This window comes from Trachinotus anak, unplaced genomic scaffold (assembly GCF_046630095.1).
Source record: "Trachinotus anak isolate AG129_WGS33_773 ecotype Australia unplaced genomic scaffold, CSIRO_AGI_Tana_v1 ptg000005l, whole genome shotgun sequence".
In the NCBI taxonomy this organism is placed as follows: Eukaryota; Metazoa; Chordata; class Actinopteri; order Carangiformes; family Carangidae; genus Trachinotus; species Trachinotus anak.
Window position 1 is genome coordinate 25,000,995 of NW_027273856.1, and position 144,179 is coordinate 25,145,173.

Genomic DNA, 144,179 nt, shown 5'->3' on the forward strand with positions numbered 1-144,179 from the left:
TGCCCCTCTGGAGCACCTTTTCTGTGTCCTGGTTCAAAGCTCCATGTTTCTTTCTTAAAGCCCTTCTTGAACAACCCTGTTCTAAACGTATAGAAGTCGCCCTCTCTGGAGAACAAGGAGTACAAGGTCCATCGCTAAAAAAATGAACCAAAGTTACTGATGGATAATGAGTTTTCACATTATCTAGCACAGGGGATAGGTGTGTCCATATAGCAAATGGACTTTTCTCATTTAATGCTGAGATGGTTGTGAAGCACAAATATTTGTTTATATAAACAAAATTGTTCCAAAAAAAGTTGCACAGTACTCTTTTAATTAAAATGTGTAAACAAACCATTAATTATGTAGTGTAGTTATGAGATATATCACCTTGGAATCAGTCTATCTATTACTTTGTAATTACTCTCTATAGAATAATTATAGACTCTTGGACCAATGCAATCATATAACCATGCACCTGGATATGTGTGGGTCAGGGTCTGGTTCAGGACTTTGTGGTAATGTTGTCTCTACAAGTTGCTGCCTTCTTGTTCTGCACCTTCACTGTGCTTCCCTTAAATACCACTCCAATATGCTTATACCTTTGCTCCCTTTCATCCAGATTTACCACTCTGTTTGTCTGCCCTGCATGTTTCCTTTTGTGTCACCTATTTCTGTCTTTTTGCAAATTTTCTGTGCTCTGTACAGGGTCAGCTTCTTGCTGTACCCTGTATTGCTGTTGCCTTTCTGCTGCTGACAGCTTTATCTACATAGAATAGAAATGATTCAAATTCCTTAACCTTTACATTAACTGACCCAGAATCTACAATAAATGTAGAAAAATGCAAAATGCTTAAATATAATTGGGAACATTTGATTCTGCTACTCATTGTCAACTCTGACAGTGATAGAGTTGACATTTTCCACCACCTTGTTCCTCAATATGCTAACCTCAAACTAGCTACCACGTGGCATGGATAAAACCAGAATTTTATGGATTTTAACCATATTTAAATTTTTTTTAATTGACGAGGAATTCACTGCAATATCACAATAACAGATTTGGCAAATAATTAATCTACTGTTGGTGTATCCCAAATATTTTGACAACCATGACATACCTCTTGCCTATCTTAGGTTTCTCACCAGAGGAAGTGACATTACTGGGTACAGGTCACATGCTTATTATCAAAACTCTTTGCAAACTTTTATGGAGTTACGGACAGACAGATGTACAAACAACCAGAAAAAAATATGCCTCTGGCATAAAAAGGCAGAATCATGTCAATCAATCAACATGGAGCTAGAAACGCAAAGAGAAGGCAATACAAGCGCAGCTGCACAGATGAAAATAGCGACAAGATGGAAGACGGTTGCTTGCCCACTATACTGAGCTCCCTCTGAAAAGTGGTACTTGAGGTGGTAGCTGAGGGCATGCAGGACCTAAAATCAGAAATGAAGAAACAATTGTTGCAGATCCAACTCAGTTTTAAAGAAGACATGAAAGTGTGGCTGGACAATTTAACAAACCTAAATCAATCAGCCACCTGCCAGATACAGGTTGCCAAATATCTGGGAGAGGTGGAGAGAAACATGGTGGGGAAGGAGCAGCGAAACATTGGAGTCAAAGACACTCATCAAGCTGAAGGATGTTCCCCACACAATAACATATGGGTTTATGCACCCCAGGAAACATAGAGGATTCGAGGAAAACATGACACAATCAGAACTGGAGGACATTATAGACCTGGGTCAGGAGAAGGTCTCAGGAAATTTAAGAATAGACAGACCACTGGCCCCACTGCCACCTGCTGGCGCTTCACCCGGCTCACCGGTGGTTAGGTTCTTATAATTCACTGTTAAGGAGAAAATCCTTCATGCTACTTGGAAGAATAGGCAATTCATCCAAGTACATAGAGCAGCACTTGGAAAAGGAAGCTAACATTGTATTACCAGAAGAATTGTGGCTTCAAGTATGGGAAACCCAGTGTATTTCCTCTAACTCTTTGTTTTGGATTTTTGCTGGAAAGAATTTGATCTGTTGCTTTATTACCATCAGTCACAAATCCAAATTAAGTGGGTTCCACCATTCTCTCTGAAATGAGTGTGGATTGGTTTCAGCAGAACATGCACATATTTTATGGTTTTGTCCATATGTTGAGCCTTTTTGGAAAGGAGTGGGGCATTTAGTCTCAGACATCAAGACATTCTGGACTTGAATTCTGTTTTCCCTTTCACCTTTCGAATTTTCACCTTGGAAATATTCCAAAAGGTCTCAGTAAACGGGACACATGCCTTTTTAAGATTTTTAAAAACAAATTACAAAGTGCTGGCTACATAGAAACCCTCCTACCATTGCCCTCTTTATCAATATAATCATAATCTATTCAGTGGAGCATTTAACATGGTTAAAAAAATATGGAAAACAGGGGCTGGAAGCACATCTACACTTACTTCCTCATTGAGAAATTCTGAAGGCCTTGACCCACCACTGGAGTGCTTGTTTGACAGGTAAAAGAGTAGAGCAAATCAAGATGGTTAGTGAAGGAAACTCAACCAAGAGTTTGAGCCTCAGTCAGACCCAGACTCAGGAGTTTGTAGAGGAGTGAGGAGTTTGTTGTGAAAACCGAAGAATAGAAAACATATCAGAATGGTAAGCGCAGTAATTGGTTTATGTTGTTTGTTAGCTTGTAACTGGCAGTGGCTGACACAGTGTTAGTGGCTGTGGTAATCCAAACTCTCACTCTCTGTACTGACAAGGTTTTGGTGACCAGTGAAACAGCAGTGTCTCTCAAGCTGGTTAGCATAAGAGGAAACATTGGAGAGATTCAGTTACATGTTTGAGCCTCATACAGACCCAGACTCAGATGAGAAGTCTGTTGTGCAAAATCTACCAGACATATCAGAACAATTAGCACAGTTATCATCTTTTATTTATTTATGTTTTTTGTTAGTTTGCAGCTGGCAGTGGCTGACACAGTGTTAGTGGATATGCTAATGTAAACTCTTGCTCTCTGTACTGACAAGGTTTTGGGGGATTAGTTCCTTAGGTTATATGACATATGAATCCCTGGCTATCTGAATCTGTTTTTAGGTGACTGTCATTGGTTTAGCGCAGCTCCAAGGTGGAAATATGCAGTCATGGCATTGACTGAGGTGAAGACGAAAAGGTCTGTGCCAGTTTAGTCAAAGGTCAGCAAGAACTAGAACAGGTCAGTTGGCACTTCAATATTTTAAGTCCTATACAGACATGAAAAAATATGTGTTCATCTGCCAAGAGATTTAATGTTGTACGGAACAAATGTTTAACAGCCTCGTACTTCCACACAAGTGTTTTCAATTACTGTCTGTGCAGGCATGTACATACTGTGCTTGACTGACAGCTCCCAGAGAGATAGGGTGGACATAGGAGCTTTGGTAAGGGCAAGTGCACCCCCAGGGATTTTTGGCCCCCCAGAGATATCACATCGGGCCCCACCACCACAGGCCTTGGCAACCCTGAAAATATATCACTGTGTAGACATGCATACAATATTCTGCATACAGTGGGATTCATGGTTTCACGCAAGACTGATAAGCTCTATGAGAAACGTGATAATGGCCATCTTTTGCAGTTTGAACGTAATTTTAATAGTAAAATTCTTGAAAGGAAAATTCTTGAAACATTAATGAACAACTTAAAATAAATATAACTATATACAAAATATACATTAACATCTTCCCTCACAATAAAATGTATGTATGCTGTACTGTACTTGACATCACGATATTATCATAGACATCTGGACTGATTTGGATAAGCATCAAGAACTACAATGCAATACATACTGTTGTACTTCTTCACTAACATGTGCATTTGGCATTCCCCGTTTGACTGCAGCATATGTGGTTGATATGTACTTCACATATGTGTTTCCTGATGAAAAAATAGACTACTTTTTTTCCCTCATAAATTTGTGAATTAAATCTCAGAGAGTCTGAATTTTTTGTCTCTGAATATTACCTCCCTGCCCTAGCTCCATACTTTTCATTTTTACCTACAATGGCCCTTATACACCATCACAGTAAATTCAGTCAGTCTCAAAAAAAGAGAAAAGTAATAATCTATGAATGGGCTTAAAAGACAAAAGAAGTTTTTTATCTTCATAATTGTCAGTATTCTTGCTCTGGCAAGCAGGTGACTGAAGACAGAAAAATAACTGTTTTAACAGTGTAATTTGGCACTTTGCTTGATATTCAGTTCAGTGGGTTGTCCTCATTCTGGCTGCTGCTGTAAATGTTTTAGAAATCTCTTCTGCACATCATCCTTATCCACATGTCTTGTTCACTCTGAAAACTTTGACCATAGCAGGAATTATGACACTATGAATAACCTTGTTTAACCCAGTTCCTATCCTCATGCAGTTTTATGACCTTTCTAAACTTTGGCACAGTCACGTGTGAAACTATGTTGTCCACTATATGTAAGTCAATGATTCATGTTCATATGATTTTTGAATAAACCACATGTGGTGAACCACACAGATGCAGTGAGGTGGTCACTGGTTTCAACACACTGATTGTCTCATTCTCCCTTTCCTCCTGAACTCTTAGTGATATTTTTCTTCTGAAAGATATTTTAATTAATTGATTAGAGTAGGATGTGGTTGTCTTCCCATGAACGTGCCTCTTTCTTCCTGAGTTTCTTGTTCATGTTCAAAACTTCACTTCCTTAAGGTGTTACTCAAGGGCAATGTTTCAACTTTGTCAAAGAGTGAACTCTTCCCTGATTTTGGCCACAGCAAAAATAATCCACTTCTTTAATCGAGGATGTTTAAAATTTTTTCATCTGTTAGGGTCAGATAAACTGACACCACTGATGGCTTAAACTGACTGATAAAATCCTGGACTAGAAACAGATTTTGAAATTGTGTGGAACTGGTGTTTCACAAAAACAGAGCAGGATGAACATCTGCAGTGAAAGTCCATCACATAAACTATTCTCTTCCCTTTTCTTCATATAGGCATAAACTGAAGTATCTACTACACTTATGCCGCCCAAATTACTTATCACTGTCCAGCTGCTGGTGTCCAGGCAACACTTTCTCTCCATGTGTTTCTGGTTAAAGAAAATCCTCCTAATAGATAAAATAGATCCTTTTGAATGCTTCAGATTCTTGTTCTCTTCATTTTATCTTTCACAGCCTCCTTATCTCTTTCCCCTCTTAGTCTTTCAGCAGGTGGTTGGCTTTTACTTTGCTCTAAATTAACCCAGGTGAAGACCTTCTGCAGGTCATGTTGTCAGTTTAGCAGTGCACTTCAGTAATATGTTGGACCTATGATCAATGGCTAAAACATGCTATTGGAGAGAGTTTGTAGAGAGTTACATCTTTCATATGAGGGAAGAGAGCTGAGCCCAGACTGATGGAGAACTGATCGTCAAGGGCAGGGGTCGGCAACCTGTGGCTTTGGAGCCGTATGTGGCTCTTCTGCTGTGGCTCCATGTAGCTTTGACAAAAAAAATGACACGGAAATAAATAACTTTATTTATTTATTTATTTTCACAGTGGACAATCATTCAAAGGGAACACCTCTTATTTTGGAGTTCGAGGTAACACTGTGACACTGAAAAAAAAAATGTTATAATATTTCGTCAACTGAAATATGCGTCACATCCTACTACATCTACAGCCCAGTGCCTGTCCCTGCAGGTGGCTAGTCTTGAGTTTCCGGAAAATAGAGTGTTTAATTCTGCGTGGTCAGATTCATTTCCTTTCACTACCAATGATGCTGGCTTGCCTGTATGCTTGATATGTGGCGAGAAATTAGCAAACAACAAAAAATGTAACGTTGAAGGACATTTCCAGATCAAGCACCCAGCATTTGCTGAAAAGTACCTAGCTGGAAATGAGTGAAAAAGAGCAAACTCAACAACTCCTAGTTTTGTGGCAGCTGGGGAGATAGTATGGCATGGAACATACATGTTGTCACAGATGGAAAATACATGAAAGAATCGTTCATTAAAATCTGTTCTTGGATTTCTAAAACGCATGGAAATAAATCATAAATGCAACATAAACTATTGTTTTTTGTATATACAGTTACTATATAGAAAAAAATGGCTCTTTTGATAGTAAAGGTTGCCAACCCCTGATCAAAGGCAATGTAAGATCACTGGACAATAAAATGGACAAGCTATCAGCCCTTGTCACATGATGCCTGGAATCACTTTGCTAATGCTTTAAATAAATATTAAAAGGTTAATTGGGGAATGAGGAACAGATGGGGAGAGACCAGGTAAATGCAGGACTGATGAGAAATGGCGACAGATGTGTGGATGGGCGGGGCAGACAGGTAAATGGAAACCAGGAGAAAATTCTGAGGACACCTGGTGGGTGAATAGAGGAAGGCAGGTCTGGGGTGATGAGGGAGAATCATGGCCTGGAAGTATTGGAAAGAGGTAGGACACATGCGCCAGGGGCAGACCATGACAGGACCGTTTCCAGTGTTAATCCAGCATGTTGTTATGCCTCCAGTTTAGTTGTTAAATAAAATCATAGTCAAAGGTCAGCAAGAGCAATAACAGGTCAGTTGGAACTTTAATATCTCAAGTCCTGTACAGTCATAAAAATGTGTGTTCATCTTCCAATTTGAGAGCGATTTAATATAGTATTGAACAAATTATTAACAGCCTCGTACTTCCACACAAGTGTTTTCAATTACTGTGGCCGATCAGACCCCTCACCATGTCTGTGAAGGCATGTACACACTGAGCTTGACTGACAGCTCCCAGAGAGATAGGAAGGATATAGGAGCTCAGGTAAAGGTCAACTTGTTTGTATTTTGACCATCTGTAAGACTGCACAACAAAGTAGACAACACAGTAAAGCTATTTGCCAAGTCTACATGATCTGAACATATTTCACACACACACACACACACACACACACACTCACACTGAGTGTGTGAGGGAAAGATGTGTACATTACACACACTATAAATCATTTTACTTTGATGTGGAAAGCAGTCAACGGGGATGTGGTGGGCAGACTTTTGGCCAGTATTACTTAAGCACATGTTCTGCATTAAAAACACATCATCAAGACACAGTATGGATTAATTACCAAACTACATCTGCTTGCACTTGATTGTGATTTTACAATTAAAATAAATAATCTTACATATAAATGATTCTGATGCTGCGATGACTGATGATCTTAAGTTTTGAGTGGTAGTTTTTTATTCTCATGACATTGACATGACATTTAAAGTTGTGGTATTCTCATTTGCTCATTTAGCTATGAACTGGTAGTTATAAAATCGTGCAAATACTTATTTGTGAATATTATCCATGGTCTTAGACACATACATTTTTCTGTATAAACATAAATTTTTATGAGAAAAGGATTTGCTATTTTTCATGTGGGACAATAATATAATTAAACCTCAAGTACCAGATTTTTTGGCAGGGAAAACTAGCTGAATGCTATTTTCTAACATGCTAGCAAACATTTTCCTATTTTCACAAGCCGCAACTATACTGTGCCACATGGAAACTTCCTGACCAAATAGTTCCACATATATAAATGCCACTTGTTATTAGGATTTCTGTTTTGACAAAGATTTTGTTATTGATACCATCATAGCTTGCTGTCAATAGAATCATACACAAAACCCTAAATGAACTGGTGGTTTCAGTGTTGCACAACAAAATATTTTGTGGTAAACGGTCATTATCACCACAAATACTGAATACAGGGAATTGGAAGTACACATAAAAATAAGTTAAACACAAATTAACTGGATATGCACATGTCTGCAGTTTCCCTTATTGTTTTTGTTTTTTATACACACTCCTCCTCATGCCCTCCTGATTATTCCATAAATGTAAACATTTTTCTCCATGTAAGATACACGTGTTCTTTAAAGTTCTTTAATATGTCTTTAATAGTTTGTGTCCTTAGAAAAACCCAGCCTGCCTGTTATGTTTCTGTGGTTGAGGGGTGATGGGCTGTGATCATCACCAATGCTGCCATCTCCATCTGGCTGCAAACCTTATACTTCCACCAGAAAAACATATGCTCTGTGCTGTTGGAAGGGCAATTTAGGTCAAGTCCTGCAAACATAACCGTTTTTCATTTTCAGCAGCTCCGTTTGTGACTCTTGCTTGTAGGGGCAGAGACACACAGAAAACACAGAAAATGTGTAACTAGACCATCTTGAGATGGGATCACAACACCTGCAATGCAAGCCAACATGTTGAAGTTCTGGCCCATGAGTATTCAGTAGTTATTACTACATTATTACATGAGTAATCAGTGCTCATGGGTTGGACATATTTGAACTTGGCCTTCATTTTCATCTCAACTACAAACCTGTAAAGTTTTTGACTGTATCTTGCACGGTTGTGACAGTATTGTTGTAACAAAATCTGTCCACACACACACAGGCATACTGTATAAACACCTGCCTAAGTAAGTAAAACTGCTTTTGTGGTAGTTCTCCCTGCAGCGGCTGTCTCCAGGACCACATTTGGCCAGGAAGTGTGGGTGTGTGTGGGTGTGTGTGGGTGTTTGTGTGTGCACCGATCTGAGTCAATTCAGTGGGATTTGGGTACAAATAAATTATTTCACTTAAAATATGGATTTTTATTCATAGTATTAATTTATTTTGCATGAAAAATATGTCTACCCAGCTGGCAGACAAAAAATTGTAACCATTGCAACATTTCAAAAATAACCCAATTCTGTTGGGAAACTGCAGACCTGGCAACCCTGCCACTACAGTAGGTGTCTCCAGGACCGCATTTTGCCATGATGACACAAACACACACAAACTCATAAGATGAAAACAACATGAGCCATGCTGTTGCAGTTGGTAATAATTAAATCCACAAAGTTGAGAGTAACATGGAGTGAGCATGATTAATGAATTTGTAAGTGCATCATGGGAACTATTATTTCCTCTGCATCATAATGGACTAGATTACGGCTCAGGAATGGACAGAGTGAAAGAACCATGGCTGTGTTCGGAACCACCTACTAACGTGCTGCCTACTTCATACTGCCTACTACTCATTGAGTATATACTGTATACTACCCACTAAATTAACACATTTGTATGCCATTACCAAGCTGTGTTCACACTGAAGTATACAGCCAGTATCCCTGAATGCATTTCACACGAACCAGCAGCAACAGCTAGTGACAACTGGCGGGGATTTGAGAGAAGGCTGAAAACTGCTACAATATTTGCTACTAACACTGTTTCGTAGGTCACTTTTAAAAGTTTGAACATTTTTTCAGACGAGAATATAACCGTATAGACTTACATATATATGTATGTATGTATATATATATATATATATATATATATATATATATATATATATGTTTCAACCCCCCTGAACTGTTGTTTTTACCCTTTTTTTGGGGGGGGGGGGGTTCAAGCCTTAATCAAAGGGGTCAGACCCCCCAAATCCCCCCCGTAATTCGAACCCTGTTACATGACTTAAGTAATTTGTCACCCTGTCACAACTGAAGGTAAAAATTTGAATAAATGAATATAGAAACATAACAGATGCAAAAGGGTTAAGAGCCTTTGAAAGTGGGTTTCACAGCAAACATTTTATTCTTCTTCTTGGGTGAGCAAGACAAGCACAGGTGTGATTAATAACATTTATGAAGCTTTCATTCCATTGCAATAGCTCATTTAACCCTGCCAGGAATCCCTGAGACTTATTAAGTTCAATTAATCGCACTTACGATTAATGTTATTAGATACACCTGTCAGCCTTCCTCTTATTACAGGCCTATTATTTGGGCAGAGTTTGTGACTCATCTGGTTAGTGTTCAAAATAATCAATGGGACAGACAAATAGATTTGAAAATTATGGTTGAAAGCAAATATTTGATGATGCTATTTGTGCATTAGTGTAATAAAAAATAAAATAAATAGGAAAAAAAAAAAAACAGACACGCAGCTCTTTCATAGGTTACTGAGAATATCAGTCCAGGATGTGATGTGACTGGGTAAGCAAGAATAATCTGTCACTAGCCACATAATGTGGGTTTACATCCACCTGTTTTATCTGCATTTTCAATCTGTGCATAAATCAACTGCAGTGGAAATGCTGGAAATTCCAAAAAATCTAAAGTTTTTACTCTTGGCTGTGATGGAAAAGTACTGATAAATGGCAATTGCGACAAAGTGTAGTGGAAGCAATAAATGACCATGACTTGTGTATTGTGACTAAAATGTACACTGAAGAGACCAAAAATAGCTGCAGATCAAAGTTACCAGTTACCAAAAAAAACTAAGAATACATTTATCAAAGAACCACTGAAGATAGAATAAATGCCAATTAATAAAACCATTTGGGAATGGAGATGCATTCTAGCCATCTGTCGAAAAAGGTGTAAATGTATCCACCATCCATGTGTTTGTTGTTGTTAGCTAGTTAGCGGAACTGCTATTTTTGTAACTCAGTTGCTTAAGTGCAGAACTTATTCTTCTTCTGGTGTTTTTGGCTGCTACTAAACAGTTTCAGGTGCATTACCGCGACCCTTGGCGCTGGAGTTGGGCTAGCCCTAATATGAAATGATGAAGTGTACATTGGGCCTGAGGGTTCAGGTGTGAAAAAACTGTAATCATTGTTCTAGTGAAATGTGAAACAAAAGTTTAAATTGTCAAATTAATCATCGTTTACTATAATTTCAAAGAGTGGGCAATGCAATGGGGCTCCATCTTCCAAAAAATACAAGAGTTGTATTGTTTTTATACATTAAGAGCATCACTACATTTGATTAATTTGATTTTGAGTTCAGTGTCTCTCACTTTTACTGCCCTAAATGATGTAATTTTACATTTGGTTATGATTTTAGTCATTTGGTGAGTGTAAATCTGAACCCAGATCAATGTCCTATACTGTTTGGCTTGAATTAACTTGAAGCAAGAAACTGACTCCAGCTTCAAAGACTACTGTGGCAATAATATTATTTCAGGGAGTAGCCTTCGACAAGGAACTGTAAAGATGCGATATACAACTAGTTTCCTCAAGTGCTTGCTTTCTCTCTCTCTTTATCTCTTGCTCTCAAATTGAAATTCAAATAAGTATTATTGGCATGAATGTTTAGGTTACATTATTGCGAGAGCTAAATTACATATTACTGAATAATTACATTTTACACAAGAAAACAAATCTCACACTATCTCTCTGTGTCCCAGACACACACACTTTCAGTTACACCACTCTAATAGTATCAATGGATGTTGAGTCATTTGGTTTCAGGCTCGTGTGTTAGCTTAATGACTCATTAGAATTCAAAGCTCTGTCTTCTGCATTAGTTACATGACGGTGATGATTATGCCCTTCCACATAAAAGGATGAAGGAGTTTGTTGGAGATGTCTTCACATCTGGTGCATTAAGTGCAAATGTGTCTAAAGTAAAAATATCTGCCCATTTAAATCTATCTAAATTCAAATTCAAAACAATGGCTTAGAAAATGTGAATGAACCTTGTGTATGCGTAATGTGTCATTAGCCTGTCAGTCCAAGGAAGGGTGACAGAGCACCCACTATGTTACGGTGGACATTTAAACAACATTTACGATTTAAAAAGGAAAAACAAAAACAATGAAAATCTGGAGCAACGAAGCAAAAATTACATGTGTCAGGAGTTCTTCTGTCTGTGGGAAGGTTCCACTTATGTCTTGAGATTATCTTCATAACTGCTGTCAGTCCTGTAGTTGCATCAAGTCTATCAAGTGCAAGAGAGAAGCAAAGGCTGACTGTCCTCTTCTGCTGTTGTACAGCTCACTTGACCCACTTGAACATCCTCCATGCCGTGCAGCCTGTGCAGCATCAGGTCAGGCCACCACACATTCCTGCTGCTGTTCCACTCCAGGCAGCTGAGGCAGTAGGGCCTGAGTCCGCGCCAGCAGCACAGAGCTCTCTGTCTACTTCCTGGCAGTGTCCTGCTGCTGCTGCACCCCCTAGTCCAAATCCATTCTCTCTGTTAGCTTAACATTCCTTCAGGGCTGCTACAACAAGCTAGTTGCATCATTTGAATGAAACTGTTAAAATACCATGGCAGTAATTATTTTAAATTAAAAATTTAGTTTAGTAATGTGATAAAACATCATAATAAAAATAATAATGCACTCTGCGTTGCACAAAGAGTCATTTAAATGTAGGAGTGAATGAGCTCTGTCTGAATGTATATACATATGTTGTACTTTGAACAGAGTAAAATGAAAACATTCTGACACTAGCATGCCTCCGCCACTCAGTCTAGTTTCAGATTACATCCCTGCTTATCCAGAGTCATATAAAATGTGTGAAATGTTGTTATAATTACTGTGTGAAGTCTTGAGTAATGGCAAAAATGTATTTTGTGAGGTCATACTGACCTTTGACCTTTGTCCACCAAAATCTAACCAGTTTCTCCTTGAGTCCAAGTGAATGTTTGTACCAAATTTGAAGAAATTCCCTCAAGGTGTTACTGAGATATAGTGTCCACGAGAATGGGAGGGACGGACATATGTAATGTATACATAAGAACAGATGGATGGACAAACTGAAACAATATGCCTCCAGCTCTAGCTGCCACTGGTGCAGAGGCATGAAAAAATGAATGGATGTTCTACTACATGTTTTAAAATGACAGGAAAATTATTAAATGAATATTCCTGTATGGTGATAATAATAATAATAATAATAATAATAATAATAATGAAATATAGGTGGCAATAATCATGGTCTTAGCAGATTGCGAAAAATCACAAACTATGACATTTTTTGAGCACACCAGATTTAGATGACATATCATTTTGACTCTAGGCCAAGCGGTTTGAGATAAATGTGAAAACGTACAGCATCATCTTGAAGCCAGTAAGTGTCATCATATGTACCAGAGTAGCCGTAGTAGTGGTGAAGTCAGTGAGACTGAACAATGTAATTATCTGTAACACTTATTCTTGACAAAGTATGCCCCCACCCATCAGTACTCAGTAGTTATTATTACATGAGTAACCATCTTTGAACTTGCCTCTTATTTTCATCTCATCCAAACACCTGTAAAGTTTCATGACTGTGTTTGATGCTCTCATGGTTACAAAATCTGTTGACAGACAAACACTACTCTAAATAAAACTGCCTGTGTGGTACACACACACACACACACACACACGCAACGACAACAGGGGACAACAATCGCATCCACATGCTGTACATGCAAACACACATGCAAACACATGCAAACAAGCACAATCAGTGTAGGTCTGTATTGAAGCACTCATTGTTCCTGAAAGTTTAATCTGTGTTTCATCATGTGACCTGATTCTGTGGCTTAAAACTAGTGAAACAATGGAGCTGAAATGCATGATTTGCTCACACAAAGCTTAATGAAGGGATTCCTTACTTTTGGTCAAATAACCTTCTTCCAGTTAAACAAGATCACTGTTTAGTGTCCTATACGGAACATTTAAAAGAACTTTTCATGTTCTGATTGCTTTTTGTATGTTTGTTACTTTTGGCAATAGTGGACAGAAAATTTTAAGCATATTTTTGTGGCAGACTCCAAATCATCAAATCGTGTCTCTCAGTCCAAATGTCATGACTAATTTTTTATCCACTGCCAAAAAATTTGAAGGTTATTATAAAGGCCAAACAGGTCACATGATTTCTTCTGTCCAAACACAGTGTTTGTGATTATTTTTGGTCTCGTTGCCAACATGCACAACACTGCATAGTTGAAGTCCCATCAGCCATCTCGATGAGCATAAAAAACACCACAAAAAATATACACAGTGTATGAGGTTATACCTTGACTCAGATCTGTGTGTGTGTTAAGTTGAGAAACAAGTCTGTATGCACTGACTTTAAAGCATGACTTGCAAGCTTAATTTTGACAAACTCTCTGAACATGTGCAAAACACATTTCTCAAACCATTTTGTGTATCACTGAAATGATTTGTGAATCATTTGTGACCATTTAACTATCCCCCTGCAGAGACAACATGATAATAAAAGAAGACCACACTTATCCCTGTCACCCAAGAGGGTAAAGTATTCATTTTTGGCAGCTGTTGATTAAGCTGTTTTCAAGAGGGCTGGCGGATTTATCCCATCTATTGAAAAGAGTGTAATTGCATTAGATTGTACTTTTTTTTTTTTTAGAGCAGCTGCCTTCAAACATAGGCTGGGAAGCTGGTTATCATAGTGAGGGGGAACATTATAAAGCAGAGAAAAAGAAAAAGAGAACAATACATAAATATACTGACAACAAAAAATAAACATGCCAATTGCTTTATAATCTATGGCAACAACAATTAACGTCTGGTCATACCAGAAACTCATCTCATCTTCATGACATATGTCTCAAGCTCCTCAAAGCTGAACTGGATGTGAAAAATGTGTGCAGTTTTATGCAGCGATTCCACAATAATGAATTTATTTTGCTGCAAGAATTCCCACATGTAAACTGCACACACTATTTTATGGATACAGTACAACCCCTAATTAGCAAAGGAATAATTACACCATTAATATTGTTGTGTTTAAGTTGTACTCCTGTTAAACTGCATTGTGTGTTACAGCCTGGATCTCATGTTCCCTCTGCCAGGTCCAAAACAAAAACATTAGGAGGAAGGAAATAATCTTTCCTGAGCCAGTTCTGTGCTGTTTCTCCACTCTGTTGGCTGCCTTTTCCTTTTGATCATCCAGCAATTTTTTGTGCCTGTCTATGCATAATAATTCCTAATGTGTGTTTGCTATTATCAGATCATTATCCCGTTTAGTGCCTGTGTGCAATGCTTGGGCTGAACATCAGGTACTGGACCTCTCCTCAAGTCCGCAGACATGATTGGGATCCTGTCTTTGGCTAACACTGAGAGAGAGAGAGCATATGTTTGTGGCACGCTATTAATACTGTTGGCTGATTATTTTTACGCACTGTATTCAGCAAACTCTGAAGTGCCTCTCACATCTGTATGAAATGCAAATATTCAAGGCAGTTAGGGAGTGATCAGTGAAAGCTGCAGCGCATAGTTTGTTAGTTTAGAACAAAACAAATGAGACAACACTGTGGAATTTGTTTGTTTAGGCAGGATGCTCCATCGTCTCTCAATTTCCGAGACTGCATATTTACTATGTTTACCTATTTTAAACAGTTCAAAATATTACAAAAATACAAGAAATGATTGCTGAGGTAATACCCAGTACTTTAGAAGTCTCATGTCATTGAGAACATCCTGGCAGTAGCCGCTGGTCTCAGCTCTCTACTTATACACTATCCCTCTCTTCTTTGGTATCCACATGTGATTAGTCATGCCTTATCATCTGATCCAACAACTCCTGGTCAATATAACTAGCTGGCCTGTTCTACTCTGTTGCAGTGTGCCTAAAAGGCTGTATTTCTGTCTGTTGTTCAGGCTCCAGTTGCTGACCTCACACTGTATGTTTAAAGAAGAAGGACCTCTTACCAGATGCTGTTCCCCAAGGGAGCAATTGATACGAACACACTTGTCTTGCAGGGCCAGCCACTCAACATTGCTGACGTGGGATCTAAAAGCTTGAGAGAGAAAGAGACCAAGGGGAGGATAAAGAGAGGGAGAGATGAAATTGCGTCAGCTCAGTAACTTGTAAATGTTTAAGAGAGTGAGAGCTTTGTAAATGGTATTTCCCCTGGGAGAGTAAATGGTATGGTTTTGTATTCAATTATATTGGAAAGTGTGCTTTCTTGTGTCAGCATGTATCCATATGTTGAACATAGATGAATGAAAGTCAAAATGTGAGTGATAGAAAGTACAGGAACAGTGTCTAAATGGAGGAAAAACTGAAATACCCTCTGAGGAATATATCTATTATTAGATTTGGTATTAGAGATAATAATTAATTCCTAGAAGACTGTTGCTTGACAGCAGTGTATTCTCAAGAAAAGGCCTCACCATTGCTGTACGGAAAATGCACTCAGACATGGATCAGTTACTGTAGCTGCAGCCATCGACTAGGAGACAGTTCCTTGGAAGAACTGTAATACTTAAACCATTATCTATGACTGCATGATTCCTAGATGACATTATTTGTACTGTACGTGTACGCTAAGGTTTTATTAAAATCCAATCAAGGAAGCGTATCCTCAACTCTGTGCTCTCGTGATGACAAGCCAATGCTTGTCCTTATCTGAACTATTATCTGAACTCCAGACATTATTTTCCATATAATGGTGATGTAATAATCCTCTGACACTATAGAGTGGGCCTCTGTATGACCCTGATGGAGGGATTACAGAAAGCAGCCAGTTCTTTGTAGCCAGCCACTTCCAGAAAGAGTTTTTGCACAAAAACATGGTCAGCCCATTTGCATTTGACAAATTTATTAACTATTTGTAGACTCTGAATCCTGTGAATCAGTCTTGTATGCATTTAATTAAACATGCAATACAGTTCTTTGTTAGACAAAGTTATGAAAAAGTTGTAGAGATAATTTAGACAGTGGAAGTCTTTCACCTTAAACCTGCCTTAACTGTTTTTTTTCACTTGTTGGCTTCAGAAACAGACTATAAACAAAATACTAACATATTCATTTCAGCCATGTTTCTGGTCATCTGTATACAAGTCATATATTCACTTTTAGCTTTTGTTTTGTTTTGCTTTCATTTCCATCAACTCCTGAGAAACATATGTGGCTAATCAGCTGCTGGAGGCTAACTGTGTCTGTCTGCTGTTTGGTAGTGTACAGTGGCTTTTAGAGCCTTTTCACTGAGAACATCTACCTGAAACAACAAGGTGCACTGCATGTGCCACAACATGAAGGACCAGACAGGTTTGACAGAAGTTTTAAGTAGGTAAAAACAAGACAGGATGCTCCTGAACTGCAAATTAACACATCTTTTATATTGTTGACATATATGTGTAACACCTTAAGTAACTGCAGCAGGTTAAAATTCAACTGGGGTCGTGGTGTGATGCTGCATCTAAGTCATGTCAGTACATGTGCAATGCAAGATATAAAGGAAGAACAAAATGTTAAAAAAAAAACAACTTTTGCTTATTGCAGAAATATTTCTCTTTGCAGGACTGAAGGCTTTGTGTTTCATGCAAGGTTATCTGATGACGTTTATGCATCAGAAATATATTTTCAATTAGAGATTGATCACCCGGCAGACTGTCTGATAGATGCAGTTCACAGGCATGATGTCACATTCATTTTTTAGTCTGTTTGTTGGGAAAAACTGACTTTACAGTAATTCCTGAGAAGTAACTGATCCTTTTCATTTTAAAATTTATTCATAGAGTTGTGTGGTGTACCAGTTACACTGTGAGGACACTAAAAGATGTGCACAATTCTCATCATCCTCTTTTTTCCTGGGTACCATTCTTCTTAGTCACATGGCCAGGGTATGCTGAGTTCCCATTACATCTGCTCGCCCTGATGGCAGAGCAGGAAAACCTGATCTCCCACATGAAACAGGATATCATTCGTGGCATAATGCATACTCACATATATAATATGTGCACACACATACAGAAAGGCACACTCATCACTCTCTCCTCTATAGTAACAGAATCATGCAAACAAGAGTTTGCACATAAATGTAACATCTTCAGGTTTTTCACAGAGATCTCTCTCTTGCTGAGTTGACCAAATCAAACCTAACTTATTTTAATGTTTCCAGAGAAAAAGAAACAGAGAAACGGCCAAGTTAAGTGGATAAAATCTGAAAAGAGACCACATAACAACAACTGGGAGCCAGAAAAATGCTGAGAGAAAAAGCAAAAATAAGGAGCCTTGATAGAAAACAAGATAAGAGGAGAGAGGAATGAGAGCAAATGGTTAAAGGGCATTATTGTGTCCAAATTGTGTGTGATTACAGAAGCCAGAAATTTCTGTCTAGAGACTCATCAGTGAAAAGCACTTGAATGAAAAGACCCTGGCTTAGAAAAAAAGCTGTTTAGAACAAAAAACAGACAAAAATGAATCACTTCAATCAAATATGACATTTCACTTACCAGCACAACTGCTAAATCCACACACCACGGTTACTATTGCTACAGCTGTCAAGTTTTCCATTCTTGCACAGCACATATGGGCTGTGTCTGAAAACATGACATTGTTCACTCCTACTCCCCTATACATTGGACACTCAGTAGTTTCAGCTGTCTCTCACATGGCTCTGGGATCCACAACAATTTAGCCTTTATTTACATGAACTCCAGAATGCGACAAACTAGCATTTGAAGCAGGTTTGTATTAAAGGCAAGTCCTTATTTATAATTCCCTCTGTTTCCTATGTATAATTTGTCATAGTGGTATTTTAGTGTGAAGTTGCTCAGTCGCTCACATTTGCTGTGTTAAAGTTACCGTATTACGTGTTAATACAAACTCACTTTCTCTACTTGTTCCAAATTTAACTCCCTCTAGCATTTCAGTGGACAGAAACACTTTATGATTTAACACAAGGCTTTTATGCTGTGCTGTAGTAAGTGTAATGTCTCATTTCCAGAAGCTGGTGTTTCTGTTGCTTACATGCTAATCAGATCTGGTGGTTTCTTAAGCAATTTCTGAGGGCCTCTCTTGCTTGGTGTATCTTGTGTTTCGTTATTATTTTGCCTTCTTTAGTAATAATGACACATGTCAGCCTAATGAAAATAGTATATTTGCAGTAATGGAGGTGAGGCTCAGTGAAGTGGAAACTCTCCTCTGTTACTAAACTAAACTAGAGCTGCTCGGTAGACCCTGCCCATAAAAAGAAATGTTGCCCTAAGGCCCCAGTCGGCATCCATACACGGTCCAACTACATTCTAGGTTTATACCCAGTCTTGTTTGAAAAAACGTGTCTAAAACTAGCAACATTGAGTTGGCAACACAGCAGTTGGCAAGTTGGCAACACAGCAGGCTGTAAACACCCCCTAATAGAAACTGTTTGTGCCAGAAACTCCAACTAAGTGGTTGGAACCTAACTCAACAGTTGAAAATTCACTCACTCACTCAGTCAGTCAGTCAGTCAGTCAGTCAAGCACATCCCAAATGATAGGGCTGGCACCAGCCAAAAGAGGCCTGGAATCAATCTCCACCACTTTCTTTCAAGGGAATTTGCTTTAAACATGTTTCATTATGGGTTTTATGATCTGTGACCTGTGACACAAGACCAATATGCACCTGTCAACAAGCACAGTTTAACATATGTCACATTACTTTCTTCTTATGTAGGATAAAGCATTTGACATGTTTTTGTATGAGATGGTGCTATACAAGTAAATTTAAATTTGTATTTGAATTTGAAACTGACGTAAAATTATAAAATTTTGGTACTCATCTGCTTAAAGGGGCAGATACATAAATTTCTTTATCACCTTCGTAAACATTGCAAGACACAAAATAATGTATGGATTTTATGTAAAAAATAATAAAGACCCCCTCCAATGAAAGTCGAGTTTTTAATCTTGTTTTTTTTTATATAATAGAAGAAATATCATGAATAAAATAAGCAGTTAATGGGTTTAATATTTCCACCTTGGAACTGCAGTGAACCAGTGAGAGTCTCATAAAAACTGATTCATGTCTGCTAGTCGCCAATTTTGGAGCACAACAGACTTCTCATCTGAGTCTGGATCTGACTGAGACTCAAACATGTAGCTAAGGCTCCCCAGTGTTTCCACTTACACTAACCATCTTGATACAAATACTCCTTCATTGGCCACCAAAACCTTTTCAGCACAGAAAGCATGATTTTATATTCGCACAGTCACTAACACTGTGTCAGCCACTGCCAGTTACAAGCTAACGGATTATATAACTAACATAACCAATTAAATACACTTACTGTTCTGATACGTCTTCTAGTTGCTGATTTCGTGCACTATAAACTCCTCAAAAACTCCTGAGTCTGGGTCTGACTGAGGGTCAAACGTAGCTGAGTCTATCTGATGTTTTTTATTTTTTTTTTATTTCACTTTTTTTTATGGGGAAATCATCTTAAACAAAATATCAATCATAGAGTATTTTTTTACATAGTTTAAAGCATGTCTGGAGAGGAACCTTAACAGTAAGTAGTAGTTTAGCTTGCTGCTTAGCTGTGCATCTACTTCCATAGTAAGAGCAGAAGATGGATACCAGCCTCAATGATTTTTTTTTTTTATCACCTGTGCTTCTAAGAAAAGTTTCTGTGGTTTCAGGTAAAAAAAAGGCTGACGGTTTATCAGGAATTAGAGATATTATCTCCACTGCTGTCTTTAAAGGGAATTTGCTTTAAACATATTATATGGCCTGTTTTATGATCTGTGACACAAGACCAATATGTACTTGTTAACAAATGTAGTTTCACACATGTTACATGTATACTTGCAGTTTTATAGAAGGTGGAAGGCAGAAGCCATAAAGAATCCAGACATCTTGAAACTGACCTGTAATATATAGCTATGTTGGTACAGATAAATCACTTTTAAATACACAAATGATGCAACCACAGGAAACTGACACATTCACATCATTTTCATACTCATCAAACCATTCAGTGACCCCTCATGGCCTATGGATGGGCATTTTTCAGGTTTTTTCCTCCCATTTCTGTGTATTTCACTGCTATGCTGCTGGATTTCTGCGGATGCAAAACTGCAGTCTTCTTCTCTTGTTTTTTGGTCACATTTGTGTGAATACTCTGGACACGAAACTTATTTTCCCACATAACAATGAACTCATATAATAAGTAATAAATGTATAAACAGGGTATGTGCATACGTATGAAAGGGTCTGCAAGGGTATGTAATAAAAAAGTGCCTTAATTTAATAACAAAGTCATATTAGACATACAGTATATTCATATTAGACTTTCAATATTTCTTTCAAATATATAACATTATATCTACATGTTCCACTGTGATGTGACATTAATTTTCAAGTCAAGAGTGAACATGATGAAAAGATGAAATTAGGCAGGGACAGACACAGCCTGTTATCTCACAGAGTGGCATGTAGACGGTGCACAGGGTGTTGAGAGTGGGAGGAAGAAGATTCATAAGATACAGGTCATCTCATAAATTTCCACTCTCTCAAACCTCCCAACCCCTCAATTTCAAAGGACATCACGGTGGAGTTAGTGTTGCACCTTAGACTTGAAAGACTGAGACACACTTAGGGAGCTGACCTAAGACGTGCAGAGACATGTTGGAATTTTGGGGAGTCATAGGAATCTTTGTCTTTATTTACTTTGGTTGCACAGGAAATGAAACGAGTGAAACAAAAGTATGCATCAGATTTTCAAGGGTTTTAATATTTTGCCACAAATTATATGCTCATATGTAACTGTAACTGCTACTATGTTGATTTGAAAAAAATTGGACGAGAGGTTGGTTTTGCCACCAGTGTTTACTCTAACTCAGCTCTACTGAAATTTAACCTGGGAGTAACACTCTTGCTGACATCACATCACTAATACTGTATAGTGACAGGGGCTGATCTACTGGGATGAAAAAAAAGCGAAAACATCCAGTTTTTTAAAAAAGCATTAAAACAGAACTTGGGACTTGGACAATGTAGTGAAAGTTCATTCAAACCTCTGTACCCAAGGGTTTGCATTTTCACCACATTTTCAAACTGAAGCTCAGAGAAACATTTTTGCCAGTTAATCAGCATTACTGAATAACACTGGATATCTTGGAGTGTAAGCAACACAAAAAAAAGCTTAAAGTGACACAATTGGCAAATATAATCAGTGACATGAAGCACAAGTGATGATGTGTTTATTTTATAACATTTGTTTGAAACTACAGTCTTTCTCTATAGCCTTATCCAAAGGCCTTTATGGCCTAAACCTAACCACAAATAGGACTGTTTATGTTCCCTAAAACTGTGGATGGCAAAAAAAAAAAAAAAAAAAAACTTTTATTGATTGATTGTTTTGAGGCATCTTGCCCTCCAGACCTTTTTATTTCACGTCAAATGAAGCTAGCTCTCTTAATGATATGTGACTACGGACAGGGGGAGGATAAAGGGAGTATCATTATCATGTGTCTTGACCTCCTCTGACACTGACCAAACATCATTTCTCTCTGTCAAAGCTAATGGCCTTCCAGCTACACATACATGACCAAACTTCAGCCAAACCAAACACTCAGCAGCAGAAACCTGCATGGCATTGGAAAGAAAGCAACCATGACCTTAAACTGACTCTGTCTTGAAAAATAAAATAAAAATGTTGCATTTTACCCTTTTTAATGCTGATAGATGTCACTTTGATACTGGCCAATGAAAATAACAATAACACTGACACAGACACACACTCTAACTCAAAATATTTCCAGCACTTCTGCCTAAAGGCTTGTCAAATTGTATAAAGCATCATGGACAAATACAGGGACACTAAAGGGTGTGGACACATGGAGATGTAACATTCATACTCTGCCCAGCATTGTCACAAAGCTGGAGCCACCTACAGTACACGAAACAAGCTCTCGGAACAAGTGGGCCTTAACTGTTTACTGGCATGAAAACTATTTGCACTTGACTTTCCATATATATTCCATATGCAGTTTTCCTCACTTTATAGATAAAACTGTGCTCATGCCTTAGACTGACATATGCAGCAAATTGAGTCTGACTGTTTGTTTGTCCATGCACTATAGATCAATGCAATGAAAGTGCTCACGTGCATTAACATCTCCCTTCTCTCAGATTGTGCAGGCCTGAGCTGCATCAGTAAAAATAAGCACTCTTTGTGAGTAAAGCTCCTGCTTTCTTTCATTGTCACTGAACACAACACAACCAAATACACGAACATGCTGTAAATGCTCACAACACAATAAGGTGTTTCCAGGGGAGATAAAGTGATGCACTTGTTGCTCAGTGCTTTTAACTTTAAAAGTCACAAAGCATTACACAAGTGCGTCCCAACCAGTTCATCGCTTTTTAGTCTTAGTATTTACAGCATGTTTGTATTTGGTTGTGTTGTGAATATTTGCACTATATGTGTTGTGAAATTGATGTGTTCTGAATTTGCTTGGGTTTTGTCTATTTGCATGTGTCTCAGGTCCATTTTGCTGGTTGACATCAGAGAAGTTATAAAAAAAAAATACCGTGTGCAATGGAATCCCCACTGGTGCAAGCCCAATGAAATGTCTCATTATTTATTGATGAGCATGTCAAAAAAAAAAAAAAAGACAGAACACAAACATTTCACCTCAGGAAGTCAGGTAAATGTCAACTGTTATGAGTAAATGAATAATGCAATGCAACAAGAAAGGAATAAAAAATGCATTCTTTGGAGCACAACTATATCACTGAATGTTATCTAGCCTATAAAGTTCTCTATTGTGTTCTACATTTATATATTGTATTAGGATACACATGCTGTGAAAAAAAAAGCTTGTAAACCTATGGGTCATACAGTGAGTATATTTGATAAAGCTAAGCAGTTTGCATTGTATTTCAGTGTTTCTAAAGTTATAATGTAATAATTTAACACTGAGGTGCCAGAATAGCTGTTTCCCCCTGTTTTGAGTCTTCATGATAAGCTAAGCTAAACAACTGCAGGCTTCAACCTTATGTTGAATAAACAGACATGAGAATGCTATCAAGCATCTCATCTATATCAAAGGCTAGAAAGTAAACAAGTGTACTTCCTAAATTCCAGTGTATCGTTTTACACCTGTGTGGTAAGAGCCAGTTACTGCAGAAATGCTATGCTAACTTTTGCTGAACAGTGACCTCTGTGACCTCGAGTGACAGTTACCTGTATAAGATAAACATAAATGCTAAAATGTGTGTAACAGTAGCACATTTAGAGAAGAGTCATAAAGTTTGTGAAATGAATTAGTAATTTTATAATATATTGCTAACTTTAGTTAACATTAGCCATGTGTTAGCTGGTCATACCAGAACAAGCAAAATGGTAAACCCATAACTGTGTTGAATTGAGCAAGGGGTGTGTTGTTTCATTGCCTATGAACTGAACTTTTCATATGTAAGAAGAGGAATGTGTTATTTCTTCTAACAAGTGACATAGTGTTGCTTTTAAGATCAGTGACTTGTGATCTAACTCATGATCAGATGCGCTTCTTCTAACAAGTGACGTAGTTTTGCTTTAAAGGTCAATGGCTGGTGATGTAACTCATGATTAGATGCCATTCCGAATAAAGTTTTTAAGATGAAAAACAATGAAATAAATCTCTTTTCTCCTTTCTTTTCATGTCATAACTTTCTTTTATTGTTCCTTAATCATAAATTCTAACTCATCTTCTCATCCTCTCATTCTCATTTTTTCTTTCTTTCTCCCCTACCATTTTTCTTGTCTAACAGGTCCATTATTCAGGTTTGTTTCAACTCCTTCTTCCCTGTAGATAAGCTGAGTCACTTTATGCCCATATATCAAAGGCCCAGGCGAGAGCAGACTACGGGCAGCGAGGACAGAGACAGTGTCCGGTCACAAAGATGAGCTTCTATCTGACAACCTGTTGCCTCCTTTACGAAGGTTTCAGTCTTAACAATAATAATAAACATTTACCTTTCTCTAAAGATGTATGGTCACATTTGTCAGACTGGATGAGATAAAAGGGAAACATATGAAGTGAGAGGAGAGAGAGTAAAGCTGTGGAGAACTGCAGTTCTCCACAGCAACATGATGAATCAAAACCAGAAAAACACTTAAAGCTTCTCATTGATTTACAAGGAAATTAACAACATTTATATCAACAAGTCAGTCAGCTAAATGATCTGACGGACAAGTTAATGAAAAAATGCAGGTCTTTGATATGATTGTTGCTATAACATAACTTATGTAAAGCAATGCAGTTCATGCAAAGTGATCAATCTGTCATCATTATTACGATTCAAATGTGAAGAGAAACAAAATCTCACCACAAGGTTTATGTAGTAGCTGTTCTGTAGCTTTCGGTCATGTCAGTATGAATCCTCTATTTTTTGGGGGGGGTTAGTTGAAAATTAAATGTTTGTAAAACTGACATTTTTGCTGTGTGGTTCAATAACATCATATCAATAACTTCCCTACCTGCCTGTACAAAATACCTGTGTTATACCTATGTTTTTTTTTTCTTACTTTCCTTATATCTGGGCTCTTTTGCTGTGAAATTGAGACGCGTTCACTTCTTCCGAAGTCTGAAGATCCTGCAAATGGAATGATCTAAGAAGGAAAAATCAACTGCATTCATGTTTTGAGCAGATCATGATCTGTGTTGAGAGATTGTGAGTGGACATAGTTTAATCTTAGGGATTCACAGTCACAGAATTAACCAACAGATAAATGTTTTGTTTAATCAGGAGCATTTTATCAAGTTGATTTACGCTTCTTGTTTCAAATCGTGAGAAATCAAACTCCTTTTTTGTCCTAAAATATTATATTTTGTTCAGGTAAATGACGGCAGACTTCATATATCATTCAGTAGAACATGTGCACATGTAGACTATGATCTTACTGTACAGCGCTGAGTCCTGTGTTGCTAGAAACCAGTACAGCACAGAAAGTACTTTTTATCAATACCAATGATTCATACAGGTTAAAGTACAGGTATACAAAATGCACATATACTGCAATGCACACTGTAAAGGCTGTGGTATAGAGAATCATTAAATTAAATTAACTAAACAGCCAGCTCTTAAGCCTGGTTTATTCATCAATAATGCATTACTTATAGAGGACAGAGTGGTAAGAGCCAATGCCAGAATAGCTCATACACAGTTTTACATATGTCATACGGGGGGATAATGTGTGTTTTTGTTGCTGTGTTTCTTTGACCTATGATCATGACCTCTTTTTGTTTTAGCCTGCCATCACTGTCATTAAGAAAACCGCTTTGGCTTATCACATTAGCAATGACGTCATTCCTGCTGCGTTCATTCATTTTAATTTGGAAAGAAAGTTAAGGTCTCCGTTTTCCCACAAATGCTATTATCTTGGAAATTCTATTATACTACCATGGTGGGTAAAGCACACAACTATTATTTTTCTTTGACTCAATGACGAAGAACATCAGGTGCAACTTACCAGACATAGGCAGAGACTTATATGCCATTCATCAGCCTTGCATGTGTTCCGTGTGTGTGGCTGATAAATGGGTAAATATCTTTTGAGGAGGGAGACAGTATCTCATGCTTACTCATCAATGAATATAACAAATATTTCTTTTGAAGCAAAAAGGTTCTGGTGTTTTCTATCTGGCCTTTGAGGTCCCAGCATTCGCCTCTCATCTCTCCTTTCATCTCCGTATCCAGCGGGTGCACACCCTTTGTGCTTTCAGGAGGTGTCGTAGGTTATGGGTGTTTGCAGTAAGTCTTGTAGTGGGAAATTACCCCCGGTGAAAGAAATGTCTTTAGAGGAGATACGTCAGGAAGAGAGTCTTCTCATCCCAGACGGAAACCTCAGCAAACATGGCCGGTGACGCAGGAGGGCGTCAGCAGAGGCAAAGACAGGACTTCATGACTATTTTCAGACCAAAGTTTGTAAGATTCACTTGTCAGAGCCTGTGATGCTTCATCGTTTGGTATCTGAGATTCAAACTGCAGTGGTTGAAACAATTATGAATTCATGACAATTAGGGAAGAGGGATAGAAGGAAACTATGTCCCTGTGTTACTGTCACGTCTCAGAGGCCTGAATCGTATCTCTTAACAGTGGTCCTCTCTGTTCCCAGACATCCCACAGATTTATGTGGGTGTGACTGTCTACATAGGAGGGTCCCGTTTTTTCCCCTCATTGGTGATGGACTGGCAAACTGGCCAAAGTGTAAGCCTAATGCACTTTTGAATATGGACTGGCTCTGACCCTGGTTAACCTGGGAAGGAAAAATAATAAACTGATAGTGGCGGACTGATAGGGAGACATTATAAGATGACATTCAAAGGGAAGCAATCACTTTCTCAGATCCCAAGATTTATTTTGCTGTGTGTTCCTAAGGGTCAGACAGAGATGGGAAATCTAGCTTTTGTTGATTTTTTGTGAATTCAGCTACTTGAAATAGTTTTAAGAAGGAACTTGACATTTTGGGAAATGCCTTCATTTACTTTCTTGCTTGAGTTAGCAAGCAGATGCGTTAGATGAGAAGATCAATACCACTCTCAACAGCATATAACATGTAATTAGTCAGCTTTAAAGGTGAAAGTAGACAGATATTGTTAACATGCTAGCTGTCTACCCCCATTTCCAATCTTTATGCTAAGACAAGATAACCAGATGCTGGCTGTAGCTTTGTATTTATAATGGAGATATAAGAGTTGTATCAATCTTCTCATCTAACTCTACATAAGACAGCAAATTAGTGTATTTCTCAAACTGTCAAACTGTTCCTATGAAACAAATATAAGTTCTATGGTAAATGTGATAATTGCTTCTCTTCTCAGATGATTAGATTTATGTGTATTTTGCATGTTTGGGGTTAGGTCTGTTTTTTTTTCAGTACCTGCTACTAGGGATGTCATGAGAAGCCAAAACATCTTTACCAAGTCAATGCAAAATTCTGAAAATGTGACGGTACTTGTTTTTCTATAGTACCATATATCGTAGGTACAGGAGGTGTGATTCTTTTGGGAATGACACAGATAGTAGGCCTATAATAACCCTTCAAGCGACATCAGATTCAAAGAGAAGACAGGCACATTATGCAATAATAACTACATGTAGCCGTGGCAAGTGTGAGTATAGCAACAGGTCTGCCACAACTTGTAGATTAAAATAAACATCCCAAGATGGGTGTGTGAAAATTGTATTTTATGCTGCTCAACGAAAATCCAGTATACAAACGTTGCCACGGAGCATTTTAAATGCAAGGAGGAAGCACCTGAAACTTATCTAAGCAGCTCAAAGACAAGCATCCAGATCTGAACACAGAATTCAGGGTGAGTGAGTTTCAGTTATTAACTTTATATTAGTAACATGTTGTCAAAATGTTCATGTCCCTGCTGTCCCTGCAGCTAAGCTCTACACACAACGCTCACAAAAGCTAACTTTAGCTTGTTCAGGCTAACATAGCGACAGCTCATAACATCAGCTGGTTACTCACATTTGCAGGCTACCAGCATTACTGTTTAGTCTGTCAATACATAACACTAACTTTTCAAATGAATCAAATAAATATTTTCACAAAATGGGTCTTTCACTGCTGTGTGTTTGCGTGTGTGCGTGCACAGCAGCCTCTGTTGTTTTCTCTTTTTTGCTGTGGTATCACATTTGGTATCGAGAAATGTGGATTTCATTGTTATTGGTACGGCCAACCAAATTCCTGGTATTGCGACATCTGTATTTGTTTGCCTTTATTCATTTTGGTCTATGTAAGATTGCTGTGTTTGGTTTAGTAGCTTATTTCTTTGTCTGTCCACACAACTGACAGATCTTTGACCTCAACATCTCATTGTTTGCGGCAGTTGAGGCAGCATCTCAATTCAGTGATTGTTGTTGCATGGCCATTTATCAAAACTTTTGTGACTAATTTTTTCCACCAGGCTTTAGAGGCAGCCTCACAAGTGTTTTCACTCAGTGGTAAACAGTAGATCAGGAAACAGTGGATTTCCATACATCCATTTAATGTGCTGTTTCTCCCTGCTCTGAGCAGGTCATCCTAATGTGTGTGAAGATCAAACATTGAGACAAGTTCCTGCCGGCGCCCTACTGGTGATCAGTAGGGCGCGTTCAGCTTTAATTCAGCAGATTCAGGGCAACACTGTCAGACGGCCGAATGGAAAGGCCCTGTGCATTACTCTTTTATAGGGAGGAGAAGAGTAGGCATCCAGCAGTCTCTGCCTGTGGTGCGAAGGAGAAGTCATGCCGAGAAAGAGCAGCCTGCCTTGATCATGTTTTCTTAAAACAGCCAATCACAGCGAGAGTACACGATGTAAAATGCGGAAGTAAAATAAAAACATTTGTACTCTACGTGCGTAGAATGAGTGTGTCAAACATTTTCTATTCTCATTACGTGAATATCACAGACAGTATGTAGCATATGATTTATAAGAGCAGGGTCAGTGTGATGACCTTTTTTTTTTTTTTTTTTGTCTGTTTTTAAACCCTTTAATTGTTTGTTTCTTTTGGGGACGTCCTGTCTGCTCCAAAGTGGCCTGATCTGATTGAAAATCCATTTTCATTGCTTATTTTTCCATGTGCACACAGAGACTAATTTAATATGATGCTTATTGGTGTTGCAATTCAAAAAACATAAAGCATATTGTACCATTAACTTTGCTACTGCTTAACAAAATTAAGTGACTGCAGGCACCAGTCTATGGCATGGCTGGATTAACATCAGTCCCTGGAGCAAAAATTTGGTGTTGGGCCCCTGTTGCCTTCAAGTTCCCGTCAAGTGCAGTGCACAGAGATCCTGAAACCATACTGCTACAGTGGAATACTGTCTGTATTATGCGTTTAAGCTGTACTATATTAAGTAAAATGCACCATGCGAGGACAAGATAAACTAAAATTATAAAGGTCACAGGGCAAAGCTGCAAAATTATGTATTAATAATGCAGAAGTAAAAATGAAGTGACAGGTTTATGGAAAAGATAAAAAAGAGAAAGCTGTAAGCAACTGTCAAGGTGTGTAGAATGAGTGTGTCACATTTTCCGCTTTTGCTACATCACGGCACTACAACATATGTAGTATATATTTTATAGAAGAGAAAATCAGTGAGATGATGTTTTTGTTAACTTTTTAAACTCTTTTATTGTTGTGTTGGAAACGTCCTGTCACGGCCTGTTCAGGTCCACTTGCAAAATTGTCACAGGTCCAGGAAGGTTAGATTCAGATTATCTTTTAGTATCTTAAAAACTAACAAGTCCTTGCTGCAGCATGACTGTATTTAAAGGTGACATTTTCTTATATGTTTCATTGATTTCATTAGTTTATCTGCTAGTAGCTGGTAAACTTTTGTGGTTCCTTCCTCTGTGCTCTGAAAATTTAGTGTCATAATGGCATTATAACAGCTTTCACTGTTTCATTGTAAATGATGTAGAATGGTCTTGTGCTTCCCTTGGATAAGAAGAAAGCTTGCTGAATGTGACTACTACAGCAGCTGAAAGATTGCAAATCAGGGGATGTGATAGCAGCGGTGGTCTCGGTCAAGTTGGACCAGAGTCCCACTATTTGTGGTTAATGTTGGCTGTGACCACCCCAAACCCTACATCTGCAACAGCCATACATCTGCTTCACATTCACGAATGGATTTTGCACAATATAAAAGAACAGACATATCTGGTGAAAAAGCACAGTGTTAGATTAACATCTATACTTTAAATGTGATGTTGAAGCAGACAGTTCATCTAGAAATGTGAACATGATGGACTGATTCACGGAGCTGAAGTGATGTGAGAATTTTCTGATAGGATCCTCCTGATGTGACACATGTGGATCCTGAAGATGATGATTCATCTGTCTAGACAGATACATGGGACATTCTCAGCGAGGAAGGAAAAGAACAAAGCCTTGTGATAATTAAATATCTACTTAAAAAAAAAAAAGATAAAAAAAACAAAAACAGACCCATTCAGACCCCCCAGCTTCACCATTACCATCAGGCTCCGACAACCCTCTCTTCCTTCATCTTCCATTTTCCCATTTTCCTCAGCCAGATGTTACTCTTTACAACACAATCATCCACCCAGACTGCTTCTTTTTATCTGTCACAGTTCTCGGTATGTAAGTGAGAGTTGGTGTGTACTTTGGCTCGTGCTTCGGATAATTGTAATTTAATGGAATTTGAACAGCAGAGGAACAATATTCTGAGATCTTTACACAATCATTAACACACACACCAACTAAATCCTCCCTTTGAAACACTGGCTCTTCGTACCCAGGGATCTGAACCTGACCAGAATGTGATTCAACACGTTTAATTTAATGAGTTTAAAAAGCATTTTTAATTTAAAAAGCATTTTTTTAAAATAATTTTGATTACTGCAATATCAATAAAACCTCCCATGCACAGCCTCACAGCCACCATGAAAGTTACTCTGGTCCAACTTGACCGAGACCACCGCTGCTTTCACATCCCCTAACTTGCAGTCTTTCAGCTGCTATAGTAGTCACATTCAGCAAGCTTGCTGCTGGAGGTAGGAGCCAAGGTTGAAAAAGTGAAATGGCATGGAGAAGGAAAGAAAGGTCAATGCACTAAAGGATCGTTGACTGAGAAATATGCTTTCTTCTTATCCAAGAGAAGCAAAAGACCATTTTACATCATTTGCAATGAAACATAAAGTTGTTCCTCTAATCCAGTTCACCTAGATATCCAAGGAATTGGGTGGCCTACTAGAGTGACACCTTATGACCTGAGACAGTGACACTCCAAAAGCATAACAAATCTCAATACTGTCCCAACACTTAATCTTTTTATTTTCTTATACTGATTCATCTTAGCCACACGAGTGGTATCCTCCTCCTGTTGAACAGAATACACAAAGTTCAAATATAGGAACACAACTGAAACTTATTTAACAATGATTTGTGAGCGCAATCTTATTCAGAGTACATGGTGAATTGAATGGAGCCTATTGCGAAACAAAAGATAAACTCTAGGTATGTCCCTCAACAGCCTAGAAGAAAAGCCTTAAAGGAAATGTTCAACATTTTGGATTAAGAGTTCGGTCTAGACCTACTCTATAAGAAAAGTGCTCAGAGATAACTTCAGTTATGATTTGGCGCTATATAGATAAAAATGGAACTGTTTCGACTTGAAGATGAATACCACTTTCACTTCTGTCTGTTAAGTACAGAGCTAGAGCCAGTAGGTCATTTGCTTAGCTTAGCAGGGGAACAGGGGAAACAGCCAGGAAAAAAGCATCTCTTCAGCTCACTAATTTACATGTTACATCTTGTACAAGGAGTCACTGCCTATTGCCCAGAATAGTGACAACAAAACTCCTGGAAGTTCCCTGCGCCTGGCCAAGACATAGTCTAGCACCTAACCCCTGTAAGACCCTTCAATTTTATTGCTTGTGTGAAATGCTGTTTTATGTTAAGATATTTTTATGCTGCGATCTCATATGCTTTGACTAACACAGGCCTTGCCAAGGGAACAGATCGGCATGTACATTATCAGCACTAAAATGGCAGTGAAACCTGACAGTCTGAATGTGACAGCATTGCTTTTTAGATGTATGCACGGAGTGGATGGGGCCACCGTAAGCAGGTCTCTCTGCTGTGAAGCCACACTGTGAAAGTGGACCCTCCCATCAGGCCTCATGGTGACTCTCAGAAACACAAACACAGTGCTGTGTCGCAACACGCTGGAACGACACCACCGACCTCCAACACCACCACCTCTCTGTTCATATGGGCCGATGACTCATAAGCATGAATGGGGAGTGAGATGGTCGTTAAATTAAAAGCAGTATATACAATACAGTCAGATCCAGCATCCAACAGTGGCTCGTCTCATGTCTTTTATAATACATTTAAAAGTTACAGTGGTTGCAAACATGTGTCAACAAGATGTTTTGTAGGAAAGGCGGACTGGGGGGTGGTGGTAGAGAGGTGGGGGGTGTAACGTGATGGATTCAACCTGTCTTCTCTTACTGTCTGACTGGGTCGTCTACAGCCTCACAGTGGAAATGAGGCATCTCACTCTGAGTGAGAAAGTTCTATAATTCATCACAATAATGGGCTATGATTCATGCATTTCAGATAGGAGGACCAAATTGGCATAAGTGACAATGGAGACACTGTCCCTGGAGTGTACACGCTGTCCAGACAGACGGATATGTGTGAGAATGGACATTAATAAGCTTATTTCATTCAGCAGGTCCTCCATCCATGGCTCCATTTTTATGCATTCGGCTATTATTCTCCTACAGAACCAGGCAGGACTGTGTGTAAAGTTGACTGTCTTCAATTTCCCTTTAAAAAGTACTGTACAGTTAATGACCTCAGATATTTTTATGTATTTATGTAAGGGTGTTTGTGTGTGTCCACCCATGGATTTATTACGTTGGGAGTCTAACACACTTGGCAGAATCTCTTTGGAAAGATATTCATCTCAGCAGTAATTTGCCTGTTTGATAAACTGAGAGTAAATGTAGCTCTGTGAACTTAATATCTAAACTCTGACATCTTAAATTCCTCATACTATAAAGCGACCTCCGTTATCAAAAGAGAAATGTTTCGCTTAAGCATTCTCTGAATTGCAACAATTCGCTCGTAAAAAACATCTCCTTTTTTTCACAGGTCTTTCTGTCACTTCATCTCCATCACCTCAGCAACTCTGGTTGTTTTTAGGCATGGTCACATTTTTCTCCCCAGCGCCTCTTCTGTTGTGGCCTGTTTTTTCTTTAGCAGGGGATGGTTAGTGTTTGGAATTTTGGATGCATCCATGGACGTCTTCAAGCCCAACGGAGACAGCTCTGGTTGATGAATTTAGTGTAAGACATGAAAAGAGAAAAAGAGGTTACAACCACAGCAAGACTTGGTGAAGCATTAGAGTCCTTTTTTTTTTTGTTTGTTTTGTTTTTTCAGTTAGTGGTGAAAACTTGAAAATGTCAAAACTGAAGTTGCCAGCTAAGCAGACACTAACACAAAAAAGGCAGTAATGCTTTACTTTATAGCTCCATAACTGCATACAAATCTCCAAATAATTTCCATTTACAGGGGAAATTGAGAATGTGTTGATTTATATGCCTTGAAGTAATTAATTAAAATCAATAGTTACACAGCAGGTCTGCAGACAAGCAAACAATTAAACACATTCAACACATTAAACATATTTTAGCTTTTCTTCCAATGAAGTTCCCAGTTTCCAGTTATTTGCTACCAGATTACCCAGAGAAATAAAATATTAGGCCATGCAGTATACTTTCTTGGGACAGTCAAAAGATTCTGCAGACACAGAATAGCTTCAAAGGCAAAGCCCACGCATCTGTTTGAAACTCTCCACAGTATTTGCAAGCGCTATTGATCTACTATTGGTGTACAATCTCATTGCTAGTGTCTGTATTTACACAGTAGGTCCCTGGATGAAGGAAAGTGTTGCATATGTTGGTCTGGGAATTTTAAGGCCAAAAGGATGACACCTGGCAGCAACTTTTTTTGTCATAGAGTTCATGTTAGGATGTAAAGCTTCCCACAATAACACTGGATATCTGTAACAGAGAGCAACCGCTCACTGCAGGAATGCAAGCATACGCAAAAACAGGGAATGGTGAGTAAGTTAAGGAGGAACCTTGTGTATTATGACGTTGGAAATGATCTCACCTGAAATATAAATGTAATGTCAACCGATAGTTAAGTTTTATTTTTTTAACTTTTCGACATCTGGACTTTTGAAAAGGAGTGAACTGCATCAAATGACCTTGCTTTGAAAAAGTACTCACATCTGTTTTGAGACATATCTTTTGTATAGCTACCACAGCACTTCTTGAAACTAACTGATCGTGCAGCTACTAACAACTTACATTTTAGGTTACACCCTTAGACTGGTCAGTAATTCTTTTACTATATTAACTATACTAAAACCAAGCTTTTTTTAAGTGAGGGTCACTAAGTCAGTATCTTTAGATCTCTTTCTGAAAAACTTTTTAAATGTGCTTCGTCCTACTACTAGCATAGAACTACTGTACTCTCTGTCTTGTTTTTCCTTATCCTTTGTACATTATTAAATTTATTTTGTTTCATTATGTGCTGAAAAGCAGTTTGTAGAAAGGCCCTACATAAATATAGTTATTATTGTAATTTCATGTAATATTATTAAATGAAAATGTTCCTCAAAGTAAAACTGAAACTGCTCATATTGTCATAATATTCAGGTTTTCATCAGACTTCAGTATGTCTGTGTATTATTTTGGTTAATATCAAAAAAATCGTTAAAAGAAAATTTTGTTTTGAGAGGTGAGACAGCTTAAATTGTTAATCCTTTTTGCCATGTTGAAATGATAATGCTTATGACTAATTGTTTCAGTAGCTACTCTTAAGCAAACAATGATGAAAGCTATCATCCTCACTCTGGACTGTGCAGTAACTGATACAAGTTGATCGGTGACTCACTGGATGTGAGACAGAGTGAGTCACGGAGTTCAAGCCCTCTGTGGCTTACAGTCTGTATCCTGGAGACATATTGTATTTGCTAAAACAGAAAATACATTATTAAAAATTACATGAATATAATTTATATTTGATACATGTCATATTCCTTTTATTTATATGATGTCTGTGTCATAAATAAAAGTGCATCCTACTGTAATTCCTGGTGAGTTTATTCCAATCTCTGTCAGTTAGTAGCAGGCTTTATAGCTCACCAGTATGCAGAATGTGTCCAATAAAATAAATCTATATAATCATGTATATCACAGTGACTCATTCGTAAGCACACACTGAGTGAGTCATCTATCACTCTATCAGTTACACCGGTTTCACTCTCTCCCTCTTGTTTCTCCTTATTGCATTACAGAGCATGCCCAGTCATAGTGTGACTCAACCAGCTGAGAGATGGAGCTGCTGCTACAGCACACCACCATCAGACCAAAGTATGCTGCCTTTAATGTCCAAAGCTACCGGGTTGCATGTTATTCCAGCTCCCTCTCCCCAATTTAGCATCAATCAGTTAGTATATAAGCACTTGATAAATGCTTAAAACACACTGTAACACACTGTCTCGTTGCAAACAAGGATTATGACATTCTGGGAGTTTATTAATGTATTTGTCAACAGTGCCTCATATAAAGGATGCATTTATTAATATTTAATGCATGCTTGATAACACAGTATAGCATTGTTGACATCATTTTACATCACTGTATGTAATGATATATGATACGCACGTGAAAAGATCCTTACAGTTACATTAGCTAGTTGCTTGGAGAAGTCTGGGAGAAGAATTGAAGAACTGTGAACAGGCCATTTGGAAATAGCTCTGTAAAGTGCACACAATGGGCCAGATGTTTGGACCAGATGTTTGGCATGACAGACCTAAACTATAAGAATATCAATGGCTGTGCATGAACCAAAGAATCAGACAAACTTAAAATTTGACCTGATGATGGTGCTACTATGGAGGGTCAGGAGATCACACATGTTCTTATATTATCATAACGCTACACTACACTGTGTATCGCAGTGTGTTTCAAATCGTATTATAGTCCATACCAACACATAGTCCACATACAGGTGTTGCCTGATTAGAGTTGTTCTCTGGACTGTGTGGATGTGTACAAACTAGGCTTGATTGACATCTCTCTTATTCTCATATAAATTGTGTTGCACCCATTATGCCAAGACAGTTTACATCTGTTACTATTCCTACTAGTACACAGAGTTTTCCCAGTGTAGCTCAACCTAGCTTTATGTTGACTGGAGGCAATATCATCCACAGTCATTAAATGTGGGTGTTTATATTCTGCTTATAAATCCCAAATAGCGGGTGTACAAAAAACAGCTATATGTAATACAGAGTTGTTTTTTTTTATTATGTGTAAGACTAAAGCTTAACAGCAACTACAACAGGTTTGCCATCACCAATGAGGTCTCATGACGATATTGACCCCATTAAAGCAGAGGAGATGAACTAATCATGTTATATATTAGGTATTTTCACCTCAAGCTTTGTGTAAAAAAAGCTTTTGCTGTATGCTTATCATCATTTGAGCTCTGTTGCTGTTTAGGGATGTACATTCACATTGTATTAAACACAGATGTATTACAGCAGGAGCCAACATAAACTGTATAGAAAGAGTGAGATAGAACTCTGTGACTGAAGGTGAAAACACATATAAACTAGTCTAAAACTAAACTTGCTTTTATTTCTGGAATTTTTTTAATAAGTTTGACATTGAACCTGACAGAGAAACGTCACTCATTGTCTTTCCATTTAGGGATGGATCCAAGCCAGACTTTTGTGAGCTGTTATAACAATTTGTTGAAATGAAAAAATGATTTGTACATACACTGGAGCAGGCCAACAATTCAATAAGATCATTAATCATCAGTAATCATTTCATGACATAATTCTTATATTGGAAGTTCTCTAATTGAGAAAATTAATTAGAGCAAGCGAAACTCTACCAACATCTGTTCGAACATGCGATCTGGGGTGGGATGACCCCTTGACAAGCAGCAGTCTGCTGGTGGGTGGTGACTTGGCCACAAACTCACGCTGTGCAGCCAAACACTGTTCAAACCTCCACATGCCAAAGTTTCCTTAGATACCAAATGTCAGACTACATTTTGGGGAAATGTGAATAAAATGATGCAAACAGCATCAATTTGATGGAATATTGCAAGCATAAAAACATATGGATTCTTGGGCGCATACAGCTTTATATTCACAATACACATGTAACAGTCATAGAGTGGAATCTGTAAAGATACTTAAGGGGAAATAAACCCAGAGAACTGGATGTTAAGAGTTTTGTACCACATTATTGTGCTGATACCAAAACCTACTGATAAATATTATATCATATCATCATTTGAACAGATCAGACACATCTTACATAGAGTATAACTATAATTCTGCATGCCTGAGTCCCCCATCTGTAAAGCCATAACTGCACAAAACCTGTGCGCCTCAGCTTCAGCTCACATGCCATAATACATTGACATGATTCATCTTCATGTCAGTTTCTGGGCAAGTGTTTATACAAGTGTTGTAAAATTCCTCCTGTTATAAAAAATATTGATTTATTTTTCCAGTAACAGCCTACACACTTGATTAAGTTTTGGTGGTGAGACCCCCCTTAAGCGTTCAATTAACTTAAGTTAATTAACCCTCTACAGGTAGGTATGGAAGTGTTTTACAAAGGTCAGGGTTCACTGTTATTAATGAGTGTTGTCTCATTTTTGTCACGTACGCTGTTCCCCACCTTGCAGCTTGAACACTATGGTCATCTTATCAGACGTCTCTCTGACAGGTGGTGTTTCTTTTATCCGGAGTGTTTTTACCCACAGGACTGCAGCTGACTGGGTGTTGTGCAATGTACTGTTCTGCATGACAAACTCAGGGAAAGCAGCCATATGTGAGATTCATGAACTGGTGAATTTGGCTGCAACGTCTACACCAATCAGAGCTGAAGATTTAAACAGAGGATAGTGTCCATTCAAATCTGAGGAAAATGACCCTCTTGAACTTAATCTTTCATTTAGATATGACTCATGTCTAGAGACATTGCGATGTGTGGGTGTGTGGGTGTGTGGGTGGGTGTGTGGGTGGGTGGGTGGGTGGGTGTAACACCTGTTCTTGTTCACTAAAGAGATCAGAGTGCAACCTCTAATGCTTCTAATTCTTATTCCCTTCAGAGGTGATCAGATCCTTATACTGAGCCTTGTCCAATCTACACCCCTGTCCACCCACCCACACACACCCACAGACACTTCACCATCACCACCACTTCCACCAATATAACACAATCATTAATCTTCCTCACCATCTTCTTAAATAACCAATCATGACTGCTATTAAATCACTGACGTTCACACTTAATGGGTCTTGAAAGATAAGTGCAGGCTAAGCATCCCAACACATAACAGATGCATCTGGGAAAACAAGAGTGGTATAAACAAAATAAAAACATTAAGATTGTGGCAACACATCCTGTCAACTAACTACAGAGGAAAAAAAAGTTTAAAAAAAAACAACAAAAACTTGCGTGATATGAAAGTCTTCCAAAGCGCAGATCCTATGGAGAGCAACACCTGTCTCATGTCATTTAGTCCGCACTGCCCTCTAGTGGTACTAACTCTTGTGTAAACCACAGAGAAAAGTCAGTGTTGAATTCGTATTAGGATTGACCTGAGCAGTTTGACTCAGCGTTCACACTTGGAAATGACACTGTTCAGCAGTTTCAGTGTATATTTCCTTAGCGGCTGTTGTGTGTGTTCCTGCCTGTTTTGCATTATAATTTGATCATGCATTTTTGCCTTGTTTGAATGTTTTAAAAAGTTTGCAAAAATAGAATGTTTTCTTATAGAATCACTGTAAACATCCAATTGGTATATTCTAGACTATAGAGCCAAAACATAACAAATTTAATGAACAGGTAATCTGTGCTATGCTAACAGTCATTGCCTGTCCTTTCTTCTGCCTCCTCAGTGATGAGAACTGCTGCGGTGGTGGGGGGGAGACCTCCTCTTTCATTGAAATGTGCTGTTGTGGGTCTGAAGGCATATTGTTGTTCGTAAGACTTATGTTTTTTCTACTATGACAAGTTAAACTGTCTGCTGTGAAAAAGGCCTCCTGGGAGAAGTGAAGGGATCGAACTTGCCTTGCACAAAGAGGTTAGCCCAGTATCATAGCCCAGTCACCCCCACCCCCAACCACATGCCCCTGGTAGCTGTTAGACCAGTTCAGCATATCCTGGCATATGAAGCCAGCTAGTTTTGCTCATGGTGCGGGGTTCAGCCCACAGAAGCCTGTTAAAGTTTGTTGATTCAAATAAATTCAATTTCGCATACAACTGATTTGTGATGGGGCTTGAGCCAAGGAAGAACCCAACAAATTTTGGTCTGAATTTGAATAAAGGGGTGGATCCAGGAATATTTTTTATCACTTTCCTTAATAGTGTGAAATAGGGCATTTTTTTAATATTTTCATCGGGAAATTTGGGTCTTGTTGGTGTGAATGGTGTTGATGTAGTTGCTGCAAGACTCAAGAGAAATCTACCATTTACTGGCCTTTTGCAGTCAAACTCTTAGCTAAAGCGCTTCAACATTCCCAGGCCATTTAAATCAACAGTCGCATAAGAGTCATTCAAAAATGATTTATCTTATTTGTACATTTTAACTCACTTTAAAACATCATTGAATATAAAACAGTAACTGTCCTTTGGTCCTTGTAAATCTCATAGTGTACAGCACATTCAGCAGCACCATCCAACAGCCATCACCAGAAACAGACATCCAGTCCTGACATCCACGAACAATCCTTTTTACAGTCTCAAAAAGGAGTCTGGCTTCCACCGCCAAAATTCAGGATTAACAAAGGAGAAATTTTAAGCTCCTCTTAGTCCGGCCCATTTACAGACTAAAGCAGATAGATCAGTCACTCTTCTCTCTCTTCTCTCTGCGGGCCTTTTGCTTCAGCTGGAGGGTCTTCAGCTCAGTCATAGTGGAAAAAGTCCTGTACACCCACACCATCTGTAATTATTTAACAAACACAAATATACACATGAAAAAATGTTATATCTGGCATGCCTGTGCTTATAATATAATATTTGTTTTTATGTGACATGATGGAAAATTAACAGTAAAATTTACCACAATGATGACTGTATTGAGCAGAAGAGGAATCGAGTAAACCAAAGATATGAACATGCCCTTGGAATCAAAGTACTGGAAATTTGAAAAAGACCTGCAAACAGCAATAAAAGTTGATGAGCATTTGTTGATAACAGTATGTGTAAACAAATATATTGTGTTTGTGAATGATGTTCTTACCTCCAGTTCATAGCTGCCAGCTCATTCAGATATTCAGCACTATACACCATGCCAACTGTGGAGAGAAGCCATGTCAGTCTGGGAACACTGAGAAGTCAGGTCATACACACAACAACACAGTGTGTTAGTGGTCCACTTTGGTCATGTCAGCATCAGGTCTCATTTACCACAGTTTATTAGCTCTTGTGGTGATAAATCCAAACAGGATATACAGGATGCACTGATACAGATTCAGTTAATTGTTGGGTTTTTAGGTTTATCTGTATTATTCATTCAGTCTTTTTATGGTAATTCCCAGACACACATACGCACACACGCGCACGCACACACACGCACACGCACATGCACACACACACACACACACACACACACACTACGATAAGACTTTATTGATTCCCAGGAGGTAAATGTAGCATTACAGCAGTGCATAAAAAGACCAGAGAGATAATTAGGAAGTGGATACAAATATGTAGAGAAATACATAAATAGGCTGTACACATAATAATAGACAGACATATAAGATAAAAAAAAATTACATTCAACTTTTGAATTTCATTTCATTTTTAAATTTGACTTAGATGCTACTTATCAAATTTGGCATATGCTTTGAGAAGGACTTACTAAGAAAACACCTGGATTTAACATTGTATCAGTAAAATATCAGATTAAATTGACTTGACATTCTGTTACCTGGATGACTGAGAATCTTCATAGGCTACATTAATATCCTGATTACTAATGTTTCTCTAAAATCAATATTCATGAAAATATGTGTAATATGTCCGTAGGCATCATAAAACCAAGTACACAAATAACAATTGAGATTACTCAAACACTTATGTACTGGTGATCTATCTAAATGTCATTTTAATCTGGATAAAAGAAATTTGCTCTACTGGCTTTGCACATGCATTTGTTTTATGCACACTAGTCTAGGGTAACCTACTGTATGTAACTTTCTAACTGTGCGCTGTACAGTGTGATTCTAAATCTGTGAATCTTCCCAGCAACATCACACATCACTACATACTGTAAGAAAAGGCAAAAGAAATGAATAACAAAACTGCAAGAAAAATATATGTTGCTGTGTAAACATGAAAACTGCTGTGCAAATGAAGAATTTGTGCTAAGAGTCTGTGCGAATGACATAAACATGAAGCGCCTGCGCAAAGTCTAATGATGTCTAATGACGTGTTTACAGGAGTTTACATTGAGGCTAACACTGAGTGAAGGTGTGTTTTTACTCCACGTACCCATGAGCAGGAAGTGACAGATCTGAGCTCTGTAGAACCTGCAGGTCACCACCGTCAGACACAAGCACACAACATGAAACACCACCAACCCGATGAGCCAAGGCTCCGACCACTGCACCTACAGGAAGTAAACAAACAAACAAACAAAACAAGCTAGAAACAACCCAGTAGCTGAAGCGTTTACTGATGAACTGTTGAATGAAATAAAATGCTACAGGCGTCCACCTCTTCTAAAAAACCAACGGGGGTCGATCTCCTAGCTTAGAGAGCTAACGCTACGCTTCGGGCACATCTTGCCAGTCTTTTAAATCAGGAATTAAAATTTTGACTTACAGACATGAGAAACGTCCATATTGACGTGATTCTTAAATTGCTGAAGCCGTCGATAGGGATGGAGCTGATATTTTCTGCCTTCAGGCCCGTCATCTTCAGAAAACAGTGAACTCCAGGTAAACAAGACTGCGGAAGTCGCTCTTCTGTCGCAGTCGAAATACGTCAGCAAGAAGACGAATCTTTATATTTTTATTTTCGTCAAAAAATTACAATATAACATGAATGTACAGACAAATGTGTCTTAAACTACAATAATACAGAAAATTAAAACGCTTATTTTCCATTCATTAAAAATCATTGGAATTTTTTTTTTAAATTGCTTAGAATTTGTCTATTTTTCTTTAAGAATATGCATTTCTCAACTATAATACACGAATTACATATGATAGTCTTCTATCTACTATGTTGTCTTGGAAATAAAACAACAAATATATTTTTAACAATCCCAGGTGTCTGTCTCTGAATCAGTCAAAACATCCTGGAAATAACATATTTACATTTAAACAGAAAGTCCAGAAAGTATATATGTGTATATGTGTGTGCATATAAAATTAGTTTTGTTGTGTAGCACAATTTACATTATTACCAACATCATGACATACAAAACCTTTACAATTGGACAAGCTCTCAGATGTACAAATACACTCAACTTTAGGACCACACCCTTATTTGTATTATGAACAGAGAACCCTCTTCAACTTGCAGTCCACAGTAATTTATCCACAATCATCATTATCCCGTCCGTAGTAGTCTGTTGTTCATCTCACTGCACTGTTCTGACAATTTGGGAATTGAGAAATACTCTTGAGATGAGATCAGTGGTTCAGTTGCTCTACTTTGAGAGGAGGGGCAGGGGGGTGGCCTGGTTTGTTTCTCATTGTATGTGTCCACATCCTTTCAGCTTTGGTGCTTCAATGACGATCACTTCCCTGTTAAGTCTTTCCTGCCTTACAGGCAGGCCCAGATTCACTTCATCTGCAGCTACAGTCAGTACTCTTACATTGTCATTCTTGTCCAGTTATCCCTCTGCACACATGCTGTTCTTTTCCTACTATGGCAAGTCAAAATGTCTGCTGTCAAAAAGGCCTATTTTTTTTTTTTTTTTTACAGAGAAATACCTTCATAACATATTTGCATACACCAAAATCAACATATAAGTCAAATTTTGATTAAAACTTGTGGAGACATGTAAAAAAAAATGTAATTTCAAATACACAAACATTATAAATATCAAAACACTTTGGCCAGTGTCCTTGTAGACACTGCAGTTTGTAAAGAAACTGGAGGAGATGCATGCAGATCAGCTCAGGTCCTGTTACTGCCAGGGTGAAAGTCAGGGACAAAAGTAGCAGCCACCGTGATTGGAGTAGAGTAGCCGAGGGCAAAATGGTACAGACCAAGCATTATACATTTCCAGGTGGAGCGCAGGGCTTTGCCAACATTCTGAAAGACAAACAAACAGCCTTAGACTAATAATGAATTATGTAGATTTTAACAGTAATTATTACAAATCTGTTCAGTCATTCAGGGGACAAATTAGCATGGATCAAGGCTGAGTCACAAACTGTGTTTTGCACCAAATGTGATTACTTCTTTTGGAAAACTGCCACACAATCATGTCATTATCATTTTTATTAATACAATATCCAGGTGGTACCAGTGGCTTTAACAGAACTAGGTTAGAGAAATATTTTTCATGATTTGCCAGGACATGATTTAGAATCATTTCAAATCAGTTCAAAGTAACCCTGCATATGTGATCATTTTAGAACAATGGCACAGCAGGGGGAGAGGTACAGTCTGTTTTTAACCCTAAAGTGTAAATAAAGGAGTCCCGTGAACACTATTGTCTCCTGTGCTCTCTGAACAGGAAAGGGCCGTCCGGCTGAAGCGGATACAGGAAGTCAGGTGTTTTCGAAAAATAAAGCAGAAACAATCCCACTTCCTCAGTGTGGTATGTAAATATGACTCTGCTGACTACTTGAACAGATTTGTTAAAACTTAACATTGATTATTGAGGCAACTATAAAGTTAATTTGAAACAGGATACAATACATGGGTTAAATAGCATAATAATAGCTTTGAAAAAACTTAGTAAGTGGATGTTGAGTTAAGAATTTTTTGTCAAACTATTCCAAGGTCAAGAAATAACTTTCACAGTCTGCCGCTCTTTTATGTTTGTTTATATGACATTTTCCTCTGTATTTCTCACAGATTAATGTAGGCATTGATTGACTGATGAGAGTCTGGTAATGTTCAGGATAAACACGTGCCACTGTGTCACTGATAAACATACTGTAGTAATGTTGTTTGAGGTCACATTCCATGACCCATTTCCTTATAAGTCTCACGTGAGTATAGGTTATAAAGCACTTTATCCAGTAAACATGTTGTCAAAGGGACCCACCTGCTCATGACAATAATCACCCTATGACTTATTAACTTGCTAGTTTGGTGAGTTATCTTGATGACTTTAGATTAAACTCTTCATCTGAAATAATTCCATTATTTTGAATCAGCAGTTTTGAGAAGATTCCCACTAGCTTTACAGTTTTTCAATAACCAACAGAGCATGCTGTCATTTCAATTAAGCTGATTGAATTATTATATTGAAATATTATTGATTATTTAAAAAAAAAAAAAAGAAAAACAAACAAACAAAAAAACCCAAAACAAAACAACTGTAGTACATATTTCAACTTACCCGCAATGAAACTGCAAGAAAAAACACAAGTTTAATAAATTTTAAGTCAAAAACTTGAAAAAACCCTTCATTAGAGTACCATATGATAACAACTCATGCATTGTATTTGCAAGATTGTATTGACTGAATATTAAACATTTCAAACAAAATAAATTGTTACTTTCTTCAACTTTTGTTTTTTTAAATTACTTCCTACTTCCTTTATCTAGCCAGTAAATATGAGTCACCAGTGGCACTGAATATTATTACTATACACCCATGTGGATATGCATCAGTTTGGCAGGTGAGTCGAATACCAAACTATTATATTATAAAATCATATAAATATAGTTAATAGTTAACAGTAACCCAAAACTCATTTATGATTTGTTTACCTGACATTTTATAGCATGTATTCACAGGAAAACCTGATAAACTGATAAAGATTCTGTTTTTGTTCAGCATAAACACTTGTTATCTAGATCACACAACGGGCCATTTCCTTATCAATCACATGGGTGTATGGGTTATAATGCAAACTGTGCCGTAAACAGACCAATGATGTTCTCAGAGTATTCACCTTATACCCTTTAGGCTGTTTTGTCTTTTGATTTAATCAAGAGAAGAACTGATCGGGTAAAGCTGAATTACAAACGTACACTCAGGTACAGTGTAAAGTGATTGGTGAAGGAAAGAGTAAGGACAGACCAGGAAACTGGACAGCACATTTGAACAGCAACATCCTGACCTCTACACTGTTTGTCATGATTTTCTTCTGTCTCCTCTGCCAAGCACCAGCAGGCAGAGACGTGACACATAAGAATCACCGGGTTTAGTCTGTCTGGGGCAACATGAGCCCAGAAGTTAGGCCAGCAGTCCAAGATGGGGCTGGTTGCCAGAAGAAAGCTGTAATATTTTTGATAATTGGGATGGACTGTGATAAAAGCTGATCATGCATGGGTAATTTTACATTTATAACCGTTAAGTCATCTTTGAAGTCTAAAAGTGTCAACAATTATACTTTTTGACAAGTAATTACCTCAATAATCAGAAACCTAAGCCTGATTTTTATAGGAAAATTGGGATGATTATGCAGTTAGAGCACAGAGCACAATACCAACACTTGTGTGCAAATCACATTTTTCAGGATAATTTATTGCATGAATGCAACAACAGTTTTGCAGTTTCCCCAACAATTAAGAATCTATTACAACAATTTGAGGCAGATCAAAGCCATATCGAAAACAAGAGGGAGTCACATCTTAACTTACCCCTGTTGAAGCTACAAAGAAAAGACAAAAGAGCCGGAGATGATGGATCTTCATAAGGCTACTACCATACCATCAGAATGCACACACAATATTTGAAAGTTCATTTTCATTATTGACATTTTAAGAAAAATGTGAAAAAGGAGCACCAACCTTCTTCACTTTTTTGTATTTTTCTTTCTTCCTTTTTTTCTTCTCTTCCTCTGTCTTGACTTGTGCCTCGTCATCCATCAGTGACTCATACCTCTCTGACAGAAAGGCAAAGTGGATTTCTCTGTGGCACTTCTCATTTAGTGTGCTGTTGTCTGCCACTGGCTGGTTGTCATTGGAGTCAGAGTTCTCCTCACTCTCTGGAGGATCCACGCTGTCCACATGTCGCTGATACTTTGCTGCTCCTATACTGAGAGTCTCACTTGGTGATGCTGCTGAATTTCGGTTAAACAACCTTGATGGAAGAGATTTAGGCTTCATGTTACCTGCTTGTTGCAGTCCTCAGAGATGTAATGAAAAAGTGGCACTTTATTCAGGAGGTTAGGTATGTTGTCAACAGACATTATGTGCATGAGTGGAAGTGCATTCCAGTGGACCGCCTTGTGTGGGAGATTTGGCACAGAGCCCTTAAAGGTGCAAATCCTTCCTCCTCACTAGACTGACCCTAATAGGTCTCAGGATTTCAGGTTGAATGTCTTTACACAGATCTAAATCCAAATGAGTTTTATCCAATTATAAATGGCGGAATCTCTTTGTCTATCTGCATCTATTTTCTTGACCACCGCTCATCTGATCGACCTCAAAATTTGACAATGCATTGCTAAGGGACCCGAGGAAGTGCAGTGTCGACTGTTTTTTCTCCACGAGTGGTTCTCAAGAAAGCTTCAACCATTGCTCTTCTACATGTTCAGTGTCGAGTGTGAAGAACAATGCTCTCAAGAAAGCTGCTGGATTAACATGGGCCAAACAATCAGCCCCTACCAACAGCTAAATTTTGAGTGGGCACTGCACTAGTGTACAGTAAACGCTACACTGTGAAAAGATGTTCACAATTTTTCAGGTCTGTCTTAAAACAATGCTCAGGTGACCATATGAATATTGAAACAAGTTTTGCTAGCTGTAATGATCCTTCCTGTTCATAACAACCATTAAAAGACCCTCTCCTAAAGGTCTTTCACTGTAAAAAATGGGGGACAAAGTCCATACTCCTTTGCATTTCCACAACTGTTTTCCCTGTTAAGCTGTTAAGCTGCAGTGGAAGAATAGTAACAAAAGTAGATTTTTGGTGGACAATAAAAGTTTGAAAGCTAGGGTGGGAGATGGATACTATTTAGAGATATTTTCACTATTGTGAAGTAAATAACCAGATGAGAATGGCTGCTTTTTGCCAGTCCTATGAATTAAACACCTCTTAATCAAGGTAGTCCATTCTTAGGTGATCTTGAAATGCACCCTCTCCCATTTTAGTGTCCTTTATCTTGATCTGTCTGCTACTCAGCTGAGCCTTTCTTGTAAAAAAAAACAAAACAAGCACTGGCATATGCTTGGGTAACTTACAATTAAGAGTCATATTTCCATGGTAACAGTGACCAGTGACATCAAATTACAAAACAAGAAAATGTGACTCATAATTTGTGGTGTTCTAACAATGTTGTGGCACAAGCAGTGAGATGATAAGGAGTTTTTAGAGATGTCAGTAACATACATACATAAATATAAGACAGTGCCAGTTGCTTTCGCGTGCTCAAGGAAACACAGAGCCCGACTGATGAGTTAGCAGAAGCTGTCACACTAAGAGGCCACAGAATCTCAGCTCTGCACCACAAAGAGCTTTTATGCTATGGGAGGTTTTTGGTATGAATTTTCCCAGCAAAATGTCATAGTTACTCTTGAATTCATCCAAAAGACAACCGTTTTATAATGGATTTAATGAACGTGATTCAAAGTGAATCAGTCCTTCTTAAAAGTGAGGGTCTAGATAACCTTGTGCAAGTGATGAATTTAGATGTCTATCTGAAATCTGACAAGTCCAGAGAATAAGTGGAACTGAGCAACATCAAGGATTATGTGTTTACCATGTCATGTCACTTTGTGGTCAAAAAGAAAAATTTAAATTTAATTTTAAAAAAAGAAACGTATAATAGCGAATCTAAATTATGATGAATTTCTTCCTTTAAAAACCCAACCTTACATAATGTTGTATACTACCAACTTTTACTTATACACAATTTATATTAGCTGAAATACAAACTAAGTCAAAAATGGAAAAACTCTCCAATATAATCCAGCCTTTGTCCTGAAATATATTTCCATGCATAAAAAACCCCAGCAACACTGCATGTGTCTGTGAACTTTTCTTTAATGAATAGCATTTAATAAACATAACAATTTTCATCTAAGCCATTTAAATTATTTGACAAAGGATATAAAATGCTTCCCCCCTGTATAAACCCCTCAATGTAATTCAATGACATTGTACAAACCATTTAATATGCTGCCTCTGAAACACAACTTGAACAGTTATTCTTGCTTTTTTACTGGCAGAAGCAAACCTTCTAACCCCGCTATGGCCTGTCCTGGTATGACACTCATGGAGGGTCTTCGCACCTGTTAGTGGTTTCATCACCTCACTTGATATAAAGTGAGCTAGCAATACTACTGGTCCTCGTCTTGACCTCTTTGTGTGTTGTTTTGGCCACGGTCGGGATCTTTCATTCGCAGTATACGGATGATTTTGCTCATGGGAAGATTACTGAGAAAAATAAAAATGGGAGAAAAACAACAAAGATGAATATCTGGCTGTACCCTTGATGTTTGCCAATTAAATATACAGTAACTAAGTCAATAAATCTGTATCTGGGTGGTCAAACTGCTTTAATATAAAAAAATATAAACAAAGCAGTGATTACACACATGGTCTGTGGGGTGAAGAAAATGAATTGTCTGTAGAGTTGACCAGCAGCCACCTTCAGCATCATGTCCATTGAAATCCTCCTGTTAACCATGTCCTAATTGAACAAAACAAAACCCAAAATTTATGTTATGTTTTGATAAGTGAGGCTAAACATGGTGAGACAGTTCTTCAAAAACCTTGGATATAAACATTGTCCCAACTTCCCCTTCCCCTCTAGAGAAGATTTCACTTCACAGTTTAGGTATTTCATATCCAGGAAGACCTAACAATAACAGAAAAAACTCTCTGATTACCATGTAAACATCAAACTCGTCAAGGCAGCGGAAAGGCGCCTCTGTGATGGCCCAAAGTGAGAGCACAAAGCAGACAGTGGAGAAGGAGCGCTCGCCTCCAGATAGAGTGCGCATGTCACTCAAGTGAGCCTTGTTTCCTTGGCCTGGCTGCACCTACACAGCAGTGGATGAGAAATTAATCTTGCACATAGAAAGCTTTGTTATTAGCATTTCACTTAACGAGATCTGACTAAAAGTAGCAGTCATGTCTAATGTTTTCATGAGTGATAACAATGAAACAATTCGGTGGGCTCTAATTTAGACTTTAACATCGCTGCTATATAGTTTAGCCTGTTCTCCAATAGACTAGAATTGCTGCCTCTCACAGTCTAGGTTAGAAGTTGTTCTGAACTGAGCCTGGGAATGTGTATTATGAAAACACAACTCATGTGACCTACAGTTCACTGGCATTACACAATCCACCAAAAACATGATTTCAATTTTAATTTTGAGGGGTAAACAAGGTTTAATGTTTTGTCCAACTGATTAAACAAATGCTCCTCTTACTGTGATGGAGAGGGTTTCATTCTTGTGGTCAAAGGTCATACTTCCAGTGTAGCCTCTCTGGGCCAGCATGCTGTCAAAGTAGTATTTACAGCGGGCTGAGAGGAACCTACGAAAATAAGTAATGCAGAAAAAAAGGGATCAAATGGACGAAGAGGGAACGAAGAAAAATAGTATAAACAAGGGGGGAGACAGGTGATACAGTCAAGAAATTAATTTTTGGATATGACAACTTGCCTCCTGAGCTCAGCGTAAACCTGGAGTCTGTGGTTCATAACACTGTCGAGGCTTTTGATGAAGGTGTTGAGGTTTTTCATTTGCTGTGCAAGGTTCTTGTAGTTCTCCAGAGCCTCATGGTACTGCCTAGATGAGAGAAGAAAGGTAAGAGAGAAAGATTTACATGTTTACATGAATCAACTGAGGTTTGGTGTGGTGGTTTTAGCTGTACTTCAGTTATGACACTAAATGACTATGGTTATTTCACTATGATTTATCACAGTTGTTGTGGTAACATACCTCACAACCTCCTCGCGGTCCCCCTGTTGTTCTTGCTGGGTAGACATCTTAACCTTGAGACGGTTTATCTCGCTATCAAGACTCCTGGCTGTCCGACGCACTTCTAGGCGCTCAGGACTGATCTCTGTGGCCTTTGACACAGATGTCTAAGCCAGAGAGTGAAGCAAACCATCAATTTCTGACGTAAAAGGCAGGTAAAACTAGAAGGTCCACAATCTGCAGCAGTAATAAATTGATGGCTATTAAACTCTCAAAACCAAGGTATAACATACAATAACACTGCTCCAAAGCAGCAACTGCTGTTTGTGTGAAGTGTTAAGCTAAAAGGTGTGTTCTGTGTGTATAATGAAAGTTCACCTCTGATCTTAAATTTTAAATCTGACTCAACTACCCCCTCCTCTTCACTGTTTCCACATGCTTTTGACCTTGCTCTATCTCCGCATCACATACCTGAAGTTCCTTCTCTTTGCTTTCAAGGTTGGCTTCAAGGGTCTGGATGTTGCGAAGATGGGTGCTGCGCTTCTCATCATAGTGTTTCTTATGATGCTTGAACTTCATCACCTCCTGGTCAGCCTTACTAAGCTCCTCCTGTAGCGGGACAAGCAAGCAACAAATAACCACATGTGCTGCACCCATTAATGTAGGATGGTGAGACTGTGCTGAGAATAATCACTAAATGACTGGGACACAGTAACTTTTTGGCGCAATTAATAATTTATACAAGTTGATGAAGTCTGGCCACATGCTGAGACTCAGTTTTGAGCTCTTCTAATCTCTTAGACCTTTATTAAGAAACAGTGTAATGTTACTCTAACGTTAGTGCAAAGTGAGAGGAAGCTTTATGCAGCTTCTTTACAGCAAAAGCCTCAGCAAACTAAAGCCAGCCAGGAATTTAATTTAACTTTATCTAAGGAAACAAAGGAAGTCGGTGCTGATGGAGGGTTTTTACTGTAGAGCTGCTGAAAATGTAGTAAACTTGTGCTTGTGGAAGAACAGTATCAATCAGAATGTGTATCATATTTCAACACATCAAGAATTCAGCCAATCTTTGACCATTAATTACAAATACAGAGGGATCTCACATTCTTATTACCCTATTACCTATACTGAGTATGTACCATTTTACTCATCATGTTGGCTGAAATAAATTGAAGTTTGACATGCTGCGATTTGGAAATTCAACGGTAAGCACAATATGCCAAGGGTGCTAATCTGAATCTGTCTTTACAGACTGGCTCCATTAGGCATTACAGTACCTTGATCGAGTCAGCTTCCTCAGCAATATTGTTGATCTGGTCTTTGTGCTGCTTGTACTCCCGCTCTGCCTTCTCATAGGAGGCCTTGAGGTCAGCCATCTGAACTCGTGCCTCCTCGTACTCAGCTCGCTTGGATGAAATCTTACTAACGATCTCCTGAAGATCCTCATCCTGTGATAGAGTGGTGACAGCAACAAATCACAAATGTTCAATTTTACAACATTTTTTCATTTTTTTAAAATTATTTTTTGGGGCTTTTGTGCCTTTATTATAGAACAGTGGAGACTGACATGAAAGGGGGTAGAGAGAGGGGAATGACATGCAGGAAAGAGTCGGGCCGGTTGGGAGTCGTGACTGCCTTCTAAGAGTGTCTTGTGCTCACGTGGTACGCGTCCCAACCACTCGACTACTGGGCCACCCCAATTTTACAACATTTTAACATATTGCACTGCTCTGATGTGTTTTCTACAAACCAGGGGCTTGAGATCCTCTGACTGAGGCTCCTCCACATTCTGCAGGTCTGTCAGCTCCAGCTCTAGTTTCATGGCCTTATCCTAAATCACAATCACAATTACACAAACTTCATGGGCAAACTCACAGTATCAACATTTCATAATATCCTTGGTTCAGAGAGATGAATACTGATTTATAAGAGGTAAAAAATGTTACTTTGGTAGTCTTCTGCTCTATGAGAGCTCTTCTCAGCAGCCCCTCATTCTGTTTGATGTCTTCATCCAACTTTCTCATCTGTTGCTGAAAGCGGTTTGCCTGACCTTTCTGGTTCTCCATCTCCCTCTGCAAATGCCTGAGACGAAGGAGAGTAACCAAGAGACAAGATAACAGACAGAGTGAAGGAAACAGAGAAGGTAGGGGTAGAAGATAGAAGACAAGAGTTAAGTTTATGCAACCACTCCCTGTTGTGGTACATATTCATTCCTTAATTGTTTTACTGTTCAAAGATTATATTCAGAATTTCTTTTATTAAACTCAACAACACCACAAAGTCAACAGAAGATGCCCCTGGTGACCAGAGGTGTCCAGAGTATTATGACAGTGTGTGTGTGTGTGTGTGTGTGTGTGTGTGTGTGTATATATGTCTCTGTCATATGACAGAGACACACACCTGATCTCCTCCTCAACATCTCCTGTGAGGTAGTTGGCTCTGGTCTGCTCAGCAGTGTAATTACGGTTATTGAAGATCTGGTCTCCCTCCTTAGAGAAGGCTTGGACACAGTTTTGTGGAGGATTTCTGCCCTGCATCACTCTCCGAGCCTCTGTGCGATTCTAAACACATACGCACACAAAAACAAAATCCATGTTAATGCACCACACCTCCAGAACCCTAAAAATAAAAACAGTGGTTACACTTATCTTAAATGAAACCTTTGTTCTCATAAGTGTTAAATATGAGGCTGGGTTTTAATAGATACGATTAAATGGATCACAACAAGCACAAGATCAGATCATGGATGAAATTACAAACCTATAAAAACATATAAACCGCTTCATGATCATATTCAAGCTGCAAGCAGTTCACTTCTGCTTCAAATACCTGGCTATGTAACTTATCATGTGTTACTGGGACTTTTCTTGTCAAGAACTTGCTTGTTACCTTAATGAGAAGAATGCTCTCTATACCCCTTTGATCAATCAGGCAGTTGGCCACAACTGGATCCTCAATCTCTAGAGCTTGAAGCACGGACGGGTATTCCGGGTGATTCACGGCCCTGACACAAAAGACAAAACAGACGAAGATCACTTGTTTTTAACTCTTCTCATATTCTTGCACAATTTAAGTGATACACAAAATGTGTATTTTAAGGATCACATTCCAGGCAATGTACTACTACACTTTAAACAAGCTTTTGATAAATGCCTCCATATAATGTACGTGTCCTCACTTTTTTCTTGTATCATGGATTTTTGGGAGGAATTGGCTGGTAATGATGGTCGGTCTGCGGCCTGCGGGGAACACTTTGGCCATGAGGCCCTGCAGAACCCTCTCATCCTCATGGTTGTCACAGGTGAAGGCCTGCAGCTGGCCTTTAAGACAAACTTCTATAGCCAGGGCCAGCTCTGGGTCCTTCAGGCTAATAAGGTAACCTGCAGAGGGAAAAGTTTTTGCAACTTTCAGAAAGACAAAGTGACCATTTTCTGGGTCTTAAACCTGAGTTTAACAAGGGTCTAACATTGCTCAGCTTCCTACTGAAGGAAGAAAACATCTCCCTCTTTTGTTAATATTGTTATCATTTAATAGCAGGCACTATTGTTGACTGCTGACCCTCACAATGACAGACAGAAAATGACCAACAATGCCTGTTCTGAATCTCTAATCACAATACACTAATGATTACTAAGTTTTATGATGTTTGGTCTCATTTTAAACATATATCCAAATACAAAGACATTGTAGGCAGTGCATATTCTTCCTACTTTTATGATAAAAATGTGCTGCCCCATTTGTCTGGTATTATATTTGTGATTTGAAGGGTTCACAACTGGACACTGAGTCTTACCCAGAGGTCCTCGGGGTTTGTGCCTGAACTGGCCTTTTCTGTGAGCTTCCTGAATGGCATTGAGGAGTGTGGGCATGTGCTCTCCAAAACGCCGCAGCCGATTGGAGCGACTGCTTTCCATAGTCTGCAAGTTCCTTCCGTTGGCTTCAATGGACTTCTGGAGCACTCCCTGCTCTCTCCTGAAGACAGAAAGAGGTGGACATTTTATTATGTTAGAGGATGATTCTCTTCTAATAATTCTACTGCTAAGTGGATTCTTCAACACAAGTCTTCTTTTTAATTGAGTTTATTAAGGTAAGGCAAGGAGTCAATTATTTACAAAGGGCCCTGACTGCCAATTTTAATTTGGACTACTGAGAAGACTTTTGAGGGGATTGTCACCTACCTGGACTATACAACAAGAGAACCTTTCAAATTCTGTTGTATTTACAAATTAACTCACTGGTAGAATTAAGTAGAAGAACTGATACAACAGAAGGACTGAGGGAGGAATTCACATAAAACTGATTTGTGGATAATATTGTTGTGGTAGTTTCTGATGTCAATCTGTTGTGCATGATTAACTTTACTTGAGGCCAAGTTTCTATTTCCTCACCTCATCTTTCCTTGTTCTTCCTTGGCACGGTTGCAGGCATGCTGATACTGGTCAATTTGCTGGCCTAGAGTGGATATCTGGTGCCTCAGGTTCTCCAGCTCGGCCTGGATCTGCTCCTTACGCTCTGTCCTGGCCTGACTCTCCGCACCTGTTGTCTGACTGATGCTAGAGAGATTAAAAAATGTGATGACTAAAATTAAAAGGAGAAGGAAAAGCACAGGGGAGTTAACATAAACTGAAAACATGTTTCAGCTCGCACGCAACACACGAAAAATAGGATGAAATCATACCTCAGCTTGAGATCATTTATCCTTGAGGACAACTGAACCTTGTCCTTTTCCAGGTCTCTCAGGTTAGCTTTGCATCGGTGCACAGTGACCTAGAGAGTGCACATACATGAAGAGCAGAAACACTGGCCATTAGAGAGTTGCATAACAAGTGTCACAGGCCATGCATTAGTATTGATGGATAAAGTTAGAGACAGACAGCTTTTTCTTTTGTAGACTTGGTCACTTAAAAACATGAGGTTAATCTGACTACATTACCAAGATGTGGTTGTTAGGAACTTAAACTACAAATTTGTGGACTTGAAGAAATATTATAAACAAATCTTAGGAACCTGACCTCGCTGGACTTGAGATGAGTATTACGTCTCTGTGCCTCGGCCTTGAGCTCAGCACATTTGGGCTGGAGCTCCTGGACTTGTTGGGTGATCCTCTCCAACTGTTCCTGGATCTGCTTGTACTTCTTCTCAGCCTCCTGCACCTTGTTCTACATGATAACATAAAAACAGATCAGTCAAGTAGGGCGTTAAAGACTATGCATTGACAAGTTTTGGTGTGAGCTATCAACACACAGTAATAGTAGTTCCGTAATTAATAGTAATTATAGGTTATACTAAAAATACACATTTAATAACTTGTTATCTTTAATGTAGAATGAAATACATACTGTTTTAACTCTTGATTTTTTTTATGAATACCACAGAAGTACTATACCTTCCATTCGTCCACCTTCTCATCATATTTCTGAGTGGACTGTCTGTCTGACCGCAGCTTCTCCTTTATTGGCTCCAGCTCCTTCTCCATCTCTGTTACCTATAAAATTTTACACATGCACTCATTGACACTCATAATGTTTAGATTAATCATCTTTTAAATAATAACTGCACTAATCCAGCGTCCCTGGGACATAGAAGAATGGGTTAAGAGGGTTGGAAATTCTAAATTAAGAGAAAAAAGAAAAGAGAAAATTATCTCACCAAAGCCCAAGCCATCTGTTTCTGCAGCTCCTCCAGTTTGGTGTGCATTTCGTCAAGTGATGCCAGGCTCTTGTAACGGTCCTCTTTCTCCTGGTATTTTCGTTTCAAGTCTTTCAAGCACTGTAACAGTCACACAAACATCATATAAAACTAGAACTGCCATGAAGTGCCACGCACAGCCCAAGCCTCCCACGCACATCGTCCACTCGCCTCGCAGGCTCCGACAAAGTCAGGCCCACAGCACGACGTGCAAGAGGCAAGTATCAGGAGGTACGCCAGCGTCAGAGCTGCAGTTGTAACTGGTAAAGGCCAATTTAATTGGATTTGTTGGAATAAGTCCCGCCCACTTTGAACGATTATCAGCAAACTTTATGTCTGCACTCAGGAATCACCCTACATTGTGCCTACCAATTTTTGTACAAGTCCGAGCTACACCACTGAATTAATAACTGCAGGCTCACAAATTCTATCCACAATGAAGCCTAAGCATGTATTACCGGTCTATTATGGTTAAATATAATTACATTATATATAGTTAAAATGAACATGTAAGGCAAACTAATTCTTACTTCACTATGTTGCTCCACTTTATCCTCTGTGACATGCTTGGTGGTTTTGATGTAGACAAAGTCCTCTCTCATCTGCTCCAGTTGTGTGGCTTTCATGAAAAACTGAGAAAAAGATACTTTTTAAAAAATTAATCATAATAATGATGATAATACAAATAATACAAATAATAATAATAATAATAATACAACACAGAAACAACAGATAAAGACTTTCACTTAAAAATTAAGTCATATTTAATTACTTTAGACGAACCTTATACTTGTCCCCTTCACCTTTGGAATGTAGGAAGTATTTGCTCATTTCTTGAGTAAGAACTGACACGGGATTGTTGACCTTTGGATGAAAACAATTTAAAAATGACTACTTCTCACCAACACAGCAACACAGGTTTATCCCGCACAGTTTAATTTTATTTGCTAGAGTTTAAACAGCATTGTACTGTACAAAACTTGTATTTCTCATACCTGAATATTAAAATTATCCAGGATGGACAAGAGCTCTTCCTTTTTGGTTGAGACAAGTTGACCTATGAGAAAAAAACCTCATGAACCCTTAATATATAACAAGAATTAATCAGGGAATAAATGTAAGTGCTACAGTTGCTCAATAATATTGCAAAAGTTTGACTATGTCTTGTCCTTTCATTCCTTTCATATTCTTACTCTTCAGCAGTGTTTTGTAATTGTAAAATTAATAATATAAATGAATAATATTACTGTTGTTTTTAAAAGATGTTCAACCTTAAATTTACTTTGTGGAAATATGACACTGTATGTTGTTGTACCAAGCTGTAGCAGTGGTCTCTCCACCAAATACTGAAAATATTATATTAGTTAGAAAATATTAGTAATGAGATATCCATAAACCTACATGGTCTTTACCTGATTTGCTCCTCAGTTTATAGGTTCTTAACCCCTCACGTGTTATTCTCAGGTCTACAATGATGGCTGGACCATACACCTCAGGTTTGTAAGCATCCCGTCCTTTGTTACGCAGGATTATCGATACATCTGCAGAGCTGAGGAAACAGTGACACACTTCAAATCTATCGAGTGTTATTTCTCACAATGTTGCATTCACGATGGGACATGAGAGTCCCAGTCAGACAAGACACCAATTCTCAAAATTTTAGTGCCTTCTTTTTTTTTTTCTTCTTCTTTCTTTAAGAAAAGTCAGTGGACCACACCAAACACTGCAAACAAGGAACTTGTGGGTTTGTGCCAGAGGACTCACAAGATCATATTCAAATAATTTTTGCCATAATTGACAGGTGCTTCAAGATAACCACAGCTTTTCTCAGATACAGAATGACAAATAATGTCCATTACACAATGTGGTACAAGGTTTACCTTTCACCTTCTTTCACAAAACCCCTGAGGGATGATCCTCTGTTCGTGGCCTGTGCATTCCCACCTAAAGCAACTATGAGAGCAGTCAGGATGGCACTCTTTCCACCTGTCACACAAGCAGTTTGTACAAAGGAAAAAAATGTACCACTGTGAAACATAATATCAATTAATGACTGATATTTACAGAAACACTAGTGAATTGAATGGACACAGAGCTGCACATATTAAACACAACACAATATATTTCACAAGAACCACAAACAAAACCAAAATTTAATTTTTCATTTAGGCTCTCTGTGGAACTTATGAGCCCAAAAATTACACTGTGGATAACGACTAGTTCATTCTATCAGTGCTCATCCCTTATAATCTTGTTAACATGGGCCTGAGATGAGTGTCAAACTACAACTAAATTATTTGTGAGGCAAGATAGTTTCTGCTTACTGATACAAGGTACAAGCACTTTATCAGTTTCATCACTCACTGTTGTAGGTTAAACACAAACTTCCATATGGTAATTGCTGTCAGCTCCTTTAAAATTCTAATCTGAATAAAATGCTTATCTTAATAACCTCTTATATGTTCATTTCACTTGTACAGCATTTGTATTGACAGTTAAAGGTGAGCATGTCATGGCCCTGATCCAAAAAAATGCCTCTTTCCATAAATTTTCAAATCATATAATTTCACTAAAATTGGTATGTGATGGCTAGACATCAATATGGGCCTGACCTTTATCTGCTATATGGCCATAGTATAACAAGATATAGACCTGCCCAGACACATTGTCTAAAAAAATGCTGTGTTTCAGTTAAGTAGTTTAGCCCCTTTGTAGCGAGTTGAGCCTGAACACTGGTCTGGCATAAGGAGCTATGATCATGTTAACCAAGTTTTGGGGCATCAGTTGCCATAGTAACAGACACCTTTTGCCAAATCTTCTGTGAAACAAGGATTTCTCTTATTTTCAGGTCAGAAGATCTAAATTGCTAGTCCTCCTAAATGGAACACCACACTTATAGCAGTTTCACTCACTTCCATTGTTGCCGACGACAAAGTTGACATTGGAACCAAAAGTGAATGGGCCGAGGAGTGAGTGGCACATAAAATTTTTCAACGTGATGCTCTCCACAATCCCTGCATCACCCACCACCTCACCAGCACATTGCACCTAAACACAAAAAATAAGAAAAATGAAAACAATAAGGGGGGGGGGGGGGGGGGGGGGGGGAACAGATACAATTTCTTTGTAGAGATGAAAACTAGATGGCTTGATAACATGACAATGAGTGTACACACCTGTTTCATTAGAGGATCATCCTGGTCATCATCAGCAACATTTTTATCCTCCTCCTCCTCCTCTTGCTGAGGTCTGACCCGTTTGGTGGGGTTTTCATTGGCAGAGCTGCTTTTCCTTTTAGACATCCTAGCCAATCTACTTTCAGGGAGAAAGGAAAGTGAAAGGAAGTTTGCACCAGAGTCACGAGTATAGAGTCTTATTTGTTGTTTGTTGAACTTCAAATAGGGACTCTCGTTCTCCGTTTAAACAACCATTTATTGGCTTTCTTAACCGTTTGTTCGGCAAGTTTTATGATGAAGAATTTCAGAATAGTAGCCGCAGGTATAGTTGAGTTATACGTTGTCTACAACAGTTGGTTAGCAGCGTTACAGAACTAGCTTAGCTGGCTAACTAACGCCACACGCTAAGCAGACAGTTACTATGAAGCAAGACAGCAGCTGAGTATTTTGTGGTTGTTTATGCTTTGTTATAAGAAACTTAGAGGACTGATAAGATAGGTTATGGAGTTGCTGCTTACCTTGTTTGCAGCAGCCACACTCAACACAGCTGACGATGGGAAGGACCAGCGGAAAGCTCGTCGAATTCGCGCTCACTAGTCCCCCGGAAATCTCGCGTGGATAAACGAGATGTGGTGCATTTGTTTATTTATTTAAACTGCGCGTTATGAAAATACTTTTCATATATGTGGTAAACATTAATGAAGATCATCACTGGTGGTTTAATAACAACCAATCGATCCTAGACGTTTCATATGTACTTTTGCCAATAATTGATGTGTTAAGTGAATGCTGGATATCAGGAAAGCCTGACATGTGCAAATAGTGGACACTGAACACTGACTATTGAAAGAGGACAATATCCAGTCCATCATATTGTGCATCAATTCTGCATTCCAACGTCTTAGCATTTAATTTAGAGTTATTTTTATTATATTGACAGATTAAAGCTGAATCATTAGTGTATCTCAATTGCCATTCTCTTAACTGTCATCTGTTTCATTTAATTTGAATAAACTTACCTGCATAATGTATATTTCATTTTCATGTAAAATTCAATGCATGACAAGTAAAGTGCAGTGTTTACAAGAGTATATGACTAAGCTACAAAGAGGAAAGATTCAAGTATCTAACCAGCAAAATAATTTTTCTAGCCCTGATGATTAAGGATGCTTTATTATAGATGGCTCTTAATAAGACAAACTCTTAAAGGAAGTTAATTTCAATATATATTTCAAATTACTTTTTTTGTCACACTGGTCACACCGTACCATATATACAGTGAGTGTCAAAATGGCAAAACCGGCACAGCTACAGCACACAGTTGGCTCTTGATGAGTCTTCCAAGGCCAAAAATCTGTTCAATTTGAACTCAAAGTCAATGGGACATTCACTGGGAGGCCTGTAGTTCCCTCTCATTGTTGAGCTCAGGTAGGGAATAAGTGCACAGTTCTCTTCAAACAAGGCCAGCTTCTTTTTGTACTTCTGACGAGTGTAGTCCGTGCTCTTGTGGTTGAAAGCTGTAAAAATGTGATCTTTTATTTAGTACACAAATAAAAGAAACATTACACGTGGAAAAATACACTATCGCAACTGAAACACCTGGATTTTAAAAGTTACTGAAACAAAGTAAATAATCACTGGCAACGGTAAAATGTTTTTTTTGGTTTTTTTTATTAAAAGCATTAATTTTGAAGAAAGGGCTTGCTCAGAAACTGAGTGAAACAAAACAAAACAAAAACATATATCTAAGAAAAGAGTACCTAACATTCTTAAATTCAGCAGTACACACATTATGTTACATTTTCTTGAAATGTGTTTACCTTTTAGATAGAAGGCCACATAGAGGAGTGATGATCTTTGTATACTGAGGAAAGGATGCTTTGGTTTGAGACACCCAACAGCTGTCATGGCCTTGATGACTGCTACTGCCACACCCTAAAAAATACAGACTTCACTCAAAGCAGAGCAGATATCTCAGAGAAATATTATGAAATCTATGCAGATAGGACTAATGCAGCATTTCTGTAGGTGTGTTTGAATGTGTTACCTGTTCCAGGTAACCCAAAGTTGGAAGGGAGGTGAGGGGCACGGGCTCACAAAGAGGAGGAACTTTACTGGGCAGTCTCTGGTCCCAGTAGGTTTCAGGAGTCCTTGATAAATAATATGTGAACGTGAAGTTTTACCAAATAGACCAAAGTTTAGCAAGGCAAAAATAATGTTACAATGTCTTTATCACTGTAGTGGCAGTAGAGGAAAGACTCATCTCTTATACACAGATTTGTACGAGTGAACATCCTTGTAAGTGGAAAACAAATGCAAAGAGATAGTGCCGAACCTCAAAAACTTGTCCTGTTTCTGCTTTGTCTCAAAAATGTAGATCCGTTCTCTGTATTCCACAGCATATTCCGACTTTCCTCGAACCAGAGCTTCATACCTGAGGGGGCAGTAATAAGAGATCTGACACTACTTAAGTCCCCCTGACATATTTATTTTGTTTGTGTTGGCATGTTGTGTAAATTTCTGTTGGTTGTAGACATTGTTGACCCAACAGTTTTCTTAATGGGTGTTATTAATTATTTCATGTCATTGTTATTAACATTAGCTTACATTATGTGTTTGCAAAATTGACTTTATGTAGAAACTCTTTAACCTCGGACCACAGTAAAATAACTTGTTCATACTGCTAAATAAAAACCTCTATTAAATCATTAATAAATCAAGGTCAATTATATCTAAACACATGCTGGCTGATTTCAGAACAGCAATTATAGGATTTGTTTGAGTTTGAATTCATTCCTATTAACATTTTCAATTTGGAGGACTGGTTTGTTTGGTACATAGTACATATTGTGCCTAAAAAACTTACATGAAACCCATTGCACTGGCTGTATTATTTTGGGTGCTTAACTTGTCCTAGTGAGGGGCTAAGAATCAGTGGCCAATCATCCCTGTTTCACATTTAACTTTTCTGTGGAGCTGGAACTTGAGGAGAACTAATTGGCTGAACAAAATAAAGAATCTAGTGGTTTTCTAGCATTTAGAAATATCTTTTCAAACAACTGAGATATGGTTAGAGTTAGACTTTATAAGGGTGAATACTGTACCTTTGTTTTCCATCCAAGTAAGTGACGGGACAAAAGCCCTTCATCTCAACTTGCTGTGGGAACCTGTTCTTCACCTGAATCTCAGTTAGCTTTCTTGGCAGCAGGTGAGGTTGTGGGAGAGTGTGCGGGCAGCCAGGAGTCACAAATTGATCCGGACTGGAGAGGAACTTCTGTGATTGAGATAGCAATACATTCATTCAAATTCAGTCACAGTTAACATGAATTTTATCCTTTATAAATGTATGATATAGAAATAACAAAATCCCCTGGGTAATGACAGAAATCACACACAGGATTTGAAATATCTCAAAAGCAGAATAACTTTCCCCCTTTTGAACATTTGATATCTGTGAATGGTATAGTGTCCCAAAGCTCCACTATGCTGACCTCTAAATGGTCCTCGCCACACATCTTGTAATATTGTCCTTTGTGCTCAGCTGTATGAGTCAAAACAGCAATTTCTGAGCAGTCCACCAGGTGGTAATGTAGAGCCAGGCAGACAGGGCAGTACTGCCCAAACCCTCCAAGCCGATGGTGTAGCTCCTTGGGTGTGATGCACAGCCTGTTGATGCAGGCCGCTTGACCTGCAAAATTAAAATGCATGTGGAAGATGATCTAATGTTTGTCATATTGAGAGTGACCTAGATTTAAGTTTATTATTTACACACTTTTTTATTTTACTTTCTAAATTAATTTCTCTCTTTTATAGAAACTATTTTTCCTTTTTTGTTTTTGCTTTATTTTGTTATTTAATTGCTGCTGCTGCATTTGTAAGTTTTGTTTTATCGCAAACTGCTATGCTATATATTTAAAGTGTTATTTTAACTAGGTATAAAAAACTTCTAGCTTCTAGTACTTACCGCTGCGTACTCTATCCAGGTAACTGTGGATGTATCTCATGCTGATACTGACTTCCTTTATAATGTTATTCCAGATCCACCATTTGCTCTTTAAGCCATCAAGCAGAATCCAGTTCTGATATTGTTGCTGATAGAGTTTCCTCACCAGCTCCATCTCCTGCTTGTAACAGGAGTTTCGAATATGGAGGATCTCAGAGCTGTCGTGCATTGGGTGAGGCCTATAATGAGAGGACATATTTTATTACATAAAATTTTAAGGCTTGTGAATTTGAGAATACACACAATTTTTGTGTATTTATTATTCCTATTGTTGTGTGTGTTGTGCATCCTCTCACTTGTTGGGCTTCATCTTGTCCTCAAGGCCTCTCTTCAGCACCTCCACTGTGTCCAGCTTCAGCTCAGCTACTATCATGGGGATGATGCTCTGAGAACTCATGAGCTCTGCCTGCTTAAGTGTCATTGGAAAGCCATCCAGCACATACCTGGAATGCCAGATAAGTAAATATTGTCTTCAAAAAACATCCTCAAGTCTATGCAGGTTTCATGATACTCATTAGATGGCACATGGCAGTAAGGTTATTGAGGTGAAAGTGAGGATTTTTTCAGGCCTTGAGTTTTAACAAACGTATAAATGGAACACATGCCTCGCCTTACCCATGAGTGCTGCAGACCGAGCTCATGAGAGCCACCTCCAGACACTGAATTGCCAGTTCATCAGGCACAACAAGGCCCTGGGAGAGGTGCTTTTTCATCTGGACAGCCAGATCACTGTGCTCCTGAGTGTTGAGCACCATACGCATAACACTGCCAATGGACAACCGTGCCAAGCCATGTTTTTGAGCAAACATCTTCGCCACTGGAGAGATGAAAGCAAATGGAATAAAGAGAGAGATAAGCGTATGAGTAAAAAACATTCAGTGGAATATTTTGCAGCTGTATAGAGTCTTACCAGTGGTTTTTCCAGATTTGGGTGGTCCAAGGATGGCCATTTTAACAGGGAGGGATGGGGTGGGCTTGGGCTGCCTAAGGTACTTTAAGGGGTTGAGCATAAATGTGTTGCGGTTCTCCTTAGATGCAAAGAAGTAGATATACTGATGGAAGATCAGAGGATATGTAGTACTGAGAGGCCACTGCAGAGGCTGGATTAAATCTCTCTCTGTGTATTGCTGTAGAGGGGAGGGTGTGTGGATAAACAATATGTTACAATACAGTACACTACGTACAGGGAATTTAAGTTCCACTTCCACTACATCCAAAATCTTTATTCATGACAAAAATCATGGCCTCATCCCACTGTTGATGAGGCCATTGCTGAATTATAAATACCTTGATGGGATCCCAGCAGCCAAAGGCACTGTGTAACTTGTAAGAGGAGAGCAGCAGCTTCTGTGCCAGGCTATATGAGATGGATTGGCCTTTTTGGAAGAGTGACTCCCTGTTAGTCAGCAGAGGCTGTATTTTCTGGAGCAGCTGCTGCCTCACTATTCGGCACTTGCGAGATGCAGTGATTGAGACGTTGGGTATGTTTTGCTCACTCAGCAGTTCCTGATTATAGAAAAGCAGAAAGAACAATATATGAGGCTAAGTAAAGTAGATCAGGTATAAGGGTGTGGCGACCAAATCATTGTTTGGCAGGTTAAGGGCCTTCATGGGTTTGTGTGTGTATGTGTCTTTGTACCGTTACAGTAACAAGGCTTTTTTCATCTGTCACAAAACGCTCTTCTATCTCCGTCTCCAGCCTCTCAGCAGCTGCATCCTCAGTCTCTGTGTTCTCAGTGTCTTCATTATCCTCCTCTGAAGGAAACTCCTCCTCCAGCATGGCCTCAATCTCATCCTCTACGTTGTCTGCAGCTTCTTCCTCCTCATCGTCCTCCTCCTCAGTCTCATGAAACCTAAGCTACTCGGTTAGGTGATAAGACATAGAGGGAACTATTGACGTAATTATTGGCATAGTGGGGCTGACTGTTGTGGTTATGATGAGATGGCTCACCTTTGTTCTGGCTGCTGTAGCGCCTTTCTCTGCCATGAGTTCAGCCCTTCTCTTGACAATGTTCTCCTCCTGTACCAATGAGATCAAAGTAATTGTGTCAGATATTCACATAAGACAGTTCAACTAATGCTTCATCATAAAGTTGGCAGAAAAATTCTATTACCAACTTACCCGGTTTTTCTTGCGCAGATCACGAAGTAGGTTCAACTGTGCTTCACGGTGGTCGCGACGCTCACGCCACTTCTCCAGGTATGTCGGCAACAGACGTTTCTGGATGTCCGTGACATCCACCGACATGATTACCACAATGTCAGGGAAAAGCTGTTGCTGCGATATGTACTGAACCTCGTCAGGATCATGGGGGAAGCCCTCCAAAATAAAACCTGTGGACCTGCAAGACAGAGATAGATGGTTATGGTCTGCAAAATGTTTAAGTTGTCAGGTGCTCACAAAAAAGAAACAAAAAAAAAAACACACTACGTGACAATGTAAAAACACATTGATACACGAAAATACATATATTTAATACAATGTAGGCCAAAAACGTGTAAAATATGTATGGAAGTGTCACACTATTTCTTTTAGGAGGATCAATGGAGGGGCAAGGAGCGTGTTTTGTGTGCGTGTACAGCTACATGTATGGTTCTTGTTTCCAGTACGGTGCAATGACCGTGTCCAGGATCTGTGGAGTCAGAGGATCTCCATCAGATAGGTAGGCTTTGATGGCTATTTCCTCATCAGTCAGTGCCACTTCCTGCTGTAGACACGCAAAAGCAAATACACAATAATTCAAAGTTGGAAGATATCATAATTCCCCAACTATTGGTTCTAATAAGAAACTGATCTGAGGAAACATAATATTGGAAATCTTGCTACAGATAAATTTTATTGAGGCTAACCTCCATGTCATTCATATTGGCAGAGGTATCATCCATCTCCTCCATCTCCTTCATCTCCTCCTCTCCACCTTCCCCCCTGGCTTCCTTTATCAGGGCCTCCAAGTCCTCAGGAGACTCCTCTGAAGACTCTACTTCATCAGCATAAGGCACCCGCTTCTTTGTCTTGGCCATGATGAGCATTTGGAGCTGCTCCCTGAACTGAATATGGAAGAGGCCAAGCTGCTGGGCGAGCCACTCACCATGAAAGGTCTTGCCTGAACCACGGGTGCCAAGCAAAAAGATCCGCAGGGCAGGAGGCTTGGATAGAAGAAGATAAGCAAACATGAGGATTTTTTTTGTTTATTTTACTTTTTTCTTTCTTGTCTCATGTCATCTTGTACCTTGAGAGGCCCAGACTTTGCAACAAACTGGGCAGGGTTTTGAAGGAAGGCTTCTCTTGCTTCTGGGCTGGAGAAGTAGAAGGTCCTCTCGCGGTACTTGGCTGCAATTTCATCCGTACAGGGCCACAGGACATTATGGTTTTTTAAGGCCACAGGGCAGAAATGATGAGTATCACCTAATAATCTCTTGGCTGTGGTGTCCCCCTGGTTTAACTGAGAGGGAGGAGATCTTGTATAAGGTTTGTTTATATTATTAACATTTGTCAACAAAGTCCTGTATCTTCAGTCTCTTCACTTATAAACCTGTAGCTTATAAATTCAGATAAAGTCACTAATTGGGGATTCAAAATAAAAAGACTCTTCAGTTTACTGACTTCATCCTCCTCTTCTGCGTCATTGCCACTGCTGCCTTCCTCAGCTCTCTCCAGCTCTTCTAAGGCCTCCATGTCCTCTGCCTCCTTTTCCAGGTCCAACACTGACAGCTCCCAGGACACATACTTGAAGGGATCTGTAATGGACACAGCAGCACAGTTGGCACATTATGAAAGAGATGATGGTAGGGATCTCTATCACACTAAAACTATCACACAGACATGAAAGAGAGACAAAAGGATCTACAACTCCCAGGTCAAGACCAGCTTTTAGCATGTCAGAGAGATTTATGACAAAGGACAGGTGGGATTAAAAGAACCAAAAAGGACACAAGGAAAATGGTAGGAATAACTAAAATCTCCACAGAATGAAAATAAGTTCACTCTACAACAGTTAAGACCTAATCTCTGCCTGATATTGACTATTTGCTTCCCCAAAGAAAGTAACATAAAAAAAATCTGTAACTTTCACTAAGGCATGAGTTCATCTCTCTCTCTACCTCTGCATTCTTCCCCTCTGTTTTCCCCTCTCAGATAACAGGCCTATCATAAATAATACTGAATACCAACACTTTCTTGGAAACTAGTATTCTTCCCTTTTCAACACATGTCTGAATTAACATGAAACAGCTGTACAGCTATTCAGTAATCCATCTGATATTACATTACTACAGCCCTCAAGCTCATGCATGTAAACCAGAGACTTTTTCTGGTTGAAACCGAAAGACGTGAGGTGCGTGATGTTACAAAAATTCAAGACTATGGTTGAAATTACACTCACTCTCCATCTGAAAGATCATCTTTTGAAGCAAATCCTCAGGGCTTTTGCCATCAATCTCCAGTACTGAGTAGGCAACATTTAGAGCTGATTGCATTTGTTCCCATTCAGACACAAACTGTTGCAGTTGCAGTTTATAGTCATTCATCTCTGGGCCATCTGGATAATCCAACTCCCAATGATCAGGTAGTGTCACAGCTTGGGCAACAGAGGGAGAAAGAATAGAATAGAAGTTTGTAAGTGCTGAGAGTCAGAATTTGTGTTCCCCCCTTATGACAAAGTCAGAGCAATTTCCATTTTTGATCTGAACAACAACAGCATTTAATAAAAATGCTGCACCTTTCTTTTTGATTATGTCAGCAAGTTCAGAGCTGTCAGGTTGCACAGGATTTCCTGCAAAGAAAAAGAATGCAACAAAAACAATGCTGATTTAACTTTACAGGCTCATGGAGGGTAGGGGAATTTAGGCTGCTTCATAGACAGACACTACATACCATCAGTTTCCTCAACTACTGTCTCTAGATTTGAATGCACCTCTGATTCTTGCTCCTTTTGGTTTCTAATAAGAAAAATGAAGCAGATGCAAACAACAGATGCATGAACAATCCTGCTCAGATATAACAAACTGCAAAATGTTGCAGCATTATTTTGTCTGCACTTACAGGACCTGTTTCTCCTTCTCAGACTGTTCGTCCTGCAGCCTCTTCCTTACTGCATTGTCCACGCTCTCCCTGTTCATCTCATACAATCTCTTCAACACTGTTCAACACAAGTGCAGAGATGCTTTAACACAGACACAAGTCTATATATTTAAATAAAACAACAACTTGTTTTTGATGCCTTGTTTCCGGGTCTCCTACCTTCGTTTCCACCACTGTCTTTGAGACAAAAGAGGATGTCTGGAAGGTTTTCACCTCGCTGTAAAGCATCCATTTGGGAGAAGTTCATGGGAAAGTTGTCAAGCACCCAGCCAGTCCTGACCTCTGCACCTGTGTCTGCCTCTTCAATCTGTAACATCATCCTTGTTAGCATCAAATGGTATAATTTATGTTTAATAGTTAATGGTTTCTTACAAATAATTCATTCATTTAATTCACTGGGTATCCTGAATATTATAAATATAGTAATTTGTACACAAACATTTTTAAGGACAAAAAGCTTAAGTAAAAGCAGCTGCCATGTTTTAGATCTTTGACACACCTCTTTTATACGGTTCTCCAGTGCCTCAGCATACAGGCCAAGAGGAGATGTGCTCAGTTTTTTGGCTTCCTCCAGTGCACCAAGCACCATAGCTTTCACCTCTGGATGATCCTCTGTCACTGACAACAACAGAAAACATTAGTACACAAATTCTGACATTAAATACTAAATGCCCACTTTGTTACAGAATCTCTCACACGGAGATTCCATGAGACACAATCTGGTAACATTAGACCACTCTATGATAGTTACAGTATAAGTAAAAGACTGTAAAAGGGATAATTTATCCTTGCCTGGGCTCTGTCTCCCATCCTGGTCCATCTTCATCTTAATTTTCTCTAAAGCGGCCTGTGTAGTCTCCTCTTTGATTTTGTCAAGCCTCTCCTGTTCAACCTTGGCCAGAACTGGCTGCACCAGGTCCTCCATGTCAAGCACCAATGCATTGTAGTGCTGGGCTAGAAGCTTACATAGGGTGCTCTTTCCTGCCTGAGGGGGGCCAATGATGGAAACCCTACAAGGGGCCCTAGGCATTGGAGGAAGTAAGTACCGTCTGGGGTTTGTGACAAACTTCTGGTAGGCCTCCTGAGATGACAGGATGTACAGTTTGTCCTGGAAGCTGTACCGGGGTTGACATGAGAGTTGGCTGACAATTTCACACAGTCTCACTGTAAACGTCTGGATAGATTCTTCACCAGGCCATAGCCTACAAAAAAGCACTCACCCTATAGAGAACTCAGGCTTGCCAGGAATGATCTTGCCCTCCTTAAGAGCGACAGGACAGGTTCGGCCCCAGTGGCTCCTTCTCCACCTAAAGCCAGGGGCCACTGCCCTGGAAGAGGTCATATTTCTCAGCAGGTCCTCCTAGAAAGGAATTGAACTCAGGATTTATTTACTTCTAGTTAAACTAGAATCACATTGTGTTAATTTCTCAAAGTTGTTTGAAATACTGGTGATTTTAAAGCATTCACATAATTGCCTGTGTTTTGATGAAAATAAAAATATGGTCACTAATGTCAGACCGTGTCAACATCCTCTGGCAATTCTTCATCATCAGTCTGGTGGAGAAGGATGGGAATGGAGACACATTTTATTGCCATGGATCCAAGACGGGACAGTACAGCCTACAGAAAAAACAATTAACAAACTGTCAGCCCAGAGAATACATGTACATTTACGCGAACACACATGCTTCACACAGACGTCACTGCTGTCTTACATTTCAGGCAACTTATTAAATCCTTACTATGGTGACAAAATCTGTTCATCATAATATGATTTGCAAAATTTTGTTACTTATTATATAGTTTGTAATACTGTAGCATGTATTTGCTGAAGAAGGTTCATTAATCCTTAGTGTCGTTACCAAGTGTAGTTCTTGAGGTGTGTTGTTTCCATTCAGCTCCAACAGGTACATGGGGTTGTGGTCTGTCATGTAGTCCTGAAAAAAAAAATCAGTTCACTTGCAATTCACTGGCTAAGTAAAAGTTTTAGTGTGAGGTTTTTTTTTTAAACTTTTGTCAGTCGGGCAATTCATTTATACCCTTATCTGATTTTATTTAGAATGGAATGTTACAGTACACTAGGTTTGTGACAATAAACCTTTTGGATTAAGCTGTATTCATCTGTTGCTCCATCTGTGCAGTATTATGGTGGGTGGGGTAAAAGTTTATTGAACTTCTCAATTTAATGTGTGAGCCATTCATAGGTTGTGCAGTCCCAGGTAACTCACCTCCAGTGGTCTGAGCATGGTGTCCTTGTACATGTTGATTCTAATTAAAGCATTTCTGGCCATATTCTCTGGTATCCAAACCATCTGGTCAATAATATCCTTCTGGAGTTCCTCTTCAGCAGCCTACAAGCAAAATAAATCCTATAAGTATGATAGGAAATCATGGCTTGACAGCTTTCTTGTTTAAGGTTTAAAGTTTAGGATTGTGATGAGCTTGATCAGAATGAAAAAAAGGTCTTTTAAAATGTGCAAAGCTTAAATCAAATAATTGAATGTTTCCAAATAATAAAACTGAATGGGACATTGTAGAAAATGATAATATTTAAATATTTATTATTGGAATAGAATCACAACAAAGTGACTCCAACACTAAGGAGAGGAAAGCTTAAACATGGTGGCATGAGGTGTTTTCCCTTGAGCTATACCTTCTCCTCTTCTTCCTCCACTTCCTCATCCTTGTTCTCCTTCTTGTCGACGTACACTTCTTCACGCCTCCACTGGTCCCTGTTGTACAGCTGCCCTGTCTCTGGATACTGTTTCAGACCTGACAGCCTCTGGGCCAGGTCCTTGTCTGCACACTAGTGGAAGATGGGAGTGTTGCGTTCATATTTAAACCAATGAACACTGACACATTTCATGAGAAAAAAAACAGATATTGCTAAATTGAAGAAATTAATCAATGGCTATACTAAGCTATACATATAGCTATGTATAAGATTATATGATGTTAACCTTGATATTAATGATGAAATCAGGTGTTAGCTTGAGGTTTTTGATCAGTTCAATCTGCTCTTGAATCTTCAGACACTCTTCTGACATGAATGGCAGGCAGCTCAGCACATATCCTGTATTACAACACATTGAGTCATCAAATACAAGCAGTGGCAGAGCTCTCATGCTCCTTATTTAAATGATACCTCGCTGTGCTATCATTGGTAGTCAAAGTACACACCCATTCTTTTTAACTTTACCACACTCTACAAACATTTGGAAGGTCAGAGGTTTATTTGCATGCATGATCACTGCACTGGGCCTGATTAAATAAACTCTGAGTACATGATTTACCATAGTGGTCCACATCTGGTGAGTTAAGCCTGGCAAGAATCAGCTGCAGCACCTTGTCCTCTGGTATACTTTTCCCCTCAGATAAGATATTTAAGAGCTAAAATTGTCAGATAAGGCAACTTAGAGACCTTAACGGCTACAAAGAACACATGAAAACATATGAAACACAAAAGGAATGGTTAACTGTTTTTTACCATGATGCAGAATATATCACTCACCTCTATGCCTTCCTTTGTTTTATTTTTTATGTGTGTGTTCAGCAGATCTGTATCTGGAATATAGTTAAAGCTGATGAGAAATATCTGACATGATGTGCATAGACATTGTGTTGGTATAAAGACAAAAAAGTCCTTACCATCAATTAAGATACACTTCCAGGACTCTGCGATTTTTTTGGCCAAGGTGGATTTCCCAACACCCTACCACACAAAATGTCACAAAGTATTAGATTAGATAGTAGAAGATTTGATTAGGTATTAGGAAAAAAAAATGCCAATGTTTAAGTGTGCCCTGGTTCAGTTTTGAGCACCCTCCAGGATGTGGTTTGGGAGTGGAGACCCTCTTACACTGCACCCAGCAATGTTCATATGTTCTTATCGCCAAAACTCAATCTGTTTAACTAAATCTCCAGTATAATTAAAAAAAAAGGGAAATTACCGGTCTTCCAACTATGATGAAGCAGGTGGGTTTGGCAAGAAGACTTTCTCTCTCAGCTTCATCTTCTATTAGGTTGTCCACTAAACAGTCCGTTTGAGATCATTAAATATCAGTACACAGGTAAATTAAAGGTTGAACACAAATCAAACTGTCAGTTGTATCATATCTGAAGACCCAAGTCCGGTCGTTGTTAAATTGCCGATATAAAAATTAGCTACAGGTAGCTACTGCTGTCATATTTCAGTAGAAGTTTATTTACCGTAACTTTGGGGCATTCCGTCATCCATTTTTTTTTTGCCAGTTTTATATATATTTGTATATTTGTTTCGTTTTTTAACAACTACTAAAAACATTAATCGACCTAGCTGAACATAAGCCCTGCGTATCCAAGGTTAACAGTCACCCAATGCGGTTACCATAGCAACTAACAAACTAACAAACTAAAGTGAGGTCGTAGCTATGCTAACTACTTTATGTTCGAGAGTAAGTTTCGTAAAGAGGTATGTGTGCTTTTAGTTGTACGCAGTAATAACCGCGTATAGTTGTCATCTGCGTATGAATAGACAGGGCTTCAAAGACGAGGACCGACTGTCTATTTTCTAATCGCATTTTCAGTCCTTCGCCCTTTTTGGCTCTGCGAGACACTGTAGCAGCTGACATGAGATCACAGAAGTCATTCATGACAGTCACCTGACTAAAACAAATTCATGTCGCCTCCTTCTGAATGATAGCCGACAATACTTACAGTAACTTACGCTTACTTGGCTTACAGGCATATTTCATTTATTTCAAATGTGGTTGTTTTGACACCCAGAGAAGATGCATGCTGGAGACGATTTGTGGCTAACGCAGCTAGCTAACTAAATTATTGGTGAGTAACGTTAGCTAGGAAGTGCTGCGGGCCAAAAGTAAAAAGCACAGTAGCTATAAGTGTCAGTGTTGACTACGGTATGTGTAATAAGTATGTTTTGTGTGGTGTAATGGATTAACGTATCGTGTTTACGTTCACTCTGCAGTTCTTGTGTTGTCTCTGCTGAATTGTGACTGGAGAAGACAGGAATAAAGATGCCTCAGTCAGCAGCTATCATCAGTGGGATCCAGAGGATGGTTCTGTATGAAACCAGAGCTGTACGTTTGACATCATCTTTTTCCTCTTATTATTACTGTCTCATCGTGAGTCCCAAAACGTCCGGTCAGTCTTAGCATCGGTTACACTTTGTAGCGTGCAAGTAGCCAAACAAATAAATGACAGTGCAACTGATTGAACATATTCTGGACTGCATTTTGGTTGTCCTGATGCTCATTAGTAAACATTTGTATATAAAGCAATATACTTGTAACAGCACAGTTATGTTTATTTTTCACACTTCTTTGAGCTAAAGAGAAGATGATTGACAGATACATTCATATTCATACAGTTCCTCATATTTGCACCTTGGAGATGCAAAACTGGGCTGGGAATTACACAGCACAACCACAATCTTTACCAGCTGCAATGGAATGCCTTATTAAGGACACTGTGGCACAACTATTGTTCAGGCCAAATATTTCCAGGCCATTCTGGGTAATCAAACTGGTGGAATTTACAAGTTCTTGTAGGACATTTAAAAGTTAATGTTATGTAAACATGAGAGTGGAAAAGGATGGAGAGCTCCTGTCAGATTGCACATACTTGTCATCGAACACTAGATGGCAACAAAAGAGTGTTTGTGATGACTTGATTTACGTGACCTTCCTAAATTCAGTTATAGGGATTTGCATTACAGTTGTCTAGACAGTCAGACTAATTACATTTTTCACCAAAATTTTTTGTTCATATTATGTTAGGTTGGATTCAGTTTGTACACATTTGGCATCAATATGTGCACTTGAGAGGCAAGTTGCTGTCCATCCCTCTTTCTTACTTTACAAATCATGTGTTGCTTTGTTTTGCCGATGTATTTTAAAAAATGTTTTCAATGACTAAAATTACACCAGTGTTAAAATGAAAGAGGGATTTGTGTCTGTCAACACTAGTCACAAACATTTAGAAAATAAGGCAGGAAAACATTTGTCACAGTTGAGTTATCACAACTTCTTACTGAGCCTCTTTCAGCCCACTTAACTGAACAGTGGCTAAACAGCCTGTCTAACTATTGTGGACAAGTAGAGCTATATAGGATACTGGGAAGTGTGGAACAGGACAAAATGGCTTTAATAGTTGCGGACTGTACTGATACACGGTGTTCCAATTTAACGTTCTTTCGCAGTCTTGCAACCCACTATGAAAGAAATAAGGGCTTGAAAGAAAGACACATACAAGGAAGACACAGATCTTAACAAAGGACATATTAGAATGTATCCTTGTGATCAAATATGTGCCGTGCCCACATGTACTCTGGACTGCAGCTACTCTAATTCCACTTCCATTCAAGGTCATATGGAGTTTATATGATGCATATCTGGCTTGAATTGCTTGTATCATTTTACAGGTTTCTGATACATTCATTTCTACTTGGGAAGCTTATTGTGAAGAGAAAGTGTAGCATATTGTAAGAGGAAGGCCTGAAGAAAGTAAGACTGTAACAATGGGACTACCAAAAAGCTTGTTTGTAATAACAGAGACTGTCCATGTCTATTGGAATTCGAAAATATGTATTCAAAATTGGTTGGTAGTGACTAAGTCTGAACTGAATATCATCCATGAAGAGGTTCTTGTGTTAAAACCCTGTTTGCACAAGATCTTATGCAATAACAATTTTCTTCAATATGAATTTTTTTTTACCAGAAGCAACTATGTAGGATACATTTCAAAAGCACTGGTGATAATCTGCACTAACTGCATTATAGGTAGTTACAGTGGATTCATGATTTAATTTTTCTTTCCAGAGGTATTTTTTGGTGGGGAGCAATCAGGCACAGACCAAACACAGAGTCCTGAAGATTGACCGCACAGAGCCCAAGGACCTGGTCATAATTGATGATAAGGTAAATGCTGAGTTTCCACCGGAGTTGGTACAGTGCAAATGTATACAGTTATGTAATATAGTACAGTACGCCTGGGGGAAATTGTACAATCACTCAGTTTGTCCCGAGTGTATTGTGGACGACAGCTTAGCTGATGAGTGCTGAGAGCGCCTCCTTTTCTTCTCCATTGCTCATTACCAGGATCTATGAGCTGGGAGTTGATTTGTTTGTTCGTGTTACTTGTGATTATGATGATGATGTGTTTGTTATTATGAAGCATCCATGACTAAATATCCATTACCCCACGCTCTCATTCCTGCAGATATTGCGCTGACCCCAGAAAACCGTGTTCATTTGACTGGCATCGTGTAGTATTTTATAAACAGTATGAATGCTTGAGAGTGTGATGAAGAAATGGAGGTGAACAGGTTGAAAGCAGGAAACAGCCTCATCTTTCACTTTCTCTCAATTTATACTATATGTAAAGAAAGCTGACATACACATAATAAAATAAAGGGCTCCATAGAACCTCTTAATATCTTAGAGATGAATAAAGGTTTTACAGTGAGTTGAAGAATGCAAATAATTAGGTAATGAGCAAATTAACAGATAATACACACACAAATACGTTATATAATGCAGAAGAGGTAAAGTCTATTATACAGTAGTGAAAAAAAAGTGGTATTCTGCATTGATTTTTCATCTGATCTTCAGCTAAGTCACAAATGTAGACAAAGACAGCGTCCCTAAACTAATATCATACAATTATAATTTGTGTCTTTATTGAAAACACCCATTAAACATTCACAGTGCTGGGGGGGAAAAGTAAGTGAACCCTTGGATTTAATAACTGGCTAAACCTCCTTTGGCAGCAATAACCTCAAACAGCACCAGTAGCTGCTGATCGTATCCGCACAATGTTCAGGAGGAATTTTTGGCCATTCTTCTGTATAGAACAGCTTCAGGTCAGACATATTATTAGGATGCCTGGTGTGCAGCTCTCTTCAGCCCATTCAACAGCATGGGCACTCAAACAGGTGGATTGCTTTGTTTAAAGTCATTCTGTAGTAGATTTACTTTGTTTTTGGTCATTGTCCTGCTGCATCACCCAGCTTCTACTGAGCTTCAGCAGGTGGACAGCCACCCCGACATCATACTGGGAGATACCTTATAAACTTGGCGATTCATTCGATGTTGTCAAGTTGTCCAGGCCAAGAGGCAGTAAAGCCCCAAATCATGGTGCTCTCTTCACCCTACTTCACCTTTGGGATGATGTTTTCATGGTGCTATGCAGTGGCATTTTTAAGCCATACATAGTGCTACATGTTTTTTACAAACAATTCAACCTTAGTTTCATCAGTCCACAAACATTTTCCCAGTAGTGTGGTGTAGTGTTAATCCACTCTTTAGCAAACTTCAGGTAGTAATGTTTTTTTGGAGAGCAGCAGCTTTCTCTGTGGTGCCTGCCATAGACACCTTGCTCCATGCACCATGATTTCCATATGGTAGACTCATGAGCAGAGATGTTAACCAGCTTCAATGATTCCTATGAGCCTTTAGCTGTTACTCTGAGATTCTTCGTTACCTCACTGACCATTCTGTGTGGGGCCTTTGGAGTCATCTTAGCTGGGTGACAGTTTGTCTAACTGTGGACTGATCAATATCTAAACTCTCTGAGACTTTGTAACCCTTTCACCTTTTCAAAGTAGCTCTAACACACAACTCCAATCTGGTTTCATTGACTGGACTCCAGGTTTGTTAACTCCTGACCCCAATTAGCCAAGTCATTAGCCAAGAGGTTCACATAGTTTTTCCAACCTACACTGTGTATGTTCAGATAATGTTTTTAATATGGACAAAAACAATACAATGATTTGAATGGATTGTGTTTGTTCATAATTGTGACAAGGATAAAGATCTGACAATATTTGAGGAGAAATTAATGCATGAGTATTCCAAAGGATTCACTTACTTTATCTTGCCACTGTATGAATTAAGAAACTTCCTGTGCAGATGACTAGTTTGAAAAGCTGTTGCTCTTCTTGCATTTGTTCTCTAGAAGTAAATAATAAAAAGCCCAGTTACTGTTCAGTCATTACAATATTGCCAAAAGAATCTGGAGAGTGGCTAATCTATTTGTGGCTTAATCACTGAGGATCAGTCTAAACCCATTTGTACAAATTACGGTGCCATTGATTAAACAAGGCCTGTTAGTCATTTGCTTATTCTTACACAGAAAATTATTTAACTGTACAAGTCTCAGTGGCTCTGAAAATGTGTTATTCATAAGCAGCAGCTTTTCTTTTGAGAAAGAAAACATCATACCCTGTGTTCTGATGTTGTTGCCATGTGAAATAAACGATATGGAAACTATGAACATAAATGAAGAAACAGAAACTGCTTAAAGCTGTATGCATATATATATATATATATATATATATATATATATATATATACACACTATATCTGTGTGTATTTGTCTGTAGCATGTGTACAATCAGCAAGAGGTTCGGGAATTGCTGGGCCGCCTGGACCTGGGCAACCGCACCAAAATTGGCCAGAAGGGTTCCTCGGGTCTGTCTAGGGCTGTGTCAGCCTTTGGGATTGTTGGTGAGTATAGTCCCTCTACTCTTGTCCTTGTTGACATAGCAACAACCATTGTGGGGCACAAAACATGTACCTCATCACCCAAGCATTAGTTATACAGCTACAGGTATTGACCTGGTTTTACATATTGAATGCAGGAGATGGAAAAACATAACATAAAAGGAACACCTGACAGTATAATGTAATACACAATAATATAACTGCTACCACCACCACTACTCCTACCTTTCTGATGCTGGTAATATTCAATTTTGACTATCAGTTGTCTATTCAAAGGCAGCAAGAAGCTTTGCACATTCTTATTACTTTCCCTCAACCTCAGGTAAAACAAAACTGTAACAACATTGTTTGGTAGGGCTGCCTGTATTAAACTTCCATTTCCTCCATTAGCCATACCGGTTGAAGCCAATCCCAGCTGACACTGGGTGAGGGCGAGGTAGATCCTGAACAGGTCACCAGACTATCACAGGGCTGACAACCTTTCATGCTCACATTCACACCTGTGGGCAATTTAGAGTCGCAGTTTATCCCAACCTGCTTCGTTGGACTGTGGGAGGAAACTTCTTGTTCTGAGGTGACAGTGTTAGATCTGTTTTCACTTGATCGTTGTCAAAAAGGTAACATTAAATAAACTGTTGTAAAAGAATAAAACTTGTTTTATAAATATATAAATAATAAATAAACTACATCATTTACCTTTATCACTAATCTTGTATAGTAATAATTGTTATTAATATGTAATTAATTTAGTTTCCATGAAATAGCGACTGCTGTATTGCAGTGTAGCGCATCGTTCTTGATTCATTTTGGAGGGAGAAAAGCTCTTCTCTCTCTCTGCTTTGGACGTTGCTCTACAGTCCCAATTACAACTTAGTATTACTACTGGCGGGACATGAATGTCTGCTCCAAATTTCATGACAATCCATTCAGCAGTTGTGCAGATATTTTACTCAACACCGCAAATATCTAGTTCTTGGTGGTGCTCACTAAAGTTTTTAGCATTCATCCTCAAGGGACCATGAAAGTCTGTACAAAATATCACAGCAATCCATCCAATAGTTGTGAAGATATTTTAATCTGAGGTAAGGTGGTGTACTGTCCAACTGTCCAACTGTCCAACTGTCCAACTGTCCAACTGACCAACTGACTAACTGACTGACTGACTGATATTGCCGCCCACTGAGCCACGCTGCTAAAAATATGTCACAGTTGCAACGGTCTTACATTCTACTTTCCAGTTCATCCTGTTCCTCTGTGTGTGTGTATGTGTGTGTGTGTACATGCATATCCATTTCTGGCTGACGAAGATGCCAGCTATTGTTAACTAATATTGTCGGAGCTCTTTCAGGGCATAAGAGTAATACATCAAAGATAAAATTCAGTCTTCCTCCCGTTAAAATAAGTGCTGTAATAGTATACTTTTGAGATTAAATTCAGCATCATCATTGAGGCTGTAGATGGGTTGGTCACACTGACACAGACAGGTTGTGACTCTGGCGTCTGCGTAGATAAATGAGACGCTTTTTTCCACTGTGCCCTAATGCCATATTTGTTCACAAGCTGCCTTTTGTCAAAGTCACTGTGTCATATGGAGTAAAAGAGTGATGCTGCCATGTTGGGTACAGTGTATCCTGAGAGCCCCTTTGCCTGGCACCTTTCTTAATACAGTATGTAATGAATACCATTATTGTAAGTATATTTTTATTCACTTTCATCTGCCAGTTTTGTCAGTCTGACCCATCTCTGGCAAGAAGGAACACAATGAACTGACACAAGAATTGTAAAGCAGCAAAACCACAAGTGTGAGAATAATTAGTGGGCTATGGCAGGACAGTTTGCTTTCATAAATGTCGTAAATGCGCTTAGTTGACTGTCATTACACAGGGATAAAATACCTCATATGTGCAAGTTGGGACAGTCCAACTCATGCTTAATGTAAATCCTTCACATGAATGCACTCTGAATCTCAACTAAAGCCACCTTTAGGCTGATGGAGACTACAAAGGAAGGATCCTGAACACTTTTGTGGATAGACTAATTGTGCAGTTATTTAGCAGAGGTGTCAATGAAGTCAGAGAAGCACATCACAAAATGCTATAATGCAGCATTATGAGTTTTTTCTTTTTTTCCTTGGTGAACGCAGTCACTCTTTGGCAAATGGATAGACTAACAGAAAAAAGGCATGGTTCCTTGCATAATTAAAACCAACAAAAGCAGCTTATAAAATGAATGCATGCAATACTGTATATGCAAGCATGTGCAATATATATTTCAGATCAAAGGTTTTGATACATGGAACAGCATGCAGGTCTTGATACAGATAAACTAAAGGGGAAGCAGATCTGAAAACAAGAGGTTAAAATCAATGCAGCAGAGGCCAAGATATCCTGACTTTGAGTCACAGATGTCTTGCACAAGTCAGTTTGTTGTTTAAGGTAACCCAAATGAATGTAGTGTGGTTTTGACAGTCCACACTTTTTTAACCCCCACTGCCCATTCCACAACCATACAACTGGCTGAGTTGTCTGATAACATGAACGCTGAAAGTGTTGGAATTTGTCCTCTTATGAAGTATGATTAGACCCTCTCTGTCTGGTAAACATCCTTATCTTTAAAAATCCATGAGCCCATTCTATAATGAAGGTTTCTCATAAATATTTGCAGTGACTTGACTTTATTTATTTCCACAGATTTTGGAAAGCTAGATAACGCGTTATACAACTGTTTTCACAGGCTAAGTGCTGCTCCCAGTGACTGAATTCACTTTGACATGTAAAATACAGTCTGTTGGAGGCAAATACACAAATTTTAAAATGGCTTAGACTGAAATATTTATAAAGTGGATTAGTGTTAGAGTGGAATATGTTGTTTAAGGACTCAAAGATTTAAATTGTACTGTATGTGTGTATGCTTTTGCAGCATTACGTATGTATTATTTGTATGTGGAAACACTATATGAACCTCATCATCCTCACTAGTCTTCTTACATCACAGTGGTGCTGGGGCTTCTGTTATTGTAAATAGTATGAATGTACAAGGACTTGTAATTCAGTTGCAGTTTCCACAGATTAGTCTTAGTAGTAATATAATGAAGGAGCATGTCTAGCAGGCACACTTACATAAACCACTAGCCTCGATGAGGCAAATATTACTAATAATATTCAGACTATTAAACAACACACAAACATCATCCACATCCATCTATTATTTATTGAATGTCACAGATGACAAAATAGCTCATCAGAAGCTGAAAGCAAATCATGACTATGTTGCATGATACTTTCTGGGTCAGTTTTTAATTATGTAAGACGAAATAGATTGAGCTTTATAGATAGTATGACACACAAACACTCATGACCCACCTACACAAACAGAGTAGTTTTTGTATTTTGTATTATCAAAACTGCATTTGATTTGCAGGCAACAAAGAGGTTGACCTACATATCAGCTTGCTGACGGTAAGGTGGAGAAAAATATCCTTGAAAGAAAATTTGTTTATTCTGAAAGATTACAGTTTTTTTTTTTTTTTTTTTTTTTTTTTTTGTTTTCCTAACAGGGTTTGTTCGTTTCCTGGAGGGGTACTACATTGTGTTAATCACCAAGCGCAGAAAAATGGCTGACATTGGTGGCCACTCCATCTACAAAATTGAAGACACCAGCATGATCTACATCCCCAATGACTCGGTCAGGGTTACACACCCTGATGAAGCAAGGTACTGTCTGTTTCTCCCCTCTCATGCTTCCTTTTCTAGATTTGTAAGGGCGCTGTTTGTAGGATTGCACATGATCATTGATTCTCAAACACACATGTTTTAGCCTTCGAGAACAAAAACAACAAGGTAAAATGTTTTTAGCAAATGAAGTAGGATTCAACAGGGAAAATACTGTAAAACCCTGCATTTTCCCCAATCCGTGGGCCAAATTTAAAAACTTTTTACCAATATGGTTCAAGGGGAAGAAGAAGTTCACAGAAGATGATGAGGAAAAGGTAGAAACCCAATGGGCGTCTATGCATACTGATGCCTATCTGCATCAGTCTAAATCATGTTTTCTAGCTCATAACTTAGATTTATTTCCTTTTATAGATATGTGCGGATCTTTCAGAACGTGGACCTCTCCAGCAACTTCTACTTCAGGTAAGATAAATTCTTAGGCCAAATTTTCTGTGGGAAAAAAAAAGCTTTTTAGGTTCCAGCATCATATCAATAATGCAGATTAAGTACACTCGGCTCTGAGGGGGCTTTGCACACCTGCCTAGCTTCACAAAGGAAGTCATTTTTTTGACACCATTTGTTTCCAGTGTTAGCAAGTTATCCAAAAAATTGGTAAGCAAATTTCTGGGGAACTTGGTAGAAGGTTAGGAGATGTGCCGGGATTTTCACACAAACTACAATGTTGAATTGAATGAACAAAGTCTAGGGTATGTATGCATGAATGTCTTGTCATGTCTTGTACATGTATGTTCATGTCATGTCTTTAAGGCTAACTGGGATCTAGATGAAAGAAATTGCCAAGATTTTAGATTTTTTGTCATAAACTCAATACAAAGTTGACCATGTATAATGATGCCCAGAGGTTTAGATAAAGCCTTGTAAATCATCTAAAAATGGCTTTAGTTTATTTTACCCTTGTCTTCTACCTTGACAAATGTGCCCTTGGTTGCTGAAAGGAGTTTACAGATAACCTGTAGATTTGATTGAATGTTTTAGATATTTCAGTACAGACAGTTAATGCAAAAGTTGTTATGGCCTCTGTCTGTTTGTTGCAATTTTCATACAGTTTTCAGCCACCAGCTACTTAATCAGTAAAAATGTATGACACAGTGATAACATACCTTTACTGTGAGTCATTTACTCATGTCAGGAAAAACATTAGCATGTGTCACACTGACACACTGCGGTAAAAAAAATATTTATTTCAGTGTTTTGGACAAATCCTAAATTCATTATGGGATTGTACAGGCTGGGCTTGTTTGAAATGACACTGGCGTTATACCCTGCAGCTACAGCTATGACCTGAGCCACTCGCTGCAGTACAACCTGACTTTGCTGCAGAGGCCTTATGAACTGTGGTCATCAGCAGCTTCCGCCACTGAGGAAGAGGTACACACGCAAAGCAAGCAGGACAGCTTTGACATCTTTGAAGATGAGGGTTTGCCTACACAAGGTGAGCACAAGTTGATCAATAGCCCCCATATTCCTTCGTTTAATTCTATTGGCTGGAGAAGACCTTGGCAGATCACTCAGCCGGAGCTGGTGTGTGCTTGTAAGGTGACTAGCAGTGTTATCACTGAAGTTCAATGAACTTCCAAGTGAGCTGAAACTGAGAAAGCAGCAACTGAGTTCTGCTAAGGTAGTTATACTTAGCAGTTTTGTTTTTTTTAAATGGTGAAATTAAGTAACCCCGAATTTCAAGGCCCTCATTAATCAAACTGGGTATCATTATGTAAATTTAGCTTTAGTTTTAGCAAGGTTCGTTATGGCACTAGCTAGCTTTAGCTCAGTATAAGATTAGCTTTCTTGCTGTAGCCAATCGGTTTGTTGTCTTTCAATGGTTTTTAGCTCTGTTTTGCAATCAGTGCAAATCTCAAAAGCTGTTTTGACAGAAATCGTGTATTCTTGTGGCATAATTTATTTATTTTTTTCCTGTTGCCATTAATGCTCATAAAAGTATAAAGTTACTGATATACAGTATGTGCCATAGTCAAAAGCTTGAATTATCTGTTCTACAGCAGGTTTGCCTTAACCTTATTGAAGCCACCAAAGTCCATTGAAAAATAACTTGACTTGCCTTGGCTGATGTGTTCTGTCATTTATGATGCGTGTTGTGATATAGTAATATAAGCTTAATTCCAGTTTCAGCAATTTACTAATGTTTCTAAATATGACCTTGTTCCAAGGCTTATGTCACCTCAGCTAATCTTCTTTTTTTTCTCCTTTTGTTGCTTTCTAACTGATAATTTGGTCTGATCCCAGGTCAGTAAAATAATCCAGAGGTTTTATGTGTTCCCTCTTCTGCCGCAGTTGTTTATGGCATCCAGAACGAGCCGTACTACAAGTACGTCTGGAACGGGAAGCTGCTGGAACGAGTCAAGGACATAGTGCATCATGACTGGCTCATGTATATAATCCATGGCTTTTGTGGCCAGTCCAGTATCCTTTTAGAGCTGTCAAGTCAGTTTCAGTCCTGCATTACAGAATTGTTTGGCTGTTGCTTTTATTGATGTGTCTGTATGTGCTTTTCAAATTGGCACCATTAACTTGTTGCTTTGGGTTTTAAAAGAAACTTTAAAAAAACGTACCCATGAAAAAAAATCTGCCATACAAACTGTATAGTGCTTTTCAATACATTGTAACACTATAGGACAAAGACTGTCAGAATCAATGCTCCTACACTAGTAAAAGACACAACTCTCACAATGTCATCCTTTTTTCAACACTCCCCCTCATCTCTCACCATCACTTTTTGAACTGTGCCTGGCCACCATCAAAGCACGTGGATTACACTGTGAGCGTGAGTGTGTGATTCAGCACAGAACTGCAGAATCAATTTGTGTTTGTTTTTAGGGCTTTAGCAAAACAAGTATGATGGCAATTAAGCAATGATTATCAAGTATGTAAACACTGGCACTTGCATAATCTCTCCATCTGTTATCTACAAGGAGAAAGTAAGATTCTGCATATTTAATCAGATGAGATACATGCTTTTTATTTTGTACATGCATACACAGATATTTATGTTTGTCTAATTTTTTTTTTTTTTGTCTTGCATGTCAGCGCTACAGTTGTTTTTGCTTTAAAGTCTTAACTAGACACAAGCTGTGTACCAGGGATTTGTATTTGGCTCTACATTAATAATTTCCTCTGAATTTTTTTAGAGAAGCTTTTGCAGTATTGATGCATGAGTTACTGCTACAGAGGGGCTTTAGGCTAGACTAGAGCTGAATAAACAGGTTGATTTATTATGGTAAAAGTCTGCCTGAGGTTACCTATGCCAAAGGTTTCAATAATTTTCCATTAAGTCCCCTTTACATAAATCACTCAAAGCAGTGTAAATTTGTCGCATATTTGCATTTCAGTTTGAAAAAAAAGGTTATGAAACTATTTTATATTTAACCAGTGATTATTCTTTAATGAAGTCATTTTTAATGCTATGTTATGTGTTTATGTGCTTGCCTGATACCTGCACATTAAAATGCCGCGGGTATATAAGCTAGGGTGCACTTTATAGTCAGTACTGCCATCTCTTATCAGTCAGCGTTTGTTATTGGGCAGCATGCTGCCTCAGAGACACTGTATGAGTGTTTTGACGTTAGACAGCTCCTGGAAGCTGGCCTTCAGTGCTGTTTTTCTGTGAGTATAAGAGGGCCGATGGGTGCAATAGTGGGAGACACAGTAGATTGGGTTAAATGTAGAAACTTGTCGCTGATGAGGAGACACTGAAGCTGGCACAGAAAATACATTTTTGAAAAGATCCAATGAGACAGTGTGGGTGAAGAAAAAGGAGACATTTGGTGTCATTAACACATTCCTAAGCATATGTGTAGAACTATTGTAAGAGTCATTCTTTTATTATTTGTGATTATTATTATTATTATGTGATTTTTCCTGTTCTGGACACAAACTGTTTTCATGTTTTGTGTTAAATTCCCAGGTCATGACATAGTATATAAAACAGAACTGATGTTGAATTAGATATTAGGCTTTCCTATTGCTAACTCACTTTTCAGCAAAGCGGTGATGCAATTTGACTTGAATGATACTTGTGATATGTGTGGCTAGGGACTACAAAAACAATAAATTTAATACTGTCAATTAGACTATTGTATATATGAGTTCACCAACAGGGGATTGTGTGATGCTTTCAGTGTCATATCATTGTAATTATTATTCCTCCTTTACCCACCAACTACAGAGCTTCTCATCTACGGCCGACCGGTTCACATCACCCTCATTGCTAGGAGATCCAGCAAATTTGCCGGGACCCGCTTCCTCAAAAGAGGAGCCAACTGTGAGGTACAGCGGTTGCCAAGGCAACAGGGAAGAATAGATAGTGGAGGCGGGCTTAGAGCCACCAGGATGATTGAGATGACTCAGGGTGATCACAGGGGGTTAATTCGACCTGCTGCCTCTTCCTTGAGTATGCATGAGTGTCTGTGTGGTTGAGTAGCGGGAGGAGGGAGGAACTTTTGGAACAAACACAGCAGATTTCCTCTTTCTATTTGGACTGTTGCACCGTGATTAGGTTGGACACTATTTTCATAATTTCCTGCTGTTGTGTGCATTGCCATATAAAGTGGAGTTTTTATATAAAACAGTTTTTCATTGTGGCACATAACTTTTTAATGTGTAATAATGGCTACGCTAAGTTAAGCTAATGGTAAGCCATGTCAGAGAGCCAGTATACTGTACATCAGGGTGAAACTAAATGTTCAACCCTTGTTATTAATATTATTAATTACACCTGTGGTTTTCCTGCTGTGTCATGTCAAAATGTCTGCCATGAAGGCCTTGTGGCCTTTGGCTGTGAGGTTTCTTGATGAAACACCTTGTTCATTCTGAGGGTAAAAGTTCACTCTTAAAACAGTGGCTGAAAAAACCACTGTGAAATTCTCGTCCATGTCAATCTTGATCATATTCATCTGTTGATGAAGGTTATGTAATATGATTGAAAGCTTTAGAACAGCAACTAAACACCTGTCTTCATTTCCATTATCCATTTTTTTCTGAGCCGTACAAGTGATTCTCTCCTATGTTGGCATAAATCTAAGGTTCAAAGTTCATTCTCGGACATGGAAATAGCACTTTAGTAGTTGTTCTGGAGCTTTCAATCACATCACATGACCATTATCCACAGAGTGCCATGATTGAGATTCAGATTGCCCACTCAACAGGTGCTCAAAAAATTGAATTTTGAACATCTACAATTCTGTGACAACTGACTAAACTCCATCTGTTGATGAAGTTCATGTGATATGATCAAAAGCTCCAGGCCAGCTACTAATTAGGCCTCACCTTATGGTGAGTTTTTAGCAACTTTACATAAGGTTTCTTTGTACTCTTCTTTTGTTTCTAGGGGGACGTCGCTAATGAGGTGGAGACAGAGCAGATCGTCCATGACGCCTCAGTTATGTCTTTCACGGCGGGAAGCTACTCCTCCTATGTCCAGGTGCGAGGTTCAGTCCCACTCTACTGGTCCCAAGACATTTCCACCATGATGCCAAAACCCCCCATACGACGTAAGACACCTGTTTATACATGATATTTGTCTCACTTTGTGCAGCAGCAGCCTCTTTGTTTTCCAGTATCAGAATATTTGGTACATGTGTTACACTGTGTATTACCGTGGGCTTTTTTTGTATCCACTTTGACTTGGACAAATGATAGATACAGATCTATCTTAAGTATGAATGTATCAGTGGGATAATGCTCACTTTATTTATTTCATTCTAGCAGCTTCCCAGGACCAGATTGAACCTTGCAGGGACAGAAGAAGAATGTAATCAGAAAAAATGCATTAATATAAGACAGTGGCTTTCTACCAGGGTCATTCTTCTCAAACACTGGCACAAAGATAAAAAAATAAAAAATAAATAGGTGAATGCAGGACACCCCCCCCCAATCCACCCCTTGGTATTCATCTCTGTATCCATTCTCCCATCTCATTATGAACTAGATAAATACATAAAACCAGGGCCAGAGGGAGGTGATCAGGTCTCTGAGAATGATGACACTGGAGACTGCTGTGTATGCGTGTTTCTGTGTGTGTGTATAGACTGGAAGACATTGCTGCTTGCATGAATACAATGCCTGTATTAAATCGTAATCTTTTCCCCCGTTTGCCCTTTAATTCATCCTTGGATGACATTTACCTGTATGAGATAGAGACACTCAGCATGTCCCCAAGATCCCTCTGTGTATCAACTTACCTCATCACCCTGGTCCCACTTTGATCTTTAAAGAGTCCTTATTTTACATTTCCCAAATGTTGGCCGGCTCTTGCACCATTATGAGACCATTTAGAGCCACAGGCTTCCAACAGCCCATGGTAGCTTTTCTGTTAACATCATCAACGTCATCATTATCAAACGTACAAACCTGAACACACATCCTTTCCGCACCACAAAAGGAACATCTACCATGAAAAAGTGCACCACTATCAGTTTGCAGGCTTGATAGGTAATTAGCATCTCAGCTGCAGCACATTAAACAGCCTAAAGGAATAATTTGACATCAGGGAAGTACGCTTATTTGCTTTCCTGCTCGGAATTAGTTTGGATGATCTATACCACTCTCATGTCTGTAGCTCAGACATGTAGTCCATGGCCTGGCTAAGTGTTTCCCTTTTTTCCGGTATCGATCTTTTCATCTATTTTCTGCAAGAAAGGGAATAAGCATATTTTCCAAAACCAGCACCATACTGCTAACTAAAAGCTGGCTGCTAGTGGCTTGTGAGCAACAGTTTCCAGTACAAGTTTGCTTATTGTGTCTGTTGTTGCCCCATCAGGGCACCACAGTTAAATACATACAGTGACAAAACCACCCAGATGCTGAGAGAAAAAGATTTCTGATATTTCCCCAAATATCTACCCCTTTCTGTTTAATTATGAAAAAAGGACGCAAAATAACTTTAAAAATCACCTTGACATTATTTCTCAATGCAAAGAGGAATGACTAATTTATTTGATGCAACTCAAATCATTTTGGTTTCAGCGTCGTACATTTTCCACCTGTTTTTGCCGTCTTAATCTACTGCAGCCTTGACGATTTTCAAACTGACATGAAGCCCCAACCATGCAAAAGTAGGTGCAGCTCAAATCAGACTGATTATCAGCCCACGTTCGATACAATCGGAATATTTGATTTGGACGTGGGCTGCATAGAATGACATCAGACGAATCTAGGTCAGAGACGTGGCGTTGAGCTCAGTGTCTATGCATGTTGAGTACATTCATCCATATCCCAGGATACATTGCCCCTTGCCTGTCTTTGTCATGCCAGTCAAGACTAATTGTTACATAAGGATACATAAAATGTCTTTATGACTGGCCTGAAGTGGTCAGATGTCTCGGTTGTGATGGAGATGACCTGAATGGGCGACTCCTCTTCGTCATCGTCATCATCATCAACACTCCCTTCCTAAGGTGCAATAAGAATGTTATGGTGTGCCATCTCTTTATGTTTACCTAAAGCCTCACCCCCCCCCCCTCTGGAGGCCTCAGCAGCAGTAGTGGAGTGAAGTTGAAAACTATGTGTCTGAGCTTTTGTTTGTATATTCAGTTGTGAGAAACCCATAAGAGACTGTGTGGGATAAACTTTGGAACAAGCTGACCTATTTCCTCTAATCTGCCTTCTGGCTGCTTCACTGGTTCAATTTGACAGCGGGCTGCAGGTGTGGTACTGTGCATGAGTGGCAAATGGGGGCATTAAATGTGATTTTCAGATAAAGAATGAATAGAAGAATGAAAATGGAAGTGAACGCATCAAACAGCGGGACAATAAACCAGAACAGAAGCAGAGGGTCAGAGCAGACCCTGGTGTTCAACTTCACAGTCCAGTGTTACAGTTTTCTTGTCCATTTTTATTATCAGACTTGGCCCTATTACCACACATTACCTCATCTCCCTGTATTTTAGTTTTGAGAAGAAGCAGGATTCAGCAAAAAAAAAAAAAAAATTCTGTATAATTCTTGGATTTTGATGAAAACTTAATCTTCAAAGTGACACAACCCAAAGTCCAACATATACTGTATTGGCAATCTCCTGTTATACACACGTTTATCTGCTCTGAACCACCAAGCAAACTGTGTTTCAGAATTTCAGATTTCACTCATAATTTCTTAAACATACTTTGCGACTTTGGGACATCCAGATAAGATATTGTATCAATTTTAGCCACTTAGTAACACGTGATAACATTAATGCTTTAAATATTAATCAACGCATTTGCCCTCTCTTGCAGTGGACCAAGCTGACCCATACGCTCACGTAGCTGCCCTCCATTTTGACCAGATGCTAAAGCGGTTTGGTTCTCCTATTATCATCCTCAACCTGGTCAAGGTAACGCACGTGCACAAACACTTTTTTTAAGTCCCCATTTTGGCTGTGGCAAATGATATATATGACTCCCCTTTTAATTAACAATGAAAAGGGGACAAAATGACATCCCACTTAAAACAAGTAACTGCAAATGTTGAAAAAAGGGTTTACTGGCATTTTTAGAAATATTTTCATACATTCATCAAGAGAATATTTGCATTGCACAGCAAACATCTTTTTTTTTTTTTTTTTCATTCACATGCCGCATCTACACAAACCATCATCATTTTGAATCGTCATACTAATAAAACACTGCTGGATAAAATTACAACGATTATGTTAGTATGCAGTCATAAGAGTGCTTTGAAATTATTTAATTCTTTTACTGTGGCTGTGAAACTGTGAAACATCTGTAGTGCTTTGGGCTTTGCACATTTAAAACGTCTCCCTGGAATAAATTACAGTGATTTAGTAGAGATCATGCAGCATCCTGCTCAAGAACACAAGAATTCATTCAGGGCAGTTTCTGCAACTATGAACATGGAGCCACACCTGACGTTGTCAAACTCAAAGGGTCACTAATAGTATCTACAGGATCATATGTTCGAGGAGACCTAACAGTTATGGAAAGAAGGGGTATACTGAGAAAACAGTATACCAGTGAAAGAAACATTTTATTTGGTATTTGTTTTATGGGAAACTTTATGCTGTATTATGGAAAGCAAGAGCGCTCTGCTGGAAATTGCTAACCAATAGTTACAGTACATTAGCCTAAATGACCTCGATACCATGTCGTAAAATGCTGGTATTTTCTTTTCGTAGACTGGCTTCTCAGTGTGAGGATTACGTAAGATCCTGATGTGGATCTTTGTGAATTGTTGATGTGGATTGTTCAGTTGTCTTTGGATGAAATATGCCAGTGGCTGTGGAATCACTCACCAGGTAGTTATCTATTAAGGACTGTGTAATTGTCCGAGCACTCACTTTAACAGTCACAAGAAATTTTCCTGGTGGCTGGTGATTACTAGCAGTTGACATGCTCCCTTGAATATTGATCTGCCTGTGCATAGCATGGAAAACACACAAACAGACACAGTAATGATGAAAGGCAACACATCATCGCACATAAACAAAGTCCCCACGCCGAATGTCTTCTTCCTTTTTCCTGCTGTGAGACTGATAGACATTTTCCCCTTTGAGCCAGTGCTCTGGAAATAGTTTTGCAATGCCTTTCGCTTACACTCACATGGACACATCTGGGCATGCAGCTATACACTCTGTAGCTTGGGTTGCAAGCTCACGTTGTCACTCACAAGGGGAGCTGGGAGAAAAGGGACCAATCACAGACCTCAGAGGTCCGCACAAGCTGCAGCCATGTGATAGTTGCAGACTGTGGGGAATAAGGGAGGGGACCCCCTGCTTATAGGCTACACCCTCTCTCTTATCCCAGTGAGACAGAAAGAGGGAGGAAATGGCAATTAACCATAAAATCATGACGGCCCATCTCTCAATGGTGGTGACTGGGGTCGGAGTGGCTGTGTCAACTCCGGGATGGGTGCCTGGTTTTGTCATGGGTTAGTGCATGTTCCTCAATGTGCATGTTAAGAGGGAAAGAGTGAGAGTGCACGTGGCCGAGCATGTGAATCGCTTTTCCAACTGGCTTACTTAATTAAGCGTCAATGTGTTCCAACTATGAGAGATAACTTACTCTCCTCACATAGACATTTCAAAAAATATTTCATTTGTAAACTCAAATTTAATCAGGGTGATTTCTAAAGAATATAATTTTATTTTCTGTCCAAAATGGTAGCAACCACCCACCGTCCAACCAACACACAAGGAATAAAATTGAGAAAGCAAGCCAATCAGCACAGAGTTACTGTGTAAAACTGTACTTTAAAATAATTACAGTGATCATTTCCGTCCATTAAAATGTCCATGAACAGCTCCCTCCTGTATATACATGCGCACGTGTGGATTCATTCATGATCTGTCATCTTCATACGCCTATAACCACGATTGTTACTGTGGCATTTGTATGCTGGTTTACACCTGTAAAGAAGAACAGAACATGTGTGCTTTTGTAAGTGTAATGTATTTCTGGTCGTGTGTGTGTGTGTGTGTGTTTGAGCCAGAGGAAATCTATGTAGGAAATGCACTGGTAATTTGACTGGTTGCTGTAATGCTTTGCCACTGCTGGATGTGTGCATGGAGATGTAAGCTGCTAAATGATGCATCCAGGCCAATTATCACCCAGGGTGATCAGTCAGAAAGCCACAGTGAGGGGTGGAGGAGTACATGGAGAAATAACTTAATAGACAGTGTGACTACAGGTCGCAGAAAAAGACCCTGACCATGTGCATTTATTTTCATCAACAAAAAATTCTTGTTTTAATTTTTAATCAAATTTTCCCTCTGTCGTTTAACTAAAAATATCTGGAGCAATAATGCTAATCTACTCAGTTAGTGGATATACTGATGCTCACCATAAATATTTTTCACATTTTTTTTTTTTTTTTTTTTTTTTTTTACATTTTTACCTGAGTTGGATCATAATCATTTTATTAGAAAAGCAACCTCAGGGTTAGGGGTAGGGTGGTTGCTTGCAGTATTCAAGGATATTTTGCCATTGCAGAATACTTGCTTTGAAAAAGTTTGACAGAAATTAGCTATATTACTGTATTTTGGACAAAATAAAGAACAATGGTGACTATAATCATACATCAATACGTGTTCTCAAACTTGCATTCATTTGCAGTTGTTCATTTTCATGTACTATATTTTGTTTTAAACGCACCAGCTATACAAGCCTGTAATCTCTGTCTCTGCAGCATGAGATCCAATTTTTAGAGACATCTCACCCCACTTATTATATATTCCACATATATCTGCAGCATCAGTCCTCAGTACTACATATATCCATCTCTGCCTGTAAATTGCTTCTTGCAGCTCTATTGTTCTCTGAGGTCACTGTGGAGAAGGCCTGAATGGGTCTTGCATCAAAGAGAGAAAACATCTGTCACATGTCTGACTATATCTGTTGGTGTACTCAAGGGAGCTTTAAGCAACTAGAATTCTATTATAGTTACACGTCAACACCTTTAAATAGGATTTTCTTAGCTTTTTGGTAATAGGATAAACGTCATACATGTGATATAGTTCACGTTTCTCTTGTTCTACAGAAACGGGAGAAAAGGAAACATGAGAAGATTCTAAGTGAAGAGCTCTACCCGGCTGTGATCAACCTAAATCAGTTCCTCCCCCCAGACCACTGGATCGATTACATCGCCTGGGACATGGCTCGCTACACCAAGAGGTTGACATAACAAATGTGCCAATGCTTTAAACTTATGTGTGTGATGTAGTATTTTCACAGTCAAACTATCCATCTCACTTATGCTTATTGAAAAAGTCCATTAAATCTATAGGAAATTAGTCTGAATTGGACACAATGCAGCCATTGAAGTACAATAGCCAATAAGATATTTTAGTTGTGTCTATCCAATAAAAGAACATTGACTTATGGGGGTTTCAGATCAAATGCACAACAGCACATAAAGAGCAAAAGCGTGAGCTAGTGTGGAGGTAAGAGGAGCACAAGCACAAAGTGGCTATTTTGCGATTTTCTATTATACTTGAGATTTTTTTGTTCAAACCTTTAGGATTAAAGAGTTGAGTTACATAATTCTTGGGCACAAAATGAACTTTTTTACAATTCTTCTTTAATTCTGCAGTAAAATTGATGTAAAAATGTTGATGCCTCCCATCAATGTCAGAATCCCATTTGGGATCAATTCAGGTTTTTTAAATGAACAATTCTAAAAAAAACCTGGTGAAAAGCTAAGACAGTGTGTGCAGCTGCTTTCTCGCTTTGAAAAATTTGCTTTGCTCTGTAAAAATGATTTACATTTGCTTTTTGTGCAGAAGCCATGTTAGGACAGCTATTCCCAGAATTTGGCCTTGTTTAACTTGTGTTAAAAAAATTAAATAAGCATATTTCAAAAGTCAAAGGTATCATCACAGTAACTCAGCTACAGCTACCAAGGCAAACAAATAGGTTGATTTCTTGGGAAACTACTAATTTCACCTTCCTCTTTGTTGCTTTCTTTCTCAGTAAGTTGTGCAACGTTCTGGACCGTCTGAGTATGATAGCAGAGAATGTGGTCAAGAGAACAGGTTTTTTCATTAATCGATCCAACTTCTACTGTCATACCCTCAGACCGGACGACAGGTGAGCCTTTCCCAATCCTACATGAAACACACACTCTGACCAGATTTATGCAAGAGTATTTTTTTAAATAATAAGAGGTTACACTGGATCAAAATGAAGTAACAGATTATGCATGATTGATGTTTGGAAAACTTTAATAAGAAAAAAAAACCTGTTTTACCAGGACACATGTGCAAGACCACACCACCGTCTTTTTTGCATATCAGACTTGTCCTAGAGCAAGTGTATTATCCATTTTTGTATTCATACCTATCCAGAATCATACATTAATCCACACGGCTTAATTTGGAACCTCTCTGATATGAATTCTTAATGGAAATTATGCCTGATGGCAGTTGTGCCACGGAGAGTTTTATGCTAACGAGTGGAGTAGATTGCCGTCCGTGTTCTTAACGCATGCCTCTTCCATTGTCTGCATGTTTTAATCACTTTCACCCAACATTACCATTCTGTTACATAACCCAACGACTACGCCATGGTCAGTATTTATTACCTATTTCTTTTGCATTACCCAACTGGGTCTCACTTTCTATACACACTCACTTCACACTCATGCACATAGTCCCCTGCTCCCATGTACATACACTCATAAGACAACACTCATAGGCTTTTATAAAGATGCACTAATGATTGTGGCACCTGTGGCTTTGATCACGTGCTTAAGTTAGCTCATGAATAATAAAGAGGATCACAGATAAGTTAACAATGTCTATCTTTATCATACTGTCTTTGTCTGTCCTCTCCACCTCACTACATTTACACTTAAACTTTCTGAGACAGTACATACTTGATGTAATTACAGTTGTCCATTGGTCTCAGTCAGTTCATTGAGTTCATGCCCTGCAGAGAGACACTGCTTTAAAACTCACCCTTCACCAACTATTGAATTTTGTTTTCAGGGCTTCTCCTTTCAGCAGTTTAGAGGCTATTTTTTTCTCACAGGGTGATTCTTCTTTGTCTATTGCTGTTTTTTGTTGAACACTTTAAACAGAAAGTGGTGAATAGTGAGTAGTGTATTAAACTGGGGATAAAAGGACTAATAAACACTGAAAGCACAGAGCGAAAGGTAGACCTTGCTCGCTATCTGACTGACTCAGAGCTTCAAATTCATCCTGCTTTTATTTTAAAGAAATAGTTCCACATTTTATATATATATATATATATATATATATATATATATATATATATATATATATATATATATATATATATATATATATATATATATATATATATATATATATATATAATAAAAAGTATACAAACATATACAAACTGTTGTAATTCCTACACCGTTCATCTGATTTGGATGTAAATACCTTCAAATTAAAGCTGAAACTCTGCAGTTAAAGCACATCTTGTTCGTTTCATTTCAAATCCATTGTGGTGGTGTTTAGAGCCAAAAAGATGAGAATTGTCACAATGTCCCAATATTTATGGACCTGACTGTAGTAGTTTTTTGGACTGTTTCCAGTCTTACGCTAAGTTCTGCAAACTAGCCAGCACCTGTAGCTTTGTATTTACTGTGCAGACATGAGTGTGGTATCTAGTTTCCCATCTAACTCTCAGCGAGAGCACACAGGTACATTGAAATACTGTTTTCTGTTTCAAGTTTTGTATCCTCTCAGCTGAATTAAATGTCATTTTTGCAGGTGGGGAGATGTAGGTGGACACATCACAGCCAGTGGACGAGTGCAGGTATGCCACGTAAAAAAACTGTTTTGGTATAACTTTAGTCTTTAGTCATGAAAAATCAAATTTTCTCCTCTGCCTTAGTGACCCCTTTGCAGTTTTTGCCCATATAAAAAGGTGAAGTAAGCGAGCAGTGTAAACAAATAGTAACTTTCAATTGAGTCATAGAAGGAAATAAACACATTACTGTTTATGACTGGCATAATGAGTGGTTTAATGAGTTTTCATGGAAACCCTGATCACATGTACAGTGATCTCCTTGGAATAATCAAAGCTTGTACCTGTCATTTAGTTGCCACCAGTTACGGAAGGTAAATACATGCAGATAAATTTGCTGTTGATGCTGTGATTCTACAAATGGCCTTTTCATGAAGTTTGTTTCTGACTCTTGAAATACTTTAACATCTTGTAGATCAGTGAAGTGGTGTCCAAAGTTTCATAAGCCTTTGTCATTGTAGACTGGTGTGTTACGGACCAACTGTGTGGACTGTCTGGACCGGACAAATACAGCTCAGTTCATGGTGGGGAAGTGTGCGCTGGCCTGTCAGCTTTATGCACTAGGAATGATCGACAAGCCCAAACTGCAGTTTGATACAGACTGTGTGAGGTAAAGCTGCTTTGTTTATCACATATTTTATATGTGCTTGTGTGTTTTTTTTATATGTCCTTGTGGAATAATTTGTGTTATTAATTACTGAACCAATTGTATATATGCACTTTGAACGAAATGAAAAAATCACCAGAGTCATATATCAATATGAGTCTAAACGCTAATTTTTGTTATCTCATTATAATTTATAAGTATCCCCAAATTAGCAATTAGCAAATAAAAAAGTCACCCCACCCCTTTGTCACACTGTTTCCAGCACAAAATTCAATTTTACATAGTTGCACCACTATATTCCCATGTATTTGCAGAATGTATCTGTGGTTCTATGCCTTCTCCAACTTATGTCAATTTCTGCTTGGACACTGAAATAGCTTTTTGCAGCACTTTTTTTTTTTTTTTTTTTTTTTGAGGTCACTCAGGAGAAGACCTGATCAGACAAGGATCCTTCTGTTGTATCCTGTTGTATCCCGTTGTTGTAACCTTTTAATCAACTGGAATAAGATTATAACTGCACATTAATACATCTAAAGAAGATATATTTTCTCAGCTCTCCAGAAATACAACCAGTCACACATTTGATGCACATCACTCTGTTGTCCTGTATAAGCAGAAAAACTGTACACTGAACACAGACATAACCATATACATATGTACTTGTCCATTGCTTGTGTGTTAATGTTTGTTTTTATGTGTGTGTGTGTGTGTGTGTGTGTGTGTGTACCTGAGGTTGTTTGAGGAGCTGTACGAGGACCATGGAGACACTCTGTCTCTGCAGTATGGTGGCTCCCAGCTGGTTCACAGGGTGAAGACATACCGCAAGATTGCCCCCTGGACTCAGCACTCCAAAGACATCATGCAGACCCTGTCGCGCTACTACAGCAATGCTTTCTCAGGTGTGTGTTTCACACACACGTCAATCTTTTATTTGAATGAGATTTTCTTTTCCCTTGTGCACAAATCATCTTTTTCATCTTTCTCAAGTTACCATGGAAACTTGAACATAGACTTTGCATACACATATACACTATACAAATATGGACATACAGACAAAATATAAAGAAATAAACGCACACAAAAGATATTTACATCAAAAAAGGCATCATAATACAGTCCTAGGTCAAAACTCTTAAACATTTTCTCTGTATTTTGAGTCCTCTGGAATTAAATAATCTTTCACAAAACATTCAGAAAGCTTCCTGAAACTTTTCAAAGTGTAGCCATGCTCTGCAGTTGGCACGTGTTATTTGAGCTGAAGTAACTAATTATTTCAGTTTGATACAATATGTAATGTGATCAAGAAATAGTCTGATATAAAACATAAAAACAGCTCAAATTGCTTCTTGTCTAAAAGACAGTAGTTGTAACGTTGCAAGTGGAAAAAATGACCCAGCATATCACATGAGGGACTTTACACACCCTTAACTCCACATCATAATAAATCATCTTGTTTTACTACAATAAGATCAAGCACAAAGATTTTATATACAGTACATCCAGCTGGTCAGCATTCTGTTTTAAAATGAAAAAATAGAGACATACACAGATCTGGCCTCGCTCCCTGAGTACTAACAATTTTAATGGCAACTGCAATATTCTTATAGAAACTCTTCATTTTATTGTCAGCAGCTATGAAAAGGGATATTTTGCAGACATTTGATTTCTGATATTGTTATCTGGAGAAATCTTTAAATTTCCTGAACTGATGTTTTACATTGTCTTCCAATTAGCAAGCAGGGCCTAATTACTAATCAGTGCTCGACAATGTGGCTTTGCATAGCCTGCTATTCACATTTGTAATTATTTATAATGACACCCTAGCCTGTAGTTAGACAAAAATGTGTCTAAGAAAATGTGCACAGGTGTACGAACATGTTTTCACAACACACGAGTGACATCAAAGGGGGATATTATTGTCCCCAGAAATGAAGAGGAAGCTTGTGCATTGTGTATTAAGACAGGAGTTACAGAGCTGTACTACTTGACCTACTAAGTCGACCTCCTCTCCGTGTCTTTCGAAAAATGGGATCACTGGCTGGTTAAAGAGCAGAGACCGGAAAGTAGCAGGTTGTTTATTCAGACTGAAATGTCAAGAGAGAGAAGCTCATATGAAGCACCACGCACGCACGCACGCACGCGCACACACACACACACACACGCATACTTGTACTTCTATCTTTGTGAGGACACTCATTGACGTAATGCATTCCCTAGCCCCTTACCCTAACCTTAACCATCACAACTGAGTGCCTAAACCTGACCCTGACCCTAACCTTAACCTAAACCTAATTCTAACCATAACTCTAAAACCAAGTCTTAACCCTCAAAATGTGATTTGAAAAGTGTCTCAAAAAGTGAGGACCAGCCAAAATGTCCTCACTTTCCCAAAATGTCCTCACTCTGTTAGTAAAATCCTTTTTTTGGTCCTTACTATGTAGCAAATACAAGTACACACACATACACACACGCACGCACGCACGCACGCACGCAGACTATCACAAGTGCTCGATACTGTATGCGCTCTAATGCCCTGGCCTACAACATATCAGGTCTTATGATTTGAAGTGGCTGACCAAGATCACTGTTGCTATGTTACACGTCTCTACTCCCTCCAAGACACTGTTAAGGACGATGTCAGAGCAAAGAAAAGCAGAAACATGTCATTCAGTAATCTGAGGGCCAACTACTGTCTGCTGTCAACCTGTCCTTGCACCAGGGCACAACCTTTTTCATACATTTACCCATGATAACGTTTTCATGTCCTACAAGAATTGCTAGCTTTTCATACCTCTTCAGTCACTTGCCCTTGGTCACAGTGATGTTACTAAATTGAAATAATCTAAATCTGACCCTGTATTGCTTGTGGAAGGCTGCAATTTCAGAGTAACTACTAAGTTATTCTTTTGATTGTTTAACCATAAAACTGAACTCTAATTTCTCTCAGACCTGCTTTGGAGAATATTATCCCCAAAGTGATTTTTTTTTACTGAGAAACCTTAGTCAGGGATCCCAAAGGAAAAAATTCTTCTCAAATGCACTATGGATAACTGAGTCGGTAAATGTGTTTCTTCTCTGAGGCTAATTTTACCAACAAAAAATAATACTAATGTCCTGACTACTCAGTGTCACAAATGTCACCACTTTCTCCTGAATAAATAGTACACATGAAAACTGTTGACAGTTGGTTCTGTAGATTATTCAGAGTCCTGAGACAGATTGTGGTTTTGTTCGCATTTTTAGCGGCACGGCTCTAGGGATGGCAATGTTGCTGCTTTTGTTGGTTGGTCTTTCCACCACTTTGGTTGCGACAGAAATATCTTAACAATGATCGGATTGGTTGCCATGATATTTTGTACAGACATTCAGTCTGTACAAAATACAGGATTTTTCTCATCAAGTGCCATCTTCGGCACAAAATCTTGGTTTGTCTTATACTTTGTTGTATGACCAAAAAATCTCTTAATTTGTCATTTAAAACTGATTATGTAATTAATCACTTAGTGTGGTAATGAAAATCAATTAAGAAGCCTATTAATGATGCATTAATCCCATAACACATTAAAGTACAGTAGCCATTTTGAATAATAATAATAGTAAATTTTGTATATAAGTGCCTTTCAAGACACCAAAGGACACTTTATAAAGCAAATAAAACAGTCAGAGGCATTAACACGATAAACACAGACAAGATAAAACAATATATGAATGAATGAAAATAAAAATAGACATGTGTATGCACACATGCGCATACACATACATATACATACACATGTACATATATACACGAATATATATATACTTATACACATACACACACACAAACACACATACTCATATACACACATGATAGGATAAAGTAGTAGTAGTTGGGCATCAGAGGAACATAGTGATCTAGAGGGTTTATAGGGTGGTGAAGATTGGATAGCTATGGAGGGGCCAAGCCATGGAGAGATTTATAAACAAGCAGGAGTATTCTAAAACGAACGTGATATTTAACTGGGAGCCACTGTAATTTCTGTTGTATGTACTGTTGTATTATTTGTTTGGACACACAAAAAACGTACAGCACACACTAAGACATGTTTTGCAGCTTCTTGAATTGTAGGAGAAACTTTGAATGACCGTTTTGATGCGACCAATGAAGAGGTAGAAAAAGTGTCCTGAAATTGAACAGACCTGTTGACAGATTTTTACCTTGTGCATTTCATTCATAATACATGTGATGAAACAAGACTTTTTGCCAATGTCTTCTGCTGCACGTCTATATTATGTTCACAGATCATCCATAACTCTTATCTCATGATGTATTGACTGAATCTCAGGCTGAAAATTACCCAGAGAAAAGGCTTGATAGGAGGTTTTAATAAAACCCAATTTAGTTTCTAATTATCTAACATGACTGTTGGAGCAGCATGCACGTGGCTTCACAGCTGGAGGATGGATTAAATGGCACCAAACTGGGCAACATGCAAAACACGTGCCACACGCTGAGCACACAAACACACACAGGGATTATCTCAACACACTCTCATAGACAAACATGATGTCGAGAGTTTTTCGTTTGTACATTTCCTGTTCCATAAAGACAATTCAGCTTTACCTCTATTTGATTAATTGGCCCCTTTGCTGTCCCTTTTCTTAACATTGGTCCACTTACTAGATTTTTCTGGAGCTTTCAGTCACATCTCTTGGTCTACATCAGCAGACCGAGTTGGTCATTGAAATGTTAAGAGGTGGATGTATGATGATAATAGATTAACTGTTTCCAGCGGGACCATCTCCATGACAACTGAGCAAATTATTTTCACCTGTGATGACTGTGAGATGTAGTTGACAGCTCAGTGTTACAATTACTTTGTGGAAGATTAACAGAATATGTCTGTTGTTGTAGTCAGTCAAAGAATGAATTAATTATTTTCATTGCTAATTGATTTTCTGGCTATTTTCTTGCCTAATCAATTAATGATTTGGTCCTTAAAATGTCAGGAAATAATGGGATATGCTAGTTCAATTTTCCTAAAACCCAAGTTGGGGTTTTTCAGATAATTTGTTTTGGCTGATCAATGGTGTGAAACAAAGAAAATTTCATATCAGATCACAACTAAGAAAAAGAGCAAATAATTACAACCTGAGAAGCTGGAGATTTGGAATCTTTAGCGTTTTGATGATAAATCGATTAGCAAAATAGATAGATTACTGAACAGAGTAATCTGTTCTAGAACTTTTCTGCTGATCGACAAATAGATTATTTGACTAATTGTTTTAGCTCTGGATTCTAGTGTATATTTTCTCAGTGTGCAAAAATCACTCAGAAGGACTCCTTTTTAACATCACAAGCGACAAATGATGACACAGGAATCTAGATTTTTTTCTTGCATTTTTATGTGTATTATACCTTTGTGTTTCTTTTTTGTGTCTTTCTTGCTCTGCCAGATGCTGACAGACAGGATGCCATCAACCTGTTTCTCCAAGTCTATCAGCCATCAGAGTCCAAGCCGCACCTGTGGGAGCTGCCCACTGACTTCTACCTCCATCAGAAGAGCACCATGGCCCTCCCCCAAGACAGACGCAGGTAAACACACATACACTTACATATACACAACCACTTACTGTACGAACATGCATAAATCTGAGAACCTACTTACATAAGCATACTTACATCTGAATGTACAAATGCAGTTATACACACACACAAACACTGAGACAAACATGATTGGTCTTTCTGTAGCTGTGAGGACACTTATTGACATAAGGAGCCCCGTACCTTAACATTAACAATCACAAATAAATACCTAACCCTAACCCTAAAGCTGGGTCATAACCCTCAAAAAGCCCTTTGAAGATGTGAGGACCAACCAAATGTCCTCACTTTCTAAGGTGAACAACTCAGACGGGTCCTCGCAAAGATAGAAGTGTCCCCCCCCCTTTTCTGTGTTTCTGTGCTGATTGAATAGCTCAGTGGGAAATTCGCTCACAGAAGATCAGCACCTGCACTAATGTTTCTTAAAAGGCTCTTTTTTTTTAAAAGTCCAGGCTGTATATGTCTGCCACGACTGCTGAAGTTGTTCACATGAGTGTGTGGGTGGATTTTCATATGATTACTTTTGTGATCAGTCCATCTTGCTGTTTTTTTTTTTCCTTTATAATATATATGTTTGTGCTAATTTAAAAGGAGCATCCATGTGTGATGCCAGTGTACAAGATTTTTTTCATATATGTATGTGGGATATACAGAATACACAGCTGTTACAAAGCTGTTTTCTCTTCAAGCTGATGTTTTGTCTGTGATGTGCACATTGTTGTTTTGCCACTTGGTTTTACCCACAGTAACCCTTGTCATTTTCTGCATGTGTGTGGGAGCCTACAAGTATGCATGTTGTTTGCTTTCCCTAGTCTCCATGCTTACATAAAAGTAGACCCAGTTTCTGATACAGGCCACTAGTTTATGCAGACACAATGGGCCTATGTAGCTCAGCCATTATTCCCAGAAATTATCATGGGCGGAACTGAATTCAATTTGGCAGCTACACTGTGGTTTTGCTCTCAAACTTGCCTAAGTAGCACATCACACACTAAATCATAATCAGTGCATTCACTCAAATTGGTCACATTGAATAAAAGGCTGATGTATTCAGGAGTTGTACAGTGGGTGGTCCAGCCAAGTAAATTTTTATATCTAGGTTATGTGAAGTCCCAGGAGAGACGGTGCAGACTACAGAATACATCCCAAAGTTTTCTGGAAGGTTTCAGTACATTTATGTATCTTGTCTGTTTCCAGCTACACACTATGGTGGTCAGAGGGAATCCTGTCCTATCTTCCTGTTCCCTATGATGAAGGTATCTCTTTATTATATAATATCTGTAATAAATGTAAAATTGTAAACATTCATAATTAGGGAAATAAATTAGGGTAATTTAAAGATTTTAACAGTAATACTACTTTTATTAGTACTGCTTTTCGGTCCGGTACTTTAACCATACTCTTATCGGCCCTGTCAGTCTGTATCTCAGTACTTTCTAACTTCCTCAGCCTGTGGCTCTCGGCCCCGAGCCCATTCTTTCCTACTGAAGACATGCTGGCTAGCGGCTCAACAACGTAATATTTTACCCTGTGACACTAGATGAAACATCATAAGAATTCATTCTCAGGGCATCATTAATATGTCTGCCAAATGCCATGGAGATCCATCCAGGAGTTTTGTTTTAGAAATGGTGGACCAACAATTAACAGATATGTCTCCCAGCCACAGTGTGGCTCATTGATGATTGTTTTAAATAGTTTTTTTTACAGCAAAGGAGCTCAGGCACAGAGGAATAAGCTATATCGGGCTTTTGCTACACAGGCTTTTTCATGGGACATGTTGACAAAATATCGCCAGCCTTATATTTTATTTATGTGGATTAATACTCTGTTAAGCCTGTTTTTCCTGTGTGTTCCTGTATGCATGCAGTCCCCTGCGAAAACAACATGAAGAAAGTCAAAGTGAAGAGAGTGAACTGCTTTGATGAGGGTACTGACATCTACACAGAATTCTTCAAACCTTATGAACTAACTTCCTTTGATGACACATTCTGCATCGCCATGACCAACTCTGCAAGGTGAAAACACACATACAAAACCCCTTTAGACAGAAATTCTGGCAATCAAAGATTTTGTTAGGGGACATACAAAAAAAGGTTGGTGGTTGTAATCTACACGCAGAGGCATGTTTTTACAGTTTACTACAGTGAAGTAATTGATTTAACGTTCTGAAATGTTTCTGTCAATGAATAACACCTCACTTAATGGATGTAGCAAACATTCAGCTGTTACTTGATGGTACTTTAGGATGTCCGCTAATCAGTTTCCAAATATTTTGTGTTCGTAAAGGGAATTTATGCCCAAGACAGTAGGGGTGGATCCAAGCCCATTTACAGTTCGCAAGCCGGAGGAAACAGGAAAATCAGTGCTAGCGTGAGTAAATCTAAGCCAATGTCCACATTTGTTATGTTTTACCAGGTGTGTTTTTTTTTGTTTTTTTTTGTTTGTGTTTTGATGTGATAAATCCTATATCACTGTGACCTCATACACACAACTTCATTTGACACAGTGTTCTCAGGTAACCAAAAATAACACTCTGTCCATTTTCCTGTCTTTGTTTTTAACACACGGAGCTGATTTCACCAGCGATCCACTGTGTGTGTGTGTGTGTGTGTGTGTGTGTGTGTGTGTGTGTGTGTGTGTGTGTGTGTGTGTGTGTGTGTGTATATACTGTATGTGTGTGTGTTTGTGCGTGCGCATATGTTTTTTTTAAATAATCCCTCCTGCACACACATACTATTATAAAATGAGTTATTGCAGATTTTCTCCTTGGTTAGAAACCTCATGTGCTGGCAGCTCTTAAATGCACAGCACAGCATGACCACCAGAGCACTACACCTGACTAATGTTCTGTACTGCTTCAATGTTTTTCTTGAATATTTAACTCTTGACTCTAGGGAGTCATCTGCTATTGTAATTTCCTGTTTGCCTGGTACATAGCAGGGACCACTGATTTGACTCACTGGTTCAGAACTTCACCACATCACATGTGCTTACACATACTGTACACATACAGCCATCTTATTCATCCATCTTTGTAGCCACCTATCTTGGTCAGGTCAACATGGTGAGTAGAGAAAACCAAAGGTCTTTTTCCCTTGAACATCTTCAGACTCCTGGAGTATCACCAGATTCTCTCAGGCCCTGTAACTGGTAAATAGTTTGACATTTTTCAGGCAAAAAATGTTACATATTGTCTAGTTTCAGCTTTTATTTTGTGTTTTTATGTGATAGTAAAGCAAAACTACTTTTTAGATGAATCAATAATGGAAATAATTATTAGTTGCAGCCCTACTCTGGACAGTTGCTTACCAACACATGGATGAGATGAAAATACTTTCTGAGACAGAACCATGGCCTCAACCTTTGAGGTGCTAATCTTCATCCTGAAGATGATGATGCCTGCTGAACCTGCAGAAGCAAACACTCTGGAGACTTTGGACTGATTATGGAGATTTTTGAGTGGTCTCTAAGAGATTTTGTTACAGCATTCAGTGAGTCAACCAGGATTTTCTTGGCAGAGGTGGAAAATAATATTATATGTGAGATTATAGTTGCAGAATCAAGGGTGCACTTCAGACACTATCTGTAGACAGATGATAAGATCTAAATGCTCTCTGATTATTGGGTACCAGGAAGTTAGTTTTAGGTATTGGTCTGGTTTATTAAGGGAGGAGCTGTGGACGGACCTGGTGCCATTGCTGCTGTGATGTATTATTTTAAATGATGCATGCTCTCTTTAAAGAGAAATGCAAACATTCTCTAAGTTTGCATATGAATTAAGTAGATGAACTAAATCTATGAGCTAATTGTCTGTGTTTGTGCATATGTTAATCTGTGTGCATGTGTGTGGGCGTTGGCAGGAACAAGAGCAATAAAGAGGAGACGCTGCTCCAGAGGAAGACTGCAGCCAGCGCACCTCCTCCCCCGAGTGAGGAGGCCATCTCCAGCACATCAGAGGACGACTCCGAGGAGGACCGCGATGACGATGGATCCGTGTCCCAGCGCTCCACCCCGATCAAACTGCTAACAGAGTCTGGAGAGAGCACTCGCACACAGGAGGTATGAAAAGACAAAGCATCTAAATAAACAAAGCCTTAAACATTTATAGGAGGAATTAAAAAGACAAGTAAAGCAAAATCAAAATTTGTATCACCTTGGCGTGTTATTATTTAAAGTTGAGAGAAAACAGCAGCTTATCAAGTGAGATCCTCCAATGAGTCAAGGTTATATAACCTCCTCTAAGGACTTTAGGGAAATGTCATCACAGTTTAGGCTGCCACCTGCTTTAATTTTGGGCCTCAAAAGCATTTTTCTTTCCAATTCAAATATGTCACCCTGATTGTATTTTCTTCTCTCCACCTACCCCCTTGAGTCTCCCACAAGAAATTAGTTCTGTGTTTCTGTTTGCGTCAGACACAAGACAACACATGTACTTGATCAGCCTCAGTGACGGGGGTTTCTACACCAGAGGGTCTAAAGGGTGTGGCTTTGTATTAACGCTGGTTCCAGGGTGATTATGCCAATATTCCTCCCCTTTCTCTATTTCCTCTGTTTGTACTTTCATATCATCTCCTCTTCAAATCTTTGTTCAGAATAAGAATCATTGATGCTTACATACTGGCTGATCAGAGTCCATGAATTTGATGCCCCTGTGGATGAAACCTAGACGGCGTCAGTGATCAATAACAAACCTTATTCTGCACACAAAATATACACATACCATTCAGAAAGCATCTTCTTATGTGACATATGTTCACAATCTAGCCTTAGTTACCTTCACTGGTAGATCTGTTCTTGTGTAAAATACTGAAACTAAAATCCACATTCTTTTATAAATTTATAATTTAATCCTTCTGTGTGGTGGCAGTTACTGAGATTTGTGTAGGTTTTGTTCTGTGTTACTGCTTCCTTTTCAAGATACAGTTACTTGCTGCCTAGAGCAAGAGTGGAGGTGATGAACAAATTAAATGAACTTTCTTGTAGTAATTCAGTTTTGATCTCTTTCTCATCTTTCTGTCTTGACTTTTGAATGCCTTATACATTACACCTTGTATCCCGTGTCCTTTTGGTGGGAATTGATTGAAGCATCACTCACTCTGGTTCTTGTTTGCTCTTGTGTTACTTTCATGGGAAATGTAGCAGAAAGGTTCGTTCTTCTATGGCATCATCCTCCAAGGCCCAGGTATCATTAAAGCCTGAATGTAGGACATGTGCAATGGGATTTGTCTGCTTTTAGGACATCAGGGGTTATGTGGTTACCTGCAGTTGTTATGCCTGCCTTGATTTTTTTTTTTTTTTTGATTACTCATTCAATCTCCTCTTTGGGTTTACTGCCAAGGTTGATGTTAAGGTCTAAGTCTGCTTCTACAATGTGAAGACTTTTTTATGGAAAGAGAATCAAGAGATGAGTTGTTTTGCAAATGCTTACTTGTTCCTAAAGTTGCAACCTACGTGATGTTCTTTTGTCAGTAGTCAGTCACTGCAGAGGCAGAAGTGAAAGAGCTGCTTTCTTGGTTTCATCTTTGATTGTGTTACCTTTCGCTGAAAAAGAAAACAGATGTGGGCAAGTACTGTAAATCAGCCAACTGAAGTTGTGGAAGAGACTGTTTCTTCATAAAATGGTAATAGTCTTTCCTTCAGAAGTTCACCGTCCACACTTGCTGTGCTGTGGTAAAAACAGAACGATTTGATCTGTCTGGAGGCCACTGGATCTCAAAAAGGCTATGGTGAACTGAAAACTTACTAACCTGGAACAATCTGTGACAAAGCTTCATGCTGATTGGTCATTGTACCAACCTACAAACTATAGCTGCTACACTGACAATTCACTACCACCCCTTTATTTAGCCCCACCCTTTGAAACAGGTGGGTCTAGCTATTGCGCTGTTGATAATTATTAAAGATGCAAGATATTTTTTTTTCCCTAATACATGATATATATATACATATATATATATATATATATATATATATATATATATATATATAATATATTGAAATCTACTCTAAAGTACTTCATAAATGTGAAATTTAACTATTTGATACATTGGAACAATTTAAAATTTGCATGCAAAAAGGGGGAAATCAAAACCCAGTTAAATTTGACTCTGAAAAACAGAGGTAGAAAAGGTAGGGTTGGGAGATTGGTATATGATCTACTTTTCAGGTGAATTCTACAGATTGCATTAACGGTTAAATAGCCTGATTCTAGGCCTTGTGGCTCTTTTGTTCATTAGTTCATCTGGTTGCCTTTTCGGTATCCATTGAGTGTAATTGTTCTTTTTGTACAGTGTGAGCAGTGGGAGTGAACACAACTGTAAAGTTTCGGGAAAAAAATAAATAAATAAATAATGAGAAGAGGATGCTGAAACACTCCTACGACTATCAGCTTTCACATTACTCAAGGTTAACTGATCTATTGTTAATAACAAAATATATATATCAGTGCAGATTTAAAGTAAACTAGTGCCCTGAGTCTATTTACATATCACAGGATTCTTTTCACTGATCTTAACATTGGAAACGCACAGAACAAAGTAGGAAAAAAAAATAAATATTCAAAGTTCTCCTCTGGAAGGCTTTGTGTCACCAGTTAATGATAAAATATCAGATCTTATTGCTACTTTCTTAACTGACACCTCTCATTTTATAGCTCACCACATGCTGTAAGTTATATATAGAGTACAGTATAGGTATGATGAACTGCCTGAGAACATCATCACTATATCGGTATCTATTTCATGCCCCAGGTGGACTGGCCGCACGTTTGCATCTCCTATTGACCCAGATTCAGTACCACAGCAGGGAGAAGGAGCACATTAATCAGCACGTAGTAGGTCAGTGTGTCAACAGGAGCTATCAAAAGTACTGGGAAATGGCTTCTGACAGTTTATAAGAACCATCTTACATGGTGCCCAAGGAGCCCCCAGTGATGAGTAAACTGGTGGTTGCAACAGTTATGATGTTACTATGGTTACAGGCATAGTTAACAGCCATCATAACAACAGCAGGTGTGAGGTGGCTCTCGCACTTTGCCCTTGTGTCCTAATTTACATCGGCCTCATTGAGAAACGACTCCGAAGATGACTGTGTTTGTGGCCACGGTCCCAAGTGCCTTTTTGGCAGTCATCGTAAAACCAAGCAGATCAGTGAAAGAATTACACACAATCCCAAGAACCCCAGGGGACTGTGGGTAAATCAGTTCTTTGTGCATCAGATGGTGTCAACTCTTAGCTTGCCATCACTTGGAGGCTTGTTCAGCTCCTGCTGTTCAAACACAATCTCCTTCAGCACTTCAGCCTGGATTTCATCTTCTATAATAACAGCAGTGACATTGTTCCACTGTCATTTCTGTGAGGAGGTGAAATTTTAAAGCTGATGGATTTTTTAACCACAGGGATGTTAGGAATGATAACTCTTTCATTATTACACTTAAGCTACAATCTGAAACAACATACTACACATTCCATGCTTGAAAAGGAGCAGGGAGAGGAAAAATCTTATCTCTGCCACTTTCTCAAAACAAGTAGCATAAATGCTCCACATACAGTATGTTCTGCCACTGCTTTTAACAGCCTGTTGTGTATGTATGTGCCCCAACCCACCACCAAGGACAAAAGACTTAACACAAACATTACTCATCTGGCTCATATTTGTCAGTTGTTTCGTCTGAGATACATTCAGATTTACTGCCAGCAAAGTGTCCACACACTGCCTGACAGTTACTGGATTGAATCTCTCTTTGGTTTATGACTCGATACTTGCAACTTATGACAAGACTCTTGCCTTTTTCATGGAATAACACTGTTTTGGTTGTTTTGCTTTGAAGATGATATTTAAAGATCCTGATGTTTTGTGTGAAATTGTTGATAGCAGAGTTGTTGACCAATTCCAGTGTTAGTTCTTCAGAAGCTGCTTGTATTCAGTGTTAACATTAACACTTGAGAATTTAGTATTCTCTTAGCTTAGCATAGGGACTGGAAGCAGGGGGAAACAGCCAGCCTTGCTCTATCCGGAGGTAACTGCCTTCCAGGCCCTTAAAACTCACTAATTAACATGTTATATAAATTATAATATCGACAAAAATACTAATGTGAAAACCACAAGTTGTGATTTTATGGGGTACTTTCATGCTGTAGCCATTTCTTTGTCAAACACAGTGATGACAAGACACCAGGAATTTTCCCCTGCGTCCAGTCTTTATGCTAAGCTAAGCTAATTGTCCACAAAGAGATGAGAGTGGTATCCATCTTCTCATTAACTCTTGGCAAGAAATTCAACTCCCATTTTCGCAAAATGTCAAACTCTTCCTTCCAGTGAATAAAGTGTGTTTTGTAAAAATATAGAAATTTAAAAATAATGATATTTTTTTTGGTAGTGGCTACAAGTCTTGAGTTTGGAATAGAACCATTTCTCATCTCTGTGACCACTACATGTTTTACCAGCCAGAAGTTGGTACATTGCAGCTGGCATTCATCACATAGATGGGGGATGAAGACGCTATTAATTGGCTTTAAAATGTTAGGCAAGACGAAAAATGGTTTAAATTAGCAGAACTGTGTCCACAGTATAATTGTTCAAAAGCTCAATTTGGCTTGATGTAAACTGCGAAGAGAATCTGGACGACAAATTTCAAAAGGACCATTTTTATTCCCTCTTCCCTCTTGCTTCATGCCTCCCCTGTCCCCTCCTGATCCATAGGTTTTCTCTTCTCTGTCTTCTCAGGGCCTTGAGCACTGAGCTGGTCATGAATATTTCGAGCTGGACAGCTAGCTCACGTGTTGGGTGCACACACTCGCTCTCATGCGTCTCGTGTTGCTGCCTCCGAGCCTGCCCCTGAGAATGGATTGCCAGGTTGCCAGCACAACACAAAACTGTTGAAATATTTAAACATCAAATCATTACCACGTTTGCCATGTAATTACACATGCTGATTTCATATTCCTCCTCAATACAGGCATACATGTGCCTGCTTTAACATGGAGAGAATTGTAATGTGTGTGGGTGTATGTACAGTATGTGTTTACACACACATGTCTGTGCTCTAGACACCATATGAATATGTATATGTTGAATGTGTGTGTGTTTGTGTGTGTTCCCATGAAACCTCGGTTTGAACCAAGTGTTTTTTTTTTTGTGTGTGTGTGTGTGTGTGTGTGTGTGTGTGTGTGAGGACCAAAAAAAGTATTTTACTAACAGAGTGAGGACATTTTGGGAAAATGAGGACATTTTGGCCGGTCCTCACTTTTTGAGACACCTTAAAATCACATTTTGAGGGTTAAGACTTGGTTTTAGAGTTATGGTTAGAATTAGGTTTAGGTTAGGGTTAGGGTTAGGCACTCAGTTGTGATGGTTAAGGTTAGGGTAAGGGGCTAGGGAATGCATTATGTCAATGAGTGTCCTCACAAAGATAGAAGTACAAGTTTGTGTGTGTGTGTGTGTGTGTGTGTGTGTGTGTGTGTGTGTTCATAGCGGCTGTTCGTGGACATGGTCCTGGAAACACCCTCATTTGTTCTCCCCGCGCTGCATCTCAGATCAATACGAATTCAGTTAAAATTGAATGCATTATGCTGCTGCACCATCAGAAAACATTCAAAGAGAAGAATGGCACAGCTGACTACTTTACAGCTATTAATTGGCATGCCATTACATAACAAGCTTCTCTCGGTCTTCTCTGGTTTATAGAAAGACATAAAATACATTTTTCAGGTTTCATAAATGTGCCTTTTTAAAAACTTGGATCGTAATAAGTTACTAATAGTTAGACTAGTCAACAACTATGAGCCATTACATGTAGGGCAGGAAAGAATGACAGTATGTACTATGAGACAGAACAGATAATATGCATTCACAGAATCTCTTCTCCACTTCTCCTGCTTTATTCATCAAATATTTTCAGCTGTCTTGCCTTCATCAGGGTGGTGTCACAGGCTGTTTTCAGTTTCCTTACTTCCAGTCCATCCATCAGTTATATGACTGATACATCACCATAGATACCAAATATATAAAAAAAACTCTGTTGTCATTGTTATGAAAATTTACTGGATTGGCCAAAAACATACACATTGCCTTAAAATAGTTTCTCAATTTATTTCCACAAATGTTATTATGTCCACATCAATCTAAAATTGACTATAGTATAGATGGTTTTAATTTTGTTACACTCCAGTATTCAGATCATGCTCCCATGTTTGCCAAGAAAACACTCACAACCACAATATGACACCATCCCCACAATATCACACCAAGAAACCAGGCAAGATGGATTCATGCTGTTTACATGAGATTCATCAGACCAGACAACGTTTACCCACTAATTCAGCTGTCTGGTTTCGTTGAGCACATGTCCACTGTAGCCTCAGTATCTTGTTCATAGCTCACAGAGTGTAATTCACCGTACTCTGCTTCAAGGTTCAACAGGTTGTCTTTTTAGAGCCTTGTGCTCAATAGGAAACAGCCCAACTACAGGATGAAGGGCGAAAAATGTAAAAATGTATTCTCACATGAAGATAACAAACAAACCTGTATTAAAATAAATACTGAAATTATTTTTAAAGATAGGTCTTGTTGCGGCTTAATTACATGTTTTCTAAGAAAATGAAAAACTTAGCATAAATCATAGCATGTCCTGATGAGGAAATAATGCTGTTGCATGGCCTCATGATGAATTATCCTTGATAATCATTTTTATTTTTACTTTGTTTGAGGTGATTAATCATTGTTAAGCCACATTAAGTGGCTTTCTTTTTAGTGTATTTCTTTTTACCAGAGCAGAGCCCTAATGATAGAGTTCCCCTGTTATAATTTCATTTTTGTCTGACTTGATTTAGCCACTAATTATTTTTGACAGATGATTTATTTGTTATTATATTTGCAAACTCACCAACTTTTAATGACTGAAAAGGTCCTGATTACATAATCTTTAACTCTTTCTGCTCCATGAATTAGAGGTGTAGTTTACCATTGATATTTTTTGGTATTAATCCATTATAGGTGTTTATTTTAGTTCAAATTCAATATCTCATTGTGAACTTCATGCCCTTTTCCCCCTGATATTAAGCCTTTTTTAATCTGTCAGCAGAACTGGTCTGACGTTTTTAATCTGATCTCCTGTGTATTATGGTTGTTATATCTCCACTAACACTGGACACTGTGTGCAAAAACCCCAGGAGGGCACTACCCCTGCACATGAAACCACCTCATCAGACACTAACAATCAAATTACACTCAAAGTTGCTTAACTAACATGGCTTTGGCCATCCTAATTAGTGAATTAGTGGTAGAGAAGCAGCTGAACCTGATGACCTGAGTCACAGCTACTTGATTTGCTGGAGCTGGCTGTTAACGAGAAGCCTAACCTTCTAATGTTTGTCACTTTGTGTGATTCTTAACAGGGCTTTTGGATCATAGTTAAACGTCCTTTAAAAACCCTTTTGTGTTTTTCTGTCTTGCTCACATGGACCTGTAGATTCTTACCTTTCCCCTCTTACCTCTTCAGGAGCAGCAGCAGCAGCAGCAGACAGTTAAGGAGCCCTATGGACTCAATCTGGCCAAGCTTCCTGCTGAAAAAGACCTGCTCATTTACGAAAGGTAATATGGCTCACACATGCACACATATATTTTGTCAATAATAGAATTAATGCGCACACTTTAGAATGGTTGAACACAGTGCATTTTATGGTCTTTGAAGTTACTACCATAGATAATGTAGTAGTAATTGACTTTTACTCTAGAGTACAGCTCTAAGGGATGAGAACGTTAATATCTGTAATAACATATTATTTGACATATAATTAGTAGTAAAGACAGAGTACAGCTGAGGGCAATGAGAATTTCTTTTAGTTTTGCAGGTATTTAGTCAAAAACCAAAGTATTGGACAAATTTAAATTTCGTGTTGATGATTGTACTATATGAAAATTTAAGGAGTCACCACAGTTATTACAAGTCAGGCTTATGGGGAACATCCATCCAGTAGTTGTTGAGTTCCACACCACATTTCCATGCATTAAAGTCTTCTGTATGGGCCGCATGGTATATGGAAAAAGCTGATCGATGGATGTTGAAAGTCAGAGAAAGAGGCTTATTTTCTGACTACCTCTGTTCATTTAACTTGTCCTGAGGAAAATGCTTTCTTTTTATTGTTATTGACACCCACTGCCCAAGACAGAGAGGGGAAGAACAAGCAGTCAGTGCCAGCTGCCCCCTCAGGGTGATATGGGTCATTTTGCAAAAGGGACATTGTCAACTCTACCCTGCTGTGTGCATCACACTTCTGACCTCATTGCTCTTTGTCTACCTCTCCCTTCCCTCACCTGAGTTTCCATTTTGTCTCTGTCCTTTCTGTTTCATTCTGTCCTTTCTCTCTGTATGCTCCCAACCATGTTGATGAGCCACAGTGAATAGCCCTTATCAGGTTTGGAGACTGAACACAACTATCTGTTCTTTGGATATGAACTGCTGATGCAATACAGTATGATGCATTTGATGAATCTGGAATAGCTTTTTTTTTTTCGCAGCTGTCCAAAACCCACAGAGGATAACTGGTCCAGTCGACTATTTCAGTGTCAAGTGTTTGGTCATGTCCTTAAAGCAATATTTACCATCTGTAGAGTACAAATAAATTGAATTGAATGTCTGTAAAAAATATTCAGTTTTTCCCAAGAAAAAAGCCAAAATTAGCGTAAATCCAGACAAAATAAACATAGTTTGTGTTTTTTTCTTTCTTTATACCTTTAATTATCTTGTGATGCCTCAGACTTATCCTGGGACCCATTTTTGGGCTGTGGAAATTGCTTAATTAATTAAAAATAACTGCTAAAATATCTTTGACTAAACTCTTTGTCAACTCAAAGAGAGTTACAGGTCAATGCAACAACAATAGATGAATTTACGAAAAGCTGCTTTTTGGATTCACTTGTATCGACCTGAGGTGCTTCTTTTTGATACTGGTTGTTTGCTCCAGCAAAGGAATGCATGCTGCAATATAAAACGGATTTGCATCGCATCTAACTTTGATAGCAGGCACATTTTTGAGGCGTGACTGAAGCAGAGGAGTCGACAAAAAAAAATCCAAACTGCAGTGAAGAATGTTGTTCATATCCTCCCACTGTAGTGGCACATAATGAAAATGAAACTGCATTCATTATTTAGGCCAGAATTTGGAACAGCTCCAAAGATGTTAGCTGCAGCCATAGTGCTGCTAATCATTGCATTAATATTAAAAATCATAAGCAACAGCCAGAGGCGAACTATCAACTATTGCTTATTGTGTTTTTACAAAAGAAAAATGACCTACGGGAAAATTTGAGACTTTTTGATGGTATGCTCTTAATATTAGCGTTCTCACCAGACATGTAAAGCTCATCTCTGAGTATTTGTGTCAAAGAACAGACAATAAGAACCTGAAATTTAAAAGGTGATAACTGACACCAGTTACATTCTGTTAATTGTTCTTTAGGTGACGGGAATGGCAGGAGCAAGTGGCAGAGACAAACACATGTAGAGTATTGGCTTATTTTGCAGGAATATTTTCATTATTTGTGTTGTTTTTTTTCCTGCAGGTTTGCACATCTGGGCCAGAGCCAGCACAAAGTGGAGAGAACTGAACACATAAACCTGGCAAACATCATCTGCTTGTGAGTAAAACATGACAAATTTACAGAAACACTGACACACAGAGAAAAAAAAACAAACATATGTACCCAAACCCAAAAATCCTTGCTCACGTGTAATGCTGAGCAGTAGAGTGCAATATTGGTTTATCGTTATAATCCAAACCCTTTTAAATACCACTCAACATTTGCAGCAGCCTTGGGACGGGTGAACACAGTTGCTCGAACTAAGTGGTCTCCAGGGAGGCTTCTAGCTGTGCACAGTTTAATCTTCATCTCTTGTAACCAACCACTCTTTCTTTACTTCTTGTCATCCCTGCCGTTCATCAGTGAGCCCACACGAAACCCTGCTGATCTCTGCAGCCATGACCCAGCGAGTCACAGAGTTTTTTTTTCCTCAGCCAAAATCTAAATTCAACCATATGTCAGAAGGCATTGTGCAGCCATCAAGACGCCTGAGCAATTTTCCTCTTTGTCTTTCTCCTTAACTCCCTCCAACTTGCTCCGGCGCACCCGAAGACACCATGTTAGTGGCAAGATGCCTCGTTGCGATTCCTCCTAATATGCATTATTTTTGAAAGCTTTCCTTCGCTCTTGCTCTCACCTCTTTTTCTCACTCCCTCTCACACAGACTCTACGTGTCTGCTTTGCTCCTGTTGCAGCATCACTGGGTCATCTCAGATCAAACAGGCTCCAATGTTGCTATTTAGTCACATCAAAGAGAATAGATGGTGAAGCTCAAACAGAGGTTGCACTGAGACATGATGGCAGTTTTTACATTTTGTATAGATTAAACAAACAGGATATAATGTCTTCATCAGTGAGCTAAGAGTTGTATTGAGCTTCTCATCTAACTTCTTGAACAAACATATTTCCCAGTATATATATATCATACAGACACTGGTGCATTCACAGACTTGACCTAATTGTCTTATTTATTGTACTGCAAAACAACACACTAGACACTGGTTACCCACCACATTGGCACGTAATAATTGGAAGGTAAGAAAATATAAAAGATATTTTCATAGCAAATGAGAACTGTGAGTTGCAAAATTTTTCAACTTTCAACAAAGATATTCTGCACAAGAATGAGTACCAATAACTCAGTGCTTAGTCTTCCTAAAAAAATATATATATATAACCAGTCCACTCAGGAAAAATAACCCTCTGAACCCCACTCAAGATAAGAGATGCTTGAAGGCTCTTCATGGAGAGGCAGCAGAGGCATGAGAGGAGACAGCGGGGCTTGTTTTATTGTTTTGCTCTAAAAATACATCCAGGTTGCCAGGTGGAGTTTGCAGTCTAGCTGTGTGCATCATAACTGGATGGATTGGAAACTGAAATTGTGGAAATGATACCTCCGCAGGATGGAAAAATGGTAAATAGAGGGCAAAAATATACCCACGTGGCAAAGCTTTGCTTCATCTCGTGCTGCACTTGGCTGTGTGAGAGCACAGGTTAGAGAGAGAGAGAGAGGCAGGGAGGGAGGGAGTGCAGGTGAACAAAAGAATTTCAATGTTAACCATGTTTGTAAGAGGACCATGAGAAGGTGTATCAAAGCCAGCCAAAGGTCACAGTGGAGGAAAGATTGGAGGTTGCTGACTCTCTTTGTCAACCAACACTGATCTACAGAGGAGGTCTAGATTTTAAGTGTTCCTGGTTTGTTGTAATTTGCAGCAAATAAAAATATGATATTATAAGGCAGATTTGATTACCAGGGTCAGCTCTAACTTATAAACAAGACTAAGAGTTTGTACAGTCTAAAGTGCATGGAGCATGTGCATTTAGGGCAAACGCCAAAATCCACTTTTGTTAGTGTAACAGCGGAAATAAATGTTGCATCGCATGGTTACAGAAAGGTTGTACTTAGTCAAGTTGCACTTAGTTCAAGTGTCATAGCAAAGTGTAGGAATACTTATGTCAAAAATTTCAGTTTTTCCTTTTAAATAAATTTACAAGTTAGGGGCTCCAAATGCTTTCCAGATGCACTGTATATTGGATGAGATGATGTATTTTGTAGCCTTTGAATTCCTCTAGAGTGCTGCCTTTTTAGAGTGAATACATGGTTCTTTGTGGCTGTCTTTGAACACATAACACACTAACTATTTTTTTTTTTTTTTGTACGTACACGGTTTCCTCGAAGACAAAGAAATACCATTTTTAATTTAGCACAGGTTGTTATACGTCACTCAAAGGTGGCAGACATGCAAGACCTCAGTCAGCAGGGAATCTTAACATCTTTTCATCCTTGCTCAGTTTGCATCTCTCCTTGTCCTCCTATATCCTCACCTCTCATCACTCTGGACATTCATTGGTCCATCCATCCATTGCAGTCGTCCTAATGTTAGGCCCACAGGGTCCGGCAGGTGTGTCTGTTGTGTAACAGTGCTATTCTAAGATGCTGTTACAACACACCAAACATGTTTTCACTGACAGGAGCCCCTTAGTCTGTCACCTCCCTCTGTGTAGTGCCTCTGTTGACCTACCAGGCATAGGCAGAGCTTACTCACTTGGTGGAGATAAAAGCGGAAAGGATGCGAACACTGTGGCAGAATCCTGCTGAGAAGAATTAGTGTGGTTTGTTGATTTGTTTCCTTCTTAAATGATAATTAATGGACAGTTAAAAAAAGATCAATTGCTTTCTTTGAAGGACTTGTGTGTAATAAAGTGTCTGTTTAGCAGAAAATGTGTTATACATTTTTTAATGGCCATAAATTATGTTATTATATCACTATTACACATTCTAAACTTGCAGTAAGCAAGTCAGCAAGATATGGATATGTTGTAAATTCGGATTATAAATCATTTTGAGATTTTGGGTCATATGTCATGTGTTTTGTAATTTTTTCAAAACATGATCATCTGTAATTAACAGAATGTTCTACATGGGGCTCATCTAATGCACAGCTGACTCAGTCTTCTTCAGTCTGATAAACGTTTCACATCCTTGTCTGCGAATGTAAGACTGCAGGAAGCGGGGAGGACCCCCTGCTTCACTGTACAGCTCACATCACTTGACATGTCGGCAGGCTGTAACGATAATGTGTCAGAGACTTGTTGAGATGTCAGCAGCTGTGTGTGAGGAGCCACCACAAGTCAACAAACAGACACAAATCAAGACTTGTGTGCTTAACAGACAATGCAGCATGACCCACTGACCATTTTACTTTTTGCTGCTTCAGAATACACAGGTGCACATGTGACCTTTTCAGTGAATGTGAAGAGGGTTCCCACAGTTAAAAATGTACCCTCATGTACCACAAGTGCTTATTTAATAGTAGTGTGAAAACCGAAATCTATTTTCTAGCAATACAACTTTTAAATTGTGAAGTTTTCACCTTACACATTTTCACAATAAATCACTTTCAATCTACAACCAGATAATCCATAAATTAAAGGTAAAGCACTGCATTTTTTTAACTGAAAGAAAAAATAAAAGTAAGGACTAATTCTTTTCTTGAGTTAATTTCTTTGTCTTCATTTTCAGACTTTTCGCTCAATGTTAGTCAACTTGAAACCATCAAAATTAATTTCTGAACATTCGTCCTTCATGATTTTGTCGAGCCATTTAATGAAACATGACCTCTTAAGTCTTATGCAGCATATTTAGATTGATAAACTGGTATGAATACCCAGAGTTTTTTTTTTTTTCTCACCTTTTCCTACTTTCCATAGAGATTAAATTACATTGACCCTTCGACCTTAAATTGACTACTCCGTTATTACTTAATGAAATAGACTTATATATGCTGTGTGTGGTTCAGGTGTTTCTACAGTGTGTTATAAATCTGTGAACAGGAAAGAGAGCCAAAGTTTTCACCTTTTAGGTTTCAAGTGTGTTGCAGGGTGAATTCCCAAAACTAGGAGACAGTGAATCAACACAATTTGTGCCACAATTTGTGCCTTCCCTTCTTTTCAAATGCTGGAGTAGATCTTGGCAGCATCAAAGTGGGTCTCCAATTTTCAAGTGGTGCATAAAAAAACCTGAGTGGAAACACTGAAAAATTCAAAGAATACTCAAAATGTAGCAAAAATGTTCAGCCTGTCCAAAAGTACAAAGAAACATGATAAATAATAAATTTAAGCCCTATTCAGTGATGCTCTCAGTGCTGCGTCTCAGTGCCCCTTGGGCCCAAATTGGGTGCTTGGAACCTGTTGACCTTTAATTTACATTAAACCCCTTCATAATGACATTTACTGAGCTCATAATTCATCTCAAGGCTTCCTCGTTCTACCACAGCCTCTTGTGCCAGTCATCAAGCAGGTGCATTTGTAATGCAGCCATGTGTCTGAGCAGCTTCTCACTGGGGCCTCAGCTGCTGTTGAACTGGCTGACTGAATAGATGACCAGAGAAGCACGCAGTTGATAATGCAGCCTTAAGATGATGAGACATGCTTTAGAGTGTAGCTTCTGCGAAAATATGAGTAATTCTGCTGTGAAAGCCCCATCTGTGCCATCCTTTTATTGTTTCCATTAACAGCCCTCTTAATAACCGCAGTGTTTCATAAGGTGCTGGTTGGATTAAAACAATTTTCTAGCCCTCAGTGCACTTTTTGATTATCTTGTGACAGCTATAGATAGTAATCCCCCCCCCCCGATGTTAAAATAATTAAACTTCATGGCTTGTTTTTCTACGGCCACGAGTTGTCTAAAATTAATTCCTCACTGCATCCACCGTCTAAAACATGCTTCTCTCCCTCTGTCTTCTTCCCTCACTCTCAGAGAGCCAGTGTCCTGCTTCGCGGAGGACAGCATCTACGCTGTGTCTCCTCCGCAGACCAACAGGGACAGCCGAGAAGTGTTTGAGAGCCACGTGATGATGGGTCAGGGCCAGGTGAGGGCGCTGTGCAGGGACGACATGTTGATGTACAGGGAGTACGTCAAGAACAGGTACATGTGAGACACAGCTGACGTGAACTGGATCTCTGTTACCACCATGCGTGTCTATGGTGATCAGCTGTAGTTCAGCACAACATTCCTACTGAAGGTGTTTTGGCTTCAAGATTTTTCTTTGTAACCACAGGGCAGAGCGAAATGTGTTTTCTTGCCTTTACAAATCCAGTCTGCTTCAACTACCCACCTCTTGAAATGTTTCTTATCTCTGCTGGGAGAAGACAATGGTTCATGAGCAGCCCATATGCCCTGTATTTGGACTAATCTAAGTGGTTTAATTTTTTTTTGGAATTAATCAGTTATTTGGGTGTTATTTTAGCTTCAAATCTAATCTAATTATGTGACTTTTTATTGATTCAGACATGCCTTAACAGGCTGCCTTCATGATGCTTTTTATTTTTTTGTTTTGTCCATTTATTGAATTTTTAATTCCAAGTCTTTTAAAAAGCTTTATTTAACTATATGTATATTTCAAATATTGTAATTTGTCTTTGACTCTTAAATGTTGGAACCATTTGTAAGTCCAAAGATGTGCTATGAGTTTTCCTTTTCTTTTTATTCATTTTGTTGTTGTTTCATGTCATTTGAGCCTTTAACATCTGTTTGAATAAGTCCTGACATGAATATATGTTTGTTTGTTTTTTGTCAGAAACAGTGTTAAACAGTCTTACATAATGTAAGTCATATATGTACTGTCAATCCATGTCCAGGTAATTTTGCGTTTTTTTTACAATAAGTCACTATTTTTGATCATATTTTGAGGAGTGCACCTAAAAACCTGACTTTTTAACCCTGATTCAGCAGATAAAAACATCACTGATACCTTGATATTGTGGGTTTTATTAAACTCCATTCTTCGTTTACAAAACTGTACACTGATTTTGTTTTGAAATGCCAGCTAATTATAGTGTATAATACTTCTAAATTAAACATTTATTTATTAAAATGGTGTGAGAGGTTTGATTGTTGCTTTTCTACTTCTTTGTCTGAGCTTTGTGGCTCTTCGCTCTTTTGTGCATGCAAAAATTGAATCTGGCCTCTGTAATTGTTTTTCATCTCTCCCATCTCTCCTCTACTGTCAGTTCCTCTTTCTCTCAGTCCTTTTTCACCCATTATGCGCCCTGTTCACTTTCCCTCTGTCTATCACACTTTCTCTTTCCTCTCTCCTCTTTCACACTCTTTAGTGCTCAGGTTTTATCCACAAGTGTCAGAAAATGTGAATGTGATGAAGACTGCCTTTCCTGCCATACACATACACGTTCAGTCGGCGCACTGACTGGCCACTGGTCTATGCATCAGTGCCTCGTGAGCCTGAGGAGGGCGGGGAGCAGGGGATGGGTGCTTCAGCATGTGATGTGATGGCAGGGGAATTAAAGAAAAATAATGTTTTCACTGTATTTAAAACCAAATGAAAAGGAGAAGAGAGAATGTGTTGTCCATCCTGTGGTGCAGTCATTATAATTGGAGTGCTGGGGGGTGTTAAGAGTGCTCTACAGATATCTGGTAATGACACGTGTCACCTAAAGTAAAGAAAGCCATTCAGGTGACTCAAGTGGTTTTCTCAGAGGGGATTTTGTTTGGAGTTAATAGAATTTGTGCCATGAATCTTTAATGTATTAGGACTCTAGTCCCTGAGAGCCCCTACACTGCCCATGCCATGTACACGGACAATTGCTTTCTCTATTGTTTCTGCTGTATTGGTATGCCATCACGCTACAGGTTTTCTTGGTAACTCCTTACCAAGTCACATAACCAAAAATAAGGCCTGTCTTCTAGTGCTATTTTGTTCCTTTTTATTTGGCATGGAAACTGACTGCACTGGGATCAGCTTTTTAAGGCTTAAACAACAAACAACTAAAAGTATAGAAGGGCCACTGGTACACAAAGCCGTAGCTTGAATTCTAGAAACACTGGGTCCAAATTCCCCCAGCACGAACCCCAACCACCTAAGAAACGTTTCACTAGGCATTCAGTTTATATTTATTCATTTAAGTGTGTGTTTGTGATGGAGATGATTTCTGGAGGTTATATGCCCATTTAACGTGTCTGCCTCTACTAATTGTAGTCTAATGTAGACATTGTTGTGATTTATTATGTATTCAGGAGTTTAGGTCCCTGGAATAACTTATATTTAAATCTCAGACTCTAAGATATAATAAAAAAAAAGTTGAACCCACTGTTATACTTACATTTTATCTCCCTACATGAAGATCTAAATATACTGCTGGGAATATAAATGGGGAGGACAAACACTAAATTACTTCATTTTCTTTTGATTTACCATTATTTCTAAAAGCAGTCACATTTAAAGATGTTGTCTCTAAAAATATCCGGCTCTGCCTTAAAAAAAACTCTGTTTAATTTGTAACTATAATTGTAGAACATGAACTGCTCTTCAGGTTATTAAAATCAAATTCAAATTCCCAGGAACAATACTGAAGACATGAGCACAGTGTCCTCAGTGGTGGCCCGGCAGGTATACAAAAAACAAAAACAAGCTTGATCAGACGAGAGAATCACTTTTGTGGGTCTGATTCCAAAGCTTTATCAGTGATGTATCAAAGCCAAAATTGTTTTTTTATTTTAATGTGTATTAATGAACCGCCACCTGTGTTTACAGCCAGTGCTTAATTTTCTTAACACAGTGTTCAAAACCCATTTGGTTTGGGCCATTAGCAAGTTTTTAGCAGGTGCAATTATCATAAAATTGAGGTCATGATGACATCTGTAGTAAGGCTGGTATGGTATAGTGGGTCAGACACAATTATCAGATTATGTTTTTCATGACTCCTTTTGTGAGTGGTCTGCTCATCTTGTTTTCCAGGAGCGATAGTGTGTGAAAAGTGTCCTCTTGGAAGAAGCAGGTCAAGTCAGTGAGTAAATTGACTTGTTATGTCTTCACAGTAAATCTGTCTCCGTTTAGGTGTCTCACTCCATTTTCTACCAAAGCCTTCCCTCCTACTTCCTCATCTGAATTTTATTCAAATTTGGCACAAAAGTTCACTTCACTTCAAGGATGAACTGACTAGAATTTGGTGGTCAGAGGTCAAGGGTCAAGGTCACTGTGACCACACAAAACATGTTTTTGGCTATAACTCAAGAATTCATACAGTAATTATATCAATATTTAACAAATACAGGAAAAATGATAAAGTGATGATTTTTTATATCCAAAAGGTCAAAGGTCAACTTAACTGTGACATCATAATGCACTGCAAAAACACCATTATTCAATGCTGTAGCTCAGGAACAGAAGGGAGATTGTGACCATATTTATACACTCATGCCAATAAAGGAAAAGGAATTTGTTTTTTGTTTCTCTGCATGAACCTACACACTAATACAGTAGACACACAGCAGGACAAGCCTAACAAAGCTTAACAAAGTCAAGTCAAAATCATTTTATTTATATATTCCTATATTGCAAATTAACAAATACACTTTATACCTTTTATTGAATTCTTTCAAAGTCTACTCATATTATAAGCCTGGACAGACATGGATGTAAACTGCAGCTGCACACCTGTGAGTTCTCATCTAAAGTCTATCCATCGTCCGTACTTTGTCTTGTCTTTCATTATTCAAATTTCCTTTGTCACAGCTCTGTTGTTAATAACCTTTCCTCGGTTTAATCGCGGACATGCTCAGTTTTTCCTGAGTAAATATCTGTAAAAGGGTATTCTCACATTGAAAGGTGAGTCACAGAGCTTGTCTGTTTGTGTACAAGCACATGGGAGCATGTGTGCACTTTTGAAAATGAGAGCACTGCTGTCTGTGTTTGCGGACAGGAGGACTGTAGACAGTTAGGGCTTGTTTCCCGAAAGGGGCTGTTTTGAAGGGAAAAGAGGTCTTTTATACGGCCCTCTTTTTCTCATGTTTTTATGTTCCTGATGGCAGGTGTCTCATTACACTGAAGCCTCTCAGCAAACATGGATATGGAAGAATAAATGCATCTAGTCACTGATATTTTTGGGCATCTGTTCTTGGTAATCCTCACAAAATAGAACACAGACTAAATGTTTGTGTGTGGTGCCAGCATTGCAGTGCCTCTATTTTGATGAAGATGCAATTAGTTTACTTTAGTCCATCATAGAAAACAATCAAAAATGATTTTGAGGTGTATTTTTAGTCCTGTGTGTTTGCTGGGTATCAGCCTAGGTCTTTGAAATGAGTCACTAGGCACTTCATGTGACCGCTTAGCTTATGAATGAAGACAACCCCCTCTCCAGATCCTGGTCCACTAACAAAAGGTGGCCCACCAGCTGTTGCCTGGAAACCAAAACTGGTTACCATATTGCTATGCTGCTTTTTTATCTGTCTCCCCACATTTCATCCATTGTTATATGACATTTAATTATTGAACTGTAAGACACAACATTTTTGGCCATCATAAATTTTATATTCTATAAAGTTAGATGGCTCTGTTTTAGAAATAACTGGAAAGGGAAGAAGGAAAAAAAGGTTGAGATTTTATTGACTAACCGAGGTCTAAACACATAAGACAATACTGAGTAGTTGAACCATACACATGTTTGAATCGAAGTATTATTCTACATTTGAGCTTCACATTCATTGTGTTATATCACATCAAGTTTATCGGGGCTAATTGTAGACTAATTGTAGGCTGCTGAAACACATGAAATATTCAGAAAAGGAGGTAAAGGTGAGTAAATATATGTAAGGAAAATGAGAAAAGAGATCCAAAATGTTTCAAACAGAGGAAAAGAATTGATGATTTTCACAAAAGCTGTCAAGAGAAACAGTTGTACTATCGGTACCTATTGGGTATAACACGTCTGTTCCCAGATGAACATCATTTACTCAACATACTGAATCACGGGTGTCAGTCTGGTGAGCCATGGTGTGTGTCTAAGATACTGTAACATGTTGCAGGTACACAGAACACACAGTGTTTAGAGACTGATCAGACTGAGCTGGATCTGTTTCTGCAGACAGGAAATCAACTTCCGAAGTGATAAGGCTACCATCTCCACACTTAGATCAGGTTATTTCACAATGTATAGGACTGTGAAGCCAACCTTCTCCCAGAGCATATTAGTTTGTTAGCCTTTCTTTTTGTATAGACCATCTCTTAGACCTAAATGGGCACCCTGTATATTACAGCAGTATTTGACACCAGTCAATAATTACTACCACATTTGATCAATACAAGCTCAACTCATAATTGTTTGCCCACAGTATGCTGTCACAAACTAAAGTAAAAAAGTTGTGATATAATGAACAAAATTAACACTAATGATATTATAATACTGTATATGCTAACAAGAAAGCTTCACAATATGCTAACAGCGTTCTATAATTTAACAATTAAATAGACCAGAGAAAAATGAATGAAATGAATGAAAAATAAAACATCAAAGGTAGCATGATTAACAGTAAACTAATCATAGGTCAAGACTAGTCAGGGTTAGGGTGAGAAGATTAAGACTAGTCTGGTTCACCTGAATAATTCTGTGACAGTAAACAAGTTTAAGAGTCTACAGCCGCAGCAGCTCTGTGGTGCTTTAGGCACAGTGGTGCTTTGACCAGAATGGTTACATCAGCATGCTAACATGCTCACAATGACATTAACTAAAAATTGACATTAACTGTCTAGCTTATAACATTTACCATGTTTACCACTGTAGTTAATTGTCTTAACATGCTAACATTTGCCAATTCTCACTAACTGGAGAGAAGCTATCGGGTCATAATTTTGAAATTTTGACCAGGCATCGGAGAGTACTGATACAGGATGTTTGTCACAGATCTGACTTATGGTGGACATAACAATGTCACTTAAACTAAATTCCACTGAACTATGCCAGTAAGGGTTGCTATAGCAACAGACACCAAAATAGATGAAGATTTTTCAAGGCTCTTTACACAGATAAATACAATGTTTAAGCACTTAATAATTTTACACCTGTCAGTATGAAAAAAAAACCAGCATGAAACAGCATCATCATCAGGCACTTTCCACTCAGAGCACTCTCTTGAGATTAGATGGATTTAGTAGGCGTCCGACACAAGTTGACTCATCCCATCTATTCAGTGAAACTCTAGGATACGCTGCACCTTTTAAATGATAGAATTCATAGGAATAATTTAAGATAAGAGAGAAGACTATAAGTACAGCTTGGGTGTGTGCATATTCATGATACCTATGTTAGATCTGATAGTTGCACTATTTTTTTTTTTTTTGTATTGAAGCTGATGATCAATACTTTTCACAGATTCTTCACTTAAACCACAGAAATGAAATGAAATTAGCAGTTGTTTAAAAGTTGACTCGCCCCACCTATTCATTGTTAAACTTTGGGATATACTAGGCTTTCATGGCCTTTATGGGATTATTCTACAGCATATGGACATGAAATGAAACATTCACTGATAACACGCCCCTTATTCAGCACTTCAGATGTACATCATATATAAATATCTACATCATACTATGTTATAAACCATTTTATGTGTTTACGATGAAGTGTTACCAATTTTCTTAGGGAATGACAAAAGTGATTTGATGTGTAAGTGTCCCTTTCTTGTGTGTTGGCCTTTTTCACCAGTTCCTCAAGGGTTTGCCTGGAGTCAAAACTCCTCACACAGCAGAGGCGAGAGGAGCCTGCAAGAACCTGTACTTTTATTTTCATTTGTGAAAGAGCGCTGTTGCCAGAGGGAGAGAGAGACAGCCTGGCATCAAGTCTCTCTCTCTCTCTCTCTCTCTCTCGGCCATGACGTCACTCAGGTTTAAAGCTCTCCTCACATGTCCTCGGCCGGTTCCCTCTCGTCCTCCTCGTCCTCCTCCTCACATTCACCTCCCTCACCGAGCTGAACACCAGCCAATGCTTCACACCACCCCTGCCCTGAGTGTCTGTCCCATGCGTGGGAAGCACAACCAAATCAGGGGCTTCACTGCAGAGGGTCCACAGGAGCGACAAGAAGGGGACAATCGCTGCGTCCTTTTTGTTTTGTTTTTTTACATTTTGTCTTCGGGCGACGGGCTCTGATTTCAGCGCAAACCTCAGCTCATACCGTTTTGTCACGGAGGTAGGTATCTTAGATTCAACAAACTCCCGCTCTGGATAGTGCAATGCAATTATAAAAGTAATAATTATAATAATAATAATAATAATAATAATAATAGTAATAATAATCATTATTATTATTATTATTTATGTCGGCCGTATATATTTTTATACACTCCACTCCAAAATATCAGAGTGATAGTTATGAGAATGAGCTCCTCGTAATGATATTGAAATAAGCCTAAGATCTGATTTAGAGGAATCAGATGCACTTATGCATCACTTAGTGTAACAAAATTATTATGAGTATATAGTTATTAAGCACCACATTCACCCTGTAGGTCCTTCTAAAAGTATTAAAGTAATTTATCAAAGAAATAAGACCAGGAAACCAATGATATGAATGATGTTTAGTTTGTGATTTCAGCACCACAGACAGCTCCTAGGCTATTCGCTGCTGCAGCTGCTGCACGATGGGGACAACTTCTAAGCATTAAAAGTCTGTTGACACAGAAAGTTTTTTTTTTTTTAGATAGTCCATCTAAATGAGTTTTGGTTGAATGTAGGGCTTTTGTTTGTGAAGTATGATCAGAAAATGTGTCCTAGGAGTTGTGTCAGTTTTTACTTACTGTGGAGCAACTCCAGGATTTGTAGCTGATGTCATCACTTCAGTATGTTTTTTCTGTTGTTCAACTCAAACTCACAAATTAAAACTGGGCTGTATAGTGCACACTGTAAGAATGACAAAAAACTGTTTTAAGGGAGATTTTCTTTGTGACTTTTGCATGAATCTTGCAACAGATTCTCTACAAATGAATCCAGGATGAGCCTATGAATGTTTTGTTCTCATTTAAAGTACCCAGTTTTATAGGGATTGATAAATTGCTTTTGTCTTGTGTGAAATTTTGTGTTTGGCTCTTGTACATTTCAGCGAGTAAGTTGACTTCCTTAATTTAGCTGGTCAGTTTAATCTTCAGTGGTCAGCAGTGGCAAGGACACACTCTACACAAATGTCATTAGGCAAGACATTGAAACATGAGCAGCTCCACTGGTGCTGTCATGCAACAACACTGACTTTTGATCTCCTTAAAATAAGACAAATCAAAAGAGAATTTTCCTTCATATTGTCATTAACAATCCAATCTACTTGTTTTTTCTCTGCCTGCAGGACAAAGGGACAACAGAGCGGAGATATGAATGAATCGGTGGTGGTGAATGACTCCTTTGCAACTCCTGTGGCTGGAGAAGCTTTCCCATGGATGGAGGCTGAATCTCCAGAGCGCAACGGCAGCCTGGAGTTCTCCACTGCCCCGTTAAATTTCCCCATCAACCCCTGGGACATTATGCTCTGCATGTCAGGCACTGTCATTGCCTGTGAAAACGCCATAGTGGTAGCCATCATCTTCTACACGCCAACACTAAGGACTCCCATGTTCGTGCTGATTGGGAGCCTGGCTACAGCAGACCTGCTGGCTGGCATGGGATTAATCCTGAACTTTGTGTTTCAGTATGTGATCTCTTCTGAGACTATTAGCCTTATCACTGTAGGTTTCCTGGTGGCCTCCTTCACTGCCTCCATCAGCAGCCTCTTGGCCATAACAGTGGACCGTTACTTCTCCCTCTACAATGCCCTGACTTACTTCTCAGAGAAGACGCTGCAGTACGTTCACCTGATGTTAGTGGGGACCTGGGGGGTGTCTCTGTTCCTGGGCTTGCTGCCAGTGCTGGGCTGGAACTGCTTGGATGAGCCGGCCTCCTGCAGCATCGTCCGCCCTTTGACCCGGAGCAACCTCACACTCCTGGCCACCTCCTTCTTCGCCATCTTTGTGCTCATGCTCACTCTCTACTTCAAGATCTGCAAGATCGTGTGCCGCCACGCCCACCAGATCGCCCTCCAGCAGCACTTTTTTGCCACTTCGCATTATGTTGCCACTAAGAAGGGTGTCTCCACTCTTGCGATCATCCTGGGGACATTTGGTGCCAGCTGGCTGCCCTTCGCCATCTACTGTCTGGTAGGCGAGAGGGAGTATCCATCAGTGTACACCTATGCTACACTGCTGCCAGCCACCTACAACTCCATGATCAACCCCATCATCTACGCCTACAGAAATGCAGAGATCCAGCGCTCTATTTACATGCTTCTCTGTGGCTGCTTTCAGGCCAATGGGGCCTACCGGTCAAGGTCACCAAGTGAGGTCTAAAAAGGTGCTAGGGCTCTTTGTGTGTATGTGTGTGTGTGTGTGTGTGTGTGTGTGTGTCAGTGTGTGAAAAAGAGAGCAAAAAGACAAACCATCCCGTGACCATCGACAATCTGCTTACAGTTGACAGTGAATGCTTTACAAACACAAAAGGGGGGTGTGATGCTAGAATCGTGTCTCTCATGCATACTGTATCTGCACTTTACTATTTCTCAACACAAGTGAGGATGCGATTTTGGAAATGCTGTGAACAAGAAACTTCTGTGAAAAAGACAAAAACAAACTTGTGAATGTACTTAAATGAGAAAAGGAATGGAAAATCTTGCACTTTATTCAATGTTTTTTGAAATGCCAAAGCAGTATTGTATAGCCCTTATTGTGTTTAAACGTTTGAACCTGTGAGTAACGTGTGCCATTTTTCTATTTTGTATCGTATTGTCTTTGATGTACATTTTCTACATGAGGAATAAAGGGATGAAAATCCAGCTGTGGCTCCATCACGTGTCTTTACTGTTGCACGTTTCTTTGACAGGGTCCTTGTGTTGCACCTGACTTGTTTTTGTTTTTTTTGTTTTTTTACATCCTCTTCACCTCGTTCCAGCCTCTTCCTGCGGAGCGCAGGTGGGTCTGTTTGAAGAGACTAATGGCACCTTGAGAAAGCGAGTACTTTGCCCCGGAAAATAGCTTAATTTACACGCAGACACATTTGAATCCTGTTTGCTTAGTGCGTGCGTGCGTGCGTGCGTGCGTGCGTGCGTGCGTGCGTGCGTGCGTGTGTGTGTGAGAGACAGAGAGAGAGAGACAGAGAAAAAGAGAGGGTGAGCGAGACAGACAGATAAAGGGAAATACCACAAACATGTGAAAACATGTGCCATGCAGTCAAATGTGTTTAGCAGCTTTGATTGCCTCCCCTTCAGGATGAGCAGGGGAAATGTAATCTAATATACGCCCAACTATTAATGCTGCAGAAATCAAATGAGCATTTTTTCATCTTGCAATTAACTATGTAACTCCATATTTGCCTTGGTATATGGTTGCATTGATAAGATATGATGCATAGGAAATGAAAAAGGTTGTTTAGACTGTTGCCTTATCTCCACTTGTCTCATTAGCATCTACAATTATGATTGGGGTGTAAAGCAGCTGCAGGCACGTGTACGTGTGTGTGACAGAAAAAGAAGAGCTCTCCCTGGTAGCTACACCGAATGAACCTCGCAGCCACAAACACAGCAGTTTATCCACCAGGCTGTTTAAACAGGTTGTGGTTGAGGGCATCAGAGTGCCACACAGGGACGAGGATACTGTTGTAGACCAGGAGACCTGCAGGCGTGATGGGATACATAGAGACCTATTTTCTCCTTGTAAAAGCTTTTACATGCCAGGCTGTTACTCCTGCTCCAAAGTAACATCAGAATACCACCATAGATGTGTCTTCGTTTAAGAATAATGATAATTATTACAATTGCATTAAGTGACATCTTTACATATCAACTAATATAAAGTAACATTTAGTAATAAATAGTCGAAAAAGATCTTAGCAGATTCTTGTATATAGAATGACACCCACCATGAGCATGAAAACACACTTCAAGTGCTTTTTGATCCCTTTGTGTTTCAGTTAAAGAGCAGGCGCAACTTTTAATCTATTGGAAAATGAAATGTAGACATTTATGTAACAGCTACAGAAGCCAAGGCCACAGTGGCAGTGTTTTTTGTGCTTTCTCTTGTGTGCTTCCTTTAACTTTTCCACTCTCACAATCTGTTTTTCCCACTCAATACTTTGTATGACCTGTGTATACTGACCATGTCATTGCCGATGTTATTACTTAACATAGAATGAATAGAAATTAATTATTGGATTAATTGCTCAGGACATATTCACACATACAGTCGAATGTTTTGTCAATAAAAAGCCTCCAAACTATAATTAATAAAGATTAGTATGAAAATATGACGTATATGGTAATGTATTTTCTGTAATACAGTAATCGTATAGCAAGAGAAAGCTTTTTTTTTTTAAACATTTGCTCCACTTGATCCCTGATTAAATATCATGTTAAATCAATAAGAAATCTGTATGTTTCTTTCGGTGTAACAAGAAATTGCTTTTATACGGCATTTGCTCACATCTATCAATGCATCATAAATCTTTGGATTAGACTTTGGCTCAGAACTAGATAATGATGCTGCGCCCACCTTGTCGTTTACAGTTGTGTGGGCTTCAGGTGGGCTGTTTTCAAGATGGCTTGAACTGGATTTTTTTTATTTATTTTATACATGTACTGTGTGTATATAACTCTTGTTTTGTCCATGTTGGACAGCTGGATCCCACTCATGTCTCAACAATAGTTCTCACATAACAGCAAAATAGGGGTCACTGCACTTGCCCCTTTTGTGGACTATCAACTGTAATGATCTCCAGTTTGGAAGCTATGAAACCTTCAGGCAGTTTACCGCTGATCACAAAGTGGGGGAAAGGTGAGGGATGCTGAAGACCACTAATGGACTGCACGCTGTGAGAGCGGGACATGTTTGTTCACCTTGTTTTTTTCTCCACCTTAACAGATGTTGCTTTTGTTCACTCTAGAGAGCAGGCAACCACCTGTTTGTACACAGTAGTTTAGTCGTGGCAGAAGCCACAGTATATAGTGTTTGAAGCTTAAATTTATTAAATGTCACATTCCCAATGTACATTGCTGAGGATTATTGAAGTCACTGTCATTTTTAGACATATCGTTGCACTTAAAGGATGAAGCTGTATGTTTCAGTTTAAGTTTAGTGTGCTTAATTTTTCTGTCAGAGATTTTTTCAACTTACTTTACTTACTTTTTTTGGTAAAGCCAGTTAATAGATTATTGAAGCCCGTGACCAGAAAAAGAGACTCTCGTCGACTTCATGACGTCATTGATTGGAAAAATGTAAATGAACCCTAGTTCCACCGTGACTTTACCATGAAGTTGACAATCAATGTCAAGGTTTATCTGTTGTGGAGCTTTCGATGATATCATATGATCTTCTACCCAGTTGTGATGGTATTTCAAAGGCTTCTTGTTTAAGTCGACTGAAAAGTTTGGCTCTATTATTTATCTTAGATCTTGGAAGCAATACTTGGCAAAACAATCTCATTTTACACCTGCAATAACTGATTTTATGGACACTTTTCAAGGCAGTGAAAACAAAGTGTGAACACAACAATATTGACATGTTATCAGTTTTTAAGATGATGTGGCAGCATTTGGGATGTTACATGCTGCGTGTTGAGTCCTTCCCAAGACAAGTAACAGCTGTTATAGAAGCCAACCACCTGTGGAGGTAATAAAGACTTTTGACTTTTTACACTTATTTTTATTTATATATTTTTCTTGTATCTGTTGGCATTACTAGAGGATGATTTCAGTGGCGTGATTTACATATCAGCAGTGCCAGTTATGCACATCTGATATTTGAAAATCCAAACAATAACAAACTCTTATTTCAGAAAGAAAAAGTTATAAAATACCATCTTTATTTTTATAAACTCTGAGTCATCTGCTTTCAGCAGCTAAGTGGACTCTATATTGTTGCAGAGGTTAATATTAACAACACTGAAATTCACCTGTAGACTTTCACTTTGATGTTACATCCATTAGACTGAATAGGGGCTGGCAGCAGTGTTTGAATTATGTAATGCTTGATCAGTGCAGACCTGAGCAGCTCTCCAGGCAATTACCAAAGTACACAGTCCAATGATTCCCTCATTAATAACATTAATTACGGTGGTGTAGCAAATGCTCTCAATAGGAACATGAATATTACTGAGTAGCCATTAGCTTGATGGAAAATACTTTGGTGTTATTGATTGTGTAATCACATAAATTGCTGGTTTTTGCTTCCCTCCTGGGTTGTCGTTTCATATTCATATGAAAGGAATGTTTGAGATAGAGAAGGCAGAGGCCACGAGATCAATAGTGGCATTCACCTCTGATCTGACTCCCCATGGAGAGCGCAATGGTGTTGAAGGAAAACCTTGGAACCGCCTACAGAGTGATTATTAGACACTGGGGTTTACCATGATTAACATACACAAACACACACATATCCACACAGAAGCACAGACACAAACACACACTTTATCTCTTGGAAACGCACAGACAAGCCCACATCAGCTGCATAAAATCTGCTTTGCAATAAAACCTATCATCATTTGCCTTTGTCCCTCTGGCTGTGGCCTGTTCAAACACCAGTGTGTGTGTGTGTGTGTGTGTGTGTGTGTGTGTATGTGTGTGTGTGAGAGAGAGAGAGACAGTGTGTGTGTGTGTGAGCATGTGTTGACACAGGACTGTACTGTATGAGTGTGCTTGTTAGTAGCCTGGCTGCTACCATGATTCATCACGGGTAACTTACCAGATTGTGGGTAGGTGTGATTGTTCTATATGATGTCTGTATTGTGTACAGTATATGCTGTGTGTGTGCGCACAACTGTGTGCCAGTGTGTTTAGGAGAAAGAGAGTGAGAAAGGGGGTGAGAGAGAGAGAGAGAGAGACCCTCCCTGGCACAGGGGACATAAACTCCTCTCCCTCTGGCTTCTCAGAACGTGGTGTGACGTGGTGAGTGTGGCTGAGGGACATTTTTCAAGTGCTGTGAACAGCAACACACTGTTTGAGGTTCTAGCTTTGTACTTGCGCCACCTAATTGTGTTGATATAAGAAATTAAAACAACACATAAAAAGAGCATTTTTGAGTGGTTTAAAAGTTTCAGGCACAAACAAAGTATTCCTGATGAAATGTGGAAAATTACTATACATACAGTAACTCGCCAAAACCCATGAACACCACAAAAAAAAAACTGCCACATGTACAATTCAAGGGTATCAGCTGTAAATTAATTTATGCAAGGTAAATAAGTAAACAAGGCACTGCATTATCAGTTCAACTTAAAATGATCAAGATGTCTTTGTGCTTATGCTCTTTTCCACAATGACTCAGAGAGAAAATCTAAGGAATGGGAAATGACTGCGCATGACCCGGTTAAATTTCTAAACTGAATATATAAATATCAAATGTATGTAAAATATGCTAACAAAAATGTTTTTTTTACTGAAAGTAAATTTCATTATTTCCTATTTCCTCCTTGGAAGGTCACTTAACCCCTGAACTACAAATCCCAGATTCATTTGCAAGCAAGAATATTGAGTCCAATGTCTTCACGGTTATAAAAACATTTTTGCTATTCATATTCATTCAAATTCAGCAACAGTGTGTCTCTATACCTTGATGAATGCCCTTGAAGATCATAAGGCTTCATGATGCAAATGAACTGAATTTACAACACTTGTTTAACCACAATACCAGGAGACCTGTCAGCTCTGCAGGTGGATGGACAACAGGGGGTTGCTATCTGCCTCTGTCTGTGAAATAACCTCTGGTCCTTCTGAATCCTCCTTAAAGATAATATAGATGACAACTTTATTGTTTCTTACACTGTAGGAAATCACAGCAGGAAGTGGTCAATTAAAAATCAAACACATTTTGACGTCATTTTGAATCTTTTTGGCCTTATTAGTCTTTTCTAAAACCAGATTAAATTGAATTGAAAACATTGTCTCAGCTCTGCTTTAACAATGAATGAAATGTCTTTAATACTTTCCTGGCTGAAACAGGTCAATTTGACCTCCAAGATAATAAGAAAGTTAAAAAGGTAAATAAAACTGCTGATGCTGAAAGTGTCTATTTTGTCTGAATGTGGCTGCAGCCAGTTCACTTAGTGTCTGATACTTCTACAGGCCTGGCTCTCCATGACTAACACCTTCATTCGGCATCATTATTTTCCATTAGCTCACCTTATCTGATGCTCCTCTCCTCTCCCACACATTCACTGAGCCTTCCCGCTCCAGTCAGGACAGTACAGAGTAGTGTAACCTTCATAACCTGACAGCTCAGTTCTTAACAGCCACTTCTGTAACAAATGAACTCTCCCTCTCGCCATGAATTACACCCCTCGCTCTCCTATCTTCCCCTTATACTTGACCCTACCCTCATCTTCTCCGCTCTCATCTCCTATTTACTTATTAAGAGATTCACTCTCTTAATAACTCAGACTGCAGCGATGATGACTAATGTAGAAATTAGGTGTGGAGCAGATAAATCCAGCCATGACTAGCCTGAGGACTCAAGAATATGACTTAGATTAGTGTCTGGGCATGATGACTTAACTCCTTACCAGTAGCTGTTTTTAATTCTGGCACTCATTCTGGAATGAGCTTCAGATATTTTTACAGTTATTGAAAGTGCAGAAAGAAGATGATAGGAGTGATTCACCACAGATGTACTTAGTGACAATGATGTGTCACAGTTTTAAATAATTATGGACTTTACCGTCAATGAGACCATGGGTGTTGCAATTACCATGATCGAAGACAACTATATTATTTAAAAAATGAAATCTTGATGATATTGTGATGGCAGATGTTAGGCTTTGTGGAACTGTTGTTTACCAGGTCATCTGGTTGCCTCTCCATTAAGTGTTTTTTTTTTGTAAGCTTTTGTACAGTTATGGTTACATGGCTACTCTCTCTTCACCTCCATACACTTGTATTTGAGTCTAATTCACTTGCCAAAAAAGAGACAATAAATACAACAAATAAGGTAAAAGTCAAAGAGAATTTGACTGACTTGATTTTTTTTTCAAATTTTCTATAGATATCGTGATAATATCGTTATCGTGAATTCTTTTGGCCATGATAATCATGTATTGAAAATCTGATGTCTGACATTGATATATGTGAAAGCTAGCAAGATTTTCTACATGAAACATATGATCAGCTTATAAAAAATAATATTTTGTTTTAGATTTAACTACCAAACTCTACCTTTGCCTTGACAAACTACAAGAGTAAAATGCTCAATAATAATTAATGCAATAATATAATATGTGATAACATGAGGGCCATTCTACTTCACATACTTTTACTTGTGATACTTTAAGTACATTTTGCTGATAGTATTTCTCTATTTAAGTAAAGTTTCAAATGTAGTGCTTTAGTATATTTAGCATAGTGATATTGCTATTTTTACTAAAGCAGAAGATCTGAAGACTTCTTCCACCACTAATAGATAATACAATAAACACACATGTACACATACATGTACATGTACATAATGCATTGGTGCTGCATATACACATTTAGCCATGTACCACACATGACACAAATATGAAATTCAATTGATTAATGACCAAGCATCTGATATAAAAACCTAATTTTTTCATTTGACTCAAGTACACTGGACCAAAAAGGGTAGCAAGGAAGGTTCGGTACCTGAAGACATAACCCACTGCTGAAAAACTTACATAATCACATCTGACCTCAGTGCAGACACTGAACCTCCTCCTGCTGTGGGTGAGCTCAAACATCCTCCTGCTTAAGAACCAAAAGAATCCAAAGTGACGTCTGGCATTTTGGTGCTCAGACAGACTTAATCAAATTTTTTTGTGAGTCATGTACTTTCATGACTTGAGGCCACTGACATACTGTGTCATGAAAAGCAAAACTGGACAAAAGGTCAGCATCTGACAGTGCAGGAGGACACACTCAAGCAGAAGGACTGTTAGTTTTATATTACATTTAAGAGTAATAGCCAAATCTATAACTGAAACAAAAGCATTAAATTACTTTGTCACCTATCAAAATATTTAGACCAATTTGTGGATTTGTTACTTTTCACCTTTGAAGTTTTAATTGAGCAATAATATCAAAGGCAACACTCAAATTAATATTCAAATGTCTTCAGTGTCCATAATCAGCATTTAAATCCCACAGAAGTGTTGCATAATGGGTTTGTTTACATTTGTTTTATCTGGGGATGAGAGAATGAGTGTGCGTGGGCGTGATGTGTACTGTGTTGGTGATAATAGTGTGTGTAGGAGGGAGGGCCACAAGCAATTATTAGATGGTATTGCTGTGAAAGCAATCCCACTATGTATTGTCAGGTTCAAAAAGTTTTATTTCACCATTTTTAGGACTACTATTGTCTCTAATGTTTACTGAGACAGGAAAATAGGAAAACAGATAGACAGGCTTTTCTTAAATTGCTGCACCTCCCAAATCACTGTGTTCAACAGAGTCTCCTTCCTCAGAAAATGTAAAGCTTGAGATGACAGGAGTTGACGTTTTTGACTGACAAGACAGAGTTTTAGAGGTGCGTCTCACAACTATGGTAACTAAAAAGTTACCATCGCTATGGAAACCATTAACTACAGAAGGGCACGCAAAACTGATTCAGATCAGTGGATTAGACTTGCAAACACATACAGTAGGCACACAGACACACAGATACAAAGATGCACACAAAGATTACAGTGTAATTCAAACTGCATTGCTTTGCGAATGGCCTGAAATGTGCATGAAACTTGAACTGAGATTAAAAAAAATGTATGAAGATTGTGAAAGGGCTGAATTAATGTGTAAAAATTCTTACATTTATGACCTGTTTAAAGTTTCAATTAAGTTTTTAAGGGAAAATGAGAATGTGTAGTAAGTAATCTGAATAAGATTAGGTTTGAAAGTTTTTTTTAGTAACTTCCTTACAGCTAAACTGCAGCAGCTGGAGCTAAACTAGAATGATTTATTGATGACTGGTGCTCTGGGCTGTTTGTATACTGGTACCAGGTAGCTTGTATGTTCGTGTGTTTATGTGTGTGCAAGTCTAATCAGCTGATCTGAATCGCTTTTGTGTGCCCAGCTGGAGTTGATAGTTTCCATAGTGATGGTCACTGCTTATTTACACCTGGTTAAAAGAGGTAATATGGTGAGACACACCTCCAAACTCTGGCTTGTCAGTCAAAAATTACACAAATTAACATTACCTCCTAAAACTTTATATTTTCTGAGAGAGGAGACTCTGTTGAACGCAATGATATAAAGCATTTGTCTGTGGTGTCAAAAATGTGGAGGTGCAGCGATTTTTAAAAATGCCCCTCTCCCCGACCCTCTGTATTCAGTTAACTTTCGAGCCAATGGGACAGTTGGATGGTACTCCTGTCGCTCAGAGGCTTGTCGCTCTGTATTCTGTAAGTCGCTGTGCTTTGGTAGTCACATTGTGTGAAAGAAGATGAAATTTTGCCTACGTTCTGACAAGAAATTATGCGTGTAGAGTGAATTTTGTGGCCATGAGGACGAGTTAAATATTAAACATTTTCAGACCAGTTGAACAGCTTCTCCCCAGTCTGTGTGATTTCACTCACTCCAGCTGAATATTCCACCACTTACACACTAATGTAAAAGTCTGACAAAGTCCAGAACCATTCATGACACTTGAACTGTCACTGTGTAAAAACTATTAATGGGATTTCAAAGTTGAATACAACCAAAAATGTAGAAAAGGTTCTGAACATTTTGAATTTTGAATGGAATTTTACAGTTTGAATAGAGTTTTTATGTTGAAAAGACTTTCACAATAAAGTCAGAGTGGAAACAGAAAGCAGATTGTGATTAAGATCGTGGATTGTGATTCTACCCAAAGAGATTGTCATGCAATCTCCAAGATGAACGGGTGAATGGCTGCATTACTGTCATTAAAACAAAATATACATTCTTAAGGTCCTGTGTAAATCCCTTAACAACAAAACATAAAGTTCACATTAAAAATAAAACCAAATGGATCATTTACTCACTGCAGCATTTCCATTTAACTGTCTGATACGTGCATCATGCACTATTACTTAGAGGACATTTATTGATATGTCACTGAAAAGTGGTCTTGATTGGCACCAAGTGTCTATCTAATATGTTATATAAAACACAGTAATATTACATTGGATTATTTATGGCACAAGGCAAACTTGATAGTTTACTGGTTATTTATGTGACAACAGTAACAGTAAAGTCTTCAACCCAGCGATGAAAATAAAAACTGTGACTGTATGCAAGCTGAGGAAAAGACTAAAGGTGCTCACTTACTTCACCTCAATATAATACAAGTGATGGTTTACAGGTGATACAATCCTAGTCACCTGCAGTAGTGTGCAGATGTCCAGCACGTGGGTTGGGATTATCATGGGATAACCAACAGTCACACACTGATGAATATACAATATTGTGACCTGGTAGCCTGGTATAACAATCCAAGCTGCGTCAAAAATGCTGGTGAAATAGCCAACAGCTGTTTTTCTATTCACATAAGCTGAGAAGTGACAATATCATACTACCAGGTTCCAGCTTGAATCACAATTTGCAAAATAAGTGCATTTTCAAAAGTGACACAAAAAAAAACAAAAATAAAAAAAACAGAACAAAACAAAACAAAAAAATCTAAAGAGAACCAACACATATTCAGCTATACTGACTCAATGCAGAAGGAGGTACAGGCCATTATTAAGTATTCAATTAAGTATTGTGGAAGCTGTAGTGGGGTGCGTGGTGGGGTGTGAGGGATAAAACCAGTTTGATGACCAGATGAGATGAAAAAAAAGATGAAATTATGCCATCTGCAGGCAGAACTGAGGTATTCCATCAACAAGGCTCCTCCACTTTTTTCATGGGTCTGGAGGTTGTTGCTCTTTGAGCTGCAGGTCCCTTTAAGATACTGTGTGGTATCATGAGTCCTCTTCATTGTAGAGAAAGACATAGTAGAAAAGAGCGCAAATAGCAAGCAGAGCAACTGACAGTAGCATGTTCTTCCGATTCTCTCCTCTTAAAGTCTCCAGCTCCTTGTCTAGAAAAGAAGAGCAAGATTGTGCAGGCGTTAATGTGTGGTAGTGGCAGCAAGCTTCCATCAAATATGAAAACTCAGGTAGATACAAAACCTGCCTCTTCTACTGATGTATGGTGGTATAGCAGGCTAAATATGTAGTGGCCCAGATCTATCACTGTTCATACGTAAGTTAGTGCACTTAGATGACATTCGATGTGATTCCCTCCTGCTTTAAATGTTCTTCATGTTAAATGTGTAAATTGTGATACAGAGCTGAAAACCAACATGTACATGCAGTCTGTAAAATATACATTCTTGTTTATAAAATCTGATAAAGTTCTGGACTGGAATACAACACTTTATTGCTGCTAATTATTTTTATTATTGGTTTGCCTGGCAGTTATTTAAGTTCACATACTGAACTGTAGTTTTTAGGGCCAACATATGGTCAAAACTCCAAGAAATTCAGCTATCGTAAACAAAAAATATTCAAATATTCAAGTTTTAACAATTGTTGCTGTTAATTTTCTGTTGATCAACTAGAGTAACTTTACTTCTTCAGCTGACAAAAGTGAAAACAGCTGTCTGGTGTCTGTGAAGGTCACACATCCAACTGAAATAACAAATTAGGGTAAGCCGATCAATTCCCCAAAATATCCCAACTACAGATACAAAGTCTTGTTTTGACTATCAATACTACAGTGAACAGTGCTATGTGCATGTGCACAGTGATCAGCTCTTTAGTTGAGAGAATTCACATAATGAGCACTTGTTATTTACCATTAAAAAGTGTGTATAAGCCTGCATGTGAAGTATTTAACAGAAATTAATACAAAGAAATGCCTCATGTTCTGGAAGTAATTTGGTGATAATTAAAATATATTCAGATGCAGCATTCACCTCATTAATCATGGTACACTTCTTTTCAATTTTATGTTAGTATAATGGCTGCTTTCAACAATAAAACATATCGATATCAGTATTGATATTGGTGAACCTGATGCACGTATTACTTGATACAGCAAAACTCCCTTTGAGCAAAGGGGGGCTCTAAAGTTATGGATAAGCATTTTAAGCACAGTGGCTCACCTAGCTTTTGCACCCTTTCATTCATGATTGCCATTTCATCTTCCAGTTCCTGCCTGTGGAGTAGAGAGGATGTGACAACGACGAAACTGCATAATTATGAGGCTTTTACTCTTTGGATTAGTCACATAATGAGAAAGTCATTTGTGTGTTTATTTTCAAAAAATAGAGACTAAAGGATAGGTGCACCATTTTTAAAGTCTGTCTTAAAACAACATCATACATCAGTTTTTGATTGTTAATCATTCCTCCTGCTCATATCGACCACTAAAAGATCCCTTCTGAATGTGATTTCAATGTAAGTGACGGGTGATAAAATCCACTGTCCTCCTTCCATGACTTATCTTTTTATGGATATCAAAAACGCCGGAAAAGTGCAAAATATGGGACCTTTAACTTCAGCTAAACTTCAAAATAAATTATTTCACAAAATGAGGACTGTGGATTGTGCCCCCATCACTTACCAAGAGAACACATTAGAGAGGGATCTCACAAGTGCCAGTGTGAACAAGAGGAATGCTTAGAACTGTCAAAAGCTGTTGTTTTAGGACTGACTTAAAAAAAAAAACATTTCCTTTGTCTTTTTGAACTGTCACAATCTCCATCATCATCATCATCATCATCATCATCATCCTCACCTCTCCTTCTCAGAGAGCTTCTCCTTCCTGCTCCTGAACTCCGCCCTCTCCAGGTTGTCCTGGCAACGTGCCCGCCTCTCCTCCAAACGGTCAATCTGGGATTCAGTGTTTACAGACGGTGACACAAGATTATTACTAGATACAAGATTATTAATAGATGAGATAAACACACCGTTTGCCGGGAGAGCGGCCGGACAGCACAGCGAATGAATGAATGAATGAATGTGGACATTTGTGCAAGCTGAACCTGAAGTAAACACTACATACAGTTCTTGGCAAGCGTTAGCTAAGGAGCTACTAGCTAGCTAAAGGCAAAGAGACGTCTAACCTCTGTGGCGACGCTGATTTTCTCTCGTCTTTTGTCTTTCAGTTTAGCCATTTTCTGGCAGGACCGACGAGCGACAACCTGGCTGCATGTAAACTGTGACTGTGCGGAAGTGTTTTTCTTCTTCGCAATGTTTACTTCTTCCCTTTGCCGCCTCACTCCTCGTAGGCTATGCTGCCCTCTGCCTGTTAAGTGGGTAGTTAATGGTTAATTAACAACACCTGTGGGCAAAGCCTGCATCCTCCCGCTGCAACTTAAATTACTGTCTGGCTGTTTCACATGGAAAATTGTGAATTAATCAGTCTTAACAGACCAAGACAGTCGCGGTTTTTCGACAACGGCAGCCTAACTGAATTGCCACCTTGAATTATGAATACTATGCGACCTTTAGACTGTGTTTTGCTGTCAGAAGTTCCCTGTGTGCTTGCCTGAGCGTCTCTTTTGTCTTTCAGGCTGGTGGACGCACGCAGACAGGTGAGCAGAGTTGAGAGAGTTGTTGTTGATCGTCCCTAATCGGATTATTTGACATGAGAGGACACGACTTGTTCATCTGAGGAGGAAAGGGACGAGGCTTCCGACTCTTCTCTCTACTACCTTCTTTTCTTTTAGGAAAGATGCCTCTCTTTATTAACCGAGACCAAATATTTGCGCATCAGGTACATCTGCTGGAGCACAAACTGAGGGTAAGTTACAGCTAAATTAAATTTAATGAACGTCTTTGGTGTTAGGGGATTGGTATAGCGACTTCAGGCTATATTCAGTAATTGAACACACGATATTTTTAATTCACACTTGAGATATATTTTTTGTTTTCAGAGTAAAGAAGAGCGGATACTGGAGCTGGAGACAGAGAACGCTATTCTTCATTTAAGACTTGCAGAGGTAAGAAGATTTCTGCCATTCATCGTTTACACTACAGGCTTAAATATTCTATTCTGTTCTGCATGAGCTGTATCTGTTATATTTAGTCTTTGACCTTCTGACTTGCTTAAGAAGGCTTTTGAGTGAATGACTGTTTTACCTGAATGGCTTTTTCTGCCAAAAGTGTGTGTGTGTGTGTGTGTGTGTGTGTGTGTGTTGTCAGCACTTGACTTAATTTCAACAGGCTTTTACACCTGGCTGAGAGCTCTGGCAGATGGATGGATGCAATATGATTTCACTTGAATATGTTCAGAAGCAGTGCAACATTAAAATTTGATGACATCAGTGCTGTATGGGTGTAACATTTTAAGTGCATTGGGCAGATGGTTGGTACACTGTCTGACAAAGATACTAGCAAACAACAGATGTTGACTAATTTTACCTACTTGCTCTGCTGACTGTATTTCTCCCAAGATGCATAAGGCTTTTAGTGGCCTTACCACTTCATTGAAGGTTCTGTGTATGTCTGTTAAATTATGATAATAATCCACTAAATAACCTGTCCATTCAGGTGCTCAGAGCTTACAGTAAAGCACACACTAATTTGGATGTTGAGATGATGATATGTCTAATTGAGTTCCATTGGCCTGTCTTACTGTGGACAGTTTGAAATATAGCAGGGAAAGCACAACTGTATGCAAAAACAATAATTACCAATACTAACTCCAGTGCTGTGCATGGTGTCTCACTGACATGACTTGTTGGACTAATTAAACTGAACAAAGCCATCAATAATGTGCTTTTCATACTCTTGCATTTCAAAATAAAAACATTTCAAAAATTAACATAGCTAGGTTGAAGTTTAAAACAATTTAGGTGAGCAGCAATGTACTCAGTTGCAGTGCAGCATTTTTAGCTGAATGAATAACTAGCCCCTGAACAAAGGATGCTATGATGCTGAATAACTATTGATTATTTAGCATCAGAGCTTCTACTGTGCAGGTTTTTGTGATAAGGCTTGTTGCCTACTATCTCTCAACATTTTGTTTGTTATATGGCTCATTTGACCAAACCATCTATTAGACCAGTTTGTTGGTTTCTATGTTCTTAACCACTTAACAGTTTACAAGCAAACCAGCCTGCCAAAAATTGTGTATTGCATTAAAATCCAACGTAAAGTCAGAATG

The 144,179-nt window shown here is 38.7% G+C and overlaps 8 protein-coding genes across 18 annotated transcripts in view; 3 read left to right on the top strand and 5 right to left on the bottom strand.

Annotated features, from left to right (window-relative positions):
* Nucleotides 1-39,615: 39,615 nt before the first annotated feature.
* Nucleotides 39,616-42,051, bottom strand: tmem18 (transmembrane protein 18). Its single transcript, XM_071479272.1, has 5 exons — nt 41,893-42,051; nt 41,560-41,677; nt 40,307-40,361; nt 40,127-40,220; nt 39,616-40,006 (listed from the first exon to the last, which is right to left on the bottom strand). Exons 1-5 carry the CDS (start codon nt 41,983-41,985, stop codon nt 39,908-39,910), a joined length of 459 nt encoding a protein of 152 aa, XP_071335373.1. The 5' UTR covers nt 41,986-42,051; the 3' UTR covers nt 39,616-39,907.
* Nucleotides 42,052-42,236: 185 nt separating this feature from the next.
* On the bottom strand, nt 42,237-46,419 carry LOC139622124 (required for drug-induced death protein 1-like). 2 transcript variants are annotated; one of them, XM_071479273.1, is made up of 2 exons: nt 45,997-46,417; nt 42,237-43,335 (listed from the first exon to the last, which is right to left on the bottom strand). In XM_071479273.1, the coding sequence occupies exons 1-2, from the start codon at nt 46,312-46,314 to the stop codon at nt 43,198-43,200; spliced, it is 456 nt and encodes a 151-aa protein (XP_071335374.1). In that variant the 5' UTR covers nt 46,315-46,417; the 3' UTR covers nt 42,237-43,197. The 2 variants fall into 2 exon arrangements, with proteins under 2 accessions (XP_071335374.1, XP_071335375.1); XM_071479274.1 differs by having other exon boundaries at nt 42,982-45,857; nt 45,997-46,419.
* Nucleotides 46,420-48,175: 1,756 nt separating this feature from the next.
* Nucleotides 48,176-59,571, bottom strand: LOC139622127 (structural maintenance of chromosomes protein 6). Of its 2 annotated transcripts, none has more exons than XM_071479279.1 (27): nt 59,462-59,571; nt 58,944-59,079; nt 58,680-58,815; nt 57,648-57,753; nt 57,180-57,316; nt 56,763-56,824; nt 56,551-56,631; nt 56,298-56,399; nt 55,729-55,848; nt 55,466-55,564; nt 55,092-55,238; nt 54,758-54,846; nt 54,468-54,632; nt 53,873-54,051; nt 53,258-53,459; nt 52,969-53,083; nt 52,480-52,640; nt 52,026-52,161; nt 51,830-51,910; nt 51,357-51,527; nt 50,551-50,688; nt 50,101-50,246; nt 49,822-49,947; nt 49,588-49,693; nt 49,042-49,194; nt 48,748-48,842; nt 48,176-48,586 (listed from the first exon to the last, which is right to left on the bottom strand). In XM_071479279.1, exons 2-27 carry the CDS (start codon nt 59,067-59,069, stop codon nt 48,490-48,492), a joined length of 3,276 nt encoding a protein of 1,091 aa, XP_071335380.1. In that variant the 5' UTR covers nt 59,070-59,079; nt 59,462-59,571; the 3' UTR covers nt 48,176-48,489. The 2 variants fall into 2 exon arrangements, with proteins under 2 accessions (XP_071335380.1, XP_071335382.1); XM_071479281.1 differs by having other exon boundaries at nt 58,944-59,082; nt 59,462-59,550.
* A 526-nt stretch (nt 59,572-60,097) lies between these two features.
* Nucleotides 60,098-72,483, bottom strand: ak9 (adenylate kinase 9). Of its 4 annotated transcripts, none has more exons than XM_071479277.1 (36): nt 72,236-72,483; nt 71,977-72,056; nt 71,675-71,738; nt 71,538-71,590; nt 71,320-71,416; nt 70,987-71,099; nt 70,680-70,832; nt 70,255-70,377; nt 69,889-69,963; nt 69,545-69,646; nt 69,247-69,386; nt 68,819-69,141; nt 68,526-68,638; nt 68,186-68,333; nt 67,988-68,084; nt 67,820-67,884; nt 67,665-67,718; nt 67,329-67,523; nt 66,551-66,684; nt 66,177-66,389; nt 65,797-66,093; nt 65,533-65,654; nt 65,069-65,288; nt 64,898-64,966; nt 64,586-64,804; nt 64,234-64,452; nt 63,857-64,073; nt 63,562-63,763; nt 63,243-63,389; nt 62,908-63,125; nt 62,435-62,631; nt 62,048-62,217; nt 61,279-61,377; nt 60,991-61,093; nt 60,764-60,878; nt 60,098-60,460 (listed from the first exon to the last, which is right to left on the bottom strand). In XM_071479277.1, exons 1-36 carry the CDS (start codon nt 72,327-72,329, stop codon nt 60,252-60,254), a joined length of 5,259 nt encoding a protein of 1,752 aa, XP_071335378.1. In that variant the 5' UTR covers nt 72,330-72,483; the 3' UTR covers nt 60,098-60,251. The 4 variants fall into 4 exon arrangements, with proteins under 4 accessions (XP_071335378.1, XP_071335377.1, XP_071335376.1 ...); XM_071479276.1 differs by having other exon boundaries at nt 65,533-65,651; nt 68,526-68,644; XM_071479275.1 differs by having other exon boundaries at nt 68,526-68,644; nt 72,236-72,472.
* Nucleotides 72,484-72,636: 153 nt separating this feature from the next.
* Nucleotides 72,637-121,134, top strand: fig4a (FIG4 phosphoinositide 5-phosphatase a). 2 transcript variants are annotated; one of them, XM_071479283.1, is made up of 24 exons: nt 72,637-72,847; nt 72,993-73,104; nt 74,845-74,943; nt 77,409-77,532; nt 81,086-81,242; nt 81,615-81,665; nt 82,532-82,695; nt 83,553-83,681; nt 85,444-85,544; nt 86,605-86,767; nt 89,490-89,587; nt 92,749-92,882; nt 93,681-93,797; nt 95,450-95,495; nt 95,948-96,096; nt 96,826-96,992; nt 101,530-101,668; nt 102,875-102,933; nt 103,548-103,695; nt 103,967-104,050; nt 105,541-105,739; nt 113,184-113,269; nt 115,241-115,315; nt 120,018-121,134. In XM_071479283.1, exons 2-24 carry the CDS (start codon nt 73,042-73,044, stop codon nt 120,193-120,195), a joined length of 2,730 nt encoding a protein of 909 aa, XP_071335384.1. In that variant the 5' UTR covers nt 72,637-72,847; nt 72,993-73,041; the 3' UTR covers nt 120,196-121,134. The 2 variants fall into 2 exon arrangements, with proteins under 2 accessions (XP_071335384.1, XP_071335383.1); XM_071479282.1 differs by having other exon boundaries at nt 72,642-72,847; nt 113,178-113,269.
* Nucleotides 121,135-126,950: 5,816 nt separating this feature from the next.
* On the top strand, nt 126,951-129,880 carry gpr6 (G protein-coupled receptor 6). Its single transcript, XM_071477560.1, has 2 exons — nt 126,951-127,238; nt 128,385-129,880. Exon 2 carries the CDS (start codon nt 128,410-128,412, stop codon nt 129,415-129,417), a length of 1,008 nt encoding a protein of 335 aa, XP_071333661.1. The 5' UTR covers nt 126,951-127,238; nt 128,385-128,409; the 3' UTR covers nt 129,418-129,880.
* An 8,832-nt stretch (nt 129,881-138,712) lies between these two features.
* On the bottom strand, nt 138,713-142,320 carry ccdc167 (coiled-coil domain containing 167). Its single transcript, XM_071479289.1, has 4 exons — nt 142,135-142,320; nt 141,807-141,901; nt 141,172-141,224; nt 138,713-140,103 (listed from the first exon to the last, which is right to left on the bottom strand). The coding sequence occupies exons 1-4, from the start codon at nt 142,183-142,185 to the stop codon at nt 139,985-139,987; spliced, it is 318 nt and encodes a 105-aa protein (XP_071335390.1). The 5' UTR covers nt 142,186-142,320; the 3' UTR covers nt 138,713-139,984.
* kif25 (kinesin family member 25) overlaps nt 141,908-144,179 on the top strand; it is a 17,039-nt gene continuing 14,767 nt past the window's right edge. Inside the window, exons 1-5 of one of the 5 annotated variants that reach the window (XM_071479287.1) lie at nt 141,908-142,040; nt 142,182-142,235; nt 142,584-142,605; nt 142,741-142,814; nt 142,948-143,013. In XM_071479287.1, coding sequence (XP_071335388.1) covers nt 142,746-142,814; nt 142,948-143,013 — 135 coding nt within the window. In that variant the 5' untranslated portion in view covers nt 141,908-142,040; nt 142,182-142,235; nt 142,584-142,605; nt 142,741-142,745. The other 4 variants (XM_071479286.1, XM_071479288.1, XM_071479284.1 and 1 more) reach the window with 4 other exon arrangements.

What these genes read in the sequence shown, in the direction of transcription:
- tmem18 (XM_071479272.1), bottom strand. Translation starts at nt 41,985, where the DNA reads ATGACGGGCCTGAAGGCAGAAAATATCAGCTCCATCCCTATCGACGGC. An exon ending in CTGGCAGCTATGAACTGGAG is followed by an intron (nt 40,221 to 40,306) that starts GTAAGAACATCA and finishes TGCTGTTTGCAG; the next exon opens with GTCTTTTTCAAATTTCCAGT. An exon ending in TCAATACAGTCATCATTGTG is followed by an intron (nt 40,007 to 40,126) that starts GTAAATTTTACT and finishes AAATAATTACAG; the next exon opens with ATGGTGTGGGTGTACAGGAC.
- LOC139622124 (XM_071479273.1), bottom strand. Translation starts at nt 46,314, where the DNA reads ATGAAGCCTAAATCTCTTCCATCAAGGTTGTTTAACCGAAATTCAGCA. An exon ending in AATACAAAAAAGTGAAGAAG is followed by an intron (nt 43,336 to 45,996) that starts GTTGGTGCTCCT and finishes TTTGTCTTTCAG; the next exon opens with AATGTTGGCAAAGCCCTGCG.
- LOC139622127 (XM_071479279.1), bottom strand. Translation starts at nt 59,069, where the DNA reads ATGTCTAAAAGGAAAAGCAGCTCTGCCAATGAAAACCCCACCAAACGG. An exon ending in TGGATAATTTTAATATTCAG is followed by an intron (nt 56,632 to 56,762) that starts GTATGAGAAATA and finishes TTTCATCCAAAG; the next exon opens with GTCAACAATCCCGTGTCAGT. An exon ending in CAAACCCCGAGGACCTCTGG is followed by an intron (nt 53,460 to 53,872) that starts GTAAGACTCAGT and finishes TTCCCTCTGCAG; the next exon opens with GTTACCTTATTAGCCTGAAG.
- ak9 (XM_071479275.1), bottom strand. Translation starts at nt 72,329, where the DNA reads ATGTTTTTAGTAGTTGTTAAAAAACGAAACAAATATACAAATATATAT. An exon ending in CCATGCTCAGACCACTGGAG is followed by an intron (nt 69,964 to 70,254) that starts GTGAGTTACCTG and finishes TTTTTTTTTCAG; the next exon opens with GACTACATGACAGACCACAA. An exon ending in GCTGCTGGGATCCCATCAAG is followed by an intron (nt 64,074 to 64,233) that starts GTATTTATAATT and finishes TCCCCTCTACAG; the next exon opens with CAATACACAGAGAGAGATTT.
- fig4a (XM_071479282.1), top strand. Translation starts at nt 73,042, where the DNA reads ATGCCTCAGTCAGCAGCTATCATCAGTGGGATCCAGAGGATGGTTCTG. An exon ending in AAAGAGGAGCCAACTGTGAG is followed by an intron (nt 85,545 to 86,604) that starts GTACAGCGGTTG and finishes TTTTGTTTCTAG; the next exon opens with GGGGACGTCGCTAATGAGGT. An exon ending in TCCTGTTCCCTATGATGAAG is followed by an intron (nt 102,934 to 103,547) that starts GTATCTCTTTAT and finishes GTATGCATGCAG; the next exon opens with TCCCCTGCGAAAACAACATG.
- gpr6 (XM_071477560.1), top strand. Translation starts at nt 128,410, where the DNA reads ATGAATGAATCGGTGGTGGTGAATGACTCCTTTGCAACTCCTGTGGCT.
- ccdc167 (XM_071479289.1), bottom strand. Translation starts at nt 142,185, where the DNA reads ATGGCTAAACTGAAAGACAAAAGACGAGAGAAAATCAGCGTCGCCACA. An exon ending in AAGCTCTCTGAGAAGGAGAG is followed by an intron (nt 141,225 to 141,806) that starts GTGAGGATGATG and finishes TCTACTCCACAG; the next exon opens with GCAGGAACTGGAAGATGAAA. An exon ending in TGAAAGGGTGCAAAAGCTAG is followed by an intron (nt 140,104 to 141,171) that starts GTGAGCCACTGT and finishes CTTCTTTTCTAG; the next exon opens with ACAAGGAGCTGGAGACTTTA.